At 56.7% G+C, this 122182-nt stretch overlaps 17 protein-coding genes across 17 annotated transcripts; all 17 read left to right on the top strand.

The window, feature by feature from the left end:
- The first annotated feature begins 3133 nt into the window (after window positions 1-3133).
- LOC134049827 (protocadherin alpha-2-like) lies at window positions 3134-10064 on the top strand. Its single transcript, XM_062502500.1, has 7 exons — window positions 3134-5929; window positions 6291-6310; window positions 6541-6694; window positions 7105-7130; window positions 7993-8095; window positions 8462-8515; window positions 9978-10064. The coding sequence occupies exons 1-7, from the start codon at window positions 3134-3136 to the stop codon at window positions 10062-10064; spliced, it is 3240 nt and encodes a 1079-aa protein (XP_062358484.1).
- A 151-nt stretch (window positions 10065-10215) lies between these two features.
- LOC134049826 (protocadherin alpha-2-like) lies at window positions 10216-17141 on the top strand. The gene is made up of 7 exons (XM_062502499.1): window positions 10216-13011; window positions 13245-13355; window positions 13624-13776; window positions 14187-14212; window positions 15075-15177; window positions 15516-15644; window positions 17055-17141. Exons 1-7 carry the CDS (start codon window positions 10216-10218, stop codon window positions 17139-17141), a joined length of 3405 nt encoding a protein of 1134 aa, XP_062358483.1.
- A 151-nt stretch (window positions 17142-17292) lies between these two features.
- On the top strand, window positions 17293-19950 carry LOC134049825 (protocadherin alpha-13-like). The gene has a single exon (XM_062502498.1). It carries the CDS (start codon window positions 17293-17295, stop codon window positions 19948-19950), a length of 2658 nt encoding a protein of 885 aa, XP_062358482.1.
- A 4465-nt stretch (window positions 19951-24415) lies between these two features.
- Window positions 24416-27133, top strand: LOC134049823 (protocadherin alpha-2-like). The gene has a single exon (XM_062502497.1). The coding sequence runs from the start codon at window positions 24416-24418 to the stop codon at window positions 27131-27133; it is 2718 nt and encodes a 905-aa protein (XP_062358481.1).
- A 3558-nt stretch (window positions 27134-30691) lies between these two features.
- Window positions 30692-33304, top strand: LOC134049822 (protocadherin alpha-2-like). The gene has a single exon (XM_062502495.1). It carries the CDS (start codon window positions 30692-30694, stop codon window positions 33302-33304), a length of 2613 nt encoding a protein of 870 aa, XP_062358479.1.
- A 4458-nt stretch (window positions 33305-37762) lies between these two features.
- On the top strand, window positions 37763-44687 carry LOC134049821 (protocadherin alpha-2-like). The gene is made up of 7 exons (XM_062502494.1): window positions 37763-40552; window positions 40786-40886; window positions 41164-41317; window positions 41728-41753; window positions 42616-42718; window positions 43085-43138; window positions 44601-44687. The coding sequence occupies exons 1-7, from the start codon at window positions 37763-37765 to the stop codon at window positions 44685-44687; spliced, it is 3315 nt and encodes a 1104-aa protein (XP_062358478.1).
- A 151-nt stretch (window positions 44688-44838) lies between these two features.
- LOC134049820 (protocadherin alpha-2-like) lies at window positions 44839-47436 on the top strand. Its single transcript, XM_062502493.1, has one exon. It carries the CDS (start codon window positions 44839-44841, stop codon window positions 47434-47436), a length of 2598 nt encoding a protein of 865 aa, XP_062358477.1.
- A 4462-nt stretch (window positions 47437-51898) lies between these two features.
- Window positions 51899-54502, top strand: LOC134049818 (protocadherin alpha-6-like). Its single transcript, XM_062502492.1, has one exon. It carries the CDS (start codon window positions 51899-51901, stop codon window positions 54500-54502), a length of 2604 nt encoding a protein of 867 aa, XP_062358476.1.
- A 4482-nt stretch (window positions 54503-58984) lies between these two features.
- On the top strand, window positions 58985-61618 carry LOC134049817 (protocadherin alpha-2-like). The gene has a single exon (XM_062502491.1). It carries the CDS (start codon window positions 58985-58987, stop codon window positions 61616-61618), a length of 2634 nt encoding a protein of 877 aa, XP_062358475.1.
- A 4451-nt stretch (window positions 61619-66069) lies between these two features.
- LOC134049816 (protocadherin alpha-2-like) lies at window positions 66070-72977 on the top strand. The gene is made up of 7 exons (XM_062502490.1): window positions 66070-68841; window positions 69075-69185; window positions 69454-69606; window positions 70017-70042; window positions 70905-71007; window positions 71375-71428; window positions 72891-72977. Exons 1-7 carry the CDS (start codon window positions 66070-66072, stop codon window positions 72975-72977), a joined length of 3306 nt encoding a protein of 1101 aa, XP_062358474.1.
- Window positions 72978-73128: 151 nt separating this feature from the next.
- LOC134049815 (protocadherin alpha-13-like) lies at window positions 73129-75768 on the top strand. The gene has a single exon (XM_062502489.1). The coding sequence runs from the start codon at window positions 73129-73131 to the stop codon at window positions 75766-75768; it is 2640 nt and encodes an 879-aa protein (XP_062358473.1).
- Window positions 75769-80219: 4451 nt separating this feature from the next.
- On the top strand, window positions 80220-87150 carry LOC134049814 (protocadherin alpha-2-like). The gene is made up of 7 exons (XM_062502488.1): window positions 80220-83015; window positions 83249-83349; window positions 83627-83780; window positions 84191-84216; window positions 85079-85181; window positions 85520-85648; window positions 87064-87150. The coding sequence occupies exons 1-7, from the start codon at window positions 80220-80222 to the stop codon at window positions 87148-87150; spliced, it is 3396 nt and encodes a 1131-aa protein (XP_062358472.1).
- A 151-nt stretch (window positions 87151-87301) lies between these two features.
- Window positions 87302-94227, top strand: LOC134049813 (protocadherin alpha-2-like). The gene is made up of 7 exons (XM_062502487.1): window positions 87302-90097; window positions 90331-90441; window positions 90710-90862; window positions 91273-91298; window positions 92161-92263; window positions 92602-92730; window positions 94141-94227. The coding sequence occupies exons 1-7, from the start codon at window positions 87302-87304 to the stop codon at window positions 94225-94227; spliced, it is 3405 nt and encodes a 1134-aa protein (XP_062358471.1).
- Window positions 94228-94378: 151 nt separating this feature from the next.
- Window positions 94379-97012, top strand: LOC134049812 (protocadherin alpha-13-like). The gene has a single exon (XM_062502486.1). The coding sequence runs from the start codon at window positions 94379-94381 to the stop codon at window positions 97010-97012; it is 2634 nt and encodes an 877-aa protein (XP_062358470.1).
- A 4443-nt stretch (window positions 97013-101455) lies between these two features.
- Window positions 101456-104107, top strand: LOC134049811 (protocadherin alpha-2-like). The gene has a single exon (XM_062502484.1). It carries the CDS (start codon window positions 101456-101458, stop codon window positions 104105-104107), a length of 2652 nt encoding a protein of 883 aa, XP_062358468.1.
- Window positions 104108-108572: 4465 nt separating this feature from the next.
- Window positions 108573-115498, top strand: LOC134049810 (protocadherin alpha-2-like). The gene is made up of 7 exons (XM_062502483.1): window positions 108573-111368; window positions 111602-111712; window positions 111981-112133; window positions 112544-112569; window positions 113432-113534; window positions 113873-114001; window positions 115412-115498. The coding sequence occupies exons 1-7, from the start codon at window positions 108573-108575 to the stop codon at window positions 115496-115498; spliced, it is 3405 nt and encodes a 1134-aa protein (XP_062358467.1).
- A 151-nt stretch (window positions 115499-115649) lies between these two features.
- Window positions 115650-118283, top strand: LOC134049809 (protocadherin alpha-13-like). Its single transcript, XM_062502482.1, has one exon. It carries the CDS (start codon window positions 115650-115652, stop codon window positions 118281-118283), a length of 2634 nt encoding a protein of 877 aa, XP_062358466.1.
- The last annotated feature ends 3899 nt before the right edge of the window (window positions 118284-122182 follow it).

Below are 122182 nucleotides of genomic sequence, written 5' to 3'. Positions count from 1 at the left end.
GGTGATCAACCCCTGGTCATGCTCAACCGTGATGCCTGCACAACCACAGCAAACCTTCCAGAGCAGCCCTGATATCATTGTAGAAATTCTCCCCTACAGTGGATACTGTGACCATGCTTGTGCTTCAGCATTTGGTGTGGTTCTCTCAAAACCAAATCAATCTGCACCGGGATCAGAGGTGTCACTCTGATCCCAGAATTTTAAACATCTCTCATGTGTGCTTCTGTGGTGAGAACACATCATTTCCATCTGAGACTGCTGAAAAAGCACAGAGCATTTAGTGTGAATTTCACAGGGCCTGGCAGAAGTTCTGTGGTTTTGCATCCCTTCATAAGTTGTTTGTGCCAATTGTGAAGGAAGGGTGGGATGTGTGAAGGCCTGGATCGTGCTCAGAGTGGGTTTTATTGCTGGGCCAAGCTGTTGTGGTGGGGCAGTTTGGCTGCTGCAGCTGCAATCCTCCGAGTGGCATGGAGTATTCCTTGGGCCCTCCATCATGGAGAGGGTGACTCTGAGTGGGGAAGTTTCTGTAGGGAGGAACTGGAGATGCTGTGTGGCACAAGCTCTGTCATTGGGCAAGAAAGCTCCAGCTGCTCAGCTGGAGATTGATTTCCCAGAGCTTGGGGTGGAGGATTCCACTGGGGAACCTTATGAAGTCACCCGTTCCTTGGGGTTGCATGCCTGGGATCCTCTCAGGTCCTTCTGAAGTGCTGTCTATCCTTGGTATTCTCCATGCCCTTCCTGCCAGATGTGAGGACATCATCCTTACCCATCTCAGAGCACTTGCTTTTGAAAATATGGTGTTGGCTAAATAGGAGCTTTTTGAAATTTCAGTCTTGCTCGATTACCCTTCTCTGAAGCTCACCTTGTTTACATTCATGCTCTTGTCTTGAGAGTGAGTGGAGAAAATTCTGTCCATAATCAAGATGTTGCCAGACGTGGCATTTTGATATGATGGAATGCGATCTTCTAGTTTTCTTCTCTCATTTTACCAGAAACCTCGGGTTTGTTTTTTTTTTTCTTATTTTGCATTGGCAATGTGTTGGTAACAGCGAATGAAATGCAGACTGCTGAATTTTGGCCGCTGTCAGGTAGGAGAGTCTCCAGCAGCTGACCATCAGTATGAGGGATGGATTTTCCAATCTTCTAAGCTGAGGTTGACGCTGGGAGAATGTCCTTGGATTTGCCAGGTCTCTCCTACTTGGCATGTGATACAAGTGTTTGAAGTGCACTGTGCTCTGTTCAGTGATTTAGAGGCTTTTGCAGAATGTGGGTCATTTCCCCGTGTTCCTCTTCCCCTGAAATTACTGATAACATTGAAGGAAAACAGACTTCAGAACCAATTCCCTGCCTTGAATGTAAATCTTTTCTGAAGAAGGAGGCAGGGATGCTTGAGGTAAGTTGCTGTTCCCTAAAGATGAGTCTGAATGACAGTTGTACCTTGATATGTCTTTGGCCATGGATTCTTCATTTTGGATTGACCAAACGTGCCTGGATTTGGAGTTCAGCTGGATGATCCTTCTGGGTGCCTTCCAGTGTCAGAAATTCTATGATTGCTTTCCTGGATCAGCAGTGTGCCACTGCCTCCTCTCCTTTCTGTCTTCTTTGTCCAGACAGAGTAGGGGCAAATAACAGAAGCACGGATGCAGAAGGGACCCCAAACCATTTCTCAGAGTGGATGTGGTGGGAGTCGGGCGTGCGTTGCCAGAGAAAACGACACAGATACAATGACTTTGTTGCCTTTACCCTGTGGATCAGGCTGCACAGAGGCATTCCACGGGCTGTAATGCCCCTGGGGATGGACAATCTCGCTGTGTGTTTCTGACTGTGCTGGCCTGCCTGGAACATGAAGGCAGAAAGGTACATTCATCATACAGGTGCCAAATGAGGCCTGAAGAATGGTTCTTCATCGAGGTGTATGAAGAGTGTTTGGAGCTGTGGTTGTTCCGTAATTATTCAGCGTTCATGAGGAATTGGTTGCTGAGCCGTGGTGTGTTTGAATCCCTGGAGTAAAGATTACCCTGGGTTGTTTGTGCTTAGTGAAGTCTGTTTGCAGTAATGTCCGGGTACCTCGGGATTTGTCCAGTGTTTCAGAGGGCTGTGAATTCTCTCCCTTGAGAGGATGGGGTCTGCAGAGCGTGGTTTCCTTCCAGACGTTGAGGTGCAAGAGCGCTCTGTCAGCCCGGCACAGACTTGAAGTGAGCAGGAAGTTTGTTCCTTGACTGGAGAGATGAAAGACGGGAGCAGAGAGGAACGGGAACTGCTACCCGTGGCGTGTTGGTGCTTCATGGGGAGGGTGATGTAATCACGTGGAACAAGACATTGATTAATGAGACAAAGGAGATGAAAGAGAGAACAGGAGAGAAGAGCAGAGTGTGTGTGCGTAAGGAGAGGGACGAGAAGGAAGGATTCCAGAGAGGAAGGATGGACGGACAGACGAGTTTACTGGTTTGGCACAGATGGTCTCATAGGGTGCAGGAAGGGTGGAGAGCAAGAAAGGAGGATATAAAAGAAGTGAGAGAAGATAAAAACATGAGATGGTCTGAAGGAGGTAATTAGGAGCAAAGGATGACAAAGAAGAGAAACGAATCAACCGCAAAGGAGATGAGCAGCACGCGACGAACTTACCTCTAATCGCTGGGTGAAGCTGGTTGTGAAGAGCTTCTGGGTCCATTAGAATATTCTCTTGTCTGACACTGAAGTCATCTAAGAGGAATTGGCGGATCCGACATGATTTGTCTGCTGTCTGCCTCCAGAGACTTTTTGGAAATTAACAGAAAGGGTAAGGAAAAGGAAACAAAAGAAAGAAAATAAGGGCAAAATGAAATGAAAGACGATCTAGTTTAGAAGCGAAAAACTACGGAGCGGAGGCAGAGGCAGTGTGGCGGCTGGCGTGAGGCGGCGGAGCAGCGCACGGTGTCGCTGCAGGCTCAGGAACGGCGTGTGGGCGGCTCCGCCCCGGTGCGGCGGAGAGCCCGGCTGTGAGCGCGGGGGGGCGGCGCGGGCCGGGCAGCAGAGCCGGTGCGTCCGGGCGGCGGCGGGGAGCCGTGCGGGGCCCGTGCCGGGGCCGGCAGCCAGAGCCACAGCGGCGGCGGCGGCGGGTGGAGCGAGAGCAGCGGCGGCGGTGCGTGCAGGGATGGGCGAGCGTTGTGGTGCGGTGCTGCGGGTGCTGGTGCTGCAGGCGGCCTGGGCGCTGGCGGGCGGGCAGGTGCGGTACTCGGTGCCGGAGGAAGCCAAGGCCGGCACGGTGGTGGGCCGTCTGGCGCAGGACCTGGGGCTGGAGGCGGGCGAGGCGGAGGCGCGGCGGCTGCGGCTGGTGGCGCAGGGCCGGCGGGCGAGCGTGGAGGTGAGCGGGGCGAGCGGCGCGCTGCTGGTGAGCTCGCGGCTCGACCGGGAGGAGCTGTGCGGCAAGAGCGCGCCGTGCGCGCTGCGCCTGGAGGTGCTGCTGGAGCGGCCGCTGCGCGTCTTCCATGTGCAGCTGGAGGTCACCGACATCAACGACAATGCCCCCGCCTTCCCCGCCGCCCGAAAAAACCTCAGCATCGCGGAATTCACCACCCTGCCGGGGTCTCGTTTCCCGCTGGAGGGCGCGTCGGATGCGGATATTGGAGCGAACGCGCAGCTCTCCTACACGCTCAGTCCCAGCGAGCACTTCTCGCTGGATTTACAAAAAACCGAGGAGGACGCTGAGTCCTTATTCTTGGTGCTCAGGAGATCTCTGGACCGGGAGACGATTCCCTTGCACCGGTTGGTGCTGACGGCGAGTGACGGGGGCCGGCCGTCTCTGACGGGGACAATGGAGCTGCTGATCTCGGTGCTGGATGTGAATGACAACATGCCGCAATTCAACCAGTCCGTGTACAAAGTACAGCTGCCCGAAAACGCCGAACGAGGCACTTTGGTGGTCAAAGTAAATGCCACGGATTTGGATGAGGGGTCGAACAGTAATATTTCCTATTCGGTCCAGATCGTGTCCCCGCAGGATGGAAGAGACATTTTCAGAATTGACAGAAAGAGCGGAGAGATCCGTCTTCTGGGTAACTTGGACTATGAGGATGTTAGTCTGTATCGCCTGCAAGTGGACGCGACTGATAAAGGGACGCCTCCGCTGTCGGGTCACTGCAAGGTGGTGCTGGAGGTGCTGGACGTGAACGACAACGCGCCGGAGGTGTGGGTGACGTCGCTGTCGGTGCCGGTGTCGGAGGACGCGTCGGTGGGGACGGTGGTGGCCCTGCTGAGCGTGTCGGACCGAGACTCGGGGGCGAACGGGCGCGTGCGGTGCTGGGTGTGGCCGGCGTCGCCGTTCGGTCTGGAGGCGACGTTCGCGGGCTCGTACTCGCTGGTGCTGCGCGAGGCGCTGGACCGGGAGCGGGTGTCGGAGTACGAGGTGGAGGTGCGTGCGGAGGACGGCGGGGCGCCGGCGCTGCGCGCCAGCCGCGGGCTGCGGGTGCCGGTGTCGGACGTGAACGACAACGCGCCCGCGTTCTCGCAGGCCGTGTACACGGTGCTGGCGCGGGAGAACAACGCGGCGGGCGCGGAGCTGGCGCGGCTGTGGGCGCGGGACCCGGACGAGGCGGGCAACGGGCGCGTGAGCTACTCGGTGTGGGAGGGCGGCGTGGGCGGCGGGGCCGCGGCTCCGTCGTGGTCGTCGGGGGCCGTGGGCGGCGGGTGGCGTGCGGCGTCGAGCTACGTGTCGGTGGACGCGGAGAGCGGGCGGCTGTGGGCGCTGCAGCCCTTGGACTACGAGGAGCTGCAGGTGCTGCAGTTCGAGGTGCGCGCGGTGGACGCGGGGGAGCCGCCGCTGTGCGGCAACGCCACGGTGCAGCTCTTCGTGCTGGACGAGAACGACAACGCGCCGGCGCTGCTGCTGCCGCCCGCGGGCTCGGCGGCGGAGGCGGGCGCCGTGGCGGCCGAGGCGTCCTCGGGGCCGGGCTCGGGGCCGGGCTCGGGCTCGGGCTCGGGCTCGGGCTCGGGCACGCTGTGGGCGTGGGCGGCGTGGGGGGCGCCGGCGGGCCAGGTGGTGGCGAAGATCCGCGCCGTGGACGCCGACTCGGGCTACAACGCGTGGCTGCGCTACGAGCTGTGGGAGCCGCGGGGCAAGGGCCCGTTCCGCGTGGGGCTCTACAGCGGCGAGGTGAGCACGGCGCGGCCGCTGGACGAGGCGGACGGCCCTCGCCAGAGGCTGCTGATCGTCGTGCGCGACCACGGCGAGCCGGCGCGCTCGGCCACGGCCACGCTCAGCGTGTCGCTGCTCGAGGCGGCCGAGGCGGCGCTGGCCGCGGGCCCGGGATCGTCGCTCTCCTCCTCCTCGTCCTCGTCGTCGTCGTGGTCGGCGTCGGGGTCGCGGTCGGCGTCGGGCGTGGAGCTCGGCGCCGGCGCGGCCAGCGCGGCGACCAACGTGTGGCTGGTGGTGGCGATCTGCGCCGTGTCCAGCCTGTTCCTGCTGGCCCTGGTGCTGTACGGGGCGTCGCGCTGGGCGCCGCGGGCGGCCGTGCTCTCGGGGCCCGGGCCCACGACGCTGGTGTGCGCCAGCGAAGTGGGCAGCTGGTCGTACTCGCAGCGCCACAGCCGCAGCCTGTGCGTGGCGGACGGCGCGGCCAAGAGCGACCTCATGGTTTTCAGCCCCAATTTCCCTCCGCCGCCGCCCGGCGCCGCGGCCAAGGACACGCAGCCGGAGCCCTCCGCTCTCCTCGACACGGTCAGTTCTGCTTCCTCTGCTCATGTCTACTTGTTTTTTTCCTCTTCTGCCCCTTCTGTTATGTTCCCTGAGCAGTCTCTGATGGCTTCCAATCCGAATTGCCGATTCCAGAGGGCGGTGTGTTCCTTAACAAATGATTATTTAAGTCACGAGCACCGTTCCCCCTGCCGCTATGTCCTTGCACGAGCTCCAGAACTCCTGCTGGTGGGCGGGGAATACTTGGGAGAAATAAAGGTATAGCTCCACGCATGTGGTATTACGGTCCGCAGCTGAGATTTGCTGGTGTGGACACGGATTGTTTTCCCCTAATGTGAAATCACTTCCCTAAGGTTTCATTTCTGCTGACAGCCGTCTTGTTGGCTGGTATGTAGCGTTTCCACCCGAGCTCGTTGTAGGAGTGCAAAAGAGCGAGGCTCTGCTGGAAAGAGACCCCCAGGCACTGTGTCGTGGCTTATTGCCTTCTGCAGAGTGATGACCTTGTTGGTATCACCTGTGGTTTTCTTCTCTGTCCTCATCCTGTGTCGTTTTCCTCAGCTAGAGTTGTGGGGACAACTGACGAATCCGACTTGTGCTTTAATGTGTTTTCATTTGGCAGAGAGTAGTTTCTTTGTTTCGGTTGGTCCAACAGAGTCATTGTGAACACTGGGATGGTGTTCTGGAGCAGTGGGATGCCTTGTGTGAGGGATCTGGAAATAATTTGTAAGACCTTGGTCCATGTCATAAGAAGAGAAGCATGGGAGATGATGGCTTTTTCTCGAGAATAAATGTTACAAAGTGAGGAATGGAGCATGCCTAGCAGGAGGCAGGATTGGTATGGAGTGTTTCTGCCCCGGATTCTTTCCCAGGTTCCGAGAGTCTGATGTTGGAGGCGTTCTGGATCTTGAGATGCCATGTGGTATTGAAATGGCCAGAGTCCTTTGTGCTTATGAATATCTCCCATCAGAGACAGCTCCTTGGCTGCCTCTGGCCTGGCATGTGGAAAGTGTTGGAAAAGAGTGGGTAACGTGCACACTGATGAACACTTTTGCTGCTCTTTTGGGAGTGTTGTTGTGGGAGGGTAGCACTACAAACTGCTTTCCATGTGTACTGTAGCGTGTTCGTCCCAGCTTCCACAGCTCTTGCCCCGGTGGATCTGTGCTCGTCTTCAGAGAGGATTTTTAAGGGCAGTTGAGGGGGCGGGTGTAATCTTGCTGTGCTTTTCTTCTCCTGCTTGTGCTCTTGCACGGTCAGTCTGGGTAGAGATGGTGTGTCCTGTTATCGCACACGGCTCGTTCTGGTGTCTGGATGTACACACCAAACCTTCACATCTACAGAGCAGCCCAGCTCCGGTCTTGGATTGTAGAAATTCTTCCACCCAGTTGTGATTTTGAATGGATTGGCGCTTTATCTCTTGTTGTGGTCTCTTGAAGGAGAGGCTCAGTGGGGACTGGGACCTGTATTGTTCATTACTCTAATTGCAGAACCTTTGAGAACTTGGTTTGTACTTGAAAATGCTGAAAACTCACAAAGCATCCTATCACGCGGGAAAAGTCAAAGAATCACAGAATGCATTTGCAGAACTCTGCGTATTTTTTGTGCCAGACGTGGGGCAAGGGGAGTTTTTGAATACATCTTTGGGGATGAAATGGAGGGTGTCTGTTTAGCTGTGGAGATTCCAGTTGCCAGAGTGCAAAATACAGGATTATGGTAGAGTACTTCAGGAGTGGTTCCAGCACACAGTGCTGCTCTCCTGGGATCCTCTCAGGACACCCAGAAGTTCTGCACATCTTAGAGCACTGCTGTTCTTTCTGGTATTGCTGCTTGTGAAGACACCTGTCCCGCGTGCCTTTAACTACTTGGGTTTGACTTGCGATGTTGTTGGTCAAAGAGAACCTTTTTGAAATTTGGGTCATGCTGCCAAGCCTTCTCTGTATCTTTCCCTCATTACCCCTCTGCTCTTAGTCTTGCTAGACGGCTGTTGGTATTCAGGATGGCGTCAAAACTTGCATTTCAGTACAACAGCAGAATGGGAGGTGTTTCCTTTTATCCTCTTCTCTGCCAAACTGCACATGCTTTTGTTTTGCTGGGTTTGTTTGCGGTTGTGTTCATTTCCTGTCTCTCATTGGCAACGTGGCAGATATTTGGGCTGTTCCCCATCAGTGTGGGGGATGTCGATTCCTCTCTTCTAAGTTTTGCTTTGAGAGAATTTCTGTAGCTTACAGGTCTGCTTCCTTGTTCCCCAGCGAGGGAAGTGCCTCACGGGCATTGCATGCCGTCAAGTTTTTGTGGAACATAAGTGATTTTTTCTTTCTGTCCAGCTACCCCAGGTACACTGATAGTTTTAAGGGCAAGTGTCCTTTAAAACTAATCCCCCTGCTCGGAAAATATTTCTTTTCTGAAGAAGGAAGCAGTTCAGAAGAGGTAAGTCGTTCGCCAAACGTGGATGTTCTTGAGACCGGTGTACTTTAGTTCCTGTCGAGTTGTGTCATCTTTTTGTCGAATCAGCAGAATGTTCACCCTCTTGGACCAACAAAGCAGCTGTTACCGGCTCTCATTCCTTTTCTGATGCTTCCTGGCACAGCCTGAGTGGGTGACAGCAAGAGGGAATGGAGGAGGGACCAGCACTGGTTTCACTAAACAGATGTGTAGAAGGTCAAGGGAGTGTTCTTAGTGACCTTGTTGTGACGTTACCTTCGTGGCTCTTGTTTGACAAGTGGATCATTCTACGGTGAGTGTGAGATTTTCTGTGGGCCTCACAGATAGCGAGGTTCTCGGTGTGTTGTCTAGGCAGTGAGTGCCTGCCAGAAAGGAAGAGAAGAACGTGGAACATGCAAGCGGAGAGTGAGTCAGGAAGGACTGAGGCTCATGATGAGTCCTCAGGAGCTGGGGTTGCGCAGAGCTTTTTAAAGTCTCTAAGAAAGTTTGTGGTGTTGGGCTGTGATAGGTTTGAGTTCCTGAATGAGCAAATTCCCTGGTTTGTTTGAACTCTTTGAGGCCTGTGTGCACAGATGTCCCAATAGCTGTGCTTCAGTTTCTGTGTCAGAGCGGTGGATGTGTTTTGATGTGGCAGAGCTGTTCTTTGCCATCTGACTGCCTTGCTGTGTTATTGCTGGGCCCTTGAGAACACGGGAGGCTGAAGATTTGTGGCCTTTTTCCTGGAGGGAGGGGAAGCTGCAGGTGCATGGACAGTAAGTGGGTTTCTCCGTCTGCACATGGAGAGGAGGTGTAGGGAAGAGAAATGCGATTCTGGCCCAAGGGCATGTCTGTGGTTGGTGGCAGGGGTGCTGTAGGTATTTTTCAAATATTTTGTTGAAGGACAGAATGTCCAGAAGATATAAAGTATGGCATTAGATGAGAAGGGGAGGCAACGCCAAGAAAGGAGGAAGAATGTAGAAAGAATTAAAAGAAACAAACAAAATAAACCAAACAAAAAGCAAAGAGGTACATCAAAGAGTCAGGTAAAAGAAGAAGGGATATATTCCCAAAGTATATTGCAAGAATTTCGAAACTATTTTAGTGAAGGAAAAAAAAATCAGAAGAGACAAGCTGAAAACAGATGAGGAGAGTCTAGGAGAGGCAGGAACGAAAAGTTGTAGAGAAAGGACAAGAAAAGAGAAGGGAAACAGAGGAGATAGAAGTGCAGAAAATAAACAGCATACTACTACTGCTACTACTACTGCTACTCCTCCTCCTCCTCCTCCTCCTGCTACTACTACTAATAGTAATGAACCCGCGTAAATAAAAATGAAGCCAGAATGAAAGTAAGAGATGAATGACAGAATGGAAATGCAAAAGAGGCAGTAAAAGAGCAGAGCAGCACGCCCCGACCTTATCGTTATCCTTGGAAGGGAGTTGGTTCCTAACACCCTTGGTTAGAGCAGCACAGCTCTCTAGCAATGGGACTCTGTAATTAGCGCTGATGGTGCCGCAGTTGATGGTGTCCGCGGCGCCAGAGAAAACTGACGAACTGTGCGGCTAAAGAACAAAGGAGAGTGGAAGGAGACGGAAAAGGAGTGGAAAGAATGAGGAGTGGCATAACAAGGACCATAAAGAAGACAGACAAGGAAGAAAGAGAAAAGAGTACAAAGAAAATGAAGAAATGAAATCGAAACAAAACCAAAAAAACCCGAAAATGCAGAAAGAAGGAGAAACGAAAAAGGAAGTGAAGAAAGAGGAAATAAAGGCTAACATAGAAAGAAAGACGAAGATGTAAGGGGAAAGAAGAGGAGCACGACAACAAGACTCACCAGAAAATAGACACGGTGGGGAAAGTCAGCGCGGCTGAGGTTGCGGATGGCGTGAGGCGGCGGAGCAGCGCACGGTGTCGCTGCAGGCTCAGGAACGGCGCGTGGGCGGCTCCGCCCCGGTGCGGCGGAGAGCCCGGCTGTGAGCGCGGGGGGGCGGCGCGGGCCGGGCAGCAGAGCCGGTGCGTCCGGGCGGCGGCGGGGAGCCGTGCGGGGCCCGTGCCGGGGCCGGCAGCCAGAGCCACAGCGGCGGCGGCGGCGGGTGGAGCGAGAGCAGCGGCGGCGGTGCGTGCAGGGATGGGCGAGCGTTGTGGTGCGGTGCTGCGGGTGCTGGTGCTGCAGGCGGCCTGGGCGCTGGCGGGCGGGCAGGTGCGGTACTCGGTGCCGGAGGAAGCCAAGGCCGGCACGGTGGTGGGCCGTCTGGCGCAGGACCTGGGGCTGGAGGCGGGCGAGGCGGAGGCGCGGCGGCTGCGGCTGGTGGCGCAGGGCCGGCGGGCGAGCGTGGAGGTGAGCGGGGCGAGCGGCGCGCTGCTGGTGAGCTCGCGGCTCGACCGGGAGGAGCTGTGCGGCAAGAGCGCGCCGTGCGCGCTGCGCCTGGAGGTGCTGCTGGAGCGGCCGCTGCGCGTCTTCCATGTGCAGCTGGAGGTCACCGACATCAACGACAATGCCCCCGCCTTCCCCGCCGCCCGAAAAAACCTCAGCATCGCGGAATCGTCTGTGCCGGGGTCTCGTTTCCCGCTGGAGGGCGCGTCGGATGCGGATATTGGAGCGAATGCGCAGCTCTCCTACACACTCAGCCCCAGCGAGCATTTCTCTCTGGATTTACAAAAAACCGAGGAGGACGCTGAGTCCTTATTCCTGGTGCTCACGAAATCTCTGGACCGGGAGACGATTCCCGTGCACCGGTTGGTGCTGACGGCGAGTGACGGGGGCCGGCCGTCTCTGACGGGGACAATGGAGCTGCTGATCTCGGTGCTGGATGCGAACGACAACGCGCCGCAGTTCAACCAGTCCGTGTACAAAGTGCAGCTGCCCGAAAACGCAGAACGAGGCTCTTTGGTGATCAAACTTAATGCCACGGATTTGGATGAGGGGTCGAACAGTAATATTTCCTATTCGGTCCAGATCGTGTCCCCGCAGGATGGAAGAGACATTTTCAGAATTGACAGAAAGAGCGGAGAGATCCGTCTTCTGGGTAACTTGGACTATGAGGATTTTAGTCTGTATCGCCTGCAAGTGGACGCGACTGATAAAGGGACGCCTCCGCTGTCGGGTCACTGCAAGGTGGTGCTGGAGGTGCTGGACGTGAACGACAACGCGCCGGAGGTGTGGGTGACGTCGCTGTCGGTGCCGGTGTCGGAGGACGCGTCGGTGGGGACGGTGGTGGCCCTGCTGAGCGTGTCGGACCGAGACTCGGGGGCGAACGGGCGCGTGCGGTGCTGGGTGTGGCCGGCGTCGCCGTTCGGTCTGGAGGCGACGTTCGCGGGCTCGTACTCGCTGGTGCTGCGCGAGGCGCTGGACCGGGAGCGGGTGTCGGAGTACGAGGTGGAGGTGCGTGCGGAGGACGGCGGGGCGCCGGCGCTGCGCGCCAGCCGCGGGCTGCGGGTGCCGGTGTCGGACGTGAACGACAACGCGCCCGCGTTCTCGCAGGCCGTGTACACGGTGCTGGCGCGGGAGAACAACGCGGCGGGCGCGGAGCTGGCGCGGCTGTGGGCGCGGGACCCGGACGAGGCGGGCAACGGGCGCGTGAGCTACTCGGTGTGGGAGGGCGGCGTGGGCGGCGGGGCCGCGGCTCCGTCGTGGTCGTCGGGGGCCGTGGGCGGCGGGTGGCGTGCGGCGTCGAGCTACGTGTCGGTGGACGCGGAGAGCGGGCGGCTGTGGGCGCTGCAGCCCTTGGACTACGAGGAGCTGCAGGTGCTGCAGTTCGAGGTGCGCGCGGTGGACGCGGGGGAGCCGCCGCTGTGCGGCAACGCCACGGTGCAGCTCTTCGTGCTGGACGAGAACGACAACGCGCCGGCGCTGCTGCTGCCGCCCGCGGGCTCGGCGGCGGAGGCGGGCGCCGTGGCGGCCGAGGCGTCCTCGGGGCCGGGCTCGGGCTCGGGCTCGGGGCCGGGCTCGGGCTCGGGCTCGGGCTCGGGCACGCTGTGGGCGTGGGCGGCGTGGGGGGCGCCGGCGGGCCAGGTGGTGGCGAAGATCCGCGCCGTGGACGCCGACTCGGGCTACAACGCGTGGCTGCGCTACGAGCTGTGGGAGCCGCGGGGCAAGGGCCCGTTCCGCGTGGGGCTCTACAGCGGCGAGGTGAGCACGGCGCGGCCGCTGGACGAGGCGGACGGCCCTCGCCAGAGGCTGCTGATCGTCGTGCGCGACCACGGCGAGCCGGCGCGCTCGGCCACGGCCACGCTCAGCGTGTCGCTGCTCGAGGCGGCCGAGGCGGCGCTGGCCGCGGGCCCGGGATCGTCGCTCTCCTCCTCCTCGTCCTCGTCGTCCTGGTCGGCGTCGGGGTCGCGGTCGGCGTCGGGCGTGGAGCTCGGCGCCGGCGCGGCCAGCGCGGCGACCAACGTGTGGCTGGTGGTGGCGATCTGCGCCGTGTCCAGCCTGTTCCTGCTGGCCCTGGTGCTGTACGGGGCGTCGCGCTGGGCGCCGCGGGCGGCCGTGCTCTCGGGGCCCGGGCCCACGACGCTGGTGTGCGCCAGCGAAGTGGGCAGCTGGTCGTACTCGCAGCGCCACAGCCGCAGCCTGTGCGTGGCGGACGGCGCGGCCAAGAGCGACCTCATGGTTTTCAGCCCCAATTTCCCTCCGCCGCCGCCCGGCGCCGCGGCCAAGGACACGCAGCCGGAGCCCTCCGCTCTCCTCGACACGGTCAGTGCTGCTTCCTCTGCTCATGTCTACTTGTTTTTTTCCTCTTCTGCCCCTTCTGTTATGTTCCCTGAGCAGTCTCTGATGGCTTCCAATCCGAATTGCCGATTCCAGAGGGCGGTGTGTTCCTTAACAAATGATTATTTAAGTCACGAGCACCGTTCCCCCTGCCGCTATGTCCTTGCACGAGCTCCAGAACTCCTGCTGGTGGGCGGGGAATACTTGGGAGAAATAAAGGTATAGCTCCACGCATGTGGTATTACGGTCCGCAGCTGAGATTTGCTGGTGTGGACACGGATTGTTTTCCCCTAATGTGAAATCACTTCCCTAAGGTTTCATTTCTGCTGACAGCCGTCTTGTTGGCTGGTATGTAGCGTTTCCACCCGAGCTCGTTGTAGGAGTGCAAAAGAACGAGGCTCTGCTGGAAAGAGACCCCCAGGCACTGTGTCGTGGCTTATTGCCTTCTGCAGAGTGATGACCTTGTTGGTATCACCTGTGGTTTTCTTCTCTGTCCTCATCCTGTGTCGTTTTCCTCAGCTAGAGTTGTGGGGACAACTGACGATTCCGACTTGTGCTTTAATGTATTTTCATTTGGCAGAGAGTAGTTTCTTTGTTTCGGTTGGTCCAACAGAGTCATTGTGAACACTGGGATGGTGTTCTGGAGCAGTGGGATGCCTTGTGTGAGGGATCTGGAAATAATTTGTAAGACCTTGGTCCATGTCATAAGAAGAGAAGCATGGGAGATGATGGCTTTTTCTCGAGAATAAATGTTACAAAGTGAGGAATGGAGCATGCCTAGCAGGAGGCAGGATTGGTATGGAGTGTTTCTGCCCCGGATTCTTTCCCAAGTTCCGAGAGTCTGATGTTGGAGGCGTTCTGGATCTTGAGATGCCATGTGGTATTGAAATGGCCAGAGTCCTTTGTGCTTATGAATATCTCCCATCAGAGACAGCTCCTTGGCTGCCTCTGGCCTGGCATGTGGAAAGTGTTGGAAAAGAGTGGGTAACGTGCACACTGATGAACACTTTTGCTGCTCTTTTGGGAGTGTTGTTGTGGGAGGGTAGCACTACAAACTGCTTTCCATGTGTACTGTAGCCTGTTCGTCCCAGCTTCCACAGCTCTTGCCCCGGTGGATCTGTGCTCGTCTTCAGAGAGGATTTTTAAGGGCAGTTGAGGGGGCGGGTGTAATCTTGCTGTGCTTTTCTTCTCCTGCTTGTGCTCTTGCACGGTCAGTCTGGGTAGAGATGGTGTGTCCTGTTATCGCACACGGCTCGTTCTGGTGTCTGGATGTACACACCAAACCTTCACATCTACAGAGCAGCCCAGCTCCGGTCTTGGATTGTAGAAATTCTTCCACCCAGTTGTGATTTTGAATGGATTGGCGCTTTATCTCTTGTTGTGGTCTCTTGAAGGAGAGGCTCAGTGGGGACTGGGACCTGTATTGTTCATTACTCTAATTGCAGAACCTTTGAGAACTTGGTTTGTACTTGAAAATGCTGAAAACTCACAAAGCATCCTATCACGCGGGAAAAGTCAAAGAATCACAGAATGCATTTGCAGAACTCTGCGTATTTTTTGTGCCAGACGTGGGGCAAGGGGAGGATTTGAATACATCTTTGGGGATGAAATGGAGGGTGTCTGTTTAGCTGTGGAGATTCCAGTTGCCAGAGTGCAAAATACAGGATTATGGTAGAGTACTTCAGGAGTGGTTCCAGCACACAGTGCTGCTCTCCTGGGATCCTCTCAGGACACCCAGAAGTTCTGCACATCTTAGAGCACTGCTGTTCTTTCTGGTATTGCTGCTTGTGAAGACACCTGTCCCGCGTGCCTTTAACTACTTGGGTTTGACTTGCGATGTTGTTGGTCAAAGAGAACCTTTTTGAAATTTGGGTCATGCTGCCAAGCCTTCTCTGTATCTTTCCCTCATTACCCCTCTGCTCTTAGTCTTGCTAGACGGCTGTTGGTATTCAGGATGGCGTCAAAACTTGCATTTCAGTACAACAGCAGAATGGGAGGTGTTTCCTTTTATCCTCTTCTCTGCCAAACTGCACATGCTTTTGTTTTGCTGGGTTTGTTTGCGGTTGTGTTCATTTCCTGTCTCTCATTGGCAACGTGGCAGATATTTGGGCTGTTCCCCATCAGTGTGGGGGATGTCGATTCCTCTCTTCTAAGTTTTGCTTTGAGAGAATTTCTGTAGCTTACAGGTCTGCTTCCTTGTTCCCCAGCGAGGGAAGTGCCTCACGGGCATTGCATGCCGTCAAGTTTTTGTGGAACATAAGTGATTTTTTCTTTCTGTCCAGCTACCCCAGGTACACTGATAGTTTTAAGGGCAAGTGTCCTTTAAAACTAATCCCCCTGCTCGGAAAATATTTCTTTTCTGAAGAAGGAAGCAGTTCAGAAGAGGTAAGTCGTTCGCCAAACGTGGATGTTCTTGAGACCGGTGTACTTTAGTTCCTGTCGAGTTGTGTCATCTTTTTGTCGAATCAGCAGAATGTTCACCCTCTTGGACCAACAAAGCAGCTGTTACCGGCTCTCATTCCTTTTCTGATGCTTCCTGGCACAGCCTGAGTGGGTGACAGCAAGAGGGAATGGAGGAGGGACCAGCACTGGTTTCACTAAACAGATGTGTAGAAGGTCAAGGGAGTGTTCTTAGTGACCTTGTTGTGACGTTACCTTCGTGGCTCTTGTTTGACAAGTGGATCATTCTACAGTGAGTGTGAGATTTTCTGTGGGCCTCACAGATAGCGAGGTTCTCGGTGTGTTGTCTAGGCAGTGAGTGCCTGCCAGAAAGGAAGAGAAGAACGTGGAACATGCAAGCAGAGAGTGAGTCAGGAAGGACTGAGGCTCATGATGAGTCCTCAGGAGCTGGGGTTGCGCAGAGCTTTTTAAGGTCTCCAAGAAAGTTTGTGGTGTTGGGCTGTGATAGGTTTGAGTTCCTGAATGAGCAAATTCCCTGGTTTGTTTGAACTCTTTGAGGCCTGTGTGCACAGATGTCCCAATAGCTGTGCTTCAGTTTCTGTGTCAGAGCGGTGGATGTGTTTTGATGTGGCAGAGCTGTTCTTTGCCATCTGACTGCCTTGCTGTGTTATTGCTGGGCCCTTGAGAACACGGGAGGCTGAAGATTTGTGGCCTTTTTCCTGGAGGGAGGGGAAGCTGCAGGTGCATGGACAGTAAGTGGGTTTCTCCGTCTGCACATGGAGAGGAGGTGTAGGGAAGAGAAATGCGATTCTGGCCCAAGGGCATGTCTGTGGTTGGTGGCAGGGGTGCTGTAGGTATTTTTCAAATATTTTGTTGAAGGACAGAATGTCCAGAAGATATAAAATATGGCATTAGATGAGAAGGGGAGGCAACGCCAAGAAAGGAGGAAGAATGTAGAAAGAATTAAAAGAAACAAACAAAATAAACCAAACAAAAAGCAAAGAGGTACATCAAAGAGTCAGGTAAAAGAAGAAGGGATATATTCCCAAAGTATATTGCGAGAATTTCGAAACTATTTTAGTGAAGGAAAAAAAAAATCAGAAGAGACAAGCTGAAAACAGATGAGGAGGGTCTAGGAGAGGCAGGAACGAAAAGTTGTAGAGAAAGAACAAGAAAAGAGAAGGGAAACAGAGGAGATAGAAGTGCAGAAAATAAACAGCATACTACTACTGCTACTACTACTGCTACTCCTCCTCCTCCTCCTGCTACTACTACTAATAGTAATGAACCCGCGTAAATAAAAATGAAGCCAGAATGAAAGTAAGAGATGAATGACAGAATGGAAATGCAAAAGAGGCAGTAAAAGAGCAGAGCAGCACGCCCCGACCTTATCGTTATCCTTGGAAGGGAGTTGGTTCCTAACACCCTTGGTTAGAGCAGCACAGCTCTCTAGCAATGGGACTCTGTAATTAGCGCTGATGGTGCCGCAGTTGATGGTGTCCGCGGCGCCAGAGAAAACTGACGAACTGTGCGGCTAAAGAACAAAGGAGAGTGGAAGGAGACGGAAAAGGAGTGGAAAGAATGAGGAGTGGCATAACAAGGACCATAAAGAAGACAGACAAGGAAGAAAGAGAAAAGAGTACAAAGAAAATGAAGAAATGAAATCGAAACAAACCCAAAAAAACCCGAAAATGCAGAAAGAAGGAGAAACGAAAAAGGAAGTGAAGAAAGAGGAAATAAAGGCTAACATAGAAAGAAAGACGAAGATGTAAGGGGAAAGAAGAGGAGCACGACAACAAGACTCACCAGAAAATAGACACGGTGGGGAAAGTCAGCGCGGCTGAGGTTGCGGATGGCGTGAGGCGGCGGAGCAGCGCACGGTGTCGCTGCAGGCTCAGGAACGGCGCGTGGGCGGCTCCGCCCCGGTGCGGCGGAGAGCCCGGCTGTGAGCGCGGGGGGGCGGCGCGGGCCGGGCAGCAGAGCCGGTGCGTCCGGGCGGCGGCGGGGAGCCGTGCGGGGCCCGTGCCGGGGCCGGCAGCCAGAGCCGCAGCGGCGGCGGCGGCGGGTGGAGCGAGAGCAGCGGCGGCGGTGCGTGCAGGGATGGGCGAGCGTTGTGGTGCGGTGCTGCGGGTGCTGGTGCTGCAGGCGGCCTGGGCGCTGGCGGGCGGGCAGGTGCGGTACTCGGTGCCGGAGGAAGCCAAGGCCGGCACGGTGGTGGGCCGTCTGGCGCAGGACCTGGGGCTGGAGGCGGGCGAGGCGGAGGCGCGGCGGCTGCGGCTGGTGGCGCAGGGCCGGCGGGCGAGCGTGGAGGTGAGCGGGGCGAGCGGCGCGCTGCTGGTGAGCTCGCGGCTCGACCGGGAGGAGCTGTGCGGCAAGAGCGCGCCGTGCGCGCTGCGCCTGGAGGTGCTGCTGGAGCGGCCGCTGCGCGTCTTCCATGTGCAGCTGGAGGTCACCGACATCAACGACAATGCCCCCGTCTTCCCCGCCGCCCGAAAAAACCTCAGCATCGCGGAATTCACCACCCTGCCGGGGTCTCGTTTCCCGCTGGAGGGCGCGTCGGATGCGGATATCGGAGAGAATGCGCAGCTCTCCTACACACTCAGCCCCAACGAGCATTTTTCTTTGGATTTGCAAAAGTCTAATGAGCGAAATATTGAACCCGAACTCGTTTTAATGAAATCTCTGGACCGGGAGACGATTCCCGTGCACCGGTTGGTGCTGACGGCGAGTGACGGGGGCCGGCCGTCTCTGACGGGGACAATGGAGCTGCTGATCTCGGTGCTGGATGTGAATGACAACGCACCCCAGTTCAACCAGTCCGTGTACAAAGTGCAGCTGCCGGAGAGTGCTGCGGTGGGGACGCTGGTGACTCGGGCGAATGCCACGGATGCGGAAGATGGAATTAATAATGAGGTGACTTATGCCGTGACGAATTTCAGTCCGCCAAGTGCAGGAGATGTGATTTCCATCAATTCGAAGACAGGGGAAATACATCTCTCCGGCGCTCTAGACTTCGAGGAGGTCAATGTGTTTGATTTCCGTATTGAAGCGAGAGACCGAGGGACTCCACCGCTGTCGGGTCACTGCAAGGTGGTGCTGGAGGTGCTGGACGTGAACGACAACGCGCCGGAGGTGTGGGTGACGTCGCTGTCGGTGCCGGTGTCGGAGGACGCGTCGGTGGGGACGGTGGTGGCCCTGCTGAGCGTGTCGGACCGAGACTCGGGGGCGAACGGGCGCGTGCGGTGCTGGGTGTGGCCGGCGTCGCCGTTCGGTCTGGAGGCGACGTTCGCGGGCTCGTACTCGCTGGTGCTGCGCGAGGCGCTGGACCGGGAGCGGGTGTCGGAGTACGAGGTGGAGGTGCGTGCGGAGGACGGCGGGGCGCCGGCGCTGCGCGCCAGCCGCGGGCTGCGGGTGCCGGTGTCGGACGTGAACGACAACGCGCCCGCGTTCTCGCAGGCCGTGTACACGGTGCTGGCGCGGGAGAACAACGCGGCGGGCGCGGAGCTGGCGCGGCTGTGGGCGCGGGACCCGGACGAGGCGGGCAACGGGCGCGTGAGCTACTCGGTGTGGGAGGGCGGCGTGGGCGGCGGGGCCGCGGCTCCGTCGTGGTCGTCGGGGGCCGTGGGCGGCGGGTGGCGTGCGGCGTCGAGCTACGTGTCGGTGGACGCGGAGAGCGGGCGGCTGTGGGCGCTGCAGCCCTTGGACTACGAGGAGCTGCAGGTGCTGCAGTTCGAGGTGCGCGCGGTGGACGCGGGGGAGCCGCCGCTGTGCGGCAACGCCACGGTGCAGCTCTTCGTGCTGGACGAGAACGACAACGCGCCGGCGCTGCTGCTGCCGCCCGCGGGCTCGGCGGCGGAGGCGGGCGCCGTGGCGGCCGAGGCGTCCTCGGGGCCGGGCTCGGGCTCGGGCTCGGGCTCGGGCTCGGGCTCGGGCTCGGGCACGCTGTGGGCGTGGGCGGCGTGGGGGGCGCCGGCGGGCCAGGTGGTGGCGAAGATCCGCGCCGTGGACGCCGACTCGGGCTACAACGCGTGGCTGCGCTACGAGCTGTGGGAGCCGCGGGGCAAGGGCCCGTTCCGCGTGGGGCTCTACAGCGGCGAGGTGAGCACGGCGCGGCCGCTGGACGAGGCGGACGGCCCTCGCCAGAGGCTGCTGATCGTCGTGCGCGACCACGGCGAGCCGGCGCGCTCGGCCACGGCCACGCTCAGCGTGTCGCTGCTCGAGGCGGCCGAGGCGGCGCTGGCCGCGGGCCCGGGATCGTCGCTCTCCTCCTCCTTGTCCTCGTCGTCCTGGTCGGCGTCGGGGTCGCGGTCGGCGTCGGGCGTGGAGCTCGGCGCCGGCGCGGCCAGCGCGGCGACCAACGTGTGGCTGGTGGTGGCGATCTGCGCCGTGTCCAGCCTGTTCCTGCTGGCCCTGGTGCTGTACGGGGCGTCGCGCTGGGCGCCGCGGGCGGCCGTGCTCTCGGGGCCCGGGCCCACGACGCTGGTGTGCGCCAGCGAAGTGGGCAGCTGGTCGTACTCGCAGCGCCACAGCCGCAGCCTGTGCGTGGCGGACGGCGCGGCCAAGAGCGACCTCATGGTTTTCAGCCCCAATTTCCCTCCGCCGCCGCCCGGCGCCGCGGCCAAGGACACGCAGCCGGAGCCCTCCGCTCTCCTCGACACGGTCAGTGCTGCTTCCTTGCTCGTCTCTCGTTCTCTCCTCCCCCGCCTTTTCACTTCTCTGTTAATTTTCTCCCGCCCCGTGGGTAGTTCCTCCATGTAGCGCGGCTCTGCCCCTGCTCTCTCATGGCAGGGGGTGTTAGAGGATATTAATTGGACATTTCCATCTCACGCCATGTCCTCTCGTGATTTCACAATTTGTTGGTGTGCGTGGAAGCAGCAATAAGCTATTATGGACGGCAGAGCATTTACCATCCGCAGCTGAGTGTTGCCTCGTTGGGCAGGAGTTGTACCCTCGAATGAAATCACTGCCGGTTTCAGTGAGAGGTGCCCAAGGTTACAGCTTTGCAGGCAACTTTCTTACTTCATTGCGTGTAGGGTTTCGGTGTGAGCTTGGTGCACGAATACAAAACTCCTTGTGGTGGTAACAATCCCCCAGTCCCTTTGTATTGACTTAATGCCTTTGCTGACTGCAGACCATGTTGGTATTAGGACTGGATTATTTTTTGGTGCCTGTCCTCTTTTATTTTCCTAGGAAGAGATGGGACAGAAAATGACATCTGGGACTTCAAATATTTGGCTCTTTGTGGAAACAACAATTCTGCCTTTAGTTTCTATCATTAGAGTCCTTAAGAAGTTAGGAAAGGCAGTATGGACTTCTACTAGAATCTTTTCCCTTATATCTTCATTGCTTCCTTTGGAAGAAGACAACTGTAGCATGTTTATGAAAGTGATTGCAGCAGTGGTGGAGTAAGGCTCAGGGGTTTATTTTTTATGCACCCTTGAGCAGAGGGAAGAGTTGCCCAAGGAAGGTGGGATTCATTGGGATGTCCATGGGCCCTGTCTTAAGACAAGAATTAGTGATGCTGTGGTTGTCTTGAGAACTCATATCTTAGAGTTAGAGTGATGAATGAAGGATACCTATGATGAATGAATGTAACCTAGAGAAAACTATGAGGTGGGATGGGCACAGTTTGCTTCACTGTGGGATCCATTGCAAGGTTCTAAGGTTCTCCGGTTGGAGGCTTTGTGGAACTTGCTGTGCTGTGTGCTATTGAAATGGCCACAGAGTCCTTTGGGGTGATGAAGATCTCCCTCCACGGGAAGTAATTTGTGCTGTTACATCATTATTGTGCAATATATGATGGTAAGAGGAAATGCGATGATGAATTTTGTTCCATGAATCACTTCCCTCTTTGAGAAATGCAATGTGGGAGGGTAGGACTTGAGCTTGCTGCAGTTCCTGTGTAGGGATGCACATCGATAGCAATTTCCTCATCTCTTGATATGAATTTGACTGTTCCTATCTCTTTGTCAAGTGGGATTTGGAGGAGGATGTGCTGAGGAGGAGGGTATAATCTGTGTGTGCCACATTTCTCTGACCTGAGCATTTGGATGATCAGCCTCTTTAGAAATGGGGTGATCAACCCCTGGTCATGCTCAACCGTGATGCCTGCACAACCACAGCAAACCTTCCAGAGCAGCCCTGATATCATCGTAGAAATTCTCCCCTACAGTGGATACTGTGACCATGCTTGTGCTTCAGCATTTGGTGTGGTTCTCTCAAAACCAAATCAATCTGCACCGGGATCAGAGGTGTCACTCTGATCCCAGAATTTTAAACATCTCTCATGTGTGCTTCTGTGATGAGAACACATCATTTCCATCTGAGACTGCTGAAAAAGCACAGAGCATTTAGTGTGAATTTCACAGGGCCTGGCAGAAGTTCTGTGGTTTTGCATCCCTTCATAAGTTGTTTGTGCCAATTGTGAAGGAAGGGTGGGATGTGTGAAGGCCTGGATTGTGCTCAGAGTGGGTTTTATTGCTGGGCCAAGCTGTTGTGGTGGGGCGGTTTGGCTGCTGCAGCTGCAATCCTCCGAGTGGCATGGAGTATTGCTTGGGCCCTCCATCATGGAGAGGGTGACTCTGAGTGGGGAAGTTTCTGTAGGGAGGAACTGGAGATGCTGTGTGGCACAAGCTCTGTCATTGGGCAAGAAAGCTCCAGCTGCTCAGCTGGAGATTGATTTCCCAGAGCTTGGGGTGGAGGATTCCACTGGGGAACCTTGTGAAGTCACCCGTTCCTTGGGGTTGCATGCCTGGGATCTTCTCAGGTCCTTCTGAAGTGCTGTCTATCCTTGGTATTCTCCATGCCCTTCCTGCCAGATGTGAGGACATCATCCTTACCCATCTCAGAGCACTTGCTTTTGAAAATATGGTGTTGGCTAAATAGGAGCTTTTTGAAATTTCAGTCTTGCTCGATTACCCTTCTCTGAAGCTCACCTTGTTTACATTCATGCTCTTGTCTTGAGAGTGAGTGGAGAAAATTCTGTCCATAATCAAGATGTTGCCAGACGTGGCATTTTGATATGATGGAATGCGATCTTCTAGTTTTCTTCTCTCATTTTACCAGAAACCTCGGGTTTGTTTTTTTTTTTCTTATTTTGCATTGGCAATGTGTTGGTAACAGCGAATGAAATGCAGACTGCTGAATTTTGGCCGCTGTCAGGTAGGAGAGTCTCCAGCAGCTGACCATCAGTATGAGGGATGGATTTTCCAATCTTCTAAGCTGAGGTTGACGCTGGGAGAATGTCCTTGGATTTGCCAGGTCTCTCCTACTTGGCATGTGATACAAGTGTTTGAAGTGCACTGTGCTCTGTTCAGTGATTTAGAGGCTTTTGCAGAATGTGGGTCATTTCCCCGTGTTCCTCTTCCCCTGAAATTACTGATAACATTGAAGGAAAACAGACTTCAGAACCAATTCCCTGCCTTGAATGTAAATCTTTTCTGAAGAAGGAGGCAGGGATGCTTGAGGTAAGTTGCTGTTCCCTAAAGATGAGTCTGAATGACAGTTGTACCTTGATATGTCTTTGGCCATGGATTCTTCATTTTGGATTGACCAAACGTGCCTGGATTTGGAGTTCAGCTGGATGATCCTTCTGGGTGCCTTCCAGTGTAAGAAATTCTATGATTGCTTTCCTGGATCAACAGTGTGCCACTGCCTCCTCTCCTTTCTGTCTTCTTTGTCCAGACAGAGTAGGGGCAAATAACAGAAGCACGGATGCAGAAGGGACCCCAAACCATTTCTCAGAGTGGATGTGGTGGGAGTCGGGCGTGCGTTGCCAGAGAAAACGACAGAGATACAATGACTTTGTTGCCTTTACCCTGTGGATCAGGCTGCACAGAGGCATTCCACGGGCTGTAATGCCCCTGGGGATGGACAATCTCGCTGTGTGTTTCTGACTGTGCTGGCCTGCCTGGAACATGACGGCAGAAAGGTACATTCATCATACAGGTGCCAAATGAGGCCTGAAGAATGGTTCTTCATCGAGGTGTATGAAGAGTGTTTGGAGCTGTGGTTGTTCCGTAATTATTCAGCGTTCAAGAGGAATTGGTTGCTGAGCCGTGGTGTGTTTGAATCCCTGGAGTAAAGATTGCCCTGGATTGTCTGTGCTTAGTGAAGTCTGTTTGCAGTAATGTCCGGGTACCTCGGGATTTGTCCAGTGTTTCAGAGGGCTGTGAATTCTCTCCCTTGAGAGGATGGGGTCTGCAGAGCGTGGTTTCCTTCCAGACGTTGAGGTGCAAGAGCGCTCTGTCAGCCCGGCACAGACTTGAAGTGAGCAGGAAGTTTGTTCCTTGACTGGAGAGATGAAAGACGAGAGCAGAGAGGAACGGGAACTGCTACCCGTGGCGTGTTGGTGCTTCATGGGGAGGGTGATGTAATCACGTGGAACAAGACATTGATTAATGAGACAAAGGAGATGAAAGAGAGAACAGGAGAGAAGAGCAGAGTGTGTGTGCGTAAGGAGAGGGACGAGAAGGAAGGATTCCAGAGAGGAAGGATGGACGGACAGACGAGTTTACTGGTTTGGCACAGATGCTCTCACAGGGTGCAGGAAGGGTGGAGCGCAAGAAAGGAGGATATTAAAGAAGTGATAGAAGAGAAAGACATGAGATGGTCTGAAGGAGGTAATTAGGAGCAGAAGATGACAAAGAGGAGAAACGAAACAACCGCAAAGGAGATGAGCAGCACGCGACGGACTTACCTCTAATCGCTGGGTGAAGCTGGTTGTGAAGAGCTTCTGCCTCGATTACAACATTTTCTGGTCTAACGCTAAAGCCACATAAGGAGAATGGGTGGATGCGACTTGTTTTCACTGCTGTGTGGCGCCGGAGGCTTCTTGCGAGTTACAAGAACGGCTAAAGAAAACGGTAGAGAAGAGAAAGGAAATAACGGAAGAATAAAATGAAAACGATCACGGTTGGAAGAGCAAAAGCGGAGGAAACAGCCATGACGGAGCGGAGGCAGAGGCAGTGTGGCGGCTGGCGTGAGGCGGCGGAGCAGCGCACGGTGTCGCTGCAGGCTCAGGAACGGCGCGTGGGCGGCTCCGCCCCGGTGCGGCGGAGAGCCCGGCTGTGAGCGCGGGGGGGCGGCGCGGGCCGGGCAGCAGAGCCGGTGCGTCCGGGCGGCGGCGGGGAGCCGTGCGGGGCCCGTGCCGGGGCCGGCAGCCAGAGCCACAGCGGCGGCGGCGGCGGGTGGAGCGAGAGCAGCGGCGGCGGTGCGTGCAGGGATGGGCGAGCGTTGTGGTGCGGTGCTGCGGGTGCTGGTGCTGCAGGCGGCCTGGGCGCTGGCGGGCGGGCAGGTGCGGTACTCGGTGCCGGAGGAAGCCAAGGCCGGCACGGTGGTGGGCCGTCTGGCGCAGGACCTGGGGCTGGAGGCGGGCGAGGCGGAGGCGCGGCGGCTGCGGCTGGTGGCGCAGGGCCGGCGGGCGAGCGTGGAGGTGAGCGGGGCGAGCGGCGCGCTGCTGGTGAGCTCGCGGCTCGACCGGGAGGAGCTGTGCGGCAAGAGCGCGCCGTGCGCGCTGCGCCTGGAGGTGCTGCTGGAGCGGCCGCTGCGCGTCTTCCATGTGCAGCTGGAGGTCACCGACATCAACGACAATGCCCCCGTCTTCCCCGCCGCCCGAAAAAACCTCAGCATCGCGGAATTGTCTGTGCCGGGGTCTCGTTTCCCGCTGGAGGGCGCGTCGGATGCGGATATCGGAGAGAATGCGCAGCTCTCCTACACACTCAGCCCCAGCGAGCATTTCTCTCTGGATTTGCACCGGAGTGAGGAATACCGAGAATCCCTATTCCTGGTGCTCACGAAACCTCTGGACCGGGAGACGATTCCCGTTCACCGGTTGGTGCTGACGGCGAGTGACGGGGGCCGGCCGTCTCTGACAGGGACAATGGAGCTGCTGATCTCGGTGCTGGATGCAAACGACAACGCGCCCCAGTTCAACCAGTCGGTGTATAAAATGCAGGTGCCAGAGAATGCAGGCTTGGGAACGCTTGTAGCAAGGGTGAATGCCACAGATCCGGATTTGGGAAGTAATGGTGAAGTGACATTTAGTGTCAGTAATACTTTTCCTGAGAATGGGATAAAGATTTTCCTTTTAAATGCGAGGACGGGTGACATACATCTGGCGGGCACCGTGGACTATGAAGAGATTCGTTCATATGAGATACAGATCGAAGCGACAGATAAGGGGACGCCTCCGCTGTCGGGTCATTGCAAGGTGGTGCTGGAAGTGCTGGACGTGAACGACAACGCGCCGGAGGTGTGGGTGACGTCGCTGTCGGTGCCGGTGTCGGAGGACGCGTCGGTGGGGACGGTGGTGGCCCTGCTGAGCGTGTCGGACCGAGACTCGGGGGCGAACGGGCGCGTGCGGTGCTGGGTGTGGCCGGCGTCGCCGTTCGGTCTGGAGGCGACGTTCGCGGGCTCGTACTCGCTGGTGCTGCGCGAGGCGCTGGACCGGGAGCGGGTGTCGGAGTACGAGGTGGAGGTGCGTGCGGAGGACGGCGGGGCGCCGGCGCTGCGCGCCAGCCGCGGGCTGCGGGTGCCGGTGTCGGACGTGAACGACAACGCGCCCGCGTTCTCGCAGGCCGTGTACACGGTGCTGGCGCGGGAGAACAACGCGGCGGGCGCGGAGCTGGCGCGGCTGTGGGCGCGGGACCCGGACGAGGCGGGCAACGGGCGCGTGAGCTACTCGGTGTGGGAGGGCGGCGTGGGCGGCGGGGCCGCGGCTCCGTCGTGGTCGTCGGGGGCCGTGGGCGGCGGGTGGCGTGCGGCGTCGAGCTACGTGTCGGTGGACGCGGAGAGCGGGCGGCTGTGGGCGCTGCAGCCCTTGGACTACGAGGAGCTGCAGGTGCTGCAGTTCGAGGTGCGCGCGGTGGACGCGGGGGAGCCGCCGCTGTGCGGCAACGCCACGGTGCAGCTCTTCGTGCTGGACGAGAACGACAACGCGCCGGCGCTGCTGCTGCCGCCCGCGGGCTCGGCGGCGGAGGCGGGCGCCGTGGCGGCCGAGGCGTCCTCGGGGCCGGGCTCGGGCTCGGGCACGCTGTGGGCGTGGGCGGCGTGGGGGGCGCCGGCGGGCCAGGTGGTGGCGAAGATCCGCGCCGTGGACGCCGACTCGGGCTACAACGCGTGGCTGCGCTACGAGCTGTGGGAGCCGCGGGGCAAGGGCCCGTTCCGCGTGGGGCTCTACAGCGGCGAGGTGAGCACGGCGCGGCCGCTGGACGAGGCGGACGGCCCTCGCCAGAGGCTGCTGATCGTCGTGCGCGACCACGGCGAGCCGGCGCGCTCGGCCACGGCCACGCTCAGCGTGTCGCTGCTCGAGGCGGCCGAGGCGGCGCTGGCCGCGGGCCCGGGATCGTCGCTCTCCTCCTCCTCGTCCTCGTCGTCGTCCTGGTCGGGGTCGGGGTCGCGGTCGGCGTCGGGCGTGGAGCTCGGCGCCGGCGCGGCCAGCGCGGCGACCAACGTGTGGCTGGTGGTGGCGATCTGCGCCGTGTCCAGCCTGTTCCTGCTGGCCCTGGTGCTGTACGGGGCGTCGCGCTGGGCGCCGCGGGCGGCCGTGCTCTCGGGGCCCGGGCCCACGACGCTGGTGTGCGCCAGCGAAGTGGGCAGCTGGTCGTACTCGCAGCGCCACAGCCGCAGCCTGTGCGTGGCGGACGGCGCGGCCAAGAGCGACCTCATGGTTTTCAGCCCCAATTTCCCTCCGCCGCCGCCCGGCGCCGCGGCCAAGGACACGCAGCCGGAGCCCTCCGCTCTCCTCGACACGGTCAGTGCTGCTTCCTTCGTTCCTTTCTCTGCTCCTCCTCATCCGCCCTCTGGGTTCTTGCCGTTTGCAGGCGGGCTCCGTTCCCATTGCTTAGGGACGCTGGGTTCTCAGTGGGTGCTTAGGGATAACAATGGCGCCTTTCCATCTGCCGCGTGTGGGAAATTAATGTATTATGGTCTCTCGGATTAGTTGGGGTGCGTAGCAGAGGTTTCCTGTTCTGGGTGTGTGTTTTTCCCTTTGAACGAAATTACTTTTGTAGCCCTAAGAGATGTCCGGAGGTATCAGTTTTGAAGACAATGCTTTTGCTTTCTGCTTTCTAGCGTTTTCACCCGATCTTGCTTGATCGGATGCAAGGACACTCAGGCTGTGATGATTTCTGTCCCCCAGACACTACGTATCTGTTCAGTTCCCTTTCTATCTGCGAACTTTCTAATTGTTAGTCTGTTTTATTTTCGAAATCTTTCTCACTTCTGTTTCCTTTGCAAGGGATTTGATGCAAGATGGCAACTGGAACTTCAGGGGATAAATTCCCATTTTGGTTTCCTAACCGGAGTCATTAAGAAAGTAGGGAAAGCAGTGGGAACTTCTGCTATGTTCCTTTTTGGTTGTATCTTCTTGCTTTGCTTAATAGCATAAGGTTGCGGGCAGAGGAATTTGCTGTGAGGTGAGTGTTACAAAGGGGAGAGAGTGTGTCCTGAGCTAAGTGTTACAAAGAGATAATTTCTTTTTTCTGCTGCTCATGTTGCCCTGGTTGAGGATTTGTGTTACCGGCCTGAGAAGTAGCTTGAAGGACACTGGCCTGTTTGGTGTTATTGCAAAATTTTCCTGGAGTGCCACATTGTTTCAAAAGCCTCCTGAGGGTTCAGGAGAGGCCAGAAAGCCCAAATCCAGCTGTCCGTGATGAAACGCTGCGAAGTGCCATCTCCTGCCCCCGGGACTCAACAGCCCCAGGGAACTTCTCCTAGTTTTAGCCTGCAACGGTGGCCACATGAGCGGTGGGATGTTGTCTTGTTGAGATTATGGGTGGGATGGTGTTGAGCTATGTGTACGTACACGTCAAACCCTACACAGCAGCACAGCCCTGGTGTTCTCCGGTGGAAATTCTCCCACCCATTTGATATCATTGTTGCTATTGTGTATAGGCATTTGGTTTGGTTCTCTTGAGTAATAAAACCCGTGTGGACTGGGATCAGAGCTCAGAGCTCTAATGGCAGAATCTCAAAGAGCTCCAAAGTACAACTCCATGTACAACTCGGTTATATTTCCATATGAGGTTGCTGAAAAGGCTGAAGCATTCCAGGTGAAGTTCAAAAAGCTGGGAAATCTGTTTGCTAGACAGTGGGAGGCTGTGCAGGCCTCTGTATGCTCCTGGTGCCGATGATGAGGGAAGATGAGGGTATGCAAAGGCCTGGGTCCTGCTCAGAGGGGAGTTTACAGCTGGAGCAGTGTCTGAGTATTCTGGCAGCGGTCCTGCAAGTGGCACTGAGTAGCACCTGGAAGTGCATCGCAGGGAGAGTGACCATATATAGAGGATATTGTGGACTGATGGGAATAGAGAACGTGGCTAGAATATGGTTTGCATCACTGGGCAAAAAGTCGAGAACATTTCCTTAGTTATGGAGATGCCACTCCCATGGCAAGAGATGAAGGATTTCTGTAGAAAACCTCTGGAAGTGTCCCAGGGCACAATGCTGCTTGCCTGGGATGCTGTCAGGATCTCCAGAAGTTCTGCAGATGTTATGGTGCTGTTGTTCTTCATGGTATTGCTGTTTGGAGCATATCTGCCATGCTTGCCTTCAATTAGTTGCTTTTGATTTGGAATGTTGTTGCACAAAGAGAAGCTTTTCAAACTTTGGATGATGATGCTGACCCAACTCTGAACCTCTCCTTGGTTACCTCTGCTCTGGGAAGGGAAAGAAGGGGAAGAATGGGATCTTCAGGGATTCTTTCTCTCCTTTCTTTGACCCTGCCCATCCTTGTGTTTTGTTTAGTTTCTCTGATATATGCATGGTGTTGGTAAAATTGGATAAGATGCAGACTGCTGAATTTTACACTGTCAAATGTCAGGTTTAGAACATTTTCCACCAGTGTGTGGGATGTGTACTGTGATCTTCTCCGCTGAGTTTCACTTTGAGAGAATGTCCTTAGGTTTTAAGCGTTCTGCCTTGCTTCTCCTGCGATAGAAGCACATAAGAGACATTGAACACTGTCCAGTTTGTGCAGAAAAAAACAGAAACATTTTTTCTCTGTCCGGCTTGCCCAGAAAAACGGATCATGTTAACTGAAAATATAATTTCAAATCAATACTCTTGTTCTCAAAATATTTGATTTTCTGAAGAACAAATCAATGATGCTGCAGGTAAGTCACTTGCACGTAAAGCGGATGAATCTGAAGGATTGATGTAGTTTGACTTCTTTTCAGTTGTGGCATCTTTCTGTTGGATTGACCAAATGTTGATCCTCCTGGATGAGCCCGGCACCACTGTCTGCGCTTGTTCTTTTCCTGCTGCTTGCAGGCACAGCGTGAGTGGGTGGCAGCCAGCAGGGCTGGAGGAAGGACCACAGTCCATTTCGTGGAGTTGCTGCATTGGGAGTCAAGGGGATGTCCTTAGCGAGAATGTCGTGGTGTTACCTTCATGGCTGCAGTCTGGCTGCATGTCAGGTTGCTCATGCTGATGAAAGCGAGGCGTTTGGTGGGGACTCATGCCCCCGGACACCGAGGTTCTCGGTGTGCTATTGTGACAGTGCAAGCCTGCCTCAATGGGGAAGCAAGAGCTTGACATTGATTATACAAGTGGAAGATGAGGCTGAAGAACAGCTCTTCACTGAGACATAGGAAGAGCACTTGGAAGCTGTGGTTGCTTTTTCAGTATTCTTGGAAGATTGGGACTCTTTGTACTAGCCACACACGCACAAGTGTTTGAGGGCTTGACTGTTGTGGATTCTGTTCTTATGTAGGAGATCTCATCTCTGCCATATGATGTTGTATGCACAGAAAGGAGGAAAAGGAGAAGAGGAAGGAACGAAAGAACTAAAAACGAGTTTACCGGTATGTCTCAGATGCGATTGCTGTAAACATAAAGGGAGGAGGGTAAGAAAGAAAGGATATTAAAGTATTGAGAGAAGAGAAAGTAAAAGAAAAAGCAAATGCTATAAAGGAATGACGCAAAGAGGTTACTAAGGATGAAAGATGACAACGAGAAGGAAGAAAGGAACAGCAAAGGACAAGTGCCCACCGGCCTTAACTCTAATCAGTGGGCGGAGCTGGATCCCAAAAATATCCGCCTCGATTAGAATACTCGGCGGTCCGCCGCTGATGCTACGGAAGCAGAGTTGGAGGATTCGACTTGTTTCCTCAGCACTTGGGAGCCGGAACCGACTTGCGAGTTATCAGGCGAGATAAATGAGGAGAGCAAAATAACCAAAAGTACAAAGAATAGAATGAAAGACGAGCGGGGTCGGCAGACAGTCAGGAAGAGATGGGCGGCCGCTCTGGCCAAGTGTGTCGGGCGGCGGAGCAGCGCACGGTGTCGCTGCAGGCTCAGGAACGGCGTGTGGGCGGCTCCGCCCCGGTGCGGCGGAGAGCCCGGCTGTGAGCGCGGGGGGGCGGCGCGGGCCGGGCAGCAGAGCCGGTGCGTCCGGGCGGCGGCGGGGAGCCGTGCGGGGCCCGTGCCGGGGCCGGCAGCCAGAGCCGCAGCGGCGGCGGCGGCGGGTGGAGCGAGAGCAGCGGCGGCGGTGCGTGCAGGGATGGGCGAGCGTTGTGGTGCGGTGCTGCGGGTGCTGGTGCTGCAGGCGGCCTGGGCGCTGGCGGGCGGGCAGGTGCGGTACTCGGTGCCGGAGGAAGCCAAGGCCGGCACGGTGGTGGGCCGTCTGGCGCAGGACCTGGGGCTGGAGGCGGGCGAGGCGGAGGCGCGGCGGCTGCGGCTGGTGGCGCAGGGCCGGCGGGCGAGCGTGGAGGTGAGCGGGGCGAGCGGCGCGCTGCTGGTGAGCTCGCGGCTCGACCGGGAGGAGCTGTGCGGCAAGAGCGCGCCGTGCGCGCTGCGCCTGGAGGTGCTGCTGGAGCGGCCGCTGCGCGTCTTCCATGTGCAGCTGGAGGTCACCGACATCAACGACAATGCCCCCGCCTTCCCCGCCGCCCGAAAAAACCTCAGCATCGCGGAATTCACCACCCTGCCGGGGTCTCGTTTCCCGCTGGAGGGCGCGTCGGATGCGGATATCGGAGAGAATGCGCAGCTCTCCTACACACTCAGCCCCAACGAGCACTTCTCTCTGGATTTACAAAAATCGAATGAGCGAAATCTTATCCCCGAACTTGTTTTAACGAAACCTCTGGACCGGGAGACGACTTCCGTGCACCGGTTGGTGTTGACGGCGAGTGACGGGGGCCGGCCGTCTCTGACAGGGACAATGGAGCTGCTGATCTCGGTGCTGGATGCGAACGACAACGCGCCGCAGTTCAACCAGTCCGTGTACAAAGTGCAGCTGCCGGAGAGTGCTGCGGTGGGGACGCTGGTAACGCGGGTGAACGCTAGTGATGCGGATTTGGGAAGTAATAGCGAAGTGACCTTTACCGCGACCAGCTTCATTCCCCCGAGTGCAAGAGATGTGATTTTCGTCAATCCAGAGACAGGGGAGATTCATCTAACCGCAGCCCTGGACTTCGAAGAAGTCAGTGTATATGATTTTCGTATTGAGGCGAGAGACGAAGGGACGCCTCCACTCTCCAGTCATTGCAGCGTTGAGCTGGAGGTGCTGGACGTGAACGACAACGCGCCGGAGGTGTGGGTGACGTCGCTGTCGGTGCCGGTGTCGGAGGACGCGTCGGTGGGGACGGTGGTGGCCCTGCTGAGCGTGTCGGACCGAGACTCGGGGGCGAACGGGCGCGTGCGGTGCTGGGTGTGGCCGGCGTCGCCGTTCGGTCTGGAGGCGACGTTCGCGGGCTCGTACTCGCTGGTGCTGCGCGAGGCGCTGGACCGGGAGCGGGTGTCGGAGTACGAGGTGGAGGTGCGTGCGGAGGACGGCGGGGCGCCGGCGCTGCGCGCCAGCCGCGGGCTGCGGGTGCCGGTGTCGGACGTGAACGACAACGCGCCCGCGTTCTCGCAGGCCGTGTACACGGTGCTGGCGCGGGAGAACAACGCGGCGGGCGCGGAGCTGGCGCGGCTGTGGGCGCGGGACCCGGACGAGGCGGGCAACGGGCGCGTGAGCTACTCGGTGTGGGAGGGCGGCGTGGGCGGCGGGGCCGCGGCTCCGTCGTGGTCGTCGGGGGCCGTGGGCGGCGGGTGGCGTGCGGCGTCGAGCTACGTGTCGGTGGACGCGGAGAGCGGGCGGCTGTGGGCGCTGCAGCCCTTGGACTACGAGGAGCTGCAGGTGCTGCAGTTCGAGGTGCGCGCGGTGGACGCGGGGGAGCCGCCGCTGTGCGGCAACGCCACGGTGCAGCTCTTCGTGCTGGACGAGAACGACAACGCGCCGGCGCTGCTGCTGCCGCCCGCGGGCTCGGCGGCGGAGGCGGGCGCCGTGGCGGCCGAGGCGTCCTCGGGGCCGGGCTCGGGCTCGGGCTTGGGCTCGGGCTCGGGCTCGGGCTCGGGCTCGGGCACGCTGTGGGCGTGGGCGGCGTGGGGGGCGCCGGCGGGCCAGGTGGTGGCGAAGATCCGCGCCGTGGACGCCGACTCGGGCTACAACGCGTGGCTGCGCTACGAGCTGTGGGAGCCGCGGGGCAAGGGCCCGTTCCGCGTGGGGCTCTACAGCGGCGAGGTGAGCACGGCGCGGCCGCTGGACGAGGCGGACGGCCCTCGCCAGAGGCTGCTGATCGTCGTGCGCGACCACGGCGAGCCGGCGCGCTCGGCCACGGCCACGCTCAGCGTGTCGCTGCTCGAGGCGGCCGAGGCGGCGCTGGCCGCGGGCCCGGGATCGTCGCTCTCCTCCTCCTCGTCCTCGTCGTCCTGGTCGGCGTCGGGGTCGCGGTCGGCGTCGGGCGTGGAGCTCGGCGCCGGCGCGGCCAGCGCGGCGACCAACGTGTGGCTGGTGGTGGCGATCTGCGCCGTGTCCAGCCTGTTCCTGCTGGCCCTGGTGCTGTACGGGGCGTCGCGCTGGGCGCCGCGGGCGGCCGTGCTCTCGGGGCCCGGGCCCACGACGCTGGTGTGCGCCAGCGAAGTGGGCAGCTGGTCGTACTCGCAGCGCCACAGCCGCAGCCTGTGCGTGGCGGACGGCGCGGCCAAGAGCGACCTCATGGTTTTCAGCCCCAATTTCCCTCCGCCGCCGCCCGGCGCCGCGGCCAAGGACACGCAGCCGGAGCCCTCCGCTCTCCTCGACACGGTCAGTGCTACTGCCTTACTCATTTCTCGCCCTTTTCTCCTCTCTTGATTTTCTCCCACCCCCTGGGTAGTTCCTCCATGTAGCGAGGCTCTGCCCTCTCAGTCTCAGAGGAGCGAGTGTTTAGGGGTATTAAAGGGACATTTCCATCTACCTCCATGTCCTCTCGTGATTTCACAATTTGTTGGTGTGCGTCGAAGCAGCAATCTTAAGCTATTATGGACGGCAGAGCATTTACCATCCGCAGCTGAGTGTTGCCTCGTTGGGCAGGAGTTGTACCCTCGAATGAAATCACTGCCGGTTTCTGTGAGAGGTGCCCAAGGTTACAGCTTTGCAGGCAACTTTCTTACTTCATTGCGTGTAGGGTTTCGGTGTGAGCTTGGTGAACGAATACAAAACACGATGTGGTGGTAACAATCCCCCAGTCCCATTGCATTGACTTAATGCTTTTGCTGACTGCAGACCACGTTAGTATTAGGCCTGGATTATTTTTGGTAACTGTCCTGTTTTATTTTCCTTGTAAGAGGTGTGACTGAAAAATTACACTTGAGACTTCACGTATTTGGCTCTTTGAGGAAACATCTATTCTGCATTTCGGTTTTATCATCTGGCTCATTAAGAAAGAGGGAAAGGTAGTATGGAGTTCTACTTGCATATTTCCTTGTATTTTTTTCCATCCTTTACAAGAAGGAAACTGCAGCGTGTTTATTGAAGTAATTGTGGCATTGGCGCAATAAGGCACATGCTTTTAGGTTTTTTTATGTGACTTTGAGCAGAGAAAAGAGTTGCCCAGGGAAGGTGGGATTCATTGGGAAGGCCATGGGTCATGTCTTAAAACAGGATTGAGTGATAATGTGCTTGTCTTTAGAACTGATGATTGGAGGATGCCTAGAGAGAACTGAGACAGGATGGGCACAGAGTGCTTCTGTGTGAGATCCTTTGCAAGGCTCTAAGGTTCTCCGGTTGGAGGCTTTGTGGAACTTGAGGTGCTGTGTGCTATTGAAATGGCCACAGAGTCCTTTGGGGTGATGAAGATCTCCTTCCACAGGAAGTAATTTGTGCTGTTACATCATTACTGTACAATATGTGATGGAAAGAGGAAATGCGATACTGAATTTTGTTCAATGAGAAACTCCTTATGTTGAGAAATGCAATGTGGGAGGGTAGGACTTGAGCTTGCTGCAGTTCCTGTGTAGGGATGCACATCGATAGCAATTTCCTCATCTCTTGATATGAATTTGACTGTTCCTATCTCTTTGTCAAGTGGGATTTGGAGGAGGATGTGCTGAGGAGGAGGGTATAATCTGTGTGTGCCACATTTCTCTGACCTGAGCATTTGGATGATCAGCCTCTTTAGAAATGGGGTGATCAACCCCTGGTCATGCTCAACCGTGATGCCTGCACAACCACAGCAAACCTTCCAGAGCAGCCCTGATATCATTGTAGAAATTCTCCCCTACAGTGGATACTGTGACCATGCTTGTGCTTCAGCATTTGGTGTGGTTCTCTCAAAACCAAATCAATCTGCACCGGGATCAGAGGTGTCACTCTGATCCCAGAATTTTAAACATCTCTCATGTGTGCTTCTGTGATGAGAACACATCATTTCCATCTGAGACTGCTGAAAAAGCACAGAGCATTTAGTGTGAATTTCACAGGGCCTGGCAGAAGTTCTGTGGTTTTGCATCCCTTCATAAGTTGTTTGTGCCAATTGTGAAGGAAGGGTGGGATGTGTGAAGGCCTGGATCGTGCTCAGAGTGGGTTTTATTGCTGGGCCAAGCTGTTGTGGTGGGGCAGTTTGGCTGCTGCAGCTGCAATCCTCCGAGTGGCATGGAGTATTGCTTGGGCCCTCCATCATGGAGAGGGTGACTCTGAGTGGGGAAGTTTCTGTAGGGAGGAACTGGAGATGCTGTGTGGCACAAGCTCTGTCATTGGGCAAGAAAGCTCCAGCTGCTCAGCTGGAGATTGATTTCCCAGAGCTTGGGGTGGAGGATTCCACTGGGGAACCTTGTGAAGTCACCCGTTCCTTGGGGTTGCATGCCTGGGATCCTCTCAGGTCCTTCTGAAGTGCTGTCTATCCTTGGTATTCTCCATGCCCTTCCTGCCAGATGTGAGGACATCATCCTTACCCATCTCAGAGCTCTTGCTTTTGAAAATATGGTGTTAGCTAAACAGGAGCTTTTTGAAATTTCAGTCTTGCTCGATTACCCTTCTCTGAAGCTCACCTTGTTTACATTCATGCTCTTGTCTTGAGAGTGAGTGGAGAAAATTCTGTCCATAATCAAGATGTTGCCAGACGTGGCATTTTGATATGATGGAATGCGATCTTCTAGTTTTCTTCTCTCCTTTTACCAGAAACCTCGATTTTTTTTTTTTTTATTGTGTACTGGCAATGTGTTGGTAACAGCGAATGAAATGCAGACTGCTGAATTTTGGCCGCTGTCAGGTAGGAGAGTCTCCAGCAGCTGACCATCAGAATGAGGGATGGATTTTCCAGTCTTCTAAGCTGAGGTTGACGCTGGGAGAATGTCCTTGGATTTGCCAGGTCTCTCCTACTTGGCATGTGATACAAGTGTTTGAAGTGCACTGTGCTCTGTTCAGTGATTTAGAGGCTTTTGCAGAATGTGGGTCATTTCCCCGTGTTCCTCTTCCCCTGAAATTACTGATAACATTGAAGGAAAACAGACTTCAGAACCAATTCCCTGCCTTGAATGTAAATCTTTTCTGAAGGAGGAGGCAGGGATGCTTGAGGTAAGTTGCTGTTCCCTAAAGATGAGTCTAAATGACAGTTGTACCTTGATATGTCTTTGGCCATGGATTCTTCATTTTGGATTGACCAAACGTGCCTGGATTTGGAGTTCAGCTGGATGATCCTTCTGGGTGCCTTCCAGTGTCAGAAATTCTATGATTGCTTTCCTGGATCAGCAGTGTGCCACTGCCTCCTCTCCTTTCTGTCTTCTTTGTCCAGACAGAGTAGGGGCAAATAACAGAAGCACGGATGCAGAAGGGACCCCAAACCATTTCTCAGAGTGGATGTGCTGGGAGTCGGGCGTGCGTTGCCAGAGAAAACGACAGAGATACAATGACTTTGTTGCCTTTACCCTGTGGATCAGGCTGCACAGAGGCATTCCACGGGCTGTAATGCCCCTGGGGATGGACAATCTCGCTGTGTGTTTCTGACTGTGCTGGCCTGCCTGGAACATGAAGGCAGAAAGGTACATTCATCATACAGGTGCCAAATGAGGCCTGAAGAATGGTTCTTCATCGAGGTGTATGAAGAGTGTTTGGAGCTGTGGTTGCTCCGTAATTATTCAGCGTTCAAGAGGAATTGGTTGCTGAGCCGTGGTGTGTTTGAATCCCTGGAGTAAAGATTGCCCTGGGTTGTTTGTGCTTAGTGAAGTCTGTTTGCAGTAATGTCCGGGTACCTCGGGATTTGGCCAGTGTTTCAGAGGGCTGTGAATTCTCTCCCTTGAGAGGATGGGGTCTGCAGAGCGTGGTTTCCTTCCAGACGTTGAGGTGCAAGAGCGCTCTGTCAGCCCGGCACAGACTTGAAGTGAGCAGGAAGTTTGTTCCTTGACTGGAGAGATGAAAGACGAGAGCAGAGAGGAACGGGAACTGCTACCCGTGGCGTGTTGGTGCTTCATGGGGAGGGTGATGTAATCACGTGGAACAAGACATTGATTAATGAGACAAAGGAGATGAAAGAGAGAACAGGAGAGAAGAGCAGAGTGTGTGTGCGTAAGGAGAGGGACGAGAAGGAAGGATTCCAGAGAGGAAGGATGGACGGACAGACGAGTTTACTGGTTTGGCACAGATGCTCTCACAGGGTGCAGGGAGGGTGGAGCGCAAGAAAGGAGGATATAAAAGAAGTGATAGAAGAGAAAGACATGAGATGGTCTGAAGGAGGTAATTAGGAGCAGAAGATGAGAAAGAGGAGAAACGAAACAACCGCAAAGGAGATGAGCAGCACGCGACGGACTTACCTCTAATCGCTGGGTGAAGCTGGTTGTGAAGAGCTTCTGCCTCGATTACAACATTTTCTGGTCTAACGCTAAAGCCACGTAAGGAGAATGGGTGGATGCGACTTGTTTTCACTGCTGTGTGGCGCCGGAGGCTTCTTGCGAGTTACAAGAACGGCTAAAGAAAACGGTAGAGAAGAGAAAGGAAATAACGGAAGAATAAAATGAAAGACGATCACAGTGGGAAGAGCAAAAGCGGAGGAAACAGCCATGACGGAGCGGAGGCAGAGGCAGTGTGGCGGCTGGCGTGAGGCGGCGGAGCAGCGCACGGTGTCGCTGCAGGCTCAGGAACGGCGTGTGGGCGGCTCCGCCCCGGTGCGGCGGAGAGCCCGGCTGTGAGCGCGGGGGGGCGGCGCGGGCCGGGCAGCAGAGCCGGTGCGTCCGGGCGGCGGCGGGGAGCCGTGCGGGGCCCGTGCCGGGGCCGGCAGCCAGAGCCACAGCGGCGGCGGCGGCGGGTGGAGCGAGAGCAGCGGCGGCGGTGCGTGCAGGGATGGGCGAGCGTTGTGGTGCGGTGCTGCGGGTGCTGGTGCTGCAGGCGGCCTGGGCGCTGGCGGGCGGGCAGGTGCGGTACTCGGTGCCGGAGGAAGCCAAGGCCGGCACGGTGGTGGGCCGTCTGGCGCAGGACCTGGGGCTGGAGGCGGGCGAGGCGGAGGCGCGGCGGCTGCGGCTGGTGGCGCAGGGCCGGCGGGCGAGCGTGGAGGTGAGCGGGGCGAGCGGCGCGCTGCTGGTGAGCTCGCGGCTCGACCGGGAGGAGCTGTGCGGCAAGAGCGCGCCGTGCGCGCTGCGCCTGGAGGTGCTGCTGGAGCGGCCGCTGCGCGTCTTCCATGTGCAGCTGGAGGTCACCGACATCAACGACAATGCCCCCGTCTTCCCCGCCGCCCGAAAAAACCTCAGCATCGCGGAATTCACCACCCTGCCGGGGTCTCGTTTCCCGCTGGAGGGCGCGTCGGATGCGGATATTGGAGCGAACGCGCAGCTCTCCTACACACTCAGCCCCAGCGAGCATTTCTCTCTGGATTTACAAAAAACCGAGGAGGACGCTGAGTCCTTATTCCTGGTGCTCACGAAATCTCTGGACCGGGAGACGATTCCCGTGCACGGGTTGGTGCTGACGGCGAGTGACGGGGGCCGGCCGTCTCTGACGGCGACAATGGAGCTGCTGATCTCGGTGCTGGATGCGAACGACAACGCGCCCCAGTTCAACCAGTCCGTGTACAAAGTGCAGCTGCCCGAAAACGCAGAACGAGGCTCTTTGGTGATCAAACTTAATGCCACGGATTTGGATGAGGGGTCGAACAGTAATATTTCCTATTCGGTCCAGATCGTGTCCCCGCAGGATGGAAGAGACATTTTCAGAATTGACAGAAAGAGCGGAGAGATCCGTCTTCTGGGTAACTTGGACTATGAGGATTTTAGTCTGTATCGCCTGCAAGTGGACGCGACTGATAAAGGGACGCCTCCGCTGTCGGGTCACTGCAAGGTGGTGCTGGAGGTGCTGGACGTGAACGACAACGCGCCGGAGGTGTGGGTGACGTCGCTGTCGGTGCCGGTGTCGGAGGACGCGTCGGTGGGGACGGTGGTGGCCCTGCTGAGCGTGTCGGACCGAGACTCGGGGGCGAACGGGCGCGTGCGGTGCTGGGTGTGGCCGGCGTCGCCGTTCGGTCTGGAGGCGACGTTCGCGGGCTCGTACTCGCTGGTGCTGCGCGAGGCGCTGGACCGGGAGCGGGTGTCGGAGTACGAGGTGGAGGTGCGTGCGGAGGACGGCGGGGCGCCGGCGCTGCGCGCCAGCCGCGGGCTGCGGGTGCCGGTGTCGGACGTGAACGACAACGCGCCCGCGTTCTCGCAGGCCGTGTACACGGTGCTGGCGCGGGAGAACAACGCGGCGGGCGCGGAGCTGGCGCGGCTGTGGGCGCGGGACCCGGACGAGGCGGGCAACGGGCGCGTGAGCTACTCGGTGTGGGAGGGCGGCGTGGGCGGCGGGGCCGCGGCTCCGTCGTGGTCGTCGGGGGCCGTGGGCGGCGGGTGGCGTGCGGCGTCGAGCTACGTGTCGGTGGACGCGGAGAGCGGGCGGCTGTGGGCGCTGCAGCCCTTGGACTACGAGGAGCTGCAGGTGCTGCAGTTCGAGGTGCGCGCGGTGGACGCGGGGGAGCCGCCGCTGTGCGGCAACGCCACGGTGCAGCTCTTCGTGCTGGACGAGAACGACAACGCGCCGGCGCTGCTGCTGCCGCCCGCGGGCTCGGCGGCGGAGGCGGGCGCCGTGGCGGCCGAGGCGTCCTCGGGGCCGGGCTCGGGCTCGGGCTCGGGCTCGGGCTCGGGCTCGGGCACGCTGTGGGCGTGGGCGGCGTGGGGGGCGCCGGCGGGCCAGGTGGTGGCGAAGATCCGCGCCGTGGACGCCGACTCGGGCTACAACGCGTGGCTGCGCTACGAGCTGTGGGAGCCGCGGGGCAAGGGCCCGTTCCGCGTGGGGCTCTACAGCGGCGAGGTGAGCACGGCGCGGCCGCTGGACGAGGCGGACGGCCCTCGCCAGAGGCTGCTGATCGTCGTGCGCGACCACGACGAGCCGGCGCGCTCGGCCACGGCCACGCTCAGCGTGTCGCTGCTCGAGGCGGCCGAGGCGGCGCTGGCCGCGGGCCCGGGATCGTCGCTCTCCTCCTCCTCGTCCTCGTCGTCGTCCTGGTCGGGGTCGGGGTCGCGGTCGGCGTCGGGCGTGGAGCTCGGCGCCGGCGCGGCCAGCGCGGCGACCAACGTGTGGCTGGTGGTGGCGATCTGCGCCGTGTCCAGCCTGTTCCTGCTGGCCCTGGTGCTGTACGGGGCGTCGCGCTGGGCGCCGCGGGCGGCCGTGCTCTCGGGGCCCGGGCCCACGACGCTGGTGTGCGCCAGCGAAGTGGGCAGCTGGTCGTACTCGCAGCGCCACAGCCGCAGCCTGTGCGTGGCGGACGGCGCGGCCAAGAGCGACCTCATGGTTTTCAGCCCCAATTTCCCTCCGCCGCCGCCCGGCGCCGCGGCCAAGGACACGCAGCCGGAGCCCTCCGCTCTCCTCGACACGGTCAGTGCTGCTTCCTCTGCTCATGTCTACTTGTTTTTTTCCTCTTCTGCCCCTTCTGTTATGTTCCCTGAGCAGTCTCTGATGGCTTCCAATCCGAATTGCCGATTCCAGAGGGCGATGTGTTCCTTAACAAATGATTATTTAAGTCACGAGCACCGTTCCCCCTGCCGCTATGTCCTTGCACGAGCTCCAGAACTCCTGCTGGTGGGCGGGGAATACTTGGGAGAAATAAAGGTATAGCTCCACGCATGTGGTATTACGGTCCGCAGCTGAGATTTGCTGGTGTGGACACGGATTGTTTTCCCCTAATGTGAAATCACTTCCCTAAGGTTTCATTTCTGCTGACAGCCGTCTTGTTGGCTGGTATGTAGCGTTTCCACCCGAGCTCGTTGTAGGAGTGCAAAAGAACGAGGCTCTGCTGGAAAGAGACCCCCAGGCACTGTGTCGTGGCTTATTGCCTTCTGCAGAGTGATGACCTTGTTGGTATCACCTGTGGTTTTCTTCTCTGTCCTCATCCTGTGTCGTTTTCCTCAGCTAGAGTTGTGGGGACAACTGACGATTCCGACTTGTGCTTTAATGTGTTTTCATTTGGCAGAGAGTAGTTTCTTTGTTTCGGTTGGTCCAACAGAGTCATTGTGAACACTGGGATGGTGTTCTGGAGCAGTGGGATGCCTTGTGTGAGGGATCTGGAAATAATTTGTAAGACCTTGGTCCATGTCATAAGAAGAGAAGCATGGGAGATGATGGCTTTTTCTCGAGAATAAATGTTACAAAGTGAGGAATGGAGCATGCCTAGCAGGAGGCAGGATTGGTATGGAGTGTTTCTGCCCCGGATTCTTTCCCAGGTTCCGAGAGTCTGATGTTGGAGGCGTTCTGGATCTTGAGATGCCATGTGGTATTGAAATGGCCAGAGTCCTTTGTGCTTATGAATATCTCCCATCAGAGACAGCTCCTTGGCTGCCTCTGGCCTGGCATGTGGAAAGTGTTGGAAAAGAGTGGGTAACGTGCACACTGATGAACACTTTTGCTGCTCTTTTGGGAGTGTTGTTGTGGGAGGGTAGCACTACAAACTGCTTTCCATGTGTACTGTAGCGTGTTCGTCCCAGCTTCCACAGCTCTTGCCCCGGTGGATCTGTGCTCGTCTTCAGAGAGGATTTTTAAGGGCAGTTGAGGGGGCGGGTGTAATCTTGCTGTGCTTTTCTTCTCCTGCTTGTGCTCTTGCACGGTCAGTCTGGGTAGAGATGGTGTGTCCTGTTATCGCACACGGCTCGTTCTGGTGTCTGGATGTACACACCAAACCTTCACATCTACAGAGCAGCCCAGCTCCGGTCTTGGATTGTAGAAATTCTTCCACCCAGTTGTGATTTTGAATGGATTGGCGCTTTATCTCTTGTTGTGGTCTCTTGAAGGAGAGGCTCAGTGGGGACTGGGACCTGTATTGTTCATTACTCTAATTGCAGAACCTTTGAGAACTTGGTTTGTACTTGAAAATGCTGAAAACTCACAAAGCATCCTATCACGCGGGAAAAGTCAAAGAATCACAGAATGCATTTGCAGAACTCTGCGTATTTTTTGTGCCAGACGTGGGGCAAGGGGAGTTTTTGAATACATCTTTGGGGATGAAATGGAGGGTGTCTGTTTAGCTGTGGAGATTCCAGTTGCCAGAGTGCAAAATACAGGATTATGGTAGAGTACTTCAGGAGTGGTTCCAGCACACAGTGCTGCTCTCCTGGGATCCTCTCAGGACACCCAGAAGTTCTGCACATCTTAGAGCACTGCTGTTCTTTCTGGTATTGCTGCTTGTGAAGACACCTGTCCCGCGTGCCTTTAACTACTTGGGTTTGACTTGCGATGTTGTTGGTCAAAGAGAACCTTTTTGAAATTTGGGTCATGCTGCCAAGCCTTCTCTGTATCTTTCCCTCATTACCCCTCTGCTCTTAGTCTTGCTAGACGGCTGTTGGTATTCAGGATGGCGTCAAAACTTGCATTTCAGTACAACAGCAGAATGGGAGGTGTTTCCTTTTATCCTCTTCTCTGCCAAACTGCACATGCTTTTGTTTTGCTGGGTTTGTTTGCGGTTGTGTTCATTTCCTGTCTCTCATTGGCAACGTGGCAGATATTTGGGCTGTTCCCCATCAGTGTGGGGGATGTCGATTCCTCTCTTCTAAGTTTTGCTTTGAGAGAATTTCTGTAGCTTACAGGTCTGCTTCCTTGTTCCCCAGCGAGGGAAGTGCCTCACGGGCATTGCATGCCGTCAAGTTTTTGTGGAACATAAGTGATTTTTTCTTTCTGTCCAGCTACCCCAGGTACACTGATAGTTTTAAGGGCAAGTGTCCTTTAAAACTAATCCCCCTGCTCGGAAAATATTTCTTTTCTGAAGAAGGAAGCAGTTCAGAAGAGGTAAGTCGTTCGCCAAACGTGGATGTTCTTGAGACCGGTGTACTTTAGTTCCTGTCGAGTTGTGTCATCTTTTTGTCGAATCAGCAGAATGTTCACCCTCTTGGACCAACAAAGCAGCTGTTACCGGCTCTCATTCCTTTTCTGATGCTTCCTGGCACAGCCTGAGTGGGTGACAGCAAGAGGGAATGGAGGAGGGACCAGCACTGGTTTCACTAAACAGATGTGTAGAAGGTCAAGGGAGTGTTCTTAGTGACCTTGTTGTGACGTTACCTTCGTGGCTCTTGTTTGACAAGTGGATCATTCTACGGTGAGTGTGAGATTTTCTGTGGGCCTCACAGATAGCGAGGTTCTCGGTGTGTTGTCTAGGCAGTGAGTGCCTGCCAGAAAGGAAGAGAAGAACGTGGAACATGCAAGCGGAGAGTGAGTCAGGAAGGACTGAGGCTCATGATGAGTCCTCAGGAGCTGGGGTTGCGCAGAGCTTTTTAAAGTCTCTAAGAAAGTTTGTGGTGTTGGGCTGTGATAGGTTTGAGTTCCTGAATGAGCAAATTCCCTGGTTTGTTTGAACTCTTTGAGGCCTGTGTGCACAGATGTCCCAATAGCTGTGCTTCAGTTTCTGTGTCAGAGCGGTGGATGTGTTTTGATGTGGCAGAGCTGTTCTTTGCCATCTGACTGCCTTGCTGTGTTATTGCTGGGCCCTTGAGAACACGGGAGGCTGAAGATTTGTGGCCTTTTTCCTGGAGGGAGGGGAAGCTGCAGGTGCATGGACAGTAAGTGGGTTTCTCCGTCTGCACATGGAGAGGAGGTGTAGGGAAGAGAAATGCGATTCTGGCCCAAGGGCATGTCTGTGGTTGGTGGCAGGGGTGCTGTAGGTATTTTTCAAATATTTTGTTGAAGGACAGAATGTCCAGAAGATATAAAGTATGGCATTAGATGAGAAGGGGAGGCAACGCCAAGAAAGGAGGAAGAATGTAGAAAGAATTAAAAGAAACAAACAAAATAAACCAAACAAAAAGCAAAGAGGTACATCAAAGAGTCAGGTAAAAGAAGAAGGGATATATTCCCAAAGTATATTGCAAGAATTTCGAAACTATTTTAGTGAAGGAAAAAAAAATCAGAAGAGACAAGCTGAAAACAGATGAGGAGAGTCTAGGAGAGGCAGGAACGAAAAGTTGTAGAGAAAGAACAAGAAAAGAGAAGGGAAACAGAGGAGATAGAAGTGCAGAAAATAAACAGCATACTACTACTGCTACTACTACTGCTACTCCTCCTCCTCCTCCTCCTCCTGCTACTACTACTAATAGTAATGAACCCGCGTAAATAAAAATGAAGCCAGAATGAAAGTAAGAGATGAATGACAGAATGGAAATGCAAAAGAGGCAGTAAAAGAGCAGAGCAGCACGCCCCGACCTTATCGTTATCCTTGGGAGGGAGTTGGTTCCTAACACCCTTGGTCAGAGCAGCACAGCTCTCTAGCAATGGGACTCTGTAATTAGCGCTGATGGTGCCGCAGTTGATGGTGTCCGCGGCGCCAGAGAAAACTGACGAACTGTGCGGCTAAAGAACAAAGGAGAGTGGAAGGAGACGGAAAAGGAGTGGAAAGAATGAGGAGTGGCATAACAAGGACCATAAAGAAGACAGACAAGGAAGAAAGAGAAAAGAGTACAAAGAAAATGAAGAAATGAAATCGAAACAAACCCAAAAAAACCCGAAAATGCAGAAAGAAGGAGAAACGAAAAAGGAAGTGAAGAAAGAGGAAATAAAGGCTAACATAGAAAGAAAGACGAAGATGTAAGGGGAAAGAAGAGGAGCACGACAACAAGACTCACCAGAAAATAGACACGGTGGGGAAAGTCAGCGCGGCTGAGGTTGCGGCTGGCGTGAGGCGGCGGAGCAGCGCACGGTGTCGCTGCAGGCTCAGGAACGGCGCGTGGGCGGCTCCGCCCCGGTGCGGCGGAGAGCCCGGCTGTGAGCGCGGGGGGGCGGCGCGGGCCGGGCAGCAGAGCCGGTGCGTCCGGGCGGCGGCGGGGAGCCGTGCGGGGCCCGTGCCGGGGCCGGCAGCCAGAGCCGCAGCGGCGGCGGCGGCGGGTGGAGCGAGAGCAGCGGCGGCGGTGCGTGCAGGGATGGGCGAGCGTTGTGGTGCGGTGCTGCGGGTGCTGGTGCTGCAGGCGGCCTGGGCGCTGGCGGGCGGGCAGGTGCGGTACTCGGTGCCGGAGGAAGCCAAGGCCGGCACGGTGGTGGGCCGTCTGGCGCAGGACCTGGGGCTGGAGGCGGGCGAGGCGGAGGCGCGGCGGCTGCGGCTGGTGGCGCAGGGCCGGCGGGCGAGCGTGGAGGTGAGCGGGGCGAGCGGCGCGCTGCTGGTGAGCTCGCGGCTCGACCGGGAGGAGCTGTGCGGCAAGAGCGCGCCGTGCGCGCTGCGCCTGGAGGTGCTGCTGGAGCGGCCGCTGCGCGTCTTCCATGTGCAGCTGGAGGTCACCGACATCAACGACAATGCCCCCGTCTTCCCCGCCGCCCGAAAAAACCTCAGCTTATCAGAGAATTCGCCTCCTGGGTCTCGTTTCCCTCTGGAGGGCGCGTCGGATGCGGATATCGGAGAGAATGCACAGCTCTCTTACTCACTCAGCCCCAGTGAGCATTTCTCTCTGGATTTACAAAAATCGAATGAGCGAAATCTTATCCCCGAACTTGTTTTAACGAAACCTCTGGACCGGGAGGCGATTTCCGTGCATCGTTTGGTGCTGACGGCGAGTGACGGGGGCCGGCCGTCTCTGACAGGGACAATGGAGCTGCTGATCTCGGTGCTGGATGCGAACGACAACGCGCCGCAGTTCAACCAGTCCGTGTACAAAGTGCAGCTGCCGGAGAGTGCTGCGGTGGGGACGCTGGTAACGCGGGTGAACGCTAGTGATGCGGATTTGGGAAGTAATAGCGAAGTGACCTTTACCGCGACCAGCTTCATTCCCCCGAGTGCAAGAGATGTGATTTTCGTCAATCCAAAGACAGGGGAGATTCATCTAACCGCAGCCCTGGACTTCGAAGAAGTCAGTGTATATGATTTTCGTATTGAGGCGAGAGACGATGGGATGCCTCCTCTTTCGGGGCATTGCAGCGTTGAGCTGGAGGTGCTGGACGTGAACGACAACGCGCCGGAGGTGTGGGTGACGTCGCTGTCGGTGCCGGTGTCGGAGGACGCGTCGGTGGGGACGGTGGTGGCCCTGCTGAGCGTGTCGGACCGAGACTCGGGGGCGAACGGGCGCGTGCGGTGCTGGGTGTGGCCGGCGTCGCCGTTCGGTCTGGAGGCGACGTTCGCGGGCTCGTACTCGCTGGTGCTGCGCGAGGCGCTGGACCGGGAGCGGGTGTCGGAGTACGAGGTGGAGGTGCGTGCGGAGGACGGCGGGGCGCCGGCGCTGCGCGCCAGCCGCGGGCTGCGGGTGCCGGTGTCGGACGTGAACGACAACGCGCCCGCGTTCTCGCAGGCCGTGTACACGGTGCTGGCGCGGGAGAACAACGCGGCGGGCGCGGAGCTGGCGCGGCTGTGGGCGCGGGACCCGGACGAGGCGGGCAACGGGCGCGTGAGCTACTCGGTGTGGGAGGGCGGCGTGGGCGGCGGGGCCGCGGCTCCGTCGTGGTCGTCGGGGGCCGTGGGCGGCGGGTGGCGTGCGGCGTCGAGCTACGTGTCGGTGGACGCGGAGAGCGGGCGGCTGTGGGCGCTGCAGCCCTTGGACTACGAGGAGCTGCAGGTGCTGCAGTTCGAGGTGCGCGCGGTGGACGCGGGGGAGCCGCCGCTGTGCGGCAACGCCACGGTGCAGCTCTTCGTGCTGGACGAGAACGACAACGCGCCGGCGCTGCTGCTGCCGCCCGCGGGCTCGGCGGCGGAGGCGGGCGCCGTGGCGGCCGAGGCGTCCTCGGGGCCGGGCTCGGGGCCGGGCTCGGGCTCGGGCTCGGGCTCGGGCACGCTGTGGGCGTGGGCGGCGTGGGGGGCGCCGGCGGGCCAGGTGGTGGCGAAGATCCGCGCCGTGGACGCCGACTCGGGCTACAACGCGTGGCTGCGCTACGAGCTGTGGGAGCCGCGGGGCAAGGGCCCGTTCCGCGTGGGGCTCTACAGCGGCGAGGTGAGCACGGCGCGGCCGCTGGACGAGGCGGACGGCCCTCGCCAGAGGCTGCTGATCGTCGTGCGCGACCACGGCGAGCCGGCGCGCTCGGCCACGGCCACGCTCAGCGTGTCGCTGCTCGAGGCGGCCGAGGCGGCGCTGGCCGCGGGCCCGGGATCGTCGCTCTCCTCCTCCTCGTCCTCGTCGTCCTGGTCGGGGTCGGGGTCGCGGTCGGCGTCGGGCGTGGAGCTCGGCGCCGGCGCGGCCAGCGCGGCGACCAACGTGTGGCTGGTGGTGGCGATCTGCGCCGTGTCCAGCCTGTTCCTGCTGGCCCTGGTGCTGTACGGGGCGTCGCGCTGGGCGCCGCGGGCGGCCGTGCTCTCGGGGCCCGGGCCCACGACGCTGGTGTGCGCCAGCGAAGTGGGCAGCTGGTCGTACTCGCAGCGCCACAGCCGCAGCCTGTGCGTGGCGGACGGCGCGGCCAAGAGCGACCTCATGGTTTTCAGCCCCAATTTCCCTCCGCCGCCGCCCGGCGCCGCGGCCAAGGACACGCAGCCGGAGCCCTCCGCTCTCCTCGACACGGTCAGTGCTACTGCCTTACTCATTTCTCGCCCTTTTCTCCTCTCTTGATTTTCTCCCACCCCCTGGGTAGTTCCTCCATGTAGCGAGGCTCTGCCCTCTCAGTCTCAGAGGAGCGAGTGTTTAGGGGTATTAAAGGGACATTTCCATCTACCTCCATGTCCTCTCGTGATTTCACAATTTGTTGGTGTGCGTCGAAGCAGCAATCTTAAGCTATTATGGACGGCAGAGCATTTACCATCCGCAGCTGAGTGTTGCCTCGTTGGGCAGGAGTTGTACCCTCGAATGAAATCACTGCCGGTTTCTGTGAGAGGTGCCCAAGGTTACAGCTTTGCAGGCAACTTTCTTACTTCATTGCGTGTAGGGTTTCGGTGTGAGCTTGGTGAACGAATACAAAACACGATGTGGTGGTAACAATCCCCCAGTCCCATTGCATTGACTTAATGCTTTTGCTGACTGCAGACCACGTTAGTATTAGGCCTGGATTATTTTTGGTAACTGTCCTGTTTTATTTTCCTTGTAAGAGGTGTGACTGAAAAATTACACTTGAGACTTCACGTATTTGGCTCTTTGAGGAAACATCTATTCTGCATTTCGGTTTTATCATCTGGCTCATTAAGAAAGAGGGAAAGGTAGTATGGAGTTCTACTTGCATATTTCCTTGTATTTTTTTCCATCCTTTACAAGAAGGAAACTGCAGCGTGTTTATTGAAGTAATTGTGGCATTGGCGCAATAAGGCACATGCTTTTAGGTTTTTTTATGTGACTTTGAGCAGAGAAAAGAGTTGCCCAGGGAAGGTGGGATTCATTGGGAAGGCCATGGGTCATGTCTTAAAACAGGATTGAGTGATAATGTGCTTGTCTTTAGAACTGATGATTGGAGGATGCCTAGAGAGAACTGAGACAGGATGGGCACAGAGTGCTTCTGTGTGAGATCCTTTGCAAGGCTCTAAGGTTCTCCGGTTGGAGGCTTTGTGGAACTTGAGGTGCTGTGTGCTATTGAAATGGCCACAGAGTCCTTTGGGGTGATGAAGATCTCCTTCCACAGGAAGTAATTTGTGCTGTTACATCATTACTGTACAATATGTGATGGAAAGAGGAAATGCGATACTGAATTTTGTTCAATGAGAAACTCCTTATGTTGAGAAATGCAATGTGGGAGGGTAGGACTTGAGCTTGCTGCAGTTCCTGTGTAGGGATGCACATCGATAGCAATTTCCTCATCTCTTGATATGAATTTGACTGTTCCTATCTCTTTGTCAAGTGGGATTTGGAGGAGGATGTGCTGAGGAGGAGGGTATAATCTGTGTGTGCCACATTTCTCTGACCTGAGCATTTGGATGATCAGCCTCTTTAGAAATGGGGTGATCAACCCCTGGTCATGCTCAACCGTGATGCCTGCACAACCACAGCAAACCTTCCAGAGCAGCCCTGATATCATTGTAGAAATTCTCCCCTACAGTGGATACTGTGACCATGCTTGTGCTTCAGCATTTGGTGTGGCTCTCTCAAAACCAAATCAATCTGCACCGGGATCAGAGGTGTCACTCTGATCCCAGAATTTTAAACATCTCTCATGTGTGCTTCTGTGATGAGAACACATCATTTCCATCTGAGACTGCTGAAAAAGCACAGAGCATTTAGTGTGAATTTCACAGGGCCTGGCAGAAGTTCTGTGGTTTTGCATCCCTTCATAAGTTGTTTGTGCCAATTGTGAAGGAAGGGTGGGATGTGTGAAGGCCTGGATCGTGCTCAGAGTGGGTTTTATTGCTGGGCCAAGCTGTTGTGGTGGGGCAGTTTGGCTGCTGCAGCTGCAATCCTCCGAGTGGCATGGAGTATTGCTTGGGCCCTCCATCATGGAGAGGGTGACTCTGAGTGGGGAAGTTTCTGTAGGGAGGAACTGGAGATGCTGTGTGGCACAAGCTCTGTCATTGGGCAAGAAAGCTCCAGCTGCTCAGCTGGAGATTGATTTCCCAGAGCTTGGGGTGGAGGATTCCACTGGGGAACCTTGTGAAGTCACCCGTTCCTTGGGGTTGCATGCCTGGGATCCTCTCAGGTCCTTCTGAAGTGCTGTCTATCCTTGGTATTCTCCAAGCTCTTCCTGCCAGAAGTGAGGACATCATCCTTACCCATCTCAGAGCACTTGCTTTTGAAAATATGGTGTTGGCTAAACAGGAGTTTTTTGAAATTTCAGTCTTGCTCGATTACCCTTCTCTGAAGCTCACCTTGTTTACATTCATGCTCTTGTCTTGAGAGTGAGTGGAGAAAATTCTGTCCATAATCAAGATGTTGCCAGACGTGGCATTTTGATATGATGGAATGCGATCTTCTAGTTTTCTTCTCTCCTTTTACCAGAAACCTCGGGTTTGTTTTTTTTTTCTTATTTTGCATCGGCAATGTGTTGGTAACAGCGAATGAAATGCAGACTGCTGAATTTTGGCCGCTGTCAGGTAGGAGAGTCTCCAGCAGCTGACCATCAGTATGAGGGATGGATTTTCCAATCTTCTAAGCTGAGGTTGACGCTGGGAGAATGTCCTTGGATTTGCCAGGTCTCTCCTACTTGGCATGTGATACAAGTGTTTGAAGTGCACTGTGCTCTGTTCAGTGATTTAGAGGCTTTTGCAGAATGTGGGTCATTTCCCCGTGTTCCTCTTCCCCTGAAATTACTGATAACATTGAAGGAAAACAGACTTCAGAACCAATTCCCTGCCTTGAATGTAAATCTTTTCTGAAGGAGGAGGCAGGGATGCTTGAGGTAAGTTGCTGTTCCCTAAAGATGAGTCTGAATGACAGTTGTACCTTGATATGTCTTTGGCCATGGATTCTTCATTTTGGATTGACCAAACGTGCCTGGATTTGGAGTTCAGCTGGATGATCCTTCTGGGTGCCTTCCAGTGTAAGAAATTCTATGATTGCTTTCCTGGATCAGCAGTGTGCCACTGCCTCCTCTCCTTTCTGTCTTCTTTGTCCAGACAGAGTAGGGGCAAATAACAGAAGCACGGATGCAGAAGGGACCCCAAACCATTTCTTAGAGTGGATGTGCTGGGAGTCGGGCGTGTGTTGCCAGAGAAAACGACACAGATACAATGACTTTGTTGCCTTTACCCTGTGGATCAGGCTGCACAGAGGCATTCCACGGGCTGTAATGGCCCTGGGGATGGACAATCTCGCTGTGTGTTTCTGACTGTGCTGGCCTGCCTGGAACATGACGGCAGAAAGGTACATTCATCATACAGGTGCCAAATGAGGCCTGAAGAATGGTTCTTCATCGAGGTGTATGAAGAGTGTTTGGAGCTGTGGTTGTTCCGTAATTATTCAGCGTTCATGAGGAATTGGTTGCTGAGCCGTGGTGTGTTTGAATCCCTGGAGTAAAGATTGCCCTGGGTTGTTTGTGCTTAGTGAAGTCTGTTTGCAGTAATGTCCGGGTACCTCGGGATTTGTCCAGTGTTTCAGAGGGCTGTGAATTCTCTCCCTTGAGAGGATGGGGTCTGCAGAGCGTGGTTTCCTTCCAGACGTTGAGGTGCAAGAGCGCTCTGTCAGCCCGGCACAGACTTGAAGTGAGCAGGAAGTTTGTTCCTTGACTGGAGAGATGAAAGACGAGAGCAGAGAGGAACGGGAACTGCTACCCGTGGCGTGTTGGTGCTTCATGGGGAGGGTGATGTAATCACGTGGAACAATACATTGATTAATGAGACAAAGGAGATGAAAGAGAGAACAGGAGAGAAGAGCAGAGTGTGTGTGCGTAAGGAGAGGCACGAGAAGGAAGGATTCCAGAGAGGAAGGATGGACGGACAGACGAGTTTACTGGTTTGGCACAGATGCTCTCACAGGGTGCAGGAAGGGTGGAGCGCAAGAAAGGAGGATATAAAAGAAGTGATAGAAGAGAAAGACATGAGATGGTCTGAAGGAGGTAATTAGGAGGAGAAGATGACAAAGAGGAGAAACGAAACAACCGCAAAGGAGATGAGCAGCACGCGACGGACTTACCTCTAATCGCTGGGTGAAGCTGGTTGTGAAGAGCTTCTGACTCGATTACAACATTTTCTGGTCTAACGCTAAAGCCACGTAAGGAGAATGGGTGGATGCGACTTGTTTTCACTGCTGTGTGGCGCCGGAGGCTTCTTGCGAGTTACAAGAACGGCTAAAGAAAACGGTAGAGAAGAGAAAGGAAATAACGGAAGAATAAAATGAAAGACGATCACGGTTGGAAGAGCAAAAGCGGAGGAAACAGCCATGACGGAGCGGAGGCAGAGGCAGTGTGGCGGCTGGCGTGAGGCGGCGGAGCAGCGCACGGTGTCGCTGCAGGCTCAGGAACGGCGTGTGGGCGGCTCCGCCCCGGTGCGGCGGAGAGCCCGGCTGTGAGCGCGGGGGGGCGGCGCGGGCCGGGCAGCAGAGCCGGTGCGTCCGGGCGGCGGCGGGGAGCCGTGCGGGGCCCGTGCCGGGGCCGGCAGCCAGAGCCACAGCGGCGGCGGCGGCGGGTGGAGCGAGAGCAGCGGCGGCGGTGCGTGCAGGGATGGGCGAGCGTTGTGGTGTGGTGCTGCGGGTGCTGGTGCTGCAGGCGGCCTGGGCGCTGGCGGGCGGGCAGGTGCGGTACTCGGTGCCGGAGGAAGCCAAGGCCGGCACGGTGGTGGGCCGTCTGGCGCAGGACCTGGGGCTGGAGGCGGGCGAGGCGGAGGCGCGGCGGCTGCGGCTGGTGGCGCAGGGCCGGCGGGCGAGCGTGGAGGTGAGCGGGGCGAGCGGCGCGCTGCTGGTGAGCTCGCGGCTCGACCGGGAGGAGCTGTGCGGCAAGAGCGCGCCGTGCGCGCTGCGCCTGGAGGTGCTGCTGGAGCGGCCGCTGCGCGTCTTCCATGTGCAGCTGGAGGTCACCGACATCAACGACAATGCCCCCGTCTTCCCCGCCGCCCAAAAAAACCTCAGCATCGCGGAATTGTCTGTGCCGGGGTCTCGTTTCCCGCTGGAGGGCGCGTCGGATGCGGATATCGGAGAGAATGCGCAGCTCTCCTACATGCTGAGCTCCAGCGAGCATTTTAGAATTGAGGAAGAAAACAGTAACTCTCGCAGTAAGTCTCTGTTTCTGATACTCACGAAATCTCTGGACCGCGAGACGATTCCCGTTCACCGGTTGGTGCTGACGGCGAGTGACGGGGGCCGGCCGTCTCTGTCAGGGACAATGGAGCTGCTGATCTCGGTCGTGGATGCGAACGACAACGCGCCGCAGTTCAACCAGTCCGTGTATAACGTACATTTGTCCGAGGACGCAATACAAGGAACGCTAATTGCACGGTTAAACGCCACAGACATGGACGAAGGAAGTAACAAAGATGTGACATATGAAATCGATAGTATTGTTCCTCCATCTGCCTCAGATTTATTCAGCATTGAGGAGCACACAGGGGAGATCAGACTGACGGACTCCTTGGACTTTGAGTTACTTAATTTATACGACATAAATGTTAAGGCGACAGATAAAGGGACACCGTCGCTGTCGGGTCACTGCAAGGTGGTGCTGGAGGTGCTGGACGTGAACGACAACGCGCCGGAGGTGTGGGTGACGTCGCTGTCGGTGCCGGTGTCGGAGGACGCGTCGGTGGGGACGGTGGTGGCCCTGCTGAGCGTGTCGGACCGAGACTCGGGGGCGAACGGGCGCGTGCGGTGCTGGGTGTGGCCGGCGTCGCCGTTCGGTCTGGAGGCGACGTTCGCGGGCTCGTACTCGCTGGTGCTGCGCGAGGCGCTGGACCGGGAGCGGGTGTCGGAGTACGCGGTGGAGGTGCGTGCGGAGGACGGCGGGGCGCCGGCGCTGCGCGCCAGCCGCGGGCTGCGGGTGCCGGTGTCGGACGTGAACGACAACGCGCCCGCGTTCTCGCAGGCCGTGTACACGGTGCTGGCGCGGGAGAACAACGCGGCGGGCGCGGAGCTGGCGCGGCTGTGGGCGCGGGACCCGGACGAGGCGGGCAACGGGCGCGTGAGCTACTCGGTGTGGGAGGGCGGCGTGGGCGGCGGGGCCGCGGCTCCGTCGTGGTCGTCGGGGGCCGTGGGCGGCGGGTGGCGTGCGGCGTCGAGCTACGTGTCGGTGGACGCGGAGAGCGGGCGGCTGTGGGCGCTGCAGCCCTTGGACTACGAGGAGCTGCAGGTGCTGCAGTTCGAGGTGCGCGCGGTGGACGCGGGGGAGCCGCCGCTGTGCGGCAACGCCACGGTGCAGCTCTTCGTGCTGGACGAGAACGACAACGCGCCGGCGCTGCTGCTGCCGCCCGCGGGCTCGGCGGCGGAGGCGGGCGCCGTGGCGGCCGAGGCGTCCTCGGGGCCGGGCTCGGGCTCGGGCTCGGGCTCGGGCTCGGGCTCGGGCTCGGGCACGCTGTGGGCGTGGGCGGCGTGGGGGGCGCCGGCGGGCCAGGTGGTGGCGAAGATCCGCGCCGTGGACGCCGACTCGGGCTACAACGCGTGGCTGCGCTACGAGCTGTGGGAGCCGCGGGGCAAGGGCCCGTTCCGCGTGGGGCTCTACAGCGGCGAGGTGAGCACGGCGCGGCCGCTGGACGAGGCGGACGGCCCTCGCCAGAGGCTGCTGATCGTCGTGCGCGACCACGGCGAGCCGGCGCGCTCGGCCACGGCCACGCTCAGCGTGTCGCTGCTCGAGGCGGCCGAGGCGGCGCTGGCCGCGGGCCCGGGATCGTCGCTCTCCTCCTCCTCGTCCTCGTCGTCCTGGTCGGCGTCGGGGTCGCGGTCGGCGTCGGGCGTGGAGCTCGGCGCCGGCGCGGCCAGCGCGGCGACCAACGTGTGGCTGGTGGTGGCGATCTGCGCCGTGTCCAGCCTGTTCCTGCTGGCCCTGGTGCTGTACGGGGCGTCGCGCTGGGCGCCGCGGGCGGCCGTGCTCTCGGGGCCCGGGCCCACGACGCTGGTGTGCGCCAGCGAAGTGGGCAGCTGGTCGTACTCGCAGCGCCACAGCCGCAGCCTGTGCGTGGCGGACGGCGCGGCCAAGAGCGACCTCATGGTTTTCAGCCCCAATTTCCCTCCGCCGCCGCCCGGCGCCGCGGCCAAGGACACGCAGCCGGAGCCCTCCGCTCTCCTCGACACGGTCAGTGCTACTGCCTTACTCATTTCTCGCCCTTTTCTCCTCTCTTGATTTTCTCCCACCCCCTGGGTAGTTCCTCCATGTAGCGAGGCTCTGCCCTCTCAGTCTCAGAGGAGCGAGTGTTTAGGGGTATTAAAGGGACATTTCCATCTACCTCCATGTCCTCTCGTGATTTCACAATTTGTTGGTGTGCGTCGAAGCAGCAATCTTAAGCTATTATGGACGGCAGAGCATTTACCATCCGCAGCTGAGTGTTGCCTCGTTGGGCAGGAGTTGTACCCTCGAATGAAATCACTGCCGGTTTCAGTGAGAGGTGCCCAAGGTTACAGCTTTGCAGGCAACTTTCTTACTTCATTGCGTGTAGGGTTTCGGTGTGAGCTTGGTGCACGAATACAAAACACGATGTGGTGGTAACAATCCCCCAGTCCCATTGCATTGACTTAATGCTTTTGCTGACTGCAGACCACGTTAGTATTAGGCCTGGATTATTTTTGGTAACTGTCCTGTTTTATTTTCCTTGTAAGAGGTGTGACTGAAAAATTACACTTGAGACTTCACGTATTTGGCTCTTTGAGGAAACATCTATTCTGCATTTCGGTTTTATCATCTGGCTCATTAAGAAAGAGGGAAAGGTAGTATGGAGTTCTACTTGCATATTTCCTTGTATTTTTTTCCATCCTTTACAAGAAGGAAACTGCAGCGTGTTTATTGAAGTAATTGTGGCGTTGGCGCAATAAGGCACAGGCTTTTAGGTTTTTTTATGTGACTTTGAGCAGAGAAAAGAGTTGCCCAGGGAAGGTGGGATTCATTGGGAAGGCGGGATTCATTGGGAAGGCCATGGGTCATGTCTTAAAACAGGATTGAGTGATAATGTGCTTGTCTTTAGAACTGATGATTGGAGGATGCCTAGAGAGAACTGAGACAGGATGGGCACAGAGTGCTTCTGTGTGAGATCCTTTGCAAGGCTCTAAGGTTCTCCGGTTGGAGGCTTTGTGGAACTTGAGGTGCTGTGTGCTATTGAAATGGCCACAGAGTCCTTTGGGGTGATGAAGATCTCCTTCCACAGGAAGTAATTTGTGCTGTTACATCATTACTGTACAATATGTGATGGAAAGAGGAAATGCGATACTGAATTTTGTTCAATGAGAAACTCCTTATGTTGAGAAATGCAATGTGGGAGGGTAGGACTTGAGCTTGCTGCTGTTCCTGTGTAGGGATGCACATCGATAGCAATTTCCTCATCTCTTGATATGAATTTGACTGTTCCTATCTCTTTGTCAAGTGGGATTTGGAGGAGGATGTGCTGAGGAGGAGGGTATAATCTGTGTGTGCCACATTTCTCTGACCTGAGCATTTGGATGATCAGCCTCTTTAGAAATGGGGTGATCAAGCCCTGGTCATGCTCAACCGTGATGCCTGCACAACCACAGCAAACCTTCCAGAGCAGTCCTGATATCATTGTAGAAATTCTCCCCTACAGTGGATACTGTGACCATGCTTGTGCTTCAGCATTTGGTGTGGTTCTCTCAAAACCAAATCAATCTGCACCGGGATCAGAGGTGTCACTCTGATCCCAGAATTTTAAACATCTCTCATGTGTGCTTCTGTGATGAGAACACATCATTTCCATCTGAGACTGCTGAAAAAGCACAGAGCATTTAGTGTGAATTTCACAGGGCCTGGCAGAAGTTCTGTGGTTTTGCATCCCTTCATAAGTTGTTTGTGCCAATTGTGAAGGAAGGGTGGGATGTGTGAAGGCCTGGATCGTGCTCAGAGTGGGTTTTATTGCTGGGCCAAGCTGTTGTGGTGGGGCAGTTTGGCTGCTGCAGCTGCAATCCTCCGAGTGGCATGGAGTATTGCTTGGGCCCTCCATCATGGAGAGGGTGACTCTGAGTGGGGAAGTTTCTGTAGGTAGGAACTGGAGATGCTGTGTGGCACAAGCTCTGTCATTGGGCAAGAAAGCTCCAGCTGCTCAGCTGGAGATTGATTTCCCAGAGCTTGGGATGGAGGATTCCACTGGGGAACCTTGTGAAGTCACCCGTTCCTTGGGGTTGCATGCCTGGGATCCTCTCAGGTCCTTCTGAAGTGCTGTCTATCCTTGGTATTCTCCATGCTCTTCCTGCCAGAAGTGAGGACATCTTCCATACCCATCTCAGAGCACTTGCTTTTGAAAATATGGTGTTGGCGAAACAGGAGCTTTTTGAAATTTCAGTCTTGCTCGATTACCCTTCTCTGAAGCTCACCTTGTTTACATTCATGCTCTTGTCTAGAGAGTGAGTGGAGAAAATTCTGTCCATAATCAAGATGTTGCCAGACGTGGCATTTTGATATGATGGAATGCGATCTTCTAGTTTTCTTCTCTCCTTTTACCAGAAACCTCGTGGTTTTTTTATTTTTTTTTTATTTTGCATTGGCAATGTGTTGGTAACAGCGAATGAAATGCAGACTGCTGAATTTTGGCAGCTGTCAGGTAGGAGAGTCTCCAGCAGCTGACCATCAGTATGAGGGATGGATTTTCCAATCTTCTAAGCTGAGGTTGACGCTGGGAGAATGTCCTTGGATTTGCCAGGTCTCTCCTACTTGGCATGTGATACAAGTGTTTGAAGTGCACTGTGCTCTGTTCAGTGATTTAGAGGCTTTTGCAGAATGTGGGTCATTTCCCCGTGTTCCTCTTCCCCTGAAATTACTGATAACATTGAAGGAAAACAGACTTCAGAACCAATTCCCTGCCTTGAATGTAAATCTTTTCTGAAGGAGGAGGCAGGGATGCTTGAGGTAAGTTGCTGTTCCCTAAAGATGAGTCTGAATGACAGTTGTACCTTGATATGTCTTTGGCCATGGATTCTTCATTTTGGATTGACCAAACGTGCCTGGATTTGGAGTTCAGCTGGATGATCCTTCTGGGTGCCTTCCAGTGTAAGAAATTCTATGTTTGCTTTCCTGGATCAGCAGTGTGCCACTGCCTCCTCTCCTTTCTGTCTTCTTTGTCCAGACAGAGTAGGGGCAAATAACAGAAGCACGGATGCAGAAGGGACCCCAAACCATTTCTCAGAGTGGATGTGGTGGGAGTCGGGCGTGCGTTGCCAGAGAAAACGACAGAGATACAATGACTTTGTTGCCTTTACCCTGTGGATCAGGCTGCACAGAGGCATTTCACGGGCTGTAATGCCCCTGGGGATGGACAATCTCGCTGTGTGTTTCTGACTGTGCTGGCCTGCCTGGAACATGAAGGCAGAAAGGTACATTCATCATACAGGTGCCAAATGAGGCCTGAAGAATGGTTCTTCATCGAGGTGTATGAAGAGTGTTTGGAGCTGTGGTTGTTCCGTAATTATTCAGCGTTCATGAGGAATTGGTTGCTGAGCCGTGGTGTGTTTGAATCCCTGGAGTAAAGATTGCCCTGGGTTGTCTGTGCTTAGTGAAGTCTGTTTGCAGTAATGTCCGGGTACCTCGGGATTTGTCCAGTGTTTCAGAGGGCTGTGAATTCTCTCCCTTGAGAGGATGGGGTCTGCAGAGCGTGGTTTCCTTCCAGACGTTGAGGTGCAAGAGCGCTCTGTCAGCCCGGCACAGACTTGAAGTGAGCAGGAAGTTTGTTCCTTGACTGGAGAGATGAAAGACGAGAGCAGAGAGGAACGGGAACTGCTACCCGTGGCGTGTTGGTGCTTCATGGGGAGGGTGATGTAATCACGTGGAACAATACATTGATTAATGAGACAAAGGAGATGAAAGAGAGAACAGGAGAGAAGAGCAGAGTGTGTGTGCGTAAGGAGAGGGACGAGAAGGAAGGATTCGAGAGAGGAAGGATGGACGGACAGACGAGTTTACTGGTTTGGCACAGATGCTCTCACAGGGTGCAGGAAGGGTGGAGCGCAAGAAAGGAGGATATAAAAGAAGTGATAGAAGAGAAAGACATGAGATGGTCTGAAGGAGGTAATTAGGAGGAGAAGATGACAAAGAGGAGAAACGAAACAACCGCAAAGGAGATGAGCAGCACGCGACGGACTTACCTCTAATCGCTGGGTGAAGCTGGTTGTGAAGAGCTTCTGCCTCGATTACAACATTTTCTGGTCTAACGCTAAAGCCACGTAAGGAGAATGGGTGGATGCGACTTGTTTTCACTGCTGTGTGGCGCCGGAGGCTTCTTGCGAGTTACAAGAACGGCTAAAGAAAACGGTAGAGAAGAGAAAGGAAATAACGGAAGAATTAAATGAAAGACGATCACGGTTGGAAGAGCAAAAGCGGAGGAAACAGCCATGACGGAGCGGAGGCAGAGGCAGTGTGGCGGCTGGCGTGAGGCGGCGGAGCAGCGCACGGTGTCGCTGCAGGCTCAGGAACGGCGTGTGGGCGGCTCCGCCCCGGTGCGGCGGAGAGCCCGGCTGTGAGCGCGGGGGGGCGGCGCGGGCCGGGCAGCAGAGCCGGTGCGTCCGGGCGGCGGCGGGGAGCCGTGCGGGGCCCGTGCCGGGGCCGGCAGCCAGAGCCACAGCGGCGGCGGCGGCGGGTGGAGCGAGAGCAGCGGCGGCGGTGCGTGCAGGGATGGGCGAGCGTTGTGGTGCGGTGCTGCGGGTGCTGGTGCTGCAGGCGGCCTGGGCGCTGGCGGGCGGGCAGGTGCGGTACTCGGTGCCGGAGGAAGCCAAGGCCGGCACGGTGGTGGGCCGTCTGGCGCAGGACCTGGGGCTGGAGGCGGGCGAGGCGGAGGCGCGGCGGCTGCGGCTGGTGGCGCAGGGCCGGCGGGCGAGCGTGGAGGTGAGCGGGGCGAGCGGCGCGCTGCTGGTGAGCTCGCGGCTCGACCGGGAGGAGCTGTGCGGCAAGAGCGCGCCGTGCGCGCTGCGCCTGGAGGTGCTGCTGGAGCGGCCGCTGCGCGTCTTCCATGTGCAGCTGGAGGTCACCGACATCAACGACAATGCCCCCGTCTTCCCCGCCGCCCGAAAAAACCTCAGCATCGCGGAATTCACCACCCTGCCAGGGTCTCGTTTCCCTCTGGAGGGCGCGTCGGATGCGGATATTGGAGCGAACGCGCAGCTCTCCTACACACTCAGCCCCAGCGAGCATTTCTCTCTGGATTTACAAAAAACCGAGGAGGACGCTGAGTCCTTATTCCTGGTGCTCACGAAATCTCTGGACCGGGAGACGATTCCCGTTCACCGGTTGGTGCTGACGGCGAGTGACGGGGGCCGGCCGTCTCTGTCAGGGACAATGGAGCTGCTGATCTCGGTGCTGGATGCGAACGACAACGCGCCCCAGTTCAACCAGTCCGTGTACAAAGTGCAGCTGCCCGAAAACGCAGAACGAGGCTCTTTGGTGATCAAACTTAATGCCACGGATTTGGATGAGGGGTCGAACAGTAATATTTCCTATTCGGTCCAGATCGTGTCCCCGCAGGATGGAAGAGACATTTTCAGAATTGACAGAAAGAGCGGAGAGATCCGTCTTCTGGGTAACTTGGACTATGAGGATTTTAGTCTGTATCGCCTGCAAGTGGACGCGACTGATAAAGGGACGCCTCCGCTGTCGGGTCACTGCAAGGTGGTGCTGGAGGTGCTGGACGTGAACGACAACGCGCCGGAGGTGTGGGTGACGTCGCTGTCGGTGCCGGTGTCGGAGGACGCGTCGGTGGGGACGGTGGTGGCCCTGCTGAGCGTGTCGGACCGAGACTCGGGGGCGAACGGGCGCGTGCGGTGCTGGGTGTGGCCGGCGTCGCCGTTCGGTCTGGAGGCGACGTTCGCGGGCTCGTACTCGCTGGTGCTGCGCGAGGCGCTGGACCGGGAGCGGGTGTCGGAGTACGAGGTGGAGGTGCGTGCGGAGGACGGCGGGGCGCCGGCGCTGCGCGCCAGCCGCGGGCTGCGGGTGCCGGTGTCGGACGTGAACGACAACGCGCCCGCGTTCTCGCAGGCCGTGTACACGGTGCTGGCGCGGGAGAACAACGCGGCGGGCGCGGAGCTGGCGCGGCTGTGGGCGCGGGACCCGGACGAGGCGGGCAACGGGCGCGTGAGCTACTCGGTGTGGGAGGGCGGCGTGGGCGGCGGGGCCGCGGCTCCGTCGTGGTCGTCGGGGGCCGTGGGCGGCGGGTGGCGTGCGGCGTCGAGCTACGTGTCGGTGGACGCGGAGAGCGGGCGGCTGTGGGCGCTGCAGCCCTTGGACTACGAGGAGCTGCAGGTGCTGCAGTTCGAGGTGCGCGCGGTGGACGCGGGGGAGCCGCCGCTGTGCGGCAACGCCACGGTGCAGCTCTTCGTGCTGGACGAGAACGACAACGCGCCGGCGCTGCTGCTGCCGCCCGCGGGCTCGGCGGCGGAGGCGGGCGCCGTGGCGGCCGAGGCGTCCTCGGGGCCGGGCTCGGGCTCGGGCTCGGGCACGCTGTGGGCGTGGGCGGCGTGGGGGGCGCCGGCGGGCCAGGTGGTGGCGAAGATCCGCGCCGTGGACGCCGACTCGGGCTACAACGCGTGGCTGCGCTACGAGCTGTGGGAGCCGCGGGGCAAGGGCCCGTTCCGCGTGGGGCTCTACAGCGGCGAGGTGAGCACGGCGCGGCCGCTGGACGAGGCGGACGGCCCTCGCCAGAGGCTGCTGATCGTCGTGCGCGACCACGGCGAGCCGGCGCGCTCGGCCACGGCCACGCTCAGCGTGTCGCTGCTCGAGGCGGCCGAGGCGGCGCTGGCCGCGGGCCCGGGATCGTCGCTCTCCTCCTCCTCGTCCTCGTCGTCCTGGTCGGCGTCGGGGTCGCGGTCGGCGTCGGGCGTGGAGCTCGGCGCCGGCGCGGCCAGCGCGGCGACCAACGTGTGGCTGGTGGTGGCGATCTGCGCCGTGTCCAGCCTGTTCCTGCTGGCCCTGGTGCTGTACGGGGCGTCGCGCTGGGCGCCGCGGGCGGCCGTGCTCTCGGGGCCCGGGCCCACGACGCTGGTGTGCGCCAGCGAAGTGGGCAGCTGGTCGTACTCGCAGCGCCACAGCCGCAGCCTGTGCGTGGCGGACGGCGCGGCCAAGAGCGACCTCATGGTTTTCAGCCCCAATTTCCCTCCGCCGCCGCCCGGCGCCGCGGCCAAGGACACGCAGCCGGAGCCCTCCGCTCTCCTCGACACGGTCAGTGCTGCTTCCTTGCTCGTCTCTCGTTCTCTCCTCCCCCGCCTTTTCATTTCTCTGTTAATTTTCTCCCGCCCCGTGGGTAGTTCCTCCATGTAGCGCGGCTCTGCCCCTGCTCTCTCATGGCAGGGGGTGTTAGAGGATATTAATTGGACATTTCCATCTCACGCCATGTCCTCTCGTGATTTCACAATTTGTTGGTGTGCGTGGAAGCAGCAATCTTAAGCTATTATGGACGGCAGAGCATTTACCATCCGCAGCTGAGTGTTGCCTCGTTGGGCAGGAGTTGTACCCTCGAATGAAATCACTGCCGGTTTCAGTGAGAGGTGCCCAAGGTTACAGCTTTGCAGGCAACTTTCTTACTTCATTGCGTGTAGGGTTTCGGTGTGAGCTTGGTGCACGAATACAAAACTCCTTGTGGTGGTAACAATCCCCCAGTCCCTTTGTATTGACTTAATGCCTTTGCTGACTGCAGACCATGTTGGTATTAGGACTGGATTATTTTTTGGTGCCTGTCCTCTTTTATTTTCCTAGGAAGAGATGGGACAGAACATGACATCTGGGACTTCAAATATTTGGCTCTTTGTGGAAACAACAATTCTGCCTTTAGTTTCTATCATTAGAGTCCTTAAGAAATTAGGAAAGGCAGTATGGACTTCTACTAGAATCTTTTCCCTTATATCTTCTTTGCTTCCTTTGGAAGAAGACAACTGTAGCATGTTTATGAAAGTGATTGCAGCAGTGGTGGAGTAAGGCTCAGGGGTTTATTTTTTATGCACCCTTGAGCAGAGGGAAGAGTTGCCCAAGGAAGGTGGGATTCATTGGGAAGTCCATGGGCCCTGTCTTAAGACAAGAATTAGTGATGCTGTGGTTGTCTTGAGAACTCATGTCTTAGAGTTAGAGTGATGAATGAAGGATACCTATGATGAATGAATGTAACCTAGAGAAAACTATGAGGTGGGATGGGCACAGTTTGCTTCACTGTGGGATCCATTGCAAGGTTCTAAGGTTCTCCTGTTGGAGGCTTTGTGGAACTTGCTGTGCTGTGTGCTATAGAAATGGCCACAGAGTCCTCTGGGGTGATGAAGATCTCCCTCCACAGGAAGTAATTTGTGCTGTTACATCATTATTGTACAATATGTGATGGAAAGAGGAAATGCGATGATGAATTTTGTTCCATGAATCACTTCCCTCTTTGAGAAATGCAATGTGGGAGGGTAGGACTTGAGCTTGCTGCAGTTCCTGTGTAGGGATGCACATCGATAGCAATTTCCTCATCTCTTGATATGAATTTGACTGTTCCTATCTCTTTGTCAAGTGGGATTTGGAGGAGGATGTGCTGAGGAGGAGGGTATAATCTGTGTGTGCCACATTTCTCTGACCTGAGCATTTGGATGATCAGCCTCTTTAGAAATGGGGTGATCAACCCCTGGTCATGCTCAACCGTGATGCCTGCACAACCACAGCAAACCTTCCAGAGCAGCCCTGATATCATTGTAGAAATTCTCCCCTACAGTGGATACTGTGACCATGCTTGTGCTTCAGCATTTGGTGTGGTTCTCTCAAAACCAAATCAATCTGCACCGGGATCAGAGGTGTCACTCTGATCCCAGAATTTTAAACATCTCTCATGTGTGCTTCTGTGGTGAGAACACATCATTTCCATCTGAGACTGCTGAAAAAGCACAGAGCATTTAGTGTGAATTTCACAGGGCCTGGCAGAAGTTCTGTGGTTTTGCATCCCTTCATAAGTTGTTTGTGCCAATTGTGAAGGAAGGGTGGGATGTGTGAAGGCCTGGATCGTGCTCAGAGTGGGTTTTATTGCTGGGCCAAGCTGTTGTGGTGGGGCAGTTTGGCTGCTGCAGCTGCAATCCTCCGAGTGGCATGGAGTATTGCTTGGGCCCTCCATCATGGAGAGGGTGACTCTGAGTGGGGAAGTTTCTGTAGGGAGGAACTGGAGATGCTGTGTGGCACAAGCTCTGTCATTGGGCAAGAAAGCTCCAGCTGCTCAGCTGGAGATTGATTTCCCAGAGCTTGGGGTGGAGGATTCCACTGGGGAACCTTATGAAGTCACCCGTTCCTTGGGGTTGCATGCCTGGGATCCTCTCAGGTCCTTCTGAAGTGCTGTCTATCCTTGGTATTCTCCATGCCCTTCCTGCCAGATGTGAGGACATCATCCTTACCCATCTCAGAGCACTTGCTTTTGAAAATATGGTGTTGGCTAAATAGGAGCTTTTTGAAATTTCAGTCTTGCTCGATTACCCTTCTCTGAAGCTCACCTTGTTTACATTCATGCTCTTGTCTAGAGAGTGAGTGGAGAAAATTCTGTCCATAATCAAGATGTTGCCAGACGTGGCATTTTGATATGATGGAATGCGATCTTCTAGTTTTCTTCTCTCATTTTACCAGAAACCTCGGGTTTGTTTTTTTTTTTCTTATTTTGCATTGGCAATGTGTTGGTAACAGCGAATGAAATGCAGACTGCTGAATTTTGGCCGCTGTCAGGTAGGAGAGTCTCCAGCAGCTGACCATCAGTATGAGGGATGGATTTTCCAATCTTCTAAGCTGAGGTTGACGCTGGGAGAATGTCCTTGGATTTGCCAGGTCTTTCCTACTTGGCATGTGATACAAGTGTTTGAAGTGCACTGTGCTCTGTTCAGTGATTTAGAGGCTTTTGCAGAATGTGGGTCATTTCCCCGTGTTCCTCTTCCCCTGAAATTACTGATAACATTGAAGGAAAACAGACTTCAGAACCAATTCCCTGCCTTGAATGTAAATCTTTTCTGAAGAAGGAGGCAGGGATGCTTGAGGTAAGTTGCTGTTCCCTAAAGATGAGTCTGAATGACAGTTGTACCTTGATATGTCTTTGGCCATGGATTCTTCATTTTGGATTGACCAAACGTGCCTGGATTTGGAGTTCAGCTGGATGATCCTTCTGGGTGCCTTCCAGTGTCAGAAATTCTATGATTGCTTTCCTGGATCAGCAGTGTGCCACTGCCTCCTCTCCTTTCTGTCTTCTTTGTCCAGACAGAGTAGGGGCAAATAACAGAAGCACGGATGCAGAAGGGACCCCAAACCATTTCTCAGAGTGGATGTGGTGGGAGTCGGGCGTGCATTGCCAGAGAAAACGACAGAGATACAATGACTTTGTTGCCTTTACCCTGTGGATCAGGCTGCACAGAGGCATTCCACGGGCTGTAATGCCCCTGGGGATGGACAATCTCGCTGTGTGTTTCTGACTGTGCTGGCCTGCCTGGAACATGACGGCAGAAATGTACATTCATCATACAGGTGCCAAATGAGGCCTGAAGAATGGTTCTTCATCGAGGTGTATGAAGAGTGTTTGGAGCTGTGGTTGTTCCGTAATTATTCAGCGTTCATGAGGAATTGGTTGCTGATCCGTGGTGTGTTTGAATCCCTGGAGTAACGATTGCCCTGGGTTGTCTGTGCTTAGTGAAGTCTGTTTGCAGTAATGTCCGGGTACCTCGGGATTTGGCCAGTGTTTCAGAGGGCTGTGAATTCTCTCCCTTGAGAGGATGGGGTCTGCAGAGCGTGGTTTCCTTCCAGACGTTGAGGTGCAAGAGCGCTCTGTCAGCCCGGCAGAGACTTGAAGTGAGCAGGAAGTTTGTTCCTTGACTGGAGAGATGAAAGACGAGAGCAGAGAGGAACGGGAACTGCTACCCGTGGCGTGTTGGTGCTTCATGGGGAGGGTGATGTAATCACGTGGAACAATACATTGATTAATGAGACAAAGGAGATGAAAGAGAGAACAGGAGAGAAGAGCAGAGTGTGTGTGCGTAAGGAGAGGGACGAGAAGGAAGGATTCCAGAGAGGAAGGATGGACGGACAGACGAGTTTACTGGTTTGGCACAGATGCTCTCACAGGGTGCAGGAAGGGTGGAGAGCAAGAAAGGAGGATATAAAAGAAGTGAGAGAAGATAAAAACATGAGATGGTCTGAAGGAGGTAATTAGGAGCAAAGGATGACAAAGAAGAGAAACGAATCAACCGCAAAGGAGATGAGCAGCACGCGACGGACTTACCTCTAATCGCTGGGTGAAGCTGGTTGTGAAGAGCTTCTGGGTCCATTAGAATATTCTCTTGTCTGACACTGAAGTCATCTAAGAGGAATTGGCGGATCCGACATGATTTGTCTGCTGTCTGCCTCCAGAGACTTTTTGGAAATTAACAGAAAGGGTAAGGAAAAGGAAACAAAAGAAAGAAAATAAGGGCAAAATGAAATGAAAGACGATCAAGTTTAGAAGAGAAAAACTACGGAGCGGAGGCAGAGGCAGTGTGGCGGCTGGCGTGAGGCGGCGGAGCAGCGCACGGTGTCGCTGCAGGCTCAGGAACGGCGTGTGGGCGGCTCCGCCCCGGTGCGGCGGAGAGCCCGGCTGTGAGCGCGGGGGGGCGGCGCGGGCCGGGCAGCAGAGCCGGTGCGTCCGGGCGGCGGCGGGGAGCCGTGCGGGGCCCGTGCCGGGGCCGGCAGCCAGAGCCGCAGCGGCGGCGGCGGCGGGTGGAGCGAGAGCAGCGGCGGCGGTGCGTGCAGGGATGGGCGAGCGTTGTGGTGCGGTGCTGCGGGTGCTGGTGCTGCAGGCGGCCTGGGCGCTGGCGGGCGGGCAGGTGCGGTACTCGGTGCCGGAGGAAGCCAAGGCCGGCACGGTGGTGGGCCGTCTGGCGCAGGACCTGGGGCTGGAGGCGGGCGAGGCGGAGGCGCGGCGGCTGCGGCTGGTGGCGCAGGGCCGGCGGGCGAGCGTGGAGGTGAGCGGGGCGAGCGGCGCGCTGCTGGTGAGCTCGCGGCTCGACCGGGAGGAGCTGTGCGGCAAGAGCGCGCCGTGCGCGCTGCGCCTGGAGGTGCTGCTGGAGCGGCCGCTGCGCGTCTTCCATGTGCAGCTGGAGGTCACCGACATCAACGACAATGCCCCCGTCTTCCCCGCCGCCCGAAAAAACCTCAGCTTATCAGAGAATTCGCCTCCTGGGTCTCGTTTCCCGCTGGAGGGCGCGTCGGATGCGGATATCGGAGCGAATGCGCAGCTCTCCTACACGCTCAGTCCCAGCGAGCACTTCTCGCTGGATTTACAAAAAACCGAGGAGGACGCTGAGTCCTTATTCTTGGTGCTCAGGAGATCTCTGGATCGGGAGACGATTCCCGTGCACCGGTTGGTGCTGACGGCGAGTGACGGGGGCCGGCCGTCTCTGACGGGGACAATGGAGCTGCTGATCTCGGTGCTGGATGTGAATGACAACATGCCGCAATTCAACCAGTCCGTGTACAAAGTACAGCTGCCCGAAAACGCCGAACGAGGCACTTTGGTGGTCAAAGTAAATGCCACGGATTTGGATGAGGGGTCGAACAGTAATATTTCCTATTCGGTCCAGATCGTGTCCCCGCAGGATGGAAGAGACATTTTCAGAATTGACAGAAAGAGCGGAGAGATCCGTCTTCTGGGTAACTTGGACTATGAGAATGTTAGTCTGTATCGCCTGCAAGTGGACGCGACTGATAAAGGGACGCCTCCGCTGTCGGGTCACTGCAAGGTGGTGCTGGAGGTGCTGGACGTGAACGACAACGCGCCGGAGGTGTGGGTGACGTCGCTGTCGGTGCCGGTGTCGGAGGACGCGTCGGTGGGGACGGTGGTGGCCCTGCTGAGCGTGTCGGACCGAGACTCGGGGGCGAACGGGCGCGTGCGGTGCTGGGTGTGGCCGGCGTCGCCGTTCGGTCTGGAGGCGACGTTCGCGGGCTCGTACTCGCTGGTGCTGCGCGAGGCGCTGGACCGGGAGCGGGTGTCGGAGTACGAGGTGGAGGTGCGTGCGGAGGACGGCGGGGCGCCGGCGCTGCGCGCCAGCCGCGGGCTGCGGGTGCCGGTGTCGGACGTGAACGACAACGCGCCCGCGTTCTCGCAGGCCGTGTACACGGTGCTGGCGCGGGAGAACAACGCGGCGGGCGCGGAGCTGGCGCGGCTGTGGGCGCGGGACCCGGACGAGGCGGGCAACGGGCGCGTGAGCTACTCGGTGTGGGAGGGCGGCGTGGGCGGCGGGGCCGCGGCTCCGTCGTGGTCGTCGGGGGCCGTGGGCGGCGGGTGGCGTGCGGCGTCGAGCTACGTGTCGGTGGACGCGGAGAGCGGGCGGCTGTGGGCGCTGCAGCCCTTGGACTACGAGGAGCTGCAGGTGCTGCAGTTCGAGGTGCGCGCGGTGGACGCGGGGGAGCCGCCGCTGTGCGGCAACGCCACGGTGCAGCTCTTCGTGCTGGACGAGAACGACAACGCGCCGGCGCTGCTGCTGCCGCCCGCGGGCTCGGCGGCGGAGGCGGGCGCCGTGGCGGCCGAGGCGTCCTCGGGGCCGGGCTCGGGCTCGGGCTCGGGCTCGGGCACGCTGTGGGCGTGGGCGGCGTGGGGGGCGCCGGCGGGCCAGGTGGTGGCGAAGATCCGCGCCGTGGACGCCGACTCGGGCTACAACGCGTGGCTGCGCTACGAGCTGTGGGAGCCGCGGGGCAAGGGCCCGTTCCGCGTGGGGCTCTACAGCGGCGAGGTGAGCACGGCGCGGCCGCTGGACGAGGCGGACGGCCCTCGCCAGAGGCTGCTGATCGTCGTGCGCGACCACGGCGAGCCGGCGCGCTCGGCCACGGCCACGCTCAGCGTGTCGCTGCTCGAGGCGGCCGAGGCGGCGCTGGCCGCGGGCCCGGGATCGTCGCTCTCCTCCTCCTCGTCCTCGTCGTCCTGGTCGGCGTCGGGGTCGCGGTCGGCGTCGGGCGTGGAGCTCGGCGCCGGCGCGGCCAGCGCGGCGACCAACGTGTGGCTGGTGGTGGCGATCTGCGCCGTGTCCAGCCTGTTCCTGCTGGCCCTGGTGCTGTACGGGGCGTCGCGCTGGGCGCCGCGGGCGGCCGTGCTCTCGGGGCCCGGGCCCACGACGCTGGTGTGCGCCAGCGAAGTGGGCAGCTGGTCGTACTCGCAGCGCCACAGCCGCAGCCTGTGCGTGGCGGACGGCGCGGCCAAGAGCGACCTCATGGTTTTCAGCCCCAATTTCCCTCCGCCGCCGCCCGGCGCCGCGGCCAAGGACACGCAGCCGGAGCCCTCCGCTCTCCTCGACACGGTCAGTGCTGCTTCCTCTGCTCATGTCTACTTGTTTTTTTCCTCTTCTGCCCCTTCTGTTATGTTCCCTGAGCAGTCTCTGATGGCTTCCAATCCGAATTGCCGATTCCAGAGGGCGGTGTGTTCCTTAACAAATGATTATTTAAGTCACGAGCACCGTTCCCCCTGCCGCTATGTCCTTGCACGAACTCCAGAACTCCTGCTGGTGGGCGGGGAATACTTGGGAGAAATAAAGGTATAGCTCCACGCATGTGGTATTACGGTCCGCAGCTGAGATTTGCTGGTGTGGACACGGATTGTTTTCCCCTAATGTGAAATCACTTCCCTAAGGTTTCATTTCTGCTGACAGCCGTCTTGTTGGCTGGTATGTAGCGTTTCCACCCGAGCTCGTTGTAGGAGTGCAAAAGAACGAGGCTCTGCTGGAAAGAGACCCCCAGGCACTGTGTCGTGGCTTATTGCCTTCTGCAGAGTGATGACCTTGTTGGTATCACCTGTGGTTTTCTTCTCTGTCCTCATCCTGTGTCGTTTTCCTCAGCTAGAGTTGTGGGGACAACTGACGATTCCGACTTGTGCTTTAATGTATTTTCATTTGGCAGAGAGTAGTTTCTTTGTTTCGGTTGGTCCAACAGAGTCATTGTGAACACTGGGATGGTGTTCTGGAGCAGTGGGATGCCTTGTGTGAGGGATCTGGAAATAATTTGTAAGACCTTGGTCCATGTCATAAGAAGAGAAGCATGGGAGATGATGGCTTTTTCTCGAGAATAAATGTTACAAAGTGAGGAATGGAGCATGCCTAGCAGGAGGCAGGATTGGTATGGAGTGTTTCTGCCCCGGATTCTTTCCCAAGTTCCGAGAGTCTGATGTTGGAGGCGTTCTGGATCTTGAGATGCCATGTGGTATTGAAATGGCCAGAGTCCTTTGTGCTTATGAATATCTCCCATCAGAGACAGCTCCTTGGCTGCCTCTGGCCTGGCATGTGGAAAGTGTTGGAAAAGAGTGGGTAACGTGCACACTGATGAACACTTTTGCTGCTCTTTTGGGAGTGTTGTTGTGGGAGGGTAGCACTACAAACTGCTTTCCATGTGTACTGTAGCGTGTTCGTCCCAGCTTCCACAGCTCTTGCCCCGGTGGATCTGTGCTCGTCTTCAGAGAGGATTTTTAAGGGCAGTTGAGGGGGCGGGTGTAATCTTGCTGTGCTTTTCTTCTCCTGCTTGTGCTCTTGCACGGTCAGTCTGGGTAGAGATGGTGTGTCCTGTTACCGCACACGGCTCGTTCTGGTGTCTGGATGTACACACCAAACCTTCACATCTACAGAGCAGCCCAGCTCCGGTCTTGGATTGTAGAAATTCTTCCACCCAGTTGTCATTTTGAATGGATTGGCGCTTTATCTCTTGTTGTGGTCTCTTGAAGGAGAGGCTCAGTGGGGACTGGGACCTGTATTGTTCATTACTCTAATTGCAGAACCTTTGAGAACTTGGTTTGTACTTGAAAATGCTGAAAACTCACAAAGCATCCTATCACGCGGGAAAAGTCAAAGAATCACAGAATGCATTTGCAGAACTCTGCGTATTTTTTGTGCCAGACGTGGGGCAAGGGGAGTTTTTGAATACATCTTTGGGGATGAAATGGAGGGTGTCTGTTTAGCTGTGGAGATTCCAGTTGCCAGAGTGCAAAATACAGGATTATGGTAGAGTACTTCAGGAGTGGTTCCAGCACACAGTGCTGCTCTCCTGGGATCCTCTCAGGACACCCAGAAGTTCTGCACATCTTAGAGCACTGCTGTTCTTTCTGGTATTGCTGCTTGTGAAGACACCTGTCCCGCGTGCCTTTAACTACTTGGGTTTGACTTGCGATGTTGTTGGTCAAAGAGAACCTTTTTGAAATTTGGGTCATGCTGCCAAGCCTTCTCTGTATCTTTCCCTCATTACCCCTCTGCTCTTAGTCTTGCTAGACGGCTGTTGGTATTCAGGATGGCGTCAAAACTTGCATTTCAGTACAACAGCAGAATGGGAGGTGTTTCCTTTTATCCTCTTCTCTGCCAAACTGCACATGCTTTTGTTTTGCTGGGTTTGTTTGCGGTTGTGTTCATTTCCTGTCTCTCATTGGCAACGTGGCAGATATTTGGGCTGTTCCCCATCAGTGTGGGGGATGTCGATTCCTCTCTTCTAAGTTTTGCTTTGAGAGAATTTCTGTAGCTTACAGGTCTGCTTCCTTGTTCCCCAGCGAGGGAAGTGCCTCACGGGCATTGCATGCCGTCAAGTTTTTGTGGAACATAAGTGATTTTTTCTTTCTGTCCAGCTACCCCAGGTACACTGATAGTTTTAAGGGCGAGTGTCCTTTAAAACTAATCCCCCTGCTCGGAAAATATTTCTTTTCTGAAGAAGGAAGCAGTTCAGAAGAGGTAAGTCGTTCGCCAAACGTGGATGTTCTTGAGACCGGTGTACTTTAGTTCCTGTCGAGTTGTGTCATCTTTTTGTCGAATCAGCAGAATGTTCACCCTCTTGGACCAACAAAGCAGCTGTTACCGGCTCTCATTCCTTTTCTGATGCTTCCTGGCACAGCCTGAGTGGGTGACAGCAAGAGGGAATGGAGGAGGGACCAGCACTGGTTTCACTAAACAGATGTGTAGAAGGTCAAGGGAGTGTTCTTAGTGACCTTGTTGTGACGTTACCTTCGTGGCTCTTGTTTGACAAGTGGATCATTCTACGGTGAGTGAGAGATTTTCTGTGGGGCCTCACAGATAGCGAGGTTCTCGGTGTGTTGTCTAGGCAGTGAGTGCCTGCCAGAAAGGAAGAGAAGAACGTGGAACATGCAAGCGGAGAGTGAGTCAGGAAGGACTGAGGCTCATGATGAGTCCTCAGGAGCTGGGGTTGCGCAGAGCTTTTTAAAGTCTCTAAGAAAGTTTGTGGTGTTGGGCTGTGATAGGTTTGAGTTCCTGAATGAGCAAATTCCCTGGTTTGTTTGAACTCTTTGAGGCCTGTGTGCACAGATGTCCCAATAGCTGTGCTTCAGTTTCTGTGTCAGAGCGGTGGATGTGTTTTGATGTGGCAGAGCTGTTCTTTGCCATCTGACTGCCTTGCTGTGTTATTGCTGGGCCCTTGAGAACACGGGAGGCTGAAGATTTGTGGCCTTTTTCCTGGAGGGAGGGGAAGCTGCAGGTGCATGGACAGTAAGTGGGTTTCTCCGTCTGCACATGGAGAGGAGGTGTAGGGAAGAGAAATGCGATTCTGGCCCAAGGGCATGTCTGTGGTTGGTGGCAGGGGTGCTGTAGGTATTTTTAAAATATTTTGTTGAAGGACAGAATGTCCAGAAGATATAAAGTATGGCATTAGATGAGAAGGGGAGGCAACGCCAAGAAAGGAGGAAGAATGTAGAAAGAATTAAAAGAAACAAACAAAATAAACCAAACAAAAAGCAAAGAGGTACATCAAAGAGTCAGGTAAAAGAAGAAGGGATATATTCCCAAAGTATATTGCAAGAATTTCGAAACTATTTTAGTGAAGGAAAAAAAAATCAGAAGAGACAAGCTGAAAACAGATGAGGAGAGTCTAGGAGAGGCAGGAACGAAAAGTTGTAGAGAAAGAACAAGAAAAGAGAAGGGAAACAGAGGAGATAGAAGTGCAGAAAATAAACAGCATACTACTACTGCTACTACTACTGCTACTCCTCCTCCTCCTCCTCCTCCTGCTACTACTACTAATAGTAATGAACCCGCGTAAATAAAAATGAAGCCAGAATGAAAGTAAGAGATGAATGACAGAATGGAAATGCAAAAGAGGCAGTAAAAGAGCAGAGCAGCACGCCCCGACCTTATCGTTATCCTTGGAAGGGAGTTGGTTCCTAACACCCTTGGTTAGAGCAGCACAGCTCTCTAGCAATGGGACTCTGTAATTAGCGCTGATGGTGCCGCAGTTGATGGTGTCCGCGGCGCCAGAGAAAACTGACGAACTGTGCGGCTAAAGAACAAAGGAGAGTGGAAGGAGACGGAAAAGGAGTGGAAAGAATGAGGAGTGGCATAACAAGGACCATAAAGAAGACAGACAAGGAAGAAAGAGAAAAGAGTACAAAGAAAATGAAGAAATGAAATCGAAACAAAACCAAAAAAACCCGAAAATGCAGAAAGAAGGAGAAACGAAAAAGGAAGTGAAGAAAGAGGAAATAAAGGCTAACATAGAAAGAAAGACGAAGATGTAAGGGGAAAGAAGAGGAGCACGACAACAAGACTCACCAGAAAATAGACACGGTGGGGAAAGTCAGCGCGGCTGAGGTTGCGGCTGGCGTGAGGCGGCGGAGCAGCGCACGGTGTCGCTGCAGGCTCAGGAACGGCGCGTGGGCGGCTCCGCCCCGGTGCGGCGGAGAGCCCGGCTGTGAGCGCGGGGGGGCGGCGCGGGCCGGGCAGCAGAGCCGGTGCGTCCGGGCGGCGGCGGGGAGCCGTGCGGGGCCCGTGCCGGGGCCGGCAGCCAGAGCCACAGCGGCGGCGGCGGCGGGTGGAGCGAGAGCAGCGGCGGCGGTGCGTGCAGGGATGGGCGAGCGTTGTGGTGCGGTGCTGCGGGTGCTGGTGCTGCAGGCGGCCTGGGCGCTGGCGGGCGGGCAGGTGCGGTACTCGGTGCCGGAGGAAGCCAAGGCCGGCACGGTGGTGGGCCGTCTGGCGCAGGACCTGGGGCTGGAGGCGGGCGAGGCGGAGGCGCGGCGGCTGCGGCTGGTGGCGCAGGGCCGGCGGGCGAGCGTGGAGGTGAGCGGGGCGAGCGGCGCGCTGCTGGTGAGCTCGCGGCTCGACCGGGAGGAGCTGTGCGGCAAGAGCGCGCCGTGCGCGCTGCGCCTGGAGGTGCTGCTGGAGCGGCCGCTGCGCGTCTTCCATGTGCAGCTGGAGGTCACCGACATCAACGACAATGCCCCCGTCTTCCCCGCCGCCCGAAAAAACCTCAGCATCGCGGAATTCACCACCCTGCCGGGGTCTCGTTTCCCGCTGGAGGGCGCGTCGGATGCGGATATCGGAGCGAACGCACAGCTCTCCTACACACTCAGCCCCAGCGAGCATTTTAGAATAGAGGAAGAAAACAGTAACTCTCGCAGTAAGTCACTGTTTCTGATACTCACGAAATCTCTGGACCGGGAGACGATTCCCGTGCACCGGTTGGTGCTGACGGCGAGTGACGGGGGCCGGCCGTCTCTGACGGGGACAATGGAGCTGCTGATCTCGGTGCTGGATGTGAATGACAACGCACCCCAGTTCAACCAGTCTGCATATAACGTACTTTTGCCCGAGGACGCTTTAGTGGGGACTTTTGTAGCACAGGTGAACGCCACGGATGCGGACAAAGGAATCTATGGTGAAATTTTATATGCTATTGTTACTATTGTTCCCCCCTCAGCAGGAGATTTATTCAGTATCGATGCAAATAGTGGAGAGATCAGACTGAAAGGTGCCCTGGACTTCGAAACCGTGACTTTATACGAATTGCACATTAAAGGAGCAGATAAGGGTTCACCTCCTCTGTCGGGTCACTGCAAGGTGGTGCTGGAGGTGCTGGACGTGAACGACAACGCGCCGGAGGTGTGGGTGACGTCGCTGTCGGTGCCGGTGTCGGAGGACGCGTCGGTGGGGACGGTGGTGGCCCTGCTGAGCGTGTCGGACCGAGACTCGGGGGCGAACGGGCGCGTGCGGTGCTGGGTGTGGCCGGCGTCGCCGTTCGGTCTGGAGGCGACGTTCGCGGGCTCGTACTCGCTGGTGCTGCGCGAGGCGCTGGACCGGGAGCGGGTGTCGGAGTACGAGGTGGAGGTGCGTGCGGAGGACGGCGGGGCGCCGGCGCTGCGCGCCAGCCGCGGGCTGCGGGTGCCGGTGTCGGACGTGAACGACAACGCGCCCGCGTTCTCGCAGGCCGTGTACACGGTGCTGGCGCGGGAGAACAACGCGGCGGGCGCGGAGCTGGCGCGGCTGTGGGCGCGGGACCCGGACGAGGCGGGCAACGGGCGCGTGAGCTACTCGGTGTGGGAGGGCGGCGTGGGCGGCGGGGCCGCGGCTCCGTCGTGGTCGTCGGGGGCCGTGGGCGGCGGGTGGCGTGCGGCGTCGAGCTACGTGTCGGTGGACGCGGAGAGCGGGCGGCTGTGGGCGCTGCAGCCCTTGGACTACGAGGAGCTGCAGGTGCTGCAGTTCGAGGTGCGCGCGGTGGACGCGGGGGAGCCGCCGCTGTGCGGCAACGCCACGGTGCAGCTCTTCGTGCTGGACGAGAACGACAACGCGCCGGCGCTGCTGCTGCCGCCCGCGGGCTCGGCGGCGGAGGCGGGCGCCGTGGCGGCCGAGGCGTCCTCGGGGCCGGGCTCGGGCTCGGGCTCGGGCTCGGGCACGCTGTGGGCGTGGGCGGCGTGGGGGGCGCCGGCGGGCCAGGTGGTGGCGAAGATCCGCGCCGTGGACGCCGACTCGGGCTACAACGCGTGGCTGCGCTACGAGCTGTGGGAGCCGCGGGGCAAGGGCCCGTTCCGCGTGGGGCTCTACAGCGGCGAGGTGAGCACGGCGCGGCCGCTGGACGAGGCGGACGGCCCTCGCCAGAGGCTGCTGATCGTCGTGCGCGACCACGGCGAGCCGGCGCGCTCGGCCACGGCCACGCTCAGCGTGTCGCTGCTCGAGGCGGCCGAAGCGGCGCTGGCCGCGGGCCCAGGATCGTCGCTCTCCTCCTCCTCGTCCTCGTCGTCCTGGTCGGCGTCGGGGTCGCGGTCGGCGTCGGGCGTGGAGCTCGGCGCCGGCGCGGCCAGCGCGGCGACCAACGTGTGGCTGGTGGTGGCGATCTGCGCCGTGTCCAGCCTGTTCCTGCTGGCCCTGGTGCTGTACGGGGCGTCGCGCTGGGCGCCGCGGGCGGCCGTGCTCTCGGGGCCCGGGCCCACGACGCTGGTGTGCGCCAGCGAAGTGGGCAGCTGGTCGTACTCGCAGCGCCACAGCCGCAGCCTGTGCGTGGCGGACGGCGCGGCCAAGAGCGACCTCATGGTTTTCAGCCCCAATTTCCCTCCGCCGCCGCCCGGCGCCGCGGCCAAGGACGCGCAGCCGGAGCCCTCCGCTCTCCTCGACACGGTCAGTGCTGCTTCCTTGCTCGTCTCTCGTTCTCTCCTCTCCCGCCTTTTCACCTCTCTGTTAATTTTCTCCCGCCCCGTGGGTAGTTCCTCCATGTAGCGCGGCTCTGCCCCCGCTCTCTCATGGCAGGGGGTGTTAGAGGATATTAATTCGACATTTCCATCTCACGCCATGTCCTCTCGTGATTTCACAATTTGTTGGTGTGCGTCGAAGCAGCAATCTTAAGCTATTATGGACGGCAGAGCATTTACCATCCGCAGCTGAGTGTTGCCTCGTTGGGCAGGAGTTGTACCCTCGAATGAAATCACTGCCGGTTTCAGTGAGAGGTGCCCAAGGTTACAGCTTTGCAGGCAACTTTCTTACTTCATTGCGTGTAGGGTTTCGGTGTGAGCTTGGTGCACAAATACAAAACTCCTTGTGGTGGTAACAATCCCCCAGTCCCTTTGTATTGACTTAATGTCTTTGCTGACTGCAGACCATGTTGGTATTAGGACTGGATTATTTTTTGGTGCCTGTCCTCTTTTATTTTCCTAGGAAGAGATGGGACAGAACATGACATCTGGGACTTCAAATATTTGGCTCTTTGTGGAAACAACAATTCTGCCTTTAGTTTCTATCATTAGAGTCCTTAAGAAGTTAGGAAAGGCAGTATGGACTTCTACTAGAATCTTTTCCCTTATATCTTCATTGCTTCCTTTGGAAGAAGACAACTGTAGCATGTTTATGAAAGTGATTGCAGCAGTGGTGGAGTAAGGCTCAGGGGTTTATTTTTAATGCACCCTTGAGCAGAGGGAAGAGTTGCCCAAGGAAGGTGGGATTCATTGGGAAGTCCATGGGCCCTGTCTTAAGACAAGAATTAGTGATGCTGTGGTTGTCTTGAGAACTCATGTCTTAGAGTTAGAGTGATGAATGAAGGATACCTATGATGAATGAATGTAACCTAGAGAAAACTATGAGGTGGGATGGGCACAGCTTGCTTCACTGTGGGATCCATTGCAAGGTTCTAAGGTTCTCCTGTTGGAGGCTTTGTGGAACTTGCTGTGCTGTGTGCTATTGAAATGGCCACAGAGTCCTTTGGGGTGATGAAGATCTCCTTCCACAGGAAGTAATTTGTGCTGTTACATCATTATTGTGCAATATATGATGGTAAGAGGAAATGCGATGATGAATTTTGTTCCATGAATCACTTCCCTCTTTGAGAAATGCAATGTGGGAGGGTAGGACTTGAGCTTGCTGCAGTTCCTGTGTAGGGATGCACATCGATAGCAATTTCCTCATCTCTTGATATGAATTTGACTGTTCCTATCTCTTTGTCAAGTGGGATTTGGAGGAGGATGTGCTGAGGAGGAGGGTATAATCTGTGTGTGCCACATTTCTCTGACCTGAGCATTTGGATGATCAGCCTCTTTAGAAATGGGGTGATCAAGCCCTGGTCATGCTCAACCGTGATGCCTGCACAACCACAGCAAACCTTCCAGAGCAGCCCTGATATCATTGTAGAAATTCTCCCCTACAGTGGATACTGTGACCATGCTTGTGCTTCAGCATTTGGTGTGGTTCTCTCAAAACCAAATCAATCTGCACCGGGATCAGAGGTGTCACTCTGATCCCAGAATTTTAAACATCTCTCATGTGTGCTTCTGTGGTGAGAACACATCATTTCCATCTGAGACTGCTGAAAAAGCACAGAGCATTTAGTGTGAATTTCACAGGGCCTGGCAGAAGTTCTGTGGTTTTGCATCCCTTCATAAGTTGTTTGTGCCAATTGTGAAGGAAGGGTGGGATGTGTGAAGGCCTGGATCGTGCTCAGAGTGGGTTTTATTGCTGGGCCAAGCTGTTGTGGTGGGGCAGTTTGGCTGCTGCAGCTGCAATCCTCCGAGTGGCATGGAGTATTCCTTGGGCCCTCCATCATGGAGAGGGTGACTCTGAGTGGGGAAGTTTCTGTAGGGAGGAACTGGAGATGCTGTGTGGCACAAGCTCTGTCATTGGGCAAGAAAGCTCCAGCTGCTCAGCTGGAGATTGATTTCCCAGAGCTTGGGGTGGAGGATTCCACTGGGGAACCTTATGAAGTCACCCGTTCCTTGGGGTTGCATGCCTGGGATCCTCTCAGGTCCTTCTGAAGTGCTGTCTATCCTTGGTATTCTCCATGCCCTTCCTGCCAGATGTGAGGACATCATCCTTACCCATCTCAGAGCACTTGCTTTTGAAAATATGGTGTTGGCTAAATAGGAGCTTTTTGAAATTTCAGTCTTGCTCGATTACCCTTCTCTGAAGCTCACCTTGTTTACATTCATGCTCTTGTCTTGAGAGTGAGTGGAGAAAATTCTGTCCATAATCAAGATGTTGCCAGACGTGGCATTTTGATATGATGGAATGCGATCTTCTAGTTTTCTTCTCTCATTTTACCAGAAACCTCGGGTTTGTTTTTTTTTTTCTTATTTTGCATTGGCAATGTGTTGGTAACAGCGAATGAAATGCAGACTGCTGAATTTTGGCCGCTGTCAGGTAGGAGAGTCTCCAGCAGCTGACCATCAGTATGAGGGATGGATTTTCCAATCTTCTAAGCTGAGGTTGACGCTGGGAGAATGTCCTTGGATTTGCCAGGTCTCTCCTACTTGGCATGTGATACAAGTGTTTGAAGTGCACTGTGCTCTGTTCAGTGATTTAGAGGCTTTTGCAGAATGTGGGTCATTTCCCCGTGTTCCTCTTCCCCTGAAATTACTGATAACATTGAAGGAAAACAGACTTCAGAACCAATTCCCTGCCTTGAATGTAAATCTTTTCTGAAGAAGGAGGCAGGGATGCTTGAGGTAAGTTGCTGTTCCCTAAAGATGAGTCTGAATGACAGTTGTACCTTGATATGTCTTTGGCCATGGATTCTTCATTTTGGATTGACCAAACGTGCCTGGATTTGGAGTTCAGCTGGATGATCCTTCTGGGTGCCTTCCAGTGTCAGAAATTCTATGATTGCTTTCCTGGATCAGCAGTGTGCCACTGCCTCCTCTCCTTTCTGTCTTCTTTGTCCAGACAGAGTAGGGGCAAATAACAGAAGCACGGATGCAGAAGGGACCCCAAACCATTTCTCAGAGTGGATGTGGTGGGAGTCGGGCGTGCGTTGCCAGAGAAAACGACAGAGATACAATGACTTTGTTGCCTTTACCCTGTGGATCAGGCTGCACAGAGGCATTCCACGGGCTGTAATGCCCCTGGGGATGGACAATCTCGCTGTGTGTTTCTGACTGTGCTGGCCTGCCTGGAACATGAAGGCAGAAAGGTACATTCATCATACAGGTGCCAAATGAGGCCTGAAGAATGGTTCTTCATCGAGGTGTATGAAGAGTGTTTGGAGCTGTGGTTGTTCCGTAATTATTCAGCGTTCATGAGGAATTGGTTGCTGAGCCGTGGTGTGTTTGAATCCCTGGAGTAAAGATTACCCTGGGTTGTTTGTGCTTAGTGAAGTCTGTTTGCAGTAATGTCCGGGTACCTCGGGATTTGGCCAGTGTTTCAGAGGGCTGTGAATTCTCTCCCTTGAGAGGATGGGGTCTGCAGAGCGTGGTTTCCTTCCAGACGTTGAGGTGCAAGAGCGCTCTGTCAGCCCGGCACAGACTTGAAGTGAGCAGGAAGTTTGTTCCTTGACTGGAGAGATGAAAGACGGGAGCAGAGAGGAACGGGAACTGCTACCCGTGGCGTGTTGGTGCTTCATGGGGAGGGTGATGTAATCACGTGGAACAAGACATTGATTAATGAGACAAAGGAGATGAAAGAGAGAACAGGAGAGAAGAGCAGAGTGTGTGTGCGTAAGGAGAGGGACGAGAAGGAAGGATTCCAGAGAGGAAGGATGGACGGACAGACGAGTTTACTGGTTTGGCACAGATGGTCTCATAGGGTGCAGGAAGGGTGGAGAGCAAGAAAGGAGGATATAAAAGAAGTGAGAGAAGATAAAAACATGAGATGGTCTGAAGGAGGTAATTAGGAGCAAAGGATGACAAAGAAGAGAAACGAATCAACCGCAAAGGAGATGAGCAGCACGCGACGAACTTACCTCTAATCGCTGGGTGAAGCTGGTTGTGAAGAGCTTCTGGGTCCATTAGAATATTCTCTTGTCTGACACTGAAGTCATCTAAGAGGAATTGGCGGATCCGACATGATTTGTCTGCTGTCTGCCTCCAGAGACTTTTTGGAAATTAACAGAAAGGGTAAGGAAAAGGAAACAAAAGAAAGAAAATAAGGGCAAAATGAAATGAAAGACGATCTAGTTTAGAAGCGAAAAACTACGGAGCGGAGGCAGAGGCAGTGTGGCGGCTGGCGTGAGGCGGCGGAGCAGCGCACGGTGTCGCTGCAGGCTCAGGAACGGCGTGTGGGCGGCTCCGCCCCGGTGCGGCGGAGAGCCCGGCTGTGAGCGCGGGGGGGCGGCGCGGGCCGGGCAGCAGAGCCGGTGCGTCCGGGCGGCGGCGGGGAGCCGTGCGGGGCCCGTGCCGGGGCCGGCAGCCAGAGCCACAGCGGCGGCGGCGGCGGGTGGAGCGAGAGCAGCGGCGGCGGTGCGTGCAGGGATGGGCGAGCGTTGTGGTGCGGTGCTGCGGGTGCTGGTGCTGCAGGCGGCCTGGGCGCTGGCGGGCGGGCAGGTGCGGTACTCGGTGCCGGAGGAAGCCAAGGCCGGCACGGTGGTGGGCCGTCTGGCGCAGGACCTGGGGCTGGAGGCGGGCGAGGCGGAGGCGCGGCGGCTGCGGCTGGTGGCGCAGGGCCGGCGGGCGAGCGTGGAGGTGAGCGGGGCGAGCGGCGCGCTGCTGGTGAGCTCGCGGCTCGACCGGGAGGAGCTGTGCGGCAAGAGCGCGCCGTGCGCGCTGCGCCTGGAGGTGCTGCTGGAGCGGCCGCTGCGCGTCTTCCATGTGCAGCTGGAGGTCACCGACATCAACGACAATGCCCCCGCCTTCCCCGCCGCCCGAAAAAACCTCAGCATCGCGGAATTCACCACCCTGCCGGGGTCTCGTTTCCCGCTGGAGGGCGCGTCGGATGCGGATATTGGAGCGAACGCGCAGCTCTCCTACACGCTCAGTCCCAGCGAGCACTTCTCGCTGGATTTACAAAAAACCGAGGAGGACGCTGAGTCCTTATTCTTGGTGCTCAGGAGATCTCTGGACCGGGAGACGATTCCCTTGCACCGGTTGGTGCTGACGGCGAGTGACGGGGGCCGGCCGTCTCTGACGGGGACAATGGAGCTGCTGATCTCGGTGCTGGATGTGAATGACAACATGCCGCAATTCAACCAGTCCGTGTACAAAGTACAGCTGCCCGAAAACGCCGAACGAGGCACTTTGGTGGTCAAAGTAAATGCCACGGATTTGGATGAGGGGTCGAACAGTAATATTTCCTATTCGGTCCAGATCGTGTCCCCGCAGGATGGAAGAGACATTTTCAGAATTGACAGAAAGAGCGGAGAGATCCGTCTTCTGGGTAACTTGGACTATGAGGATGTTAGTCTGTATCGCCTGCAAGTGGACGCGACTGATAAAGGGACGCCTCCGCTGTCGGGTCACTGCAAGGTGGTGCTGGAGGTGCTGGACGTGAACGACAACGCGCCGGAGGTGTGGGTGACGTCGCTGTCGGTGCCGGTGTCGGAGGACGCGTCGGTGGGGACGGTGGTGGCCCTGCTGAGCGTGTCGGACCGAGACTCGGGGGCGAACGGGCGCGTGCGGTGCTGGGTGTGGCCGGCGTCGCCGTTCGGTCTGGAGGCGACGTTCGCGGGCTCGTACTCGCTGGTGCTGCGCGAGGCGCTGGACCGGGAGCGGGTGTCGGAGTACGAGGTGGAGGTGCGTGCGGAGGACGGCGGGGCGCCGGCGCTGCGCGCCAGCCGCGGGCTGCGGGTGCCGGTGTCGGACGTGAACGACAACGCGCCCGCGTTCTCGCAGGCCGTGTACACGGTGCTGGCGCGGGAGAACAACGCGGCGGGCGCGGAGCTGGCGCGGCTGTGGGCGCGGGACCCGGACGAGGCGGGCAACGGGCGCGTGAGCTACTCGGTGTGGGAGGGCGGCGTGGGCGGCGGGGCCGCGGCTCCGTCGTGGTCGTCGGGGGCCGTGGGCGGCGGGTGGCGTGCGGCGTCGAGCTACGTGTCGGTGGACGCGGAGAGCGGGCGGCTGTGGGCGCTGCAGCCCTTGGACTACGAGGAGCTGCAGGTGCTGCAGTTCGAGGTGCGCGCGGTGGACGCGGGGGAGCCGCCGCTGTGCGGCAACGCCACGGTGCAGCTCTTCGTGCTGGACGAGAACGACAACGCGCCGGCGCTGCTGCTGCCGCCCGCGGGCTCGGCGGCGGAGGCGGGCGCCGTGGCGGCCGAGGCGTCCTCGGGGCCGGGCTCGGGGCCGGGCTCGGGCTCGGGCTCGGGCTCGGGCTCGGGCACGCTGTGGGCGTGGGCGGCGTGGGGGGCGCCGGCGGGCCAGGTGGTGGCGAAGATCCGCGCCGTGGACGCCGACTCGGGCTACAACGCGTGGCTGCGCTACGAGCTGTGGGAGCCGCGGGGCAAGGGCCCGTTCCGCGTGGGGCTCTACAGCGGCGAGGTGAGCACGGCGCGGCCGCTGGACGAGGCGGACGGCCCTCGCCAGAGGCTGCTGATCGTCGTGCGCGACCACGGCGAGCCGGCGCGCTCGGCCACGGCCACGCTCAGCGTGTCGCTGCTCGAGGCGGCCGAGGCGGCGCTGGCCGCGGGCCCGGGATCGTCGCTCTCCTCCTCCTCGTCCTCGTCGTCGTCGTGGTCGGCGTCGGGGTCGCGGTCGGCGTCGGGCGTGGAGCTCGGCGCCGGCGCGGCCAGCGCGGCGACCAACGTGTGGCTGGTGGTGGCGATCTGCGCCGTGTCCAGCCTGTTCCTGCTGGCCCTGGTGCTGTACGGGGCGTCGCGCTGGGCGCCGCGGGCGGCCGTGCTCTCGGGGCCCGGGCCCACGACGCTGGTGTGCGCCAGCGAAGTGGGCAGCTGGTCGTACTCGCAGCGCCACAGCCGCAGCCTGTGCGTGGCGGACGGCGCGGCCAAGAGCGACCTCATGGTTTTCAGCCCCAATTTCCCTCCGCCGCCGCCCGGCGCCGCGGCCAAGGACACGCAGCCGGAGCCCTCCGCTCTCCTCGACACGGTCAGTTCTGCTTCCTCTGCTCATGTCTACTTGTTTTTTTCCTCTTCTGCCCCTTCTGTTATGTTCCCTGAGCAGTCTCTGATGGCTTCCAATCCGAATTGCCGATTCCAGAGGGCGGTGTGTTCCTTAACAAATGATTATTTAAGTCACGAGCACCGTTCCCCCTGCCGCTATGTCCTTGCACGAGCTCCAGAACTCCTGCTGGTGGGCGGGGAATACTTGGGAGAAATAAAGGTATAGCTCCACGCATGTGGTATTACGGTCCGCAGCTGAGATTTGCTGGTGTGGACACGGATTGTTTTCCCCTAATGTGAAATCACTTCCCTAAGGTTTCATTTCTGCTGACAGCCGTCTTGTTGGCTGGTATGTAGCGTTTCCACCCGAGCTCGTTGTAGGAGTGCAAAAGAACGAGGCTCTGCTGGAAAGAGACCCCCAGGCACTGTGTCGTGGCTTATTGCCTTCTGCAGAGTGATGACCTTGTTGGTATCACCTGTGGTTTTCTTCTCTGTCCTCATCCTGTGTCGTTTTCCTCAGCTAGAGTTGTGGGGACAACTGACGATTCCGACTTGTGCTTTAATGTATTTTCATTTGGCAGAGAGTAGTTTCTTTGTTTCGGTTGGTCCAACAGAGTCATTGTGAACACTGGGATGGTGTTCTGGAGCAGTGGGATGCCTTGTGTGAGGGATCTGGAAATAATTTGTAAGACCTTGGTCCATGTCATAAGAAGAGAAGCATGGGAGATGATGGCTTTTTCTCGAGAATAAATGTTACAAAGTGAGGAATGGAGCATGCCTAGCAGGAGGCAGGATTGGTATGGAGTGTTTCTGCCCCGGATTCTTTCCCAGGTTCCGAGAGTCTGATGTTGGAGGCGTTCTGGATCTTGAGATGCCATGTGGTATTGAAATGGCCAGAGTCCTTTGTGCTTATGAATATCTCCCATCAGAGACAGCTCCTTGGCTGCCTCTGGCCTGGCATGTGGAAAGTGTTGGAAAAGAGTGGGTAACGTGCACACTGATGAACACTTTTGCTGCTCTTTTGGGAGTGTTGTTGTGGGAGGGTAGCACTACAAACTGCTTTCCATGTGTACTGTAGCGTGTTCGTCCCAGCTTCCACAGCTCTTGCCCCGGTGGATCTGTGCTCGTCTTCAGAGAGGATTTTTAAGGGCAGTTGAGGGGGCGGGTGTAATCTTGCTGTGCTTTTCTTCTCCTGCTTGTGCTCTTGCACGGTCAGTCTGGGTAGAGATGGTGTGTCCTGTTACCGCACACGGCTCGTTCTGGTGTCTGGATGTACACACCAAACCTTCACATCTACAGAGCAGCCCAGCTCCGGTCTTGGATTGTAGAAATTCTTCCACCCAGTTGTGATTTTGAATGGATTGGCGCTTTATCTCTTGTTGTGGTCTCTTGAAGGAGAGGCTCAGTGGGGACTGGGACCTGTATTGTTCATTACTCTAATTGCAGAACCTTTGAGAACTTGGTTTGTACTTGAAAATGCTGAAAACTCACAAAGCATCCTATCACGCGGGAAAAGTCAAAGAATCACAGAATGCATTTGCAGAACTCTGCGTATTTTTTGTGCCAGACGTGGGGCAAGGGGAGTTTTTGAATACATCTTTGGGGATGAAATGGAGGGTGTCTGTTTAGCTGTGGAGATTCCAGTTGCCAGAGTGCAAAATACAGGATTATGGTAGAGTACTTCAGGAGTGGTTCCAGCACACAGTGCTGCTCTCCTGGGATCCTCTCAGGACACCCAGAAGTTCTGCACATCTTAGAGCACTGCTGTTCTTTCTGGTATTGCTGCTTGTGAAGACACCTGTCCCGCGTGCCTTTAACTACTTGGGTTTGACTTGCGATGTTGTTGGTCAAAGAGAACCTTTTTGAAATTTGGGTCATGCTGCCAAGCCTTCTCTGTATCTTTCCCTCATTACCCCTCTGCTCTTAGTCTTGCTAGACGGCTGTTGGTATTCAGGATGGCGTCAAAACTTGCATTTCAGTACAACAGCAGAATGGGAGGTGTTTCCTTTTATCCTCTTCTCTGCCAAACTGCACATGCTTTTGTTTTGCTGGGTTTGTTTGCGGTTGTGTTCATTTCCTGTCTCTCATTGGCAACGTGGCAGATATTTGGGCTGTTCCCCATCAGTGTGGGGGATGTCGATTCCTCTCTTCTAAGTTTTGCTTTGAGAGAATTTCTGTAGCTTACAGGTCTGCTTCCTTGTTCCCCAGCGAGGGAAGTGCCTCACGGGCATTGCATGCCGTCAAGTTTTTGTGGAACATAAGTGATTTTTTCTTTCTGTCCAGCTACCCCAGGTACACTGATAGTTTTAAGGGCAAGTGTCCTTTAAAACTAATCCCCCTGCTCGGAAAATATTTCTTTTCTGAAGAAGGAAGCAGTTCAGAAGAGGTAAGTCGTTCGCCAAACGTGGATGTTCTTGAGACCGGTGTACTTTAGTTCCTGTCGAGTTGTGTCATCTTTTTGTCGAATCAGCAGAATGTTCACCCTCTTGGACCAACAAAGCAGCTGTTACCGGCTCTCATTCCTTTTCTGATGCTTCCTGGCACAGCCTGAGTGGGTGACAGCAAGAGGGAATGGAGGAGGGACCAGCACTGGTTTCACTAAACAGATGTGTAGAAGGTCAAGGGAGTGTTCTTAGTGACCTTGTTGTGACGTTACCTTCGTGGCTCTTGTTTGACAAGTGGATCATTCTACAGTGAGTGTGAGATTTTCTGTGGGCCTCACAGATAGCGAGGTTCTCGGTGTGTTGTCTAGGCAGTGAGTGCCTGCCAGAAAGGAAGAGAAGAACGTGGAACATGCAAGCGGAGAGTGAGTCAGGAAGGACTGAGGCTCATGATGAGTCCTCAGGAGCTGGGGTTGCGCAGAGCTTTTTAAAGTCTCTAAGAAAGTTTGTGGTGTTGGGCTGTGATAGGTTTGAGTTCCTGAATGAGCAAATTCCCTGGTTTGTTTGAACTCTTTGAGGCCTGTGTGCACAGATGTCCCAATAGCTGTGCTTCAGTTTCTGTGTCAGAGCGGTGGATGTGTTTTGATGTGGCAGAGCTGTTCTTTGCCATCTGACTGCCTTGCTGTGTTATTGCTGGGCCCTTGAGAACACGGGAGGCTGAAGATTTGTGGCCTTTTTCCTGGAGGGAGGGGAAGCTGCAGGTGCATGGACAGTAAGTGGGTTTCTCCGTCTGCACATGGAGAGGAGGTGTAGGGAAGAGAAATGCGATTCTGGCCCAAGGGCATGTCTGTGGTTGGTGGCAGGGGTGCTGTAGGTATTTTTAAAATATTTTGTTGAAGGACAGAATGTCCAGAAGATATAAAGTATGGCATTAGATGAGAAGGGGAGGCAACGCCAAGAAAGGAGGAAGAATGTAGAAAGAATTAAAAGAAACAAACAAAATAAACCAAACAAAAAGCAAAGAGGTACATCAAAGAGTCAGGTAAAAGAAGAAGGGATATATTCCCAAAGTATATTGCAAGAATTTCGAAACTATTTTAGTGAAGGAAAAAAAAATCAGAAGAGACAAGCTGAAAACAGATGAGGAGAGTCTAGGAGAGGCAGGAACGAAAAGTTGTAGAGAAAGAACAAGAAAAGAGAAGGGAAACAGAGGAGATAGAAGTGCAGAAAATAAACAGCATACTACTACTGCTACTACTACTGCTACTCCTCCTCCTCCTCCTCCTCCTGCTACTACTACTAATAGTAATGAACCCGCGTAAATAAAAATGAAGCCAGAATGAAAGTAAGAGATGAATGACAGAATGGAAATGCAAAAGAGGCAGTAAAAGAGCAGAGCAGCACGCCCCGACCTTATCGTTATCCTTGGAAGGGAGTTGGTTCCTAACACCCTTGGTTAGAGCAGCACAGCTCTCTAGCAATGGGACTCTGTAATTAGCGCTGATGGTGCCGCAGTTGATGGTGTCCGCGGCGCCAGAGAAAACTGACGAACTGTGCGGCTAAAGAACAAAGGAGAGTGGAAGGAGACGGAAAAGGAGTGGAAAGAATGAGGAGTGGCATAACAAGGACCATAAAGAAGACAGACAAGGAAGAAAGAGAAAAGAGTACAAAGAAAATGAAGAAATGAAATCGAAACAAAACCAAAAAAACCCGAAAATGCAGAAAGAAGGAGAAACGAAAAAGGAAGTGAAGAAAGAGGAAATAAAGGCTAACATAGAAAGAAAGACGAAGATGTAAGGGGAAAGAAGAGGAGCACGACAACAAGACTCACCAGAAAATAGACACGGTGGGGAAAGTCAGCGCGGCTGAGGTTGCGGCTGGCGTGAGGCGGCGGAGCAGCGCACGGTGTCGCTGCAGGCTCAGGAACGGCGCGTGGGCGGCTCCGCCCCGGTGCGGCGGAGAGCCCGGCTGTGAGCGCGGGGGGGCGGCGCGGGCCGGGCAGCAGAGCCGGTGCGTCCGGGCGGCGGCGGGGAGCCGTGCGGGGCCCGTGCCGGGGCCGGCAGCCAGAGCCACAGCGGCGGCGGCGGCGGGTGGAGCGAGAGCAGCGGCGGCGGTGCGTGCAGGGATGGGCGAGCGTTGTGGTGCGGTGCTGCGGGTGCTGGTGCTGCAGGCGGCCTGGGCGCTGGCGGGCGGGCAGGTGCGGTACTCGGTGCCGGAGGAAGCCAAGGCCGGCACGGTGGTGGGCCGTCTGGCGCAGGACCTGGGGCTGGAGGCGGGCGAGGCGGAGGCGCGGCGGCTGCGGCTGGTGGCGCAGGGCCGGCGGGCGAGCGTGGAGGTGAGCGGGGCGAGCGGCGCGCTGCTGGTGAGCTCGCGGCTCGACCGGGAGGAGCTGTGCGGCAAGAGCGCGCCGTGCGCGCTGCGCCTGGAGGTGCTGCTGGAGCGGCCGCTGCGCGTCTTCCATGTGCAGCTGGAGGTCACCGACATCAACGACAATGCCCCCGTCTTCCCCGCCGCCCGAAAAAACCTCAGCATCGCGGAATCGTCTGTGCCGGGGTCTCGTTTCCCGCTGGAGGGCGCGTCGGATGCGGATATTGGAGCGAACGCGCAGCTCTCCTACACACTCAGCCCCAGCGAGCATTTCTCTCTGGATTTACAAAAAACCGAGGAGGACGCTGAGTCCTTATTCCTGGTGCTCACGAAATCTCTGGACCGGGAGACGATTCCCGTGCACCGGTTGGTGCTGACGGCGAGTGACGGGGGCCGGCCGTCTCTGACGGGGACAATGGAGCTGCTGATCTCGGTGCTGGATGCGAACGACAACGCGCCCCAGTTCAACCAGTCCGTGTACAAAGTGCAGCTGCCCGAAAACGCAGAACGAGGCTCTTTGGTGATCAAACTTAATGCCACGGATTTGGATGAGGGGTCGAACAGTAATATTTCCTATTCGGTCCAGATCGTGTCCCCGCAGGATGGAAGAGACATTTTCAGAATTGACAGAAAGAGCGGAGAGATCCGTCTTCTGGGTAACTTGGACTATGAGGATGTTAGTCTGTATCGCCTGCAAGTGGACGCGACTGATAAAGGGACGCCTCCGCTGTCGGGTCACTGCAAGGTGGTGCTGGAGGTGCTGGACGTGAACGACAACGCGCCGGAGGTGTGGGTGACGTCGCTGTCGGTGCCGGTGTCGGAGGACGCGTCGGTGGGGACGGTGGTGGCCCTGCTGAGCGTGTCGGACCGAGACTCGGGGGCGAACGGGCGCGTGCGGTGCTGGGTGTGGCCGGCGTCGCCGTTCGGTCTGGAGGCGACGTTCGCGGGCTCGTACTCGCTGGTGCTGCGCGAGGCGCTGGACCGGGAGCGGGTGTCGGAGTACGAGGTGGAGGTGCGTGCGGAGGACGGCGGGGCGCCGGCGCTGCGCGCCAGCCGCGGGCTGCGGGTGCCGGTGTCGGACGTGAACGACAACGCGCCCGCGTTCTCGCAGGCCGTGTACACGGTGCTGGCGCGGGAGAACAACGCGGCGGGCGCGGAGCTGGCGCGGCTGTGGGCGCGGGACCCGGACGAGGCGGGCAACGGGCGCGTGAGCTACTCGGTGTGGGAGGGCGGCGTGGGCGGCGGGGCCGCGGCTCCGTCGTGGTCGTCGGGGGCCGTGGGCGGCGGGTGGCGTGCGGCGTCGAGCTACGTGTCGGTGGACGCGGAGAGCGGGCGGCTGTGGGCGCTGCAGCCCTTGGACTACGAGGAGCTGCAGGTGCTGCAGTTCGAGGTGCGCGCGGTGGACGCGGGGGAGCCGCCGCTGTGCGGCAACGCCACGGTGCAGCTCTTCGTGCTGGACGAGAACGACAACGCGCCGGCGCTGCTGCTGCCGCCCGCGGGCTCGGCGGCGGAGGCGGGCGCCGTGGCGGCCGAGGCGTCCTCGGGGCCGGGCTCGGGCTCGGGCTCGGGGCCGGGCTCGGGCTCGGGCTCGGGCTCGGGCACGCTGTGGGCGTGGGCGGCGTGGGGGGCGCCGGCGGGCCAGGTGGTGGCGAAGATCCGCGCCGTGGACGCCGACTCGGGCTACAACGCGTGGCTGCGCTACGAGCTGTGGGAGCCGCGGGGCAAGGGCCCGTTCCGCGTGGGGCTCTACAGCGGCGAGGTGAGCACGGCGCGGCCGCTGGACGAGGCGGACGGCCCTCGCCAGAGGCTGCTGATCGTCGTGCGCGACCACGGCGAGCCGGCGCGCTCGGCCACGGCCACGCTCAGCGTGTCGCTGCTCGAGGCGGCCGAGGCGGCGCTGGCCGCGGGCCCGGGATCGTCGCTCTCCTCCTCCTCGTCCTCGTCGTCCTGGTCGGCGTCGGGGTCGCGGTCGGCGTCGGGCGTGGAGCTCGGCGCCGGCGCGGCCAGCGCGGCGACCAACGTGTGGCTGGTGGTGGCGATCTGCGCCGTGTCCAGCCTGTTCCTGCTGGCCCTGGTGCTGTACGGGGCGTCGCGCTGGGCGCCGCGGGCGGCCGTGCTCTCGGGGCCCGGGCCCACGACGCTGGTGTGCGCCAGCGAAGTGGGCAGCTGGTCGTACTCGCAGCGCCACAGCCGCAGCCTGTGCGTGGCGGACGGCGCGGCCAAGAGCGACCTCATGGTTTTCAGCCCCAATTTCCCTCCGCCGCCGCCCGGCGCCGCGGCCAAGGACACGCAGCCGGAGCCCTCCGCTCTCCTCGACACGGTCAGTGCTGCTTCCTCTGCTCATGTCTACTTGTTTTTTTCCTCTTCTGCCCCTTCTGTTATGTTCCCTGAGCAGTCTCTGATGGCTTCCAATCCGAATTGCCGATTCCAGAGGGCGGTGTGTTCCTTAACAAATGATTATTTAAGTCACGAGCACCGTTCCCCCTGCCGCTATGTCCTTGCACGAGCTCCAGAACTCCTGCTGGTGGGCGGGGAATACTTGGGAGAAATAAAGGTATAGCTCCACGCATGTGGTATTACGGTCCGCAGCTGAGATTTGCTGGTGTGGACACGGATTGTTTTCCCCTAATGTGAAATCACTTCCCTAAGGTTTCATTTCTGCTGACAGCCGTCTTGTTGGCTGGTATGTAGCGTTTCCACCCGAGCTCGTTGTAGGAGTGCAAAAGAACGAGGCTCTGCTGGAAAGAGACCCCCAGGCACTGTGTCGTGGCTTATTGCCTTCTGCAGAGTGATGACCTTGTTGGTATCACCTGTGGTTTTCTTCTCTGTCCTCATCCTGTGTCGTTTTCCTCAGCTAGAGTTGTGGGGACAACTGACGATTCCGACTTGTGCTTTAATGTATTTTCATTTGGCAGAGAGTAGTTTCTTTGTTTCGGTTGGTCCAACAGAGTCATTGTGAACACTGGGATGGTGTTCTGGAGCAGTGGGATGCCTTGTGTGAGGGATCTGGAAATAATTTGTAAGACCTTGGTCCATGTCATAAGAAGAGAAGCATGGGAGATGATGGCTTTTTCTCGAGAATAAATGTTACAAAGTGAGGAATGGAGCATGCCTAGCAGGAGGCAGGATTGGTATGGAGTGTTTCTGCCCCGGATTCTTTCCCAAGTTCCGAGAGTCTGATGTTGGAGGCGTTCTGGATCTTGAGATGCCATGTGGTATTGAAATGGCCAGAGTCCTTTGTGCTTATGAATATCTCCCATCAGAGACAGCTCCTTGGCTGCCTCTGGCCTGGCATGTGGAAAGTGTTGGAAAAGAGTGGGTAACGTGCACACTGATGAACACTTTTGCTGCTCTTTTGGGAGTGTTGTTGTGGGAGGGTAGCACTACAAACTGCTTTCCATGTGTACTGTAGCCTGTTCGTCCCAGCTTCCACAGCTCTTGCCCCGGTGGATCTGTGCTCGTCTTCAGAGAGGATTTTTAAGGGCAGTTGAGGGGGCGGGTGTAATCTTGCTGTGCTTTTCTTCTCCTGCTTGTGCTCTTGCACGGTCAGTCTGGGTAGAGATGGTGTGTCCTGTTATCGCACACGGCTCGTTCTGGTGTCTGGATGTACACACCAAACCTTCACATCTACAGAGCAGCCCAGCTCCGGTCTTGGATTGTAGAAATTCTTCCACCCAGTTGTGATTTTGAATGGATTGGCGCTTTATCTCTTGTTGTGGTCTCTTGAAGGAGAGGCTCAGTGGGGACTGGGACCTGTATTGTTCATTACTCTAATTGCAGAACCTTTGAGAACTTGGTTTGTACTTGAAAATGCTGAAAACTCACAAAGCATCCTATCACGCGGGAAAAGTCAAAGAATCACAGAATGCATTTGCAGAACTCTGCGTATTTTTTGTGCCAGACGTGGGGCAAGGGGAGGATTTGAATACATCTTTGGGGATGAAATGGAGGGTGTCTGTTTAGCTGTGGAGATTCCAGTTGCCAGAGTGCAAAATACAGGATTATGGTAGAGTACTTCAGGAGTGGTTCCAGCACACAGTGCTGCTCTCCTGGGATCCTCTCAGGACACCCAGAAGTTCTGCACATCTTAGAGCACTGCTGTTCTTTCTGGTATTGCTGCTTGTGAAGACACCTGTCCCGCGTGCCTTTAACTACTTGGGTTTGACTTGCGATGTTGTTGGTCAAAGAGAACCTTTTTGAAATTTGGGTCATGCTGCCAAGCCTTCTCTGTATCTTTCCCTCATTACCCCTCTGCTCTTAGTCTTGCTAGACGGCTGTTGGTATTCAGGATGGCGTCAAAACTTGCATTTCAGTACAACAGCAGAATGGGAGGTGTTTCCTTTTATCCTCTTCTCTGCCAAACTGCACATGCTTTTGTTTTGCTGGGTTTGTTTGCGGTTGTGTTCATTTCCTGTCTCTCATTGGCAACGTGGCAGATATTTGGGCTGTTCCCCATCAGTGTGGGGGATGTCGATTCCTCTCTTCTAAGTTTTGCTTTGAGAGAATTTCTGTAGCTTACAGGTCTGCTTCCTTGTTCCCCAGCGAGGGAAGTGCCTCACGGGCATTGCATGCCGTCAAGTTTTTGTGGAACATAAGTGATTTTTTCTTTCTGTCCAGCTACCCCAGGTACACTGATAGTTTTAAGGGCGAGTGTCCTTTAAAACTAATCCCCCTGCTCGGAAAATATTTCTTTTCTGAAGAAGGAAGCAGTTCAGAAGAGGTAAGTCGTTCGCCAAACGTGGATGTTCTTGAGACCGGTGTACTTTAGTTCCTGTCGAGTTGTGTCATCTTTTTGTCGAATCAGCAGAATGTTCACCCTCTTGGACCAACAAAGCAGCTGTTACCGGCTCTCATTCCTTTTCTGATGCTTCCTGGCACAGCCTGAGTGGGTGACAGCAAGAGGGAATGGAGGAGGGACCAGCACTGGTTTCACTAAACAGATGTGTAGAAGGTCAAGGGAGTGTTCTTAGTGACCTTGTTGTGACGTTACCTTCGTGGCTCTTGTTTGACAAGTGGATCATTCTACGGTGAGTGTGAGATTTTCTGTGGGCCTCACAGATAGCGAGGTTCTCGGTGTGTTGTCTAGGCAGTGAGTGCCTGCCAGAAAGGAAGAGAAGAACGTGGAACATGCAAGCAGAGAGTGAGTCAGGAAGGACTGAGGCTCATGATGAGTCCTCAGGAGCTGGGGTTGCGCAGAGCTTTTTAAGGTCTCCAAGAAAGTTTGTGGTGTTGGGCTGTGATAGGTTTGAGTTCCTGAATGAGCAAATTCCCTGGTTTGTTTGAACTCTTTGAGGCCTGTGTGCACAGATGTCCCAATAGCTGTGCTTCAGTTTCTGTGTCAGAGCGGTGGATGTGTTTTGATGTGGCAGAGCTGTTCTTTGCCATCTGACTGCCTTGCTGTGTTATTGCTGGGCCCTTGAGAACACGGGAGGCTGAAGATTTGTGGCCTTTTTCCTGGAGGGAGGGGAAGCTGCAGGTGCATGGACAGTAAGTGGGTTTCTCCGTCTGCACATGGAGAGGAGGTGTAGGGAAGAGAAATGCGATTCTGGCCCAAGGGCATGTCTGTGGTTGGTGGCAGGGGTGCTGTAGGTATTTTTCAAATATTTTGTTGAAGGACAGAATGTCCAGAAGATATAAAGTATGGCATTAGATGAGAAGGGGAGGCAACGCCAAGAAAGGAGGAAGAATGTAGAAAGAATTAAAAGAAACAAACAAAATAAACCAAACAAAAAGCAAAGAGGTACATCAAAGAGTCAGGTAAAAGAAGAAGGGATATATTCCCAAAGTATATTGCGAGAATTTCGAAACTATTTTAGTGAAGGAAAAAAAAAATCAGAAGAGACAAGCTGAAAACAGATGAGGAGGGTCTAGGAGAGGCAGGAACGAAAAGTTGTAGAGAAAGAACAAGAAAAGAGAAGGGAAACAGAGGAGATAGAAGTGCAGAAAATAAACAGCATACTACTACTGCTACTACTACTGCTACTCCTCCTCCTCCTCCTGCTACTACTACTAATAGTAATGAACCCGCGTAAATAAAAATGAAGCCAGAATGAAAGTAAGAGATGAATGACAGAATGGAAATGCAAAAGAGGCAGTAAAAGAGCAGAGCAGCACGCCCCGACCTTATCGTTATCCTTGGAAGGGAGTTGGTTCCTAACACCCTTGGTCAGAGCAGCACAGCTCTCTAGCAATGGGACTCTGTAATTAGCGCTGATGGTGCCGCAGTTGATGGTGTCCGCGGCGCCAGAGAAAACTGACGAACTGTGCGGCTAAAGAACAAAGGAGAGTGGAAGGAGACGGAAAAGGAGTGGAAAGAATGAGGAGTGGCATAACAAGGACCATAAAGAAGACAGACAAGGAAGAAAGAGAAAAGAGTACAAAGAAAATGAAGAAATGAAATCGAAACAAACCCAAAAAAACCCGAAAATGCAGAAAGAAGGAGAAACGAAAAAGGAAGTGAAGAAAGAGGAAATAAAGGCTAACATAGAAAGAAAGACGAAGATGTAAGGGGAAAGAAGAGGAGCACGACAACAAGACTCACCAGAAAATAGACACGGTGGGGAAAGTCAGCGCGGCTGAGGTTGCGGATGGCGTGAGGCGGCGGAGCAGCGCACGGTGTCGCTGCAGGCTCAGGAACGGCGCGTGGGCGGCTCCGCCCCGGTGCGGCGGAGAGCCCGGCTGTGAGCGCGGGGGGGCGGCGCGGGCCGGGCAGCAGAGCCGGTGCGTCCGGGCGGCGGCGGGGAGCCGTGCGGGGCCCGTGCCGGGGCCGGCAGCCAGAGCCGCAGCGGCGGCGGCGGCGGGTGGAGCGAGAGCAGCGGCGGCGGTGCGTGCAGGGATGGGCGAGCGTTGTGGTGCGGTGCTGCGGGTGCTGGTGCTGCAGGCGGCCTGGGCGCTGGCGGGCGGGCAGGTGCGGTACTCGGTGCCGGAGGAAGCCAAGGCCGGCACGGTGGTGGGCCGTCTGGCGCAGGACCTGGGGCTGGAGGCGGGCGAGGCGGAGGCGCGGCGGCTGCGGCTGGTGGCGCAGGGCCGGCGGGCGAGCGTGGAGGTGAGCGGGGCGAGCGGCGCGCTGCTGGTGAGCTCGCGGCTCGACCGGGAGGAGCTGTGCGGCAAGAGCGCGCCGTGCGCGCTGCGCCTGGAGGTGCTGCTGGAGCGGCCGCTGCGCGTCTTCCATGTGCAGCTGGAGGTCACCGACATCAACGACAATGCCCCCGTCTTCCCCGCCGCCCGAAAAAACCTCAGCATCGCGGAATTCACCACCCTGCCGGGGTCTCGTTTCCCGCTGGAGGGCGCGTCGGATGCGGATATCGGAGAGAATGCGCAGCTCTCCTACACACTCAGCCCCAACGAGCATTTTTCTTTGGATTTGCAAAAGTCTAATGAGCGAAATATTGAACCCGAACTCGTTTTAATGAAATCTCTGGACCGGGAGACGATTCCCGTGCACCGGTTGGTGCTGACGGCGAGTGACGGGGGCCGGCCGTCTCTGACGGGGACAATGGAGCTGCTGATCTCGGTGCTGGATGTGAATGACAACGCACCCCAGTTCAACCAGTCCGTGTACAAAGTGCAGCTGCCGGAGAGTGCTGCGGTGGGGACGCTGGTGACTCGGGCGAATGCCACGGATGCGGACGATGGAATTAATAATGAGGTGACTTATGCCGTGACGAATTTCAGTCCGCCAAGTGCAGGAGATGTGATTTCCATCAATTCGAAGACAGGGGAAATACATCTCTCCGGCGCTCTAGACTTCGAGGAGGTCAATGTGTTTGATTTCCGTATTGAAGCGAGAGACCGAGGGACTCCACCGCTGTCGGGTCACTGCAAGGTGGTGCTGGAGGTGCTGGACGTGAACGACAACGCGCCGGAGGTGTGGGTGACGTCGCTGTCGGTGCCGGTGTCGGAGGACGCGTCGGTGGGGACGGTGGTGGCCCTGCTGAGCGTGTCGGACCGAGACTCGGGGGCGAACGGGCGCGTGCGGTGCTGGGTGTGGCCGGCGTCGCCGTTCGGTCTGGAGGCGACGTTCGCGGGCTCGTACTCGCTGGTGCTGCGCGAGGCGCTGGACCGGGAGCGGGTGTCGGAGTACGAGGTGGAGGTGCGTGCGGAGGACGGCGGGGCGCCGGCGCTGCGCGCCAGCCGCGGGCTGCGGGTGCCGGTGTCGGACGTGAACGACAACGCGCCCGCGTTCTCGCAGGCCGTGTACACGGTGCTGGCGCGGGAGAACAACGCGGCGGGCGCGGAGCTGGCGCGGCTGTGGGCGCGGGACCCGGACGAGGCGGGCAACGGGCGCGTGAGCTACTCGGTGTGGGAGGGCGGCGTGGGCGGCGGGGCCGCGGCTCCGTCGTGGTCGTCGGGGGCCGTGGGCGGCGGGTGGCGTGCGGCGTCGAGCTACGTGTCGGTGGACGCGGAGAGCGGGCGGCTGTGGGCGCTGCAGCCCTTGGACTACGAGGAGCTGCAGGTGCTGCAGTTCGAGGTGCGCGCGGTGGACGCGGGGGAGCCGCCGCTGTGCGGCAACGCCACGGTGCAGCTCTTCGTGCTGGACGAGAACGACAACGCGCCGGCGCTGCTGCTGCCGCCCGCGGGCTCGGCGGCGGAGGCGGGCGCCGTGGCGGCCGAGGCGTCCTCGGGGCCGGGCTCGGGCTCGGGCTCGGGCACGCTGTGGGCGTGGGCGGCGTGGGGGGCGCCGGCGGGCCAGGTGGTGGCGAAGATCCGCGCCGTGGACGCCGACTCGGGCTACAACGCGTGGCTGCGCTACGAGCTGTGGGAGCCGCGGGGCAAGGGCCCGTTCCGCGTGGGGCTCTACAGCGGCGAGGTGAGCACGGCGCGGCCGCTGGACGAGGCGGACGGCCCTCGCCAGAGGCTGCTGATCGTCGTGCGCGACCACGGCGAGCCGGCGCGCTCGGCCACGGCCACGCTCAGCGTGTCGCTGCTCGAGGCGGCCGAGGCGGCGCTGGCCGCGGGCCCGGGATCGTCGCTCTCCTCCTCCTCGTCCTCGTCGTCCTGGTCGGCGTCGGGGTCGCGGTCGGCGTCGGGCGTGGAGCTCGGCGCCGGCGCGGCCAGCGCGGCGACCAACGTGTGGCTGGTGGTGGCGATCTGCGCCGTGTCCAGCCTGTTCCTGCTGGCCCTGGTGCTGTACGGGGCGTCGCGCTGGGCGCCGCGGGCGGCCGTGCTCTCGGGGCCCGGGCCCACGACGCTGGTGTGCGCCAGCGAAGTGGGCAGCTGGTCGTACTCGCAGCGCCACAGCCGCAGCCTGTGCGTGGCGGACGGCGCGGCCAAGAGCGACCTCATGGTTTTCAGCCCCAATTTCCCTCCGCCGCCGCCCGGCGCCGCGGCCAAGGACGCGCAGCCGGAGCCCTCCGCTCTCCTCGACACGGTCAGTGCTGCTTCCTTGCTCGTCTCTCGTTCTCTCCTCCCCCGCCTTTTCACCTCTCTGTTAATTTTCTCCCGCCCCGTGGGTAGTTCCTCCATGTAGCGCGGCTCTGCCCCTGCTCTCTCATGGCAGCGGGTGTTAGAGGATATTAATTGGACATTTCCATCTCACGCCATGTCCTCTCGTGATTTCACAATTTGTTGGTGTGCGTGGAAGCAGCAATAAGCTATTATGGACGGCAGAGCATTTACCATCCGCAGCTGAGTGTTGCCTCGTTGGGCAGGAGTTGTACCCTCGAATGAAATCACTGCCGGTTTCTGTGAGAGGTGCCCAAGGTTACAGCTTTGCAGGCAACTTTCTTACTTCATTGCGTGTAGGGTTTCGGTGTGAGCTTGGTGCACGAATACAAAACTCCTTGTGGTGGTAACAATCCCCCAGTCCCTTTGTATTGACTTAATGCCTTTGCTGACTGCAGACCATGTTGGTATTAGGACTGGATTATTTTTTGGTGCCTGTCCTCTTTTATTTTCCTAGGAAGAGATGGGACAGAAAATGACATCTGGGACTTCAAATATTTGGCTCTTTGTGGAAACAACAATTCTGCCTTTAGTTTCTATCATTAGAGTCCTTAAGAAGTTAGGAAAGGCAGTATGGACTTCTACTAGAATCTTTTCCCTTATATCTTCATTGCTTCCTTTGGAAGAAGACAACTGTAGCATGTTTATGAAAGTGATTGCAGCAGTGGTGGAGTAAGGCTCAGGGGTTTATTTTTTATGCACCCTTGAGCAGAGGGAAGAGTTGCCCAAGGAAGGTGGGATTCATTGGGATGTCCATGGGCCCTGTCTTAAGACAAGAATTAGTGATGCTGTGGTTGTCTTGAGAACTCATATCTTAGAGTTAGAGTGATGAATGAAGGATACCTATGATGAATGAATGTAACCTAGAGAAAACTATGAGGTGGGATGGGCACAGTTTGCTTCACTGTGGGATCCATTGCAAGGTTCTAAGGTTCTCCGGTTGGAGGCTTTGTGGAACTTGCTGTGCTGTGTGCTATTGAAATGGCCACAGAGTCCTTTGGGGTGATGAAGATCTCCCTCCACGGGAAGTAATTTGTGCTGTTACATCATTATTGTGCAATATATGATGGTAAGAGGAAATGCGATGATGAATTTTGTTCCATGAATCACTTCCCTCTTTGAGAAATGCAATGTGGGAGGGTAGGACTTGAGCTTGCTGCAGTTCCTGTGTAGGGATGCACATCGATAGCAATTTCCTCATCTCTTGATATGAATTTGACTGTTCCTATCTCTTTGTCAAGTGGGATTTGGAGGAGGATGTGCTGAGGAGGAGGGTATAATCTGTGTGTGCCACATTTCTCTGACCTGAGCATTTGGATGATCAGCCTCTTTAGAAATGGGGTGATCAAGCCCTGGTCATGCTCAACCGTGATGCCTGCACAACCACAGCAAACCTTCCAGAGCAGCCCTGATATCATCGTAGAAATTCTCCCCTACAGTGGATACTGTGACCATGCTTGTGCTTCAGCATTTGGTGTGGTTCTCTCAAAACCAAATCAATCTGCACCGGGATCAGAGGTGTCACTCTGATCCCAGAATTTTAAACATCTCTCATGTGTGCTTCTGTGATGAGAACACATCATTTCCATCTGAGACTGCTGAAAAAGCACAGAGCATTTAGTGTGAATTTCACAGGGCCTGGCAGAAGTTCTGTGGTTTTGCATCCCTTCATAAGTTGTTTGTGCCAATTGTGAAGGAAGGGTGGGATGTGTGAAGGCCTGGATTGTGCTCAGAGTGGGTTTTATTGCTGGGCCAAGCTGTTGTGGTGGGGCGGTTTGGCTGCTGCAGCTGCAATCCTCCGAGTGGCATGGAGTATTGCTTGGGCCCTCCATCATGGAGAGGGTGACTCTGAGTGGGGAAGTTTCTGTAGGGAGGAACTGGAGATGCTGTGTGGCACAAGCTCTGTCATTGGGCAAGAAAGCTCCAGCTGCTCAGCTGGAGATTGATTTCCCAGAGCTTGGGGTGGAGGATTCCACTGGGGAACCTTGTGAAGTCACCCGTTCCTTGGGGTTGCATGCCTGGGATCTTCTCAGGTCCTTCTGAAGTGCTGTCTATCCTTGGTATTCTCCATGCCCTTCCTGCCAGATGTGAGGACATCATCCTTACCCATCTCAGAGCACTTGCTTTTGAAAATATGGTGTTGGCTAAATAGGAGCTTTTTGAAATTTCAGTCTTGCTCGATTACCCTTCTCTGAAGCTCACCTTGTTTACATTCATGCTCTTGTCTTGAGAGTGAGTGGAGAAAATTCTGTCCATAATCAAGATGTTGCCAGACGTGGCATTTTGATATGATGGAATGTGATCTTCTAGTTTTCTTCTCTCATTTTACCAGAAACCTCGATATTTTTTTTTTTAATTGTGTACTGGCAATGTGTTGGTAACAGGGAATGAAATGCAGACTGCTGAATTTTGGCAGCTGTCAGGTTGGAGAGTCTCCAGCAGCTGACCATCAGAATGAGGGATGGATTTTCCAGTCTTCTAAGCTGAGGTTGACGCTGGGAGAATGTCCTTGGATTTGCCAGGTCTCTCCTACTTGGCATGTGATACAAGTGTTTGAAGTGCACTGTGCTCTGTTCAGTGATTTAGAGGCTTTTGCAGAATGTGGGTCATTTCCCCGTGTTCCTCTTCCCCTGAAATTACTGATAACATTGAAGGAAAACAGACTTCAGAACCAATTCCCTGCCTTGAATGTAAATCTTTTCTGAAGGAGGAGGCAGGGATGCTTGAGGTAAGTTGCTGTTCCCTAAAGATGAGTCTGAATGACAGTTGTACCTTGATATGTCTTTGGCCATGGATTCTTCATTTTGGATTGACCAAACGTGCCTGGATTTGGAGTTCAGCTGGATGATCCTTCTGGGTGCCTTCCAGTGTAAGAAATTCTATGATTGCTTTCCTGGATCAGCAGTGTGCCACTGCCTCCTCTCCTTTCTGTCTTCTTTGTCCAGACAGAGTAGGGGCAAATAACAGAAGCACGGATGCAGAAGGGACCCCAAACCATTCCTCAGAGTGGATGTGCTGGGAGTCGGGCGTGCGTTGCCAGAGAAAACGACACAGATACAATGACTTTGTTGCCTTTACCCTGTGGATCAGGCTGCACAGAGGCATTCCACGGGCTGTAATGCCCCTGGGGATGGACAATCTCGCTGTGTGTTTCTGACTGTGCTGGCCTGCCTGGAACATGACGGCAGAAAGGTACATTCATCATACAGGTGCCAAATGAGGCCTGAAGAATGGTTCTTCATCGAGGTGTATGAAGAGTGTTTGGAGCTGTGGTTGTTCCGTCATTATTCAGCGTTCATGAGGAATTGGTTGCTGAGCCGTGGTGTGTTTGAATCCCTGGAGTAAAGATTGCCCTGGATTGTCTGTGCTTAGTGAAGTCTGTTTGCAGTAATGTCCGGGTACCTCGGGATTTGTCCAGTGTTTCAGAGGGCTGTGAATTCTCTCCCTTGAGAGGATGGGGTCTGCAGAGCGTGGTTTCCTTCCAGACGTTGAGGTGCAAGAGCGCTCTGTCAGCCCGGCACAGACTTGAAGTGAGCAGGAAGTTTGTTCCTTGACTGGAGAGATGAAAGACGAGAGCAGAGAGGAACGGGAACTGCTACCCGTGGCGTGTTGGTGCTTCATGGGGAGGGTGATGTAATCACGTGGAACAAGACATTGATTAATGAGACAAAGGAGATGAAAGAGAGAACAGGAGAGAAGAGCAGAGTGTGTGTGCGTAAGGAGAGGGACGAGAAGGAAGGATTCCAGAGAGGAAGGATGGACGGACAGACGAGTTTACTGGTTTGGCACAGATGCTCTCACAGGGTGCAGGAAGGGTGGAGCGCAAGAAAGGAGGATATAAAAGAAGTGAGAGAAGAGAAAGACATGAGATGGTCTGAAGGAGGTAATTAGGAGCAGAAGATGACAAAGAGGAGAAACGAAACAACCGCAAAGGAGATGAGCAGCACGCGACGGACTTACCTCTAATCGCTGGGTGAAGCTGGTTGTGAAGAGCTTCTGGGTACATTAGAATATTCTGTGGTCTGACCCTGAAGACATGTAATTAGAATTGGCGGATCCGACATGGTTTCTCTGCTGTCTGCCTCCAGAGACTTTTTGCAAATTAACAGAAAGGGTAAGGAAAAGGAAACAAAAGAAAGAAAATAAGGGCAAAATGAAATGAAAGACGATCAAGTTTAGAAGAGAAAAACTACGGAGCGGAGGCAGAGGCAGTGTGGCGGCTGGCGTGAGGCGGCGGAGCAGCGCACGGTGTCGCTGCAGGCTCAGGAACGGCGCGTGGGCGGCTCCGCCCCGGTGCGGCGGAGAGCCCGGCTGTGAGCGCGGGGGGGCGGCGCGGGCCGGGCAGCAGAGCCGGTGCGTCCGGGCGGCGGCGGGGAGCCGTGCGGGGCCCGTGCCGGGGCCGGCAGCCAGAGCCGCAGCGGCGGCGGCGGCGGGTGGAGCGAGAGCAGCGGCGGCGGTGCGTGCAGGGATGGGCGAGCGTTGTGGTGCGGTGCTGCGGGTGCTGGTGCTGCAGGCGGCCTGGGCGCTGGCGGGCGGGCAGGTGCGGTACTCGGTGCCGGAGGAAGCCAAGGCCGGCACGGTGGTGGGCCGTCTGGCGCAGGACCTGGGGCTGGAGGCGGGCGAGGCGGAGGCGCGGCGGCTGCGGCTGGTGGCGCAGGGCCGGCGGGCGAGCGTGGAGGTGAGCGGGGCGAGCGGCGCGCTGCTGGTGAGCTCGCGGCTCGACCGGGAGGAGCTGTGCGGCAAGAGCGCGCCGTGCGCGCTGCGCCTGGAGGTGCTGCTGGAGCGGCCGCTGCGCGTCTTCCATGTGCAGCTGGAGGTCACCGACATCAACGACAATGCCCCCGTCTTCCCCGCCGCCCGAAAAAACCTCAGCATCGCGGAATTCACCACCCTGCCGGGGTCTCGTTTCCCGCTGGAGGGCGCGTCGGATGCGGATATCGGAGCGAACGCGCAGCTCTCCTACACACTCAGCCCCAGCGAGCATTTTAGAATAGAGGAAGAAAACAGTAACTCTCGCAGTAAGTCTCTGTTTCTGATACTCACGAAATCTCTGGACCGCGAGACGATTCCCGTTCACCGGTTGGTGCTGACGGCGAGTGACGGGGGCCGGCCGTCTCTGTCAGGGACAATGGAGCTGCTGATCTCGGTCGTGGATGCGAACGACAACGCGCCCCAGTTCAACCAGTCCGTGTATAACGTACATTTGTCCGAGGACGCAATACAAGGAACGCTAATTGCACGGTTAAACGCCACAGACATGGACGAAGGAAGTAACAAAGATGTGAAATATGAAATCGATAGTATTGTTCCTCCATCTGCCTCAGATTTATTCAGCATTGAGGAGCACACAGGGGAGATCAGACTGACGGACTCCTTGGACTTTGAGTTACTTAATTTATACGACATAAATGTTAAGGCGACAGATAAAGGGACACCGTCGCTGTCGGGTCATTGCAAGGTGGTGCTGGAGGTGCTGGACGTGAACGACAACGCGCCGGAGGTGTGGGTGACGTCGCTGTCGGTGCCGGTGTCGGAGGACGCGTCGGTGGGGACGGTGGTGGCCCTGCTGAGCGTGTCGGACCGAGACTCGGGGGCGAACGGGCGCGTGCGGTGCTGGGTGTGGCCGGCGTCGCCGTTCGGTCTGGAGGCGACGTTCGCGGGCTCGTACTCGCTGGTGCTGCGCGAGGCGCTGGACCGGGAGCGGGTGTCGGAGTACGAGGTGGAGGTGCGTGCGGAGGACGGCGGGGCGCCGGCGCTGCGCGCCAGCCGCGGGCTGCGGGTGCCGGTGTCGGACGTGAACGACAACGCGCCCGCGTTCTCGCAGGCCGTGTACACGGTGCTGGCGCGGGAGAACAACGCGGCGGGCGCGGAGCTGGCGCGGCTGTGGGCGCGGGACCCGGACGAGGCGGGCAACGGGCGCGTGAGCTACTCGGTGTGGGAGGGCGGCGTGGGCGGCGGGGCCGCGGCTCCGTCGTGGTCGTCGGGGGCCGTGGGCGGCGGGTGGCGTGCGGCGTCGAGCTACGTGTCGGTGGACGCGGAGAGCGGGCGGCTGTGGGCGCTGCAGCCCTTGGACTACGAGGAGCTGCAGGTGCTGCAGTTCGAGGTGCGCGCGGTGGACGCGGGGGAGCCGCCGCTGTGCGGCAACGCCACGGTGCAGCTCTTCGTGCTGGACGAGAACGACAACGCGCCGGCGCTGCTGCTGCCGCCCGCGGGCTCGGCGGCGGAGGCGGGCGCCGTGGCGGCCGAGGCGTCCTCGGGGCCGGGCTCGGGCTCGGGCTCGGGCTCGGGCTCGGGCTCGGGCACGCTGTGGGCGTGGGCGGCGTGGGGGGCGCCGGCGGGCCAGGTGGTGGCGAAGATCCGCGCCGTGGACGCCGACTCGGGCTACAACGCGTGGCTGCGCTACGAGCTGTGGGAGCCGCGGGGCAAGGGCCCGTTCCGCGTGGGGCTCTACAGCGGCGAGGTGAGCACGGCGCGGCCGCTGGACGAGGCGGACGGCCCTCGCCAGAGGCTGCTGATCGTCGTGCGCGACCACGGCGAGCCGGCGCGCTCGGCCACGGCCACGCTCAGCGTGTCGCTGCTCGAGGCGGCCGAGGCGGCGCTGGCCGCGGGCCCGGGATCGTCGCTCTCCTCCTCCTCGTCCTCGTCGTCCTGGTCGGCGTCGGGGTCGCGGTCGGCGTCGGGCGTGGAGCTCGGCGCCGGCGCGGCCAGCGCGGCGACCAACGTGTGGCTGGTGGTGGCGATCTGCGCCGTGTCCAGCCTGTTCCTGCTGGCCCTGGTGCTGTACGGGGCGTCGCGCTGGGCGCCGCGGGCGGCCGTGCTCTCGGGGCCCGGGCCCACGACGCTGGTGTGCGCCAGCGAAGTGGGCAGCTGGTCGTACTCGCAGCGCCACAGCCGCAGCCTGTGCGTGGCGGACGGCGCGGCCAAGAGCGACCTCATGGTTTTCAGCCCCAATTTCCCTCCGCCGCCGCCCGGCGCCGCGGCCAAGGACGCGCAGCCGGAGCCCTCCGCTCTCCTCGACACGGTCAGTGCTGCTTCCTTGCTCGTCTCTCGTTCTCTCCTCCCCCGCCTTTTCACCTCTCTGTTAATTTTCTCCCGCCCCGTGGGTAGTTCCTCCATGTAGCGCGGCTCTGCCCCTGCTCTCTCATGGCAGGGGGTGTTAGAGGATATTAATTGGACATTTCCATCTCACGCCATGTCCTCTCGTGATTTCACAATTTGTTGGTGTGCGTGGAAGCAGCAATAAGCTATTATGGACGGCAGAGCATTTACCATCCGCAGCTGAGTGTTGCCTCGTTGGGCAGGAGTTGTACCCTCGAATGAAATCACTGCCGGTTTCTGTGAGAGGTGCCCAAGGTTACAGCTTTGCAGGCAACTTTCTTACTTCATTGCGTGTAGGGTTTCGGTGTGAGCTTGGTGCACGAATACAAAACTCCTTGTGGTGGTAACAATCCCCCAGTCCCTTTGTATTGACTTAATGCCTTTGCTGACTGCAGACCATGTTGGTATTAGGACTGGATTATTTTTTGGTGCCTGTCCTCTTTTATTTTCCTAGGAAGAGATGGGACAGAAAATGACATCTGGGACTTCAAATATTTGGCTCTTTGTGGAAACAACAATTCTGCCTTTAGTTTCTATCATTAGAGTCCTTAAGAAGTTAGGAAAGGCAGTATGGACTTCTACTAGAATCTTTTCCCTTATATCTTCATTGCTTCCTTTGGAAGAAGACAACTGTAGCATGTTTATGAAAGTGATTGCAGCAGTGGTGGAGTAAGGCTCAGGGGTTTATTTTTTATGCACCCTTGAGCAGAGGGAAGAGTTGCCCAAGGAAGGTGGGATTCATTGGGATGTCCATGGGCCCTGTCTTAAGACAAGAATTAGTGATGCTGTGGTTGTCTTGAGAACTCATATCTTAGAGTTAGAGTGATGAATGAAGGATACCTATGATGAATGAATGTAACCTAGAGAAAACTATGAGGTGGGATGGGCACAGTTTGCTTCACTGTGGGATCCATTGCAAGGTTCTAAGGTTCTCCGGTTGGAGGCTTTGTGGAACTTGCTGTGCTGTGTGCTATTGAAATGGCCACAGAGTCCTTTGGGGTGATGAAGATCTCCCTCCACGGGAAGTAATTTGTGCTGTTACATCATTATTGTGCAATATATGATGGTAAGAGGAAATGCGATGATGAATTTTGTTCCATGAATCACTTCCCTCTTTGAGAAATGCAATGTGGGAGGGTAGGACTTGAGCTTGCTGCAGTTCCTGTGTAGGGATGCACATCGATAGCAATTTCCTCATCTCTTGATATGAATTTGACTGTTCCTATCTCTTTGTCAAGTGGGATTTGGAGGAGGATGTGCTGAGGAGGAGGGTATAATCTGTGTGTGCCACATTTCTCTGACCTGAGCATTTGGATGATCAGCCTCTTTAGAAATGGGGTGATCAAGCCCTGGTCATGCTCAACCGTGATGCCTGCACAACCACAGCAAACCTTCCAGAGCAGCCCTGATATCATCGTAGAAATTCTCCCCTACAGTGGATACTGTGACCATGCTTGTGCTTCAGCAATTGGTGTGGTTCTCTCAAAACCAAATCAATCTGCACCGGGATCAGAGGTGTCACTCTGATCCCAGAATTTTAAACATCTCTCATGTGTGCTTCTGTGGTGAGAATACATCATTTCCATCTGAGACTGCTGAAAAAGCACAGAGCATTTAGTGTGAATTTCACAGGGCCTGGCAGAAGTTCTGTGGTTTTGCATCCCTTCATAAGTTGTTTGTGCCAATTGTGAAGGAAGGGTGGGATGTGTGAAGGCCTGGATCGTGCTCAGAGTGGGTTTTATTGCTGGGCCAAGCTGTTGTGGTGGGGCGGTTTGGCTGCTGCAGCTGCAATCCTCTGAGTGGCATGGAGTATTGCTTGGGCCCTCCATCATGGAGAGGGTGACTCTGAGTGGGGAAGTTTCTGTAGGGAGGAACTGGAGATGCTGTGTGGCACAAGCTCTGTCATTGGGCAAGAAAGCTCCAGCTGCTCAGCTGGAGATTGATTTCCCAGAGCTTGGATGGAGGATTCCACTGGGGAACCTTGTGAAGTCACCCGTTCCTTGGGGTTGCATGCCTGGGATCCTCTCAGGTCCTTCTGAAGTGCTGTCTATCCTTGGTATTCTCCATGCTCTTCCTGCCAGAAGTGAGGACATCATCCTTACCCATCTCAGAGCACTTGCTTTTGAAAATATGGTGTTGGCGAAACAGGAGCTTTTTGAAATTTCAGTCTTGCTCGATTACCCTTCTCTGAAGCTCACCTTGTTTACATTCATGCTCTTGTCTAGAGAGTGAGTGGAGAAAATTCTGTCCATAATCAAGATGTTGCCAGACGTGGCATTTTGATATGATGGAATGCGATCTTCTAGTTTTCTTCTCTCATTTTACCAGAAACCTCGGGTTTGTTTTTTTTTTTCTTATTTTGCATTGGCAATGTGTTGGTAACAGCGAATGAAATGCAGACTGCTGAATTTTGGCCGCTGTCAGGTAGGAGAGTCTCCAGCAGCTGACCATCAGTATGAGGGATGGATTTTCCAATCTTCTAAGCTGAGGTTGACGCTGGGAGAATGTCCTTGGATTTGCCAGGTCTCTCCTACTTGGCATGTGATAAAAGTGTTTGAAGTGCACTGTGCTCTGTTCAGTGATTTAGAGGCTTTTGCAGAATGTGGGTCATTTCCCCGTGTTCCTCTTCCCCTGAAATTACTGATAACATTGAAGGAAAACAGACTTCAGAACCAATTCCCTGCCTTGAATGTAAATCTTTTCTGAAGAAGGAGGCAGGGATGCTTGAGGTAAGTTGCTGTTCCCTAAAGATGAGTCTGAATGACAGTTGTACCTTGATATGTCTTTGGCCATGGATTCTTCATTTTGGATTGACCAAACGTGCCTGGATTTGGAGTTCAGCTGGATGATCCTTCTGGGTGCCTTCCAGTGTAAGAAATTCTATGATTGCTTTCCTGGATCAGCAGTGTGCCACTGCCTCCTCTCCTTTCTGTCTTCTTTGTCCAGACAGAGTAGGGGCAAATAACAGAAGCACGGATGCAGAAGGGACCCCAAACCATTCCTCAGAGTGGATGTGCTGGGAGTCGGGCGTGCGTTGCCAGAGAAAACGACACAGATACAATGACTTTGTTGCCTTTACCCTGTGGATCAGGCTGCACAGAGGCATTCCACGGGCTGTAATGCCCCTGGGGATGGACAATCTCGCTGTGTGTTTCTGACTGTGCTGGCCTGCCTGGAACATGACGGCAGAAAGGTACATTCATCATACAGGTGCCAAATGAGGCCTGAAGAATGGTTCTTCATCGAGGTGTATGAAGAGTGTTTGGAGCTGTGGTTGCTCCGTAATTATTCAGCGTTCAAGAGGAATTGGTTGCTGAGCCGTGGTGTGTTTGAATCCCTGGAGTAAAGATTGCCCTGGATTGTCTGTGCTTAGTGAAGTCTGTTTGCAGTAATGTCCGGGTACCTCGGGATTTGTCCAGTGTTTCAGAGGGCTGTGAATTCTCTCCCTTGAGAGGATGGGGTCTGCAGAGCGTGGTTTCCTTCCAGACGTTGAGGTGCAAGAGCGCTCTGTCAGCCCGGCACAGACTTGAAGTGAGCAGGAAGTTTGTTCCTTGACTGGAGAGATGAAAGACGAGAGCAGAGAGGAACGGGAACTGCTACCCGTGGCGTGTTGGTGCTTCATGGGGAGGGTGATGTAATCACGTGGAACAAGACATTGATTAATGAGACAAAGGAGATGAAAGAGAGAACAGGAGAGAAGAGCAGAGTGTGTGTGCGTAAGGAGAGGGACGAGAAGGAAGGATTCCAGAGAGGAAGGATGGACGGACAGACGAGTTTACTGGTTTGGCACAGATGCTCTCACAGGGTGCAGGAAGGGTGGAGCGCAAGAAAGGAGGATATAAAAGAAGTGATAGAAGAGAAAGACATGAGATGGTCTGAAGTACGTAATTAGGAGCAGAAGATGAGAAAGAGGAGAAACGAAACAACCGCAAAGGAGATGAGCAGCACGCGACGGACTTACCTCTAATCGCTGGGTGAAGCTGGTTGTGAAGAGCTTCTGCCTCGATTACAACATTTTCTGGTCTAACGCTAAAGCCACATAAGGAGAATGGGTGGATGCGACTTGTTTTCACTGCTGTGTGGCGCCGGAGGCTTCTTGCGAGTTACAAGAACGGCTAAAGAAAACGGTAGAGAAGAGAAAGGAAATAACGGAAGAATAAAATGAAAGACGATCACGGTTGGAAGAGCAAAAGCGGAGGAAACAGCCATGACGGAGCGGAGGCAGAGGCAGTGTGGCGGCTGGCGTGAGGCGGCGGAGCAGCGCACGGTGTCGCTGCAGGCTCAGGAACGGCGCGTGGGCGGCTCCGCCCCGGTGCGGCGGAGAGCCCGGCTGTGAGCGCGGGGGGGCGGCGCGGGCCGGGCAGCAGAGCCGGTGCGTCCGGGCGGCGGCGGGGAGCCGTGCGGGGCCCGTGCCGGGGCCGGCAGCCAGAGCCACAGCGGCGGCGGCGGCGGGTGGAGCGAGAGCAGCGGCGGCGGTGCGTGCAGGGATGGGCGAGCGTTGTGGTGCGGTGCTGCGGGTGCTGGTGCTGCAGGCGGCCTGGGCGCTGGCGGGCGGGCAGGTGCGGTACTCGGTGCCGGAGGAAGCCAAGGCCGGCACGGTGGTGGGCCGTCTGGCGCAGGACCTGGGGCTGGAGGCGGGCGAGGCGGAGGCGCGGCGGCTGCGGCTGGTGGCGCAGGGCCGGCGGGCGAGCGTGGAGGTGAGCGGGGCGAGCGGCGCGCTGCTGGTGAGCTCGCGGCTCGACCGGGAGGAGCTGTGCGGCAAGAGCGCGCCGTGCGCGCTGCGCCTGGAGGTGCTGCTGGAGCGGCCGCTGCGCGTCTTCCATGTGCAGCTGGAGGTCACCGACATCAACGACAATGCCCCCGTCTTCCCCGCCGCCCGAAAAAACCTCAGCTTATCAGAGAATTCGCCTCCTGGGTCTCGTTTCCCGCTGGAGGGCGCGTCGGATGCGGATATCGGAGAGAATGCGCAGCTCTCCTACACGCTCAGCCCCAGCGACCATTTTGGTTTAGATGTGAAATCTAAAGACGAAAATAAAATCTCCGTACTTCTGGTACTCAGGAAACCTCTGGACCGGGAGACGATTTCCGTGCATCGGTTGGTGCTGACGGCGAGTGACGGGGGCCGGCCGTCTCTGACAGGGACAATGGAGCTGCTGATCTCGGTGCTGGATGCGAACGACAACGCACCCCAGTTCAACCAGTCGGTGTACAAAGTTCAGCTACCTGAAAATACTGCTCCCGGTACAGTGTTTTTCCAGCTAACAGCGACAGACGAAGATGAGGGAATTAATCGCGAAATCTATTATTCTTTTAATGACGCGATTTCCGGCAAAATTAATGACGTTTTCAAAATAGACGAAAATTCGGGGGAAATAGAGACTGTCGGGGAACTGGATTTCGAGGATATTCGATCATATGACCTGGATATCGAAGTGAGAGATAAAGGGACGCCTCCTCTTTCGGGGCATTGCAGCATTGAGCTGGAGGTGCTGGACGTGAACGACAACGCGCCGGAGGTGTGGGTGACGTCGCTGTCGGTGCCGGTGTCGGAGGACGCGTCGGTGGGGACGGTGGTGGCCCTGCTGAGCGTGTCGGACCGAGACTCGGGGGCGAACGGGCGCGTGCGGTGCTGGGTGTGGCCGGCGTCGCCGTTCGGTCTGGAGGCGACGTTCGCGGGCTCGTACTCGCTGGTGCTGCGCGAGGCGCTGGACCGGGAGCGGGTGTCGGAGTACGAGGTGGAGGTGCGTGCGGAGGACGGCGGGGCGCCGGCGCTGCGCGCCAGCCGCGGGCTGCGGGTGCCGGTGTCGGACGTGAACGACAACGCGCCCGCGTTCTCGCAGGCCGTGTACACGGTGCTGGCGCGGGAGAACAACGCGGCGGGCGCGGAGCTGGCGCGGCTGTGGGCGCGGGACCCGGACGAGGCGGGCAACGGGCGCGTGAGCTACTCGGTGTGGGAGGGCGGCGTGGGCGGCGGGGCCGCGGCTCCGTCGTGGTCGTCGGGGGCCGTGGGCGGCGGGTGGCGTGCGGCGTCGAGCTACGTGTCGGTGGACGCGGAGAGCGGGCGGCTGTGGGCGCTGCAGCCCTTGGACTACGAGGAGCTGCAGGTGCTGCAGTTCGAGGTGCGCGCGGTGGACGCGGGGGAGCCGCCGCTGTGCGGCAACGCCACGGTGCAGCTCTTCGTGCTGGACGAGAACGACAACGCGCCGGCGCTGCTGCTGCCGCCCGCGGGCTCGGCGGCGGAGGCGGGCGCCGTGGCGGCCGAGGCGTCCTCGGGGCCGGGCTCGGGCTCGGGCTCGGGGCCGGGCTCGGGCTCGGGCTCGGGCTCGGGCACGCTGTGGGCGTGGGCGGCGTGGGGGGCGCCGGCGGGCCAGGTGGTGGCGAAGATCCGCGCCGTGGACGCCGACTCGGGCTACAACGCGTGGCTGCGCTACGAGCTGTGGGAGCCGCGGGGCAAGGGCCCGTTCCGCGTGGGGCTCTACAGCGGCGAGGTGAGCACGGCGCGGCCGCTGGACGAGGCGGACGGCCCTCGCCAGAGGCTGCTGATCGTCGTGCGCGACCACGGCGAGCCGGCGCGCTCGGCCACGGCCACGCTCAGCGTGTCGCTGCTCGAGGCGGCCGAGGCGGCGCTGGCCGCGGGCCCGGGATCGTCGCTCTCCTCCTCCTCGTCCTCGTCGTCCTGGTCGGCGTCGGGGTCGCGGTCGGCGTCGGGCGTGGAGCTCGGCGCCGGCGCGGCCAGCGCGGCGACCAACGTGTGGCTGGTGGTGGCGATCTGCGCCGTGTCCAGCCTGTTCCTGCTGGCCCTGGTGCTGTACGGGGCGTCGCGCTGGGCGCCGCGGGCGGCCGTGCTCTCGGGGCCCGGGCCCACGACGCTGGTGTGCGCCAGCGAAGTGGGCAGCTGGTCGTACTCGCAGCGCCACAGCCGCAGCCTGTGCGTGGCGGACGGCGCGGCCAAGAGCGACCTCATGGTTTTCAGCCCCAATTTCCCTCCGCCGCCGCCCGGCGCCGCGGCCAAGGACACGCAGCCGGAGCCCTCCGCTCTCCTCGACACGGTCAGTGCTGCTTCCTCTGCTCATGTCTACTTGTTTTTTTCCTCTTCTGCCCCTTCTGTTATGTTCCCTGAGCAGTCTCTGATGGCTTCCAATCCGAATTGCCGATTCCAGAGGGCGGTGTGTTCCTTAACAAATGATTATTTAAGTCACGAGCACCGTTCCCCCTGCCGCTATGTCCTTGCACGAGCTCCAGAACTCCTGCTGGTGGGCGGGGAATACTTGGGAGAAATAAAGGTATAGCTCCACGCATGTGGTATTACGGTCCGCAGCTGAGATTTGCTGGTGTGGACACGGATTGTTTTCCCCTAATGTGAAATCACTTCCCTAAGGTTTCATTTCTGCTGACAGCCGTCTTGTTGGCTGGTATGTAGCGTTTCCACCCGAGCTCGTTGTAGGAGTGCAAAAGAACGAGGCTCTGCTGGAAAGAGACCCCCAGGCACTGTGTCGTGGCTTATTGCCTTCTGCAGAGTGATGACCTTGTTGGTATCACCTGTGGTTTTCTTCTCTGTCCTCATCCTGTGTCGTTTTCCTCAGCTAGAGTTGTGGGGACAACTGACGATTCCGACTTGTGCTTTAATGTATTTTCATTTGGCAGAGAGTAGTTTCTTTGTTTCGGTTGGTCCAACAGAGTCATTGTGAACACTGGGATGGTGTTCTGGAGCAGTGGGATGCCTTGTGTGAGGGATCTGGAAATAATTTGTAAGACCTTGGTCCATGTCATAAGAAGAGAAGCATGGGAGATGATGGCTTTTTCTCGAGAATAAATGTTACAAAGTGAGGAATGGAGCATGCCTAGCAGGAGGCAGGATTGGTATGGAGTGTTTCTGCCCCGGATTCTTTCCCAAGTTCCGAGAGTCTGATGTTGGAGGCGTTCTGGATCTTGAGATGCCATGTGGTATTGAAATGGCCAGAGTCCTTTGTGCTTATGAATATCTCCCATCAGAGACAGCTCCTTGGCTGCCTCTGGCCTGGCATGTGGAAAGTGTTGGAAAAGAGTGGGTAACGTGCACACTGATGAACACTTTTGCTGCTCTTTTGGGAGTGTTGTTGTGGGAGGGTAGCACTACAAACTGCTTTCCATGTGTACTGTAGCCTGTTCGTCCCAGCTTCCACAGCTCTTGCCCCGGTGGATCTGTGCTCGTCTTCAGAGAGGATTTTTAAGGGCAGTTGAGGGGGCGGGTGTAATCTTGCTGTGCTTTTCTTCTCCTGCTTGTGCTCTTGCACGGTCAGTCTGGGTAGAGATGGTGTGTCCTGTTATCGCACACGGCTCGTTCTGGTGTCTGGATGTACACACCAAACCTTCACATCTACAGAGCAGCCCAGCTCCGGTCTTGGATTGTAGAAATTCTTCCACCCAGTTGTGATTTTGAATGGATTGGCGCTTTATCTCTTGTTGTGGTCTCTTGAAGGAGAGGCTCAGTGGGGACTGGGACCTGTATTGTTCATTACTCTAATTGCAGAACCTTTGAGAACTTGGTTTGTACTTGAAAATGCTGAAAACTCACAAAGCATCCTATCACGCGGGAAAAGTCAAAGAATCACAGAATGCATTTGCAGAACTCTGCGTATTTTTTGTGCCAGACGTGGGGCAAGGGGAGGATTTGAATACATCTTTGGGGATGAAATGGAGGGTGTCTGTTTAGCTGTGGAGATTCCAGTTGCCAGAGTGCAAAATACAGGATTATGGTAGAGTACTTCAGGAGTGGTTCCAGCACACAGTGCTGCTCTCCTGGGATCCTCTCAGGACACCCAGAAGTTCTGCACATCTTAGAGCACTGCTGTTCTTTCTGGTATTGCTGCTTGTGAAGACACCTGTCCCGCGTGCCTTTAACTACTTGGGTTTGACTTGCGATGTTGTTGGTCAAAGAGAACCTTTTTGAAATTTGGGTCATGCTGCCAAGCCTTCTCTGTATCTTTCCCTCATTACCCCTCTGCTCTTAGTCTTGCTAGACGGCTGTTGGTATTCAGGATGGCGTCAAAACTTGCATTTCAGTACAACAGCAGAATGGGAGGTGTTTCCTTTTATCCTCTTCTCTGCCAAACTGCACATGCTTTTGTTTTGCTGGGTTTGTTTGCGGTTGTGTTCATTTCCTGTCTCTCATTGGCAACGTGGCAGATATTTGGGCTGTTCCCCATCAGTGTGGGGGATGTCGATTCCTCTCTTCTAAGTTTTGCTTTGAGAGAATTTCTGTAGCTTACAGGTCTGCTTCCTTGTTCCCCAGCGAGGGAAGTGCCTCACGGGCATTGCATGCCGTCAAGTTTTTGTGGAACATAAGTGATTTTTTCTTTCTGTCCAGCTACCCCAGGTACACTGATAGTTTTAAGGGCGAGTGTCCTTTAAAACTAATCCCCCTGCTCGGAAAATATTTCTTTTCTGAAGAAGGAAGCAGTTCAGAAGAGGTAAGTCGTTCGCCAAACGTGGATGTTCTTGAGACCGGTGTACTTTAGTTCCTGTCGAGTTGTGTCATCTTTTTGTCGAATCAGCAGAATGTTCACCCTCTTGGACCAACAAAGCAGCTGTTACCGGCTCTCATTCCTTTTCTGATGCTTCCTGGCACAGCCTGAGTGGGTGACAGCAAGAGGGAATGGAGGAGGGACCAGCACTGGTTTCACTAAACAGATGTGTAGAAGGTCAAGGGAGTGTTCTTAGTGACCTTGTTGTGACGTTACCTTCGTGGCTCTTGTTTGACAAGTGGATCATTCTACGGTGAGTGTGAGATTTTCTGTGGGCCTCACAGATAGCGAGGTTCTCGGTGTGTTGTCTAGGCAGTGAGTGCCTGCCAGAAAGGAAGAGAAGAACGTGGAACATGCAAGCAGAGAGTGAGTCAGGAAGGACTGAGGCTCATGATGAGTCCTCAGGAGCTGGGGTTGCGCAGAGCTTTTTAAGGTCTCCAAGAAAGTTTGTGGTGTTGGGCTGTGATAGGTTTGAGTTCCTGAATGAGCAAATTCCCTGGTTTGTTTGAACTCTTTGAGGCCTGTGTGCACAGATGTCCCAATAGCTGTGCTTCAGTTTCTGTGTCAGAGCGGTGGATGTGTTTTGATGTGGCAGAGCTGTTCTTTGCCATCTGACTGCCTTGCTGTGTTATTGCTGGGCCCTTGAGAACACGGGAGGCTGAAGATTTGTGGCCTTTTTCCTGGAGGGAGGGGAAGCTGCAGGTGCATGGACAGTAAGTGGGTTTCTCCGTCTGCACATGGAGAGGAGGTGTAGGGAAGAGAAATGCGATTCTGGCCCAAGGGCATGTCTGTGGTTGGTGGCAGGGGTGCTGTAGGTATTTTTCAAATATTTTGTTGAAGGACAGAATGTCCAGAAGATATAAAGTATGGCATTAGATGAGAAGGGGAGGCAACGCCAAGAAAGGAGGAAGAATGTAGAAAGAATTAAAAGAAACAAACAAAATAAACCAAACAAAAAGCAAAGAGGTACATCAAAGAGTCAGGTAAAAGAAGAAGGGATATATTCCCAAAGTATATTGCGAGAATTTCGAAACTATTTTAGTGAAGGAAAAAAAAAATCAGAAGAGACAAGCTGAAAACAGATGAGGAGGGTCTAGGAGAGGCAGGAACGAAAAGTTGTAGAGAAAGAACAAGAAAAGAGAAGGGAAACAGAGGAGATAGAAGTGCAGAAAATAAACAGCATACTACTACTGCTACTACTACTGCTACTCCTCCTCCTCCTCCTGCTACTACTACTAATAGTAATGAACCCGCGTAAATAAAAATGAAGCCAGAATGAAAGTAAGAGATGAATGACAGAATGGAAATGCAAAAGAGGCAGTAAAAGAGCAGAGCAGCACGCCCCGACCTTATCGTTATCCTTGGAAGGGAGTTGGTTCCTAACACCCTTGGTCAGAGCAGCACAGCTCTCTAGCAATGGGACTCTGTAATTAGCGCTGATGGTGCCGCAGTTGATGGTGTCCGCGGCGCCAGAGAAAACTGACGAACTGTGCGGCTAAAGAACAAAGGAGAGTGGAAGGAGACGGAAAAGGAGTGGAAAGAATGAGGAGTGGCATAACAAGGACCATAAAGAAGACAGACAAGGAAGAAAGAGAAAAGAGTACAAAGAAAATGAAGAAATGAAATCGAAACAAACCCAAAAAAACCCGAAAATGCAGAAAGAAGGAGAAACGAAAAAGGAAGTGAAGAAAGAGGAAATAAAGGCTAACATAGAAAGAAAGACGAAGATGTAAGGGGAAAGAAGAGGAGCACGACAACAAGACTCACCAGAAAATAGACACGGTGGGGAAAGTCAGCGCGGCTGAGGTTGCGGATGGCGTGAGGCGGCGGAGCAGCGCACGGTGTCGCTGCAGGCTCAGGAACGGCGCGTGGGCGGCTCCGCCCCGGTGCGGCGGAGAGCCCGGCTGTGAGCGCGGGGGGGCGGCGCGGGCCGGGCAGCAGAGCCGGTGCGTCCGGGCGGCGGCGGGGAGCCGTGCGGGGCCCGTGCCGGGGCCGGCAGCCAGAGCCGCAGCGGCGGCGGCGGCGGGTGGAGCGAGAGCAGCGGCGGCGGTGCGTGCAGGGATGGGCGAGCGTTGTGGTGCGGTGCTGCGGGTGCTGGTGCTGCAGGCGGCCTGGGCGCTGGCGGGCGGGCAGGTGCGGTACTCGGTGCCGGAGGAAGCCAAGGCCGGCACGGTGGTGGGCCGTCTGGCGCAGGACCTGGGGCTGGAGGCGGGCGAGGCGGAGGCGCGGCGGCTGCGGCTGGTGGCGCAGGGCCGGCGGGCGAGCGTGGAGGTGAGCGGGGCGAGCGGCGCGCTGCTGGTGAGCTCGCGGCTCGACCGGGAGGAGCTGTGCGGCAAGAGCGCGCCGTGCGCGCTGCGCCTGGAGGTGCTGCTGGAGCGGCCGCTGCGCGTCTTCCATGTGCAGCTGGAGGTCACCGACATCAACGACAATGCCCCCGTCTTCCCCGCCGCCCGAAAAAACCTCAGCATCGCGGAATTCACCACCCTGCCGGGGTCTCGTTTCCCGCTGGAGGGCGCGTCGGATGCGGATATCGGAGAGAATGCGCAGCTCTCCTACACACTCAGCCCCAACGAGCATTTTTCTTTGGATTTGCAAAAGTCTAATGAGCGAAATATTGAACCCGAACTCGTTTTAATGAAATCTCTGGACCGGGAGACGATTCCCGTGCACCGGTTGGTGCTGACGGCGAGTGACGGGGGCCGGCCGTCTCTGACGGGGACAATGGAGCTGCTGATCTCGGTGCTGGATGTGAATGACAACGCACCCCAGTTCAACCAGTCCGTGTACAAAGTGCAGCTGCCGGAGAGTGCTGCGGTGGGGACGCTGGTGACTCGGGCGAATGCCACGGATGCGGACGATGGAATTAATAATGAGGTGACTTATGCCGTGACGAATTTCAGTCCGCCAAGTGCAGGAGATGTGATTTCCATCAATTCGAAGACAGGGGAAATACATCTCTCCGGCGCTCTAGACTTCGAGGAGGTCAATGTGTTTGATTTCCGTATTGAAGCGAGAGACCGAGGGACTCCACCGCTGTCGGGTCACTGCAAGGTGGTGCTGGAGGTGCTGGACGTGAACGACAACGCGCCGGAGGTGTGGGTGACGTCGCTGTCGGTGCCGGTGTCGGAGGACGCGTCGGTGGGGACGGTGGTGGCCCTGCTGAGCGTGTCGGACCGAGACTCGGGGGCGAACGGGCGCGTGCGGTGCTGGGTGTGGCCGGCGTCGCCGTTCGGTCTGGAGGCGACGTTCGCGGGCTCGTACTCGCTGGTGCTGCGCGAGGCGCTGGACCGGGAGCGGGTGTCGGAGTACGAGGTGGAGGTGCGTGCGGAGGACGGCGGGGCGCCGGCGCTGCGCGCCAGCCGCGGGCTGCGGGTGCCGGTGTCGGACGTGAACGACAACGCGCCCGCGTTCTCGCAGGCCGTGTACACGGTGCTGGCGCGGGAGAACAACGCGGCGGGCGCGGAGCTGGCGCGGCTGTGGGCGCGGGACCCGGACGAGGCGGGCAACGGGCGCGTGAGCTACTCGGTGTGGGAGGGCGGCGTGGGCGGCGGGGCCGCGGCTCCGTCGTGGTCGTCGGGGGCCGTGGGCGGCGGGTGGCGTGCGGCGTCGAGCTACGTGTCGGTGGACGCGGAGAGCGGGCGGCTGTGGGCGCTGCAGCCCTTGGACTACGAGGAGCTGCAGGTGCTGCAGTTCGAGGTGCGCGCGGTGGACGCGGGGGAGCCGCCGCTGTGCGGCAACGCCACGGTGCAGCTCTTCGTGCTGGACGAGAACGACAACGCGCCGGCGCTGCTGCTGCCGCCCGCGGGCTCGGCGGCGGAGGCGGGCGCCGTGGCGGCCGAGGCGTCCTCGGGGCCGGGCTCGGGCTCGGGCTCGGGCACGCTGTGGGCGTGGGCGGCGTGGGGGGCGCCGGCGGGCCAGGTGGTGGCGAAGATCCGCGCCGTGGACGCCGACTCGGGCTACAACGCGTGGCTGCGCTACGAGCTGTGGGAGCCGCGGGGCAAGGGCCCGTTCCGCGTGGGGCTCTACAGCGGCGAGGTGAGCACGGCGCGGCCGCTGGACGAGGCGGACGGCCCTCGCCAGAGGCTGCTGATCGTCGTGCGCGACCACGGCGAGCCGGCGCGCTCGGCCACGGCCACGCTCAGCGTGTCGCTGCTCGAGGCGGCCGAGGCGGCGCTGGCCGCGGGCCCGGGATCGTCGCTCTCCTCCTCCTCGTCCTCGTCGTCCTGGTCGGCGTCGGGGTCGCGGTCGGCGTCGGGCGTGGAGCTCGGCGCCGGCGCGGCCAGCGCGGCGACCAACGTGTGGCTGGTGGTGGCGATCTGCGCCGTGTCCAGCCTGTTCCTGCTGGCCCTGGTGCTGTACGGGGCGTCGCGCTGGGCGCCGCGGGCGGCCGTGCTCTCGGGGCCCGGGCCCACGACGCTGGTGTGCGCCAGCGAAGTGGGCAGCTGGTCGTACTCGCAGCGCCACAGCCGCAGCCTGTGCGTGGCGGACGGCGCGGCCAAGAGCGACCTCATGGTTTTCAGCCCCAATTTCCCTCCGCCGCCGCCCGGCGCCGCGGCCAAGGACGCGCAGCCGGAGCCCTCCGCTCTCCTCGACACGGTCAGTGCTGCTTCCTTGCTCGTCTCTCGTTCTCTCCTCCCCCGCCTTTTCACCTCTCTGTTAATTTTCTCCCGCCCCGTGGGTAGTTCCTCCATGTAGCGCGGCTCTGCCCCTGCTCTCTCATGGCAGCGGGTGTTAGAGGATATTAATTGGACATTTCCATCTCACGCCATGTCCTCTCGTGATTTCACAATTTGTTGGTGTGCGTGGAAGCAGCAATAAGCTATTATGGACGGCAGAGCATTTACCATCCGCAGCTGAGTGTTGCCTCGTTGGGCAGGAGTTGTACCCTCGAATGAAATCACTGCCGGTTTCTGTGAGAGGTGCCCAAGGTTACAGCTTTGCAGGCAACTTTCTTACTTCATTGCGTGTAGGGTTTCGGTGTGAGCTTGGTGCACGAATACAAAACTCCTTGTGGTGGTAACAATCCCCCAGTCCCTTTGTATTGACTTAATGCCTTTGCTGACTGCAGACCATGTTGGTATTAGGACTGGATTATTTTTTGGTGCCTGTCCTCTTTTATTTTCCTAGGAAGAGATGGGACAGAAAATGACATCTGGGACTTCAAATATTTGGCTCTTTGTGGAAACAACAATTCTGCCTTTAGTTTCTATCATTAGAGTCCTTAAGAAGTTAGGAAAGGCAGTATGGACTTCTACTAGAATCTTTTCCCTTATATCTTCATTGCTTCCTTTGGAAGAAGACAACTGTAGCATGTTTATGAAAGTGATTGCAGCAGTGGTGGAGTAAGGCTCAGGGGTTTATTTTTTATGCACCCTTGAGCAGAGGGAAGAGTTGCCCAAGGAAGGTGGGATTCATTGGGATGTCCATGGGCCCTGTCTTAAGACAAGAATTAGTGATGCTGTGGTTGTCTTGAGAACTCATATCTTAGAGTTAGAGTGATGAATGAAGGATACCTATGATGAATGAATGTAACCTAGAGAAAACTATGAGGTGGGATGGGCACAGTTTGCTTCACTGTGGGATCCATTGCAAGGTTCTAAGGTTCTCCGGTTGGAGGCTTTGTGGAACTTGCTGTGCTGTGTGCTATTGAAATGGCCACAGAGTCCTTTGGGGTGATGAAGATCTCCCTCCACGGGAAGTAATTTGTGCTGTTACATCATTATTGTGCAATATATGATGGTAAGAGGAAATGCGATGATGAATTTTGTTCCATGAATCACTTCCCTCTTTGAGAAATGCAATGTGGGAGGGTAGGACTTGAGCTTGCTGCAGTTCCTGTGTAGGGATGCACATCGATAGCAATTTCCTCATCTCTTGATATGAATTTGACTGTTCCTATCTCTTTGTCAAGTGGGATTTGGAGGAGGATGTGCTGAGGAGGAGGGTATAATCTGTGTGTGCCACATTTCTCTGACCTGAGCATTTGGATGATCAGCCTCTTTAGAAATGGGGTGATCAAGCCCTGGTCATGCTCAACCGTGATGCCTGCACAACCACAGCAAACCTTCCAGAGCAGCCCTGATATCATCGTAGAAATTCTCCCCTACAGTGGATACTGTGACCATGCTTGTGCTTCAGCATTTGGTGTGGTTCTCTCAAAACCAAATCAATCTGCACCGGGATCAGAGGTGTCACTCTGATCCCAGAATTTTAAACATCTCTCATGTGTGCTTCTGTGATGAGAACACATCATTTCCATCTGAGACTGCTGAAAAAGCACAGAGCATTTAGTGTGAATTTCACAGGGCCTGGCAGAAGTTCTGTGGTTTTGCATCCCTTCATAAGTTGTTTGTGCCAATTGTGAAGGAAGGGTGGGATGTGTGAAGGCCTGGATTGTGCTCAGAGTGGGTTTTATTGCTGGGCCAAGCTGTTGTGGTGGGGCGGTTTGGCTGCTGCAGCTGCAATCCTCCGAGTGGCATGGAGTATTGCTTGGGCCCTCCATCATGGAGAGGGTGACTCTGAGTGGGGAAGTTTCTGTAGGGAGGAACTGGAGATGCTGTGTGGCACAAGCTCTGTCATTGGGCAAGAAAGCTCCAGCTGCTCAGCTGGAGATTGATTTCCCAGAGCTTGGGGTGGAGGATTCCACTGGGGAACCTTGTGAAGTCACCCGTTCCTTGGGGTTGCATGCCTGGGATCTTCTCAGGTCCTTCTGAAGTGCTGTCTATCCTTGGTATTCTCCATGCCCTTCCTGCCAGATGTGAGGACATCATCCTTACCCATCTCAGAGCACTTGCTTTTGAAAATATGGTGTTGGCTAAATAGGAGCTTTTTGAAATTTCAGTCTTGCTCGATTACCCTTCTCTGAAGCTCACCTTGTTTACATTCATGCTCTTGTCTTGAGAGTGAGTGGAGAAAATTCTGTCCATAATCAAGATGTTGCCAGACGTGGCATTTTGATATGATGGAATGTGATCTTCTAGTTTTCTTCTCTCATTTTACCAGAAACCTCGATATTTTTTTTTTTAATTGTGTACTGGCAATGTGTTGGTAACAGGGAATGAAATGCAGACTGCTGAATTTTGGCAGCTGTCAGGTTGGAGAGTCTCCAGCAGCTGACCATCAGAATGAGGGATGGATTTTCCAGTCTTCTAAGCTGAGGTTGACGCTGGGAGAATGTCCTTGGATTTGCCAGGTCTCTCCTACTTGGCATGTGATACAAGTGTTTGAAGTGCACTGTGCTCTGTTCAGTGATTTAGAGGCTTTTGCAGAATGTGGGTCATTTCCCCGTGTTCCTCTTCCCCTGAAATTACTGATAACATTGAAGGAAAACAGACTTCAGAACCAATTCCCTGCCTTGAATGTAAATCTTTTCTGAAGGAGGAGGCAGGGATGCTTGAGGTAAGTTGCTGTTCCCTAAAGATGAGTCTGAATGACAGTTGTACCTTGATATGTCTTTGGCCATGGATTCTTCATTTTGGATTGACCAAACGTGCCTGGATTTGGAGTTCAGCTGGATGATCCTTCTGGGTGCCTTCCAGTGTAAGAAATTCTATGATTGCTTTCCTGGATCAGCAGTGTGCCACTGCCTCCTCTCCTTTCTGTCTTCTTTGTCCAGACAGAGTAGGGGCAAATAACAGAAGCACGGATGCAGAAGGGACCCCAAACCATTCCTCAGAGTGGATGTGCTGGGAGTCGGGCGTGCGTTGCCAGAGAAAACGACACAGATACAATGACTTTGTTGCCTTTACCCTGTGGATCAGGCTGCACAGAGGCATTCCACGGGCTGTAATGCCCCTGGGGATGGACAATCTCGCTGTGTGTTTCTGACTGTGCTGGCCTGCCTGGAACATGACGGCAGAAAGGTACATTCATCATACAGGTGCCAAATGAGGCCTGAAGAATGGTTCTTCATCGAGGTGTATGAAGAGTGTTTGGAGCTGTGGTTGTTCCGTCATTATTCAGCGTTCATGAGGAATTGGTTGCTGAGCCGTGGTGTGTTTGAATCCCTGGAGTAAAGATTGCCCTGGATTGTCTGTGCTTAGTGAAGTCTGTTTGCAGTAATGTCCGGGTACCTCGGGATTTGTCCAGTGTTTCAGAGGGCTGTGAATTCTCTCCCTTGAGAGGATGGGGTCTGCAGAGCGTGGTTTCCTTCCAGACGTTGAGGTGCAAGAGCGCTCTGTCAGCCCGGCAGAGACTTGAAGTGAGCAGGAAGTTTGTTCCTTGACTGGAGAGATGAAAGACGAGAGCAGAGAGGAACGGGAACTGCTACCCGTGGCGTGTTGGTGCTTCATGGGGAGGGTGATGTAATCACGTGGAACAAGACATTGATTAATGAGACAAAGGAGATGAAAGAGAGAACAGGAGAGAAGAGCAGAGTGTGTGTGCGTAAGGAGAGGGACGAGAAGGAAGGATTCCAGAGAGGAAGGATGGACGGACAGACGAGTTTACTGGTTTGGCACAGATGCTCTCACAGGGTGCAGGAAGGGTGGAGCGCAAGAAAGGAGGATATAAAAGAAGTGAGAGAAGAGAAAGACATGAGATGGTCTGAAGGAGGTAATTAGGAGCAGAAGATGACAAAGAGGAGAAACGAAACA

Source organism: Cinclus cinclus, chromosome 14 (assembly GCF_963662255.1).
Source record: "Cinclus cinclus chromosome 14, bCinCin1.1, whole genome shotgun sequence".
In the NCBI taxonomy this organism is placed as follows: Eukaryota; Metazoa; Chordata; class Aves; order Passeriformes; family Cinclidae; genus Cinclus; species Cinclus cinclus.
This window is presented reverse-complemented; position numbering and strand designations above follow the sequence as displayed.

Excerpts from the sequence above, each read along its gene's own strand:
- LOC134049827 (XM_062502500.1), top strand. The coding sequence starts at position 3,134 with ATGGGCGAGCGTTGTGGTGCGGTGCTGCGGGTGCTGGTGCTGCAGGCG. Across the intron at positions 6,695-7,104 it reads AAAGTGTTGGAAAAGAGTGG|GAGAGGCTCAGTGGGGACTG; the intron begins GTAACGTGCACA and ends GGTCTCTTGAAG. Across the intron at positions 8,096-8,461 it reads AAGGAAGCAGTTCAGAAGAG|GCAGTGAGTGCCTGCCAGAA; the intron begins GTAAGTCGTTCG and ends TGTGTTGTCTAG.
- LOC134049826 (XM_062502499.1), top strand. The coding sequence starts at position 10,216 with ATGGGCGAGCGTTGTGGTGCGGTGCTGCGGGTGCTGGTGCTGCAGGCG. Across the intron at positions 13,356-13,623 it reads ATTCCGACTTGTGCTTTAAT|TTCCGAGAGTCTGATGTTGG; the intron begins GTATTTTCATTT and ends TTCTTTCCCAAG. Across the intron at positions 13,777-14,186 it reads AAAGTGTTGGAAAAGAGTGG|GAGAGGCTCAGTGGGGACTG; the intron begins GTAACGTGCACA and ends GGTCTCTTGAAG.
- LOC134049825 (XM_062502498.1), top strand. The coding sequence starts at position 17,293 with ATGGGCGAGCGTTGTGGTGCGGTGCTGCGGGTGCTGGTGCTGCAGGCG.
- LOC134049823 (XM_062502497.1), top strand. The coding sequence starts at position 24,416 with ATGGGCGAGCGTTGTGGTGCGGTGCTGCGGGTGCTGGTGCTGCAGGCG.
- LOC134049822 (XM_062502495.1), top strand. The coding sequence starts at position 30,692 with ATGGGCGAGCGTTGTGGTGCGGTGCTGCGGGTGCTGGTGCTGCAGGCG.
- LOC134049821 (XM_062502494.1), top strand. The coding sequence starts at position 37,763 with ATGGGCGAGCGTTGTGGTGCGGTGCTGCGGGTGCTGGTGCTGCAGGCG. Across the intron at positions 40,887-41,163 it reads ACAACTGACGATTCCGACTT|GTTCCGAGAGTCTGATGTTG; the intron begins GTGCTTTAATGT and ends ATTCTTTCCCAG. Across the intron at positions 42,719-43,084 it reads AAGGAAGCAGTTCAGAAGAG|GCAGTGAGTGCCTGCCAGAA; the intron begins GTAAGTCGTTCG and ends TGTGTTGTCTAG.
- LOC134049820 (XM_062502493.1), top strand. The coding sequence starts at position 44,839 with ATGGGCGAGCGTTGTGGTGCGGTGCTGCGGGTGCTGGTGCTGCAGGCG.
- LOC134049818 (XM_062502492.1), top strand. The coding sequence starts at position 51,899 with ATGGGCGAGCGTTGTGGTGTGGTGCTGCGGGTGCTGGTGCTGCAGGCG.
- LOC134049817 (XM_062502491.1), top strand. The coding sequence starts at position 58,985 with ATGGGCGAGCGTTGTGGTGCGGTGCTGCGGGTGCTGGTGCTGCAGGCG.
- LOC134049816 (XM_062502490.1), top strand. The coding sequence starts at position 66,070 with ATGGGCGAGCGTTGTGGTGCGGTGCTGCGGGTGCTGGTGCTGCAGGCG. Across the intron at positions 69,607-70,016 it reads AAAGTGTTGGAAAAGAGTGG|GAGAGGCTCAGTGGGGACTG; the intron begins GTAACGTGCACA and ends GGTCTCTTGAAG. Across the intron at positions 71,008-71,374 it reads AAGGAAGCAGTTCAGAAGAG|GCAGTGAGTGCCTGCCAGAA; the intron begins GTAAGTCGTTCG and ends TGTGTTGTCTAG.
- LOC134049815 (XM_062502489.1), top strand. The coding sequence starts at position 73,129 with ATGGGCGAGCGTTGTGGTGCGGTGCTGCGGGTGCTGGTGCTGCAGGCG.
- LOC134049814 (XM_062502488.1), top strand. The coding sequence starts at position 80,220 with ATGGGCGAGCGTTGTGGTGCGGTGCTGCGGGTGCTGGTGCTGCAGGCG. Across the intron at positions 85,182-85,519 it reads AAGGAAGCAGTTCAGAAGAG|ATAGCGAGGTTCTCGGTGTG; the intron begins GTAAGTCGTTCG and ends TGGGCCTCACAG. Across the intron at positions 85,649-87,063 it reads ATGAGTCCTCAGGAGCTGGG|GCGGCGGAGCAGCGCACGGT; the intron begins GTTGCGCAGAGC and ends GGCTGGCGTGAG.
- LOC134049813 (XM_062502487.1), top strand. The coding sequence starts at position 87,302 with ATGGGCGAGCGTTGTGGTGCGGTGCTGCGGGTGCTGGTGCTGCAGGCG. Across the intron at positions 90,863-91,272 it reads AAAGTGTTGGAAAAGAGTGG|GAGAGGCTCAGTGGGGACTG; the intron begins GTAACGTGCACA and ends GGTCTCTTGAAG. Across the intron at positions 91,299-92,160 it reads CTCAGTGGGGACTGGGACCT|CTACCCCAGGTACACTGATA; the intron begins GTATTGTTCATT and ends CTTTCTGTCCAG.
- LOC134049812 (XM_062502486.1), top strand. The coding sequence starts at position 94,379 with ATGGGCGAGCGTTGTGGTGCGGTGCTGCGGGTGCTGGTGCTGCAGGCG.
- LOC134049811 (XM_062502484.1), top strand. The coding sequence starts at position 101,456 with ATGGGCGAGCGTTGTGGTGCGGTGCTGCGGGTGCTGGTGCTGCAGGCG.
- LOC134049810 (XM_062502483.1), top strand. The coding sequence starts at position 108,573 with ATGGGCGAGCGTTGTGGTGCGGTGCTGCGGGTGCTGGTGCTGCAGGCG. Across the intron at positions 112,134-112,543 it reads AAAGTGTTGGAAAAGAGTGG|GAGAGGCTCAGTGGGGACTG; the intron begins GTAACGTGCACA and ends GGTCTCTTGAAG. Across the intron at positions 112,570-113,431 it reads CTCAGTGGGGACTGGGACCT|CTACCCCAGGTACACTGATA; the intron begins GTATTGTTCATT and ends CTTTCTGTCCAG.
- LOC134049809 (XM_062502482.1), top strand. The coding sequence starts at position 115,650 with ATGGGCGAGCGTTGTGGTGCGGTGCTGCGGGTGCTGGTGCTGCAGGCG.